The 143,856-nt window shown below is 37.5% G+C and overlaps 5 protein-coding genes across 12 annotated transcripts in view; all 5 read left to right on the top strand.

The window, feature by feature from the left end:
• Window positions 1–4,020, top strand: part of ZBTB38 (zinc finger and BTB domain containing 38) — a 22,873-nt gene extending 18,853 nt beyond the window's left edge. For all 4 annotated transcript variants that reach the window (XM_082766978.1, XM_082766977.1, XM_082766976.1 and 1 more), the window contains exon 2: window positions 1–4,020. This exon is cut by the window's left edge and continues 1,940 nt beyond it. In XM_082766978.1, coding sequence (XP_082623104.1) covers window positions 1–1,633 — 1,633 coding nt within the window. In that variant the 3' untranslated portion in view covers window positions 1,634–4,020.
• The window catches only part of RASA2 (RAS p21 protein activator 2), a 64,302-nt gene extending 7,607 nt beyond the window's left edge, over window positions 1–56,695 (top strand). The window contains exons 1-24 of one of the 2 annotated variants that reach the window (XM_082766988.1): window positions 5,813–6,144; window positions 11,608–11,713; window positions 17,040–17,143; window positions 18,116–18,210; window positions 23,619–23,695; window positions 31,693–31,776; window positions 33,596–33,668; window positions 34,903–34,979; window positions 36,365–36,463; window positions 38,643–38,799; window positions 39,948–40,096; window positions 41,444–41,558; window positions 41,986–42,060; window positions 42,762–42,885; window positions 44,294–44,400; window positions 45,685–45,771; window positions 45,853–45,930; window positions 46,353–46,426; window positions 47,559–47,665; window positions 49,501–49,583; window positions 50,492–50,700; window positions 52,365–52,468; window positions 53,051–53,240; window positions 54,307–56,695. In XM_082766988.1, coding sequence (XP_082623114.1) covers window positions 6,081–6,144; window positions 11,608–11,713; window positions 17,040–17,143; window positions 18,116–18,210; window positions 23,619–23,695; window positions 31,693–31,776; window positions 33,596–33,668; window positions 34,903–34,979; window positions 36,365–36,463; window positions 38,643–38,799; window positions 39,948–40,096; window positions 41,444–41,558; window positions 41,986–42,060; window positions 42,762–42,885; window positions 44,294–44,400; window positions 45,685–45,771; window positions 45,853–45,930; window positions 46,353–46,426; window positions 47,559–47,665; window positions 49,501–49,583; window positions 50,492–50,700; window positions 52,365–52,468; window positions 53,051–53,240; window positions 54,307–54,337 — 2,469 coding nt within the window. In that variant the 5' untranslated portion in view covers window positions 5,813–6,080 and the 3' untranslated portion in view covers window positions 54,338–56,695. Of the gene's footprint in view, window positions 1–5,812; window positions 6,145–11,607; window positions 11,714–17,039; window positions 17,144–18,115; window positions 18,211–23,618; window positions 23,696–31,692; window positions 31,777–33,595; window positions 33,669–34,902; window positions 34,980–36,364; window positions 36,464–38,642; window positions 38,800–39,947; window positions 40,097–41,443; window positions 41,559–41,985; window positions 42,061–42,761; window positions 42,886–44,293; window positions 44,401–45,684; window positions 45,772–45,852; window positions 45,931–46,352; window positions 46,427–47,558; window positions 47,666–49,500; window positions 49,584–50,491; window positions 50,701–52,364; window positions 52,469–53,050; window positions 53,241–54,306 lie in introns of those variants that run through there. The other variant, XM_082766987.1, reaches the window with a different exon arrangement.
• Window positions 56,696–64,254: 7,559 nt separating this feature from the next.
• RNF7 (ring finger protein 7) lies at window positions 64,255–71,228 on the top strand. 2 transcript variants are annotated; one of them, XM_082766708.1, is made up of 3 exons: window positions 64,255–64,431; window positions 68,048–68,095; window positions 69,647–71,228. In XM_082766708.1, exons 1-3 carry the CDS (start codon window positions 64,261–64,263, stop codon window positions 69,701–69,703), a joined length of 276 nt encoding a protein of 91 aa, XP_082622834.1. In that variant the 5' UTR covers window positions 64,255–64,260; the 3' UTR covers window positions 69,704–71,228. The 2 variants fall into 2 exon arrangements, with proteins under 2 accessions (XP_082622834.1, XP_082622833.1); XM_082766707.1 differs by having other exon boundaries at window positions 64,255–64,438.
• Window positions 71,229–71,325: 97 nt separating this feature from the next.
• Window positions 71,326–97,176, top strand: GRK7 (G protein-coupled receptor kinase 7). Of its 2 annotated transcripts, none has more exons than XM_082766704.1 (4): window positions 71,326–76,653; window positions 77,420–77,857; window positions 91,480–91,751; window positions 96,004–97,176. In XM_082766704.1, the coding sequence occupies exons 1-4, from the start codon at window positions 76,051–76,053 to the stop codon at window positions 96,344–96,346; spliced, it is 1,656 nt and encodes a 551-aa protein (XP_082622830.1). In that variant the 5' UTR covers window positions 71,326–76,050; the 3' UTR covers window positions 96,347–97,176. The 2 variants fall into 2 exon arrangements, with proteins under 2 accessions (XP_082622830.1, XP_082622831.1); XM_082766705.1 differs by lacking the exon at window positions 96,004–97,176 and adding an exon at window positions 92,192–92,912.
• Window positions 97,177–117,757: 20,581 nt separating this feature from the next.
• ATP1B3 (ATPase Na+/K+ transporting subunit beta 3) lies at window positions 117,758–142,184 on the top strand. Of its 2 annotated transcripts, XM_082767013.1 has the most exons (8): window positions 117,758–118,092; window positions 125,477–125,605; window positions 129,867–129,974; window positions 131,042–131,229; window positions 131,969–132,019; window positions 132,586–132,612; window positions 137,439–137,525; window positions 140,849–142,184. In XM_082767013.1, exons 1-8 carry the CDS (start codon window positions 117,984–117,986, stop codon window positions 141,017–141,019), a joined length of 870 nt encoding a protein of 289 aa, XP_082623139.1. In that variant the 5' UTR covers window positions 117,758–117,983; the 3' UTR covers window positions 141,020–142,184. The 2 variants fall into 2 exon arrangements, with proteins under 2 accessions (XP_082623139.1, XP_082623140.1); XM_082767014.1 differs by lacking the exon at window positions 132,586–132,612 and having other exon boundaries at window positions 117,761–118,092.
• Window positions 142,185–143,856: the final 1,672 nt, after the last annotated feature.

Raw genomic sequence — 143,856 nt, 5'->3', positions numbered from 1 at the left:
TCAGAATTCTTCCTCCTGGGGAGTAGGTATCTTAAATTCTGACCTGCAAAGAGACTTTTTCACAGCTGACAAAAGAGGTTCCACTGCCCCAAATGACTCTAGTTCTCGTGAGTATGATTCCTCAATTGTGTCTTTAACTAACGTGAATGAAAATTCAACCTCTGTAATCAGTTACAGCAGTTCTGCACCCTCTGTTATAATGCACAGTAGCAGAGTTTCATCGGTAATAATGCACAGTAAAACAGTCACTTCCGTAGAAAACAGTAAGACAGAATCATCTAGTAATCTACCTAGTCAATCTGTAAGTGATGACAGTAAATATGGGTCAGATAATTATGGAAAATGCATTACCAAACCAAAAACTATTAAGGAGAAAAAGAAAACACTGCAGTGCACCAGAGCAGAAGCAACTGAGGATACGCAGCACATCCAAGGATCTGGAGGTTCATCCAGCAAAACCACTGATACTGTTCAAGAATCGAGTAAAACTGAAACTTACATTGCAAAGCCTGCCTTACCTGGAACATCTACTGACAGCAATGTTGCTCCTCTTTGCCAAATAACAGTAAAAATTGGTAACGAGGCTATTGTAAAAAGGCATATATTAGGATCTAAGCTGTTTTGTAAAAGGGGCCGCAAATCTAAACACGAGTCCAAGCAGGACAACCTAATTGAGGAGTCGGAAATGGAGATAAAGGAAAGAAGCCCATCTAGGCTCTATAGCTCAGAGTGCCTGGAGCTGGCAGAAATGTGCGATGATGTAAGTGATCAGGACTCCAGTGATAAGCCTTGGAGACCGTATTACAATTACAAACCAAAAAAGAAATCTAAACAGCTCAGAAAAATGAAAAAGACCAAATGGAGGAAAAAGCATGGAAACAGAAACACCGTTATGGAAAGTCACAGTATGTGCAGTCGGGAGTATGCACTCAGGAATGCTCCTGAAGAAAAGGCTGCCAGTCAAGAAGAGAACACAGAAATGCCCAGTCTTCACTGTGAGCTCTGTGAAAGAGATAAATCTTCCAACGCAGAAATTCAAGACCATGTGCACTGGCATGTAGCTACTTCAAAGCCTTACATCTGTGAATTATGCCAAAAACAATTTCAAAGTCCATCCACCTTAAAAATGCATATGAGGTGTCACACTGGGGAAAAGCCCTATACCTGCAAAACCTGTGGGAAATGTTTTTCAGTTCCTGGAAATCTACAGAAACATGAACGTATTCACTTAGGTGTCAAAGACTTTGTCTGCCAATACTGTAATAAGGCATTCACTTTAAATGAAACACTCAAAATACACGAAAGAATTCATACTGGAGAAAAACGCTACCACTGTCAGTTCTGCTTACAGAGTTTCCTGTACCTTTCTACCAAAAGGAACCATGAGCAACGGCATGTGCGTGAGCATAATGGAAAAGGATACGCTTGCTTTCAGTGCCCCAAAATTTGCAAGACAGCAGCTGCCCTGGGAATGCACCAGAAGAAACATCTATTCAAAAGTCCAGGTCCACAAGATAGAAAAGAACAGTTTTGCAGTGAAAGTGCTCAGCTGTTGGAAAATCAACATTTTCTTGGCCCAGAAGGAAGCGAAGTGAAAAATAAACAAAATGTAACTCCAGAAGTAATACTCTGAGTGGTAGTTGTGCGAAAGAGAAGAAAAGTGCAAAATTATATATATAGGAGAAAATGTAGATGCATTGAATGGGAAAACTCCACTCTAATTAGTATCATTTACTAAGATTGTGTCTTTTAAACATATGTTGGTATATGCAAAAGGAGGAAAAAATATAATACAGAAAAGGATAACTAGTATTTGCAATAATACAAACTTAATGTGAAAGACCCAAAATACTTTCACCACAATAGACTTCTAACATACATACAGAGAGAAAGGAGAAAAAAATCATGACCAACCAACCCCCTTCTAGTTACTGTTACAAGAAACTAGCCACTGAACTATTTTACAGTGAGGAATCATTCTGGGTAAAATAAATATGTAGGTTCAAAGTATATTCTATAGAAGGAATTTTTGCTGCAGAAACCATGTATTGCAATTGTTTAAACAAAAAATAATGTGTTTATAAAAGAAAATGTGACTTAATGTATTCTGAAGTGAAGGTAGGAAATGTTTCTTGAATTTGGGTATGCCGAAGTACAGTTGAGTTCTGGAGTGCTTTTCTGTAACTCAACACTTACCAAACACATGCAGAAGCATAAACCTCTTTTTCTTTCCAGATTGTTTTGTTGTTAACCCTAATAAGCATTAAGTCTCTGAGAGCTTGTACAGAAAGTGTTCCAGATGTACGATATCTCTGAGACATGTAATAAAGATTCAGTGGAATGCATAATAGCCGGTCTTCCAAATGGCAAAAATTCCAAAAGATTCAACTGTCAGTGGCCTGGTAGCACTTTTCAGTTGCATCTGTCTAAAGAAAATTGTTCTTCTGAAACAGCCTAGATTAAGGAACTCGTGAATATAAACTTCCACCTCCTGATGAGTCTGCAACTCCTGTCTTTTAGAAATACTATTCTTCTCAGCAGCAGAAGATTTAGAAGAAGATTTAGAGTCTTCCTCTACATCTTGGAATAATGTCTGGACAACAGATGACAGAGCAACTCCCAATAAGTCGTTTGATTTTGGGAGGAATAGGTAAACGCTCAGATGCCTGCTTCCACATGTATCCCTGAGGCAGTTCCTATATATAAACAGGGATTGGGACAGTTTGTAGGGTTCCTTGTCATCCCCATGCCTTAAATGCAACATCTAACTTCCTACGTCCCTGCTCAACGATCCCAGTAAAGATCCCAGCATCTCGCCCCAGGCAAGCTTTGTCACTGTGTCCCTTGTCTCAGCACAGTGGGCCCAGAGCAGAGAGGTGCCTGCATCAGGTTGATGGAGAAAGAAGTGTTAGAAGAAGTGTTTCTGCCTCCATCATCCTGCCAACCCAAAAGGTTATGGTGAGCCTTCCAGCTTCTTGTTTTGCATTCACCAAGAATCAGAAGGGTAGGCTTCCAGAAGACATCACCAAAATAAATCTTACAATTCATACTATTTTGTGAAAATGTGATTAATTTTAACTGAGATTAAGAGGTTTTAAAAGAGTTAACGAGGGTATATGTCTACAAGTTGCATATTATATGATAGGGCTCTTTTGTAAGGTATCTGCATTTCCAATTAGTCATGTACATTCATCTTTACAAAGTGTTAAAAACTTAAACCAGGACAAAGGTTAGTGAATCTCAACTTAATTCTGTGTGCAAATATGGTATATGATTTGTTTACTTTGTTTTCTTGAATATTCTAAAAGAAACTATAGCTTGGGTATGGTAAAACTACAGTTGAAATGATAACTACAGCATTGATTGAAGTAATAATATAGTCCACTTATTTATTCTGTCATTGGTGAATGCTGTGAACCCTTTGAGAACTGTTTGGTTTCATGGCAGCTTTGGTTCCATTTAAATAAGGATAACAGAAGAATAAACATGGGAAAGTACAATGATGTTTCAAAGAAAGTACACGGAGATATTTTCTAAGTGGACTTGTATGATGATAATTATAGACCAAAGCAAATAAGGTAGAATATTTATACATATAAAGATAATTTTACAAATATTTTATATAACTGTATAGTTCATAAGAAAAATACTGATAGCTTGTGTTAGGTCTGGGGGGGTTTGTATATTTTGATAAAAACACAATGACTTTGTAACTGTATATTCTCTACAATTTATAGCAAAGCAGTTTTAAGATGGCAATGTCATGTTTATAGTTCAATTGTGGCACTTTTACTACAAGTAACACGTTGCAGTAATGAGTCTAGTATTAATGACCAAATTAGAATTAAAATAAGTGTAAGAGAAGGTAAATACTGTACGTTGTCAAAGACTGTAATTTGCTGCATCTGTATTTTTGTTTAGAAGAAAATATTAAATGCAGATGTTAAGGATTGATAAAGAGTCTAATTTTATTTTTAGAAAGAGTGATTATAACTGTTTTTGCTTGATTAAAATAACCTCTTCCTATTTTTTTGCAAGTCTCTCCATTTTTTAAGTTATGTTATATGTTTCTGGATCATATGGAATATGTATCTGCTAATGTGCATTTCATTATAAGATTAAGCAACACAGTTCCCAATTGTTCCCTTCATTAAGGTCAGAACCGTTAATTGAGAACATGCCAGAGGTCAAGGGGAGTGATGGTATCTCCTGGCATCATACCATTAAGGGTGAACACAGTGCTAAGGTGAAGATAATCAACTTGCTGTGTCTCTTAAAGGACTGGGAGATGGGTGAACTGCATTTAAGACTTTGCAACACCTTAAACACTTTTTCGTGAGGACCAGAAATGTAAAAAATCTTATTTAAATTCTGACAGTAACCTTGCAGTATAGACTGTGTATTTTACACACCGAACTGCAAATATTGTGGGACTACTGCCAACATAGAGTTCAGAACGGAAATACCTGATTGCATAACGAAATACAAAGGTATATACAAAACAGAATGCATGCTCAAAGTACTTCCCCCTTCAGCTAGGTGTCACTGGTCTGTAACTTGCATTGAAAGTTAAATTTAAGCTAAGTTATGCAGGACATTTTGGGATGGTCCTCAACAGAGATGCATAACTAACTAAAAACATATAATGTTTGCTACTCATAATATATATTTCTCCCTCCTATTTCAAAAGCTAATTAAAAAGTTCTGATGAAGGTGACATTAAGGTAAACAGTAAACTTCAACTGTCATTGTAAATTTTGAGAGAGTTATGGAAAAAATAGTTTTACATGATCTAGTTTAAAAAATGCTGCAACACAATGTAACTGTACCTCTGCGTTCGCAGAGAGAACCTCAAGAGAGGTTTCAGAGCAAAACTCGCTCCGACAGGGTTGCCCTCAGTTCCCCAGCCACGGGTGGGACAAGGCAGCCAGTCTACTGGAAACCAACTGTAGATAACCAAATCCCTCAATTTGTACTATAGGGAAAGCTCTCACTTCTGGCAGGTAGAAGTCACCCTATGCAAATGTGTGTCTTTGTGCAGGCCTGCGCTTTGCATGCATACAAATTCACCCACTCCTGGTGTGGCGAAGCAGCCTGCTGCCCATCCCGCCGCCTCTGAAGATGTCTCATTGCCCAGCCCCGATGCAGAGAGCGGGGACGAGGTGGGACGCTGACAGCTGCAGGGAGTGGGGCAGAGCATGGCCTGGCCGCCAGGCTGTGGGGCTCCATGCCAGGTAATGATCATGAGGGTGAGATTTGTGCGGGGCAGCCCCGGCAGGGGACTCCAGTCAGAGACAAGCACCAGCTGCTGGCTCGGCGCTTTCCAAACCTCCCTTTGGCAGGAGCAGGCCGAAGAGGACTTTCTGGGCCCGAGGTGAAGAACCCCTGTCCTGTACTAACTTACTTCCTAACCCAACTTTCCCCTCGTTACCCAACTAAACTACCTCTTTGTTTTAGGACGGCTACGGGGCTGCACCAGGACTCGCGCCCACAGGGCCCGGAGGCTGCGGCACCCGCAGCGCGCCGAGCTGCACCGAGCCGGGTCCGCTCCTGGCGGCTGGGCGGCCGCGGGGCCGGGGCGAAGCCGCCCGCCACCGACAGCGGGGCTCGTCCCAGCCCTCGGCCAGGCCCTGGAGCTTCTTGTTAGGATCTCTCCTCAGGAGATCCCAGCGAAAGCGTGACGAAAAGCCCTTTCCGTTCCCCGCGAGGGCAAGGCAAACGCGCTTTATTTGTACTTCGCCGGCACGCCCGGGGGGCCGGGGCTCGCGGTGCGGGCAGGGCAGGGCAGGGCAGGGCTGGGCTCCCCGCGGCTCCCACCGCCGCTCCCCCGGGGGCTCGGCCGCCTCGCCCTGTGCCCGGCCGTCAGCGCGGGCGGCCCGCGCCCCTCACGGCTACGGCCCCTGCCAGGTGCCGGTGCCGGGCTGCCCCCCGAGGGCGGTGGCGGCGGCCCCCAGCGGGGCGGAGCGGCCCGGGGGCGTGCGGCGGGGCCGCTCCCTCCTTCCCTTCCCTCCCCTCCCTTCTCCTCTCTTCCCTCCTTCCCCTCCCCCGCCGCGCACTGCGCAGGCGGCGGCGCTGGCGCGATGGCGGCGCAGGACGGCGGCGGCGACGAGGTGCGGGTGCTGCAGAACCTCCGGGGCAAGATCTGTAAGTGCGGCCGGGGCCGGCTGCGCCCAGCCCGGGGGCCGTCCCGCGGGGCCGCCGCCGCGCCTTCGCCTTCCCCGGGGCTGCGGCTGGCGGGCAGCCGCGGGACGGGAAGGAAGGACGGAGGGGAAGGGGCTTGGTGGGGTGCGGGGGGCCGGGGCCCCGGGGAGCGTCCCCCGGTGCTGGGGTATCGCGGAGCCGGGCAGCCGCGCCCCCTCTCTCCCTGCCGACCCCCCGCGGGTCTCGGCGTGTTTGTCAGGCAGGCGTTGCGAAAGTACCGATGTGCAGGAAGTCGGCGGGGGAAGGCCGCTCGGAACGGCCGCTAGCGCTTCTGTGCCTCGGCGTAGCAAGGGAGCGAGAGGGGCCGGGGAGCGCCGGCTCGATCCGCCCGGCCCCGGGCAGCGGCGGGTGCCCCGGCGGGCTGTGGGAGCAGGATGTGCGCGGCTTCCTGCCGGCACGGCTCGGCTGGGCTCGGCTCACGGCGTGCATGCAGCCAGCCGGGCAGCCCGCTCGCTTCCTTTCTCACGCCGCCGGTCAGCTTTTTTGAGAATGAAGCGAAACGGGCCGGGCGCGGCGCCGTGCCGGTGCCGGGGTGGGGAGCCAGGTGCGAGCAGCTTGGGGCCGGTTTAAATTTAGCCGAGGGGTGGAGGCGCTGCTCGAGCGCGGCGCAGGCTCGGGGTTATCTGCGGGAAGTGAAGGAGTGACTAGGCCAGGAAAACGGGAAACGGGGCTCGCTGCGGCGCTTGCTGCAGAGGGTTAATGCGAACCGAGCGGACAAGACTGAGCACACACTTCCTGAGACTTTGTTGTTAGCGATTATCGCGGAGCTAACGCATGCCAGCTTGTCTAAGGAAAAGTCAGCGCTGGCGTATTTACTGACACCGCTCTGCTGCCCGACTTGTGTCCGAGGGGTTTTGCAGCAGTTGACAGGGCTTTACTTTAGGCGATACTTGAGCCCAGCACAAGTTTTGCGTTAGATATTAAAAAGCACCTCCTGTATCTCTCACGGCTTTTGTTGAAGCCAGTTTTAGTGTCCCGTGAGTGTGTTCTCCATCACTCCTGTTGCGATGTAACGTTGAGTGTTACCGCATTTGAGTACCTGGCAAAAGTGATGGTGAAGCAGAGGTTATCATCTGGTTATCGTACATCCAAAGTCGGTTGCCACAGATGGGCCTGTAAAACTGCAGGACCAATTTGGAAGATGGGTGGAAGTAATAAAAGATGTTTCCTGAAACAGCGTGAGGAATCACTTGTAAAGCGACTTGATTTTTTCCAGGAAAATAAAAGCACTTTTAAAAAGATGTGAGTTAATTTGCTGTGAAAGCTTGCAAACCCTCAAATCCCTAGCTTTTCTGTTGGCCTCTTTGCCCAGCACAGGCTGCTTTATTTTCACTTCTTGCTCGTATCTTACTAATGTGCTTTTGGGGTGAAAACCCTCTGAATGAACAATAACAAACAGATGTAATAATATAATCCCCCTTGATCTGGAGGGATTAGCAGTACTTCACTTAGGGAAGTACTTCCCTTAGCAGACTTCACTTTGGGAAGTTGGTGTTCATAGTCCATGAGAATTTTTTATAATATGCTTTTTGCAAGTAGAATATTTTTCAATGCCTGAGTTTTGTTGTCATTTAAGCTATGAGAAGACGTAACACATTCATTTTGTATGTATGTATTGCACAAGAGATCACAATTTTCAGGAGGCAGTGGCAGTTATGTGTATATAGAAAACACATTTGTGGTAACTTCTTATTTACGCAGTTCTACAGCACGCAAGTAGATGATAAAATCTAAAGTTAGCGATGTTATGCAGACGGTGACAACAGATTTAGAACTGAGGCATGTACTTAAAAGTGGCTTAATTAGCTATTACATACCCAACAATGAAAAACTGAATAGGAACACATTAGCAATCCCTGGGACACCCCATGTTGTGTGGAATACCTGTGTTTGCAGCCTGTCTCCTCCCTCTGGTTTTCAGGTAAGAGAAAACATGAAGATGTGATCTAGTTTAAGACCATGGGGCTTTTTTTTGAACTTGAGCAAGTTTCCATGGGGGATCCACAGGACAGTCATTCCTTTTAATGACTCTTTTGAAAGCACTTTACAAGGTTTGTGCGTATTCTGCAGTTTGAGGTATATTTTATAGCGTGTTATTCTTAGTCGTGTAACTAGCTTTTGTCTTCAGTTTATACCAGGTAGTAGTAGGTTTTTAGGTCGTAATTGATTTAGTTGCTTTCATTTTTGGAAAACCTTAGTGGGATACATGGAAAATAGCTAATTTGTCATCTCCCAGAACTCCTCTGACAAAACTCAGGACACGTTCTGTTTCAAACTTCTAGTACTGCATTGTTAACGCTGTGTGAATACATTGGGTTATGCTGCGCTCGTATAGCGGTTTTAATTGCTGCTATATAACATGTTTGGTCCCGCGAAATAGGTTGCACTTCATGTGTATAAACTCCTATATAGGTTCTTCATTTTGGGTCCCTGTTGTAGGATGTACACAAATAGTGCGTTTTCCCTCAACAGAGTGCATTGTGAATAAATAGCATGTATCCATCCCACCTCCTGCTCCTGCTGGGTTTCTGATTGTGTTAACAGTGAACAAGCTTTAACTTGATGTTCTCATGTTCTGTCTGCATCTAACAAATGATGTGCAGGACAAGGGAGTTTGACAGAACTGTGGAATTTAGTAGGTTGCTCCATTCCTGTTACTACTAACCCATAACGTTCCTGTAATATGGGGAGTTGGAGTTTCTTAACGTCTGCACTGCCATTGCTCTATGCTCTAGCACTTAACTTTTTATTAGCATCACAGTTTTTCCCTTTTGCTTAGGTTTAAGCTCATCTTACTTTGAAGTAAAGTTTCTCTATGGAGTTGTATAGAGACGACCTGTGTATATATTGTAAACAATATTTTATAAGTATTTTGAAATCTAATATATATAATCAACACAAGGTTTTTTTAGTACAGATATTTTTTGCTGATTTCCCAAAGTAAGTGGTTGAGAGACAGTAAAAGTTGGTTCAAAAGTCAGGTAAGCCATAGTAATCGTGAGCTTGTACATTTTCAGAATAAAAAGGTTGATGTTTATTATGTTACCGATGCATTCCATACTTTCCCGGTTGAATTAGGCTACTAGATATGTCACATGAAAATAATTATTGTTTTAAATTAGTCCGCTGAATGAAACTGATGAGTTGGTACATCAATAAAAAACAAATCGTTCTGTTATTGCTGCTGTTTGATCGCCTGAACTGTAAGTTTAAGTATCATGCTGCGTGGTTATAAATGATAGACACCCTGAAAAGGATCGAAATACAGTTCGACAGTCAAAGTTAAAAATGCTTTTTTTTTTTTTTTTTTTTCCTTATCTCCCCCCCAAAAAAAACAAACCTTTATTTGGTATTTCTGACTAACCATCCTTACTGCCTACAGTTTAATTTGTGTTCTTTTAAGAAAATGTGAAACTACAGTGTTTGTAATCTGCTTTCAAAGTCCACCATACAGTAGCTTTGCAGTGCCAATAAAGTTAGGTTCTCTCTTAAATATTTTTATGTGAAAATTGGATGGTAAAGCTCCAGGGTATTAACTAAAACGTCTAAGATGCTTATCAGAAAAAACTGTTGGGTACAGTTCATGCTTACTAATTACTTCAGCATCTGAAGCTCTGGGGATTGCAAGCCCCTTGAGATTTCTTTTTTTGTATTCTTGTTCATATGCTTTATTAAAACAACTTTTTTTCAAGGTGATACTCAGTCACATGCTTCCCCACCAGTATCTTGCTCATGGGCCATTTTGAATTTAGTTTCTTTTTAAAGTCTAGTGGCATTAGAAACCGGTTCTGTACTTGTCTCAATCTGTCAATGTTAAGTGTGGTGTTTAAAAATAATACGTATACTTCCTCCTCTCCCACACCCAAGTTGATGAAAAGCTCATTGATGCTTCTGAGAGCAGAGGTTTTAACCGTGGAAGTTACTTAATTGTCTGTTCATGTTTTCCATCAGTGCACGTATTCCTGACTTCGAAAAGATCGAGGAGGAAGTTCAGTCTGGTGGTGAAACCACCGTGTTCCCTGCTCAGATATAGCATTTCCAGTGCCAGGCAGCACTTAGTTACATTTCAAGGCTGCCACTAATCTATTAAGCAAAAAGAGAGAGAAGACAAAATGTTTCTGACTTTACATCTTAAGAACATAGAAAACAAAGGTTATTTTCCAGTGTGCTTCATAACTGATTTTTTTTTTTTTTTTTAAAGGGACATATATGTGACGTGAAATCTAATTTCAAGCTGAGGTCTTATATAAAATTTGCAAAAATTTTATATAAAATTTGGATGATTTCGATTCCATGTTTTATTGGGGGGAGGGGAGGTGGTATTTCCAGTAGAGATATAAGGACACAAGAGTTAAGGCCTAATCCAGAACACAACTCTGGTTGCTTGCATTTAAGATAATAACTTAAGTGACGATGGTGCAGACAGAAGCTACTCAGCAATTAGGAGCCTCTTTCCTCAGAGAGGGGACCAAAAATGCTTGGCTTGGCTCTTTGGGCAGAATCTGAAGTCAACGGGGACTGATGATCATCTTCAAAGAAGGGAACACAGTGGGGAAGTAACTGTTTAAGCTAAAGCATGGTATTGCCATAAAGCAATGTGTGTGTCTGCAGCGTTTGGATTCTGGAAGAGCACTCTGAATGTTGGGAACTGTTTTTAGCTGTAATCGATTAGAAGCACCAATTTCATGAAGGGCTGTGTGGTGTCCTGCATGTGTTGCTGCAGCAGCCTAGACTCACTGCCCAGGAGTTCCCTGTGCTCCTGCGCTGGCAGTCATCGCGCCCCGTTAGAGACTTCCTGTTCTGTTCGTTTTTATACGTGGTGCACCTAGTCAAAAGATGACTTTTCCCATTCTCTGTCAGACCAGACGTCTAGGAAAAAATAAACAGTAGTCATAGATGAACCTTTGAAAGTACATTGGTCAACTTAAAAGCAGCTAAAAAAACTGAAAAATGAAGAGCAGATTAATAAGATTATATCTATCCCATCAGCTTCCTGTAACCAAAGCATTAATGGAGGAAACAGTGAAGAAGAGTAGCTCAGCCAGGTGATGCCTTTGCCATACAACCTAATGCCGTATCCCTTTGGGCTGGGAGCCTCTCAGACATAGTAACCTATGCGGGGTCAAGCCTGAGATGAGACCTCAAGGGAAAGTGCAGGTGCTGCAGGAAGCGGTGCTGATGAGTCAGCGCGTCATCGTCTTCCTGTTGGCTCTCTTTCCATGTAAACCTGGATATCAAAATTTTGGGGTGCATAGTGGGGCTTACAAGTCGAAAGTGAGTAACAAAATGCATGCTAACTGAATGGGGGAGTAAACTTTAGGCATCCATTAAACCTGTGAAGCTTTTGTGTAATATTTTGTTGTTTTTTCCCCTCAGTACTTAGGCTTCTTTTTTATTTATTTACAGATGATGCCAAACAGTTAGTTCCCAACAAAATGAGAGACTTCTTCTGTACCATAAACCTGGACCAAGAAGAAGTTTTTCGTACGCAGGTAGTTGAAAAATCTTCAAGGTAAGCTTAATTTTTACATGGAAATGGTAATCAAGACCTTCTTGTTAGTGTAGGTCAGAGGTTGAACTCGATGATCTTGAGATCTCTTCCAAACTAGACGATTCTATGATTCTTGGTCCAGAATAAAAGCAAGATGCATGTCCATGTCCATGTGGTCCTTGTACGTCTTTAAAATGAGAGCTGACTTGTAGCCACTAATTGGAAGCATTGCAGCAATGTGTAAATCTTGAGAGCAGTTGGGAAGAAAACAAAGTGGAGGCTTGTGAGTAGTACAGGACTTACACGAAACATGCTAAAACATATTTTGCTGTTACTGTATTTTGTTTCATTGGGCAGCATAACATTATTTTTCTTGCCAGGTTATTTTCAAGGGAAAGAGATCTGCTTGATCTCTTACTTTCCCTGTCATTTTGTACTTTTGACAAGTAGTCAGTATGTATTGCTGGAATTCTGCTTTCAGTGTCTGCCTTGTAAAACCTGTTTCTAGAATGGATGAACTTGAACTTTTAATTTATTAAAGTTTTGTTTGCTGTGGGATGTGCCCCTGAATAGGCCTTATTCTCTCTTGAAATTCTTGTTATTGGAACTGTAGCTTGTACTCAGGCAGAATGGCTTGCTTTGCCTCCCTGAGCTGTAGATTCTGCTATTGTTTTAGAGCTTTAAAAACAATCCAAAAAGTCGTGATAAAATGGCGGAAGTAGTCTTGAAACTTAGGTTTGCTGATGACCCATCCTGGAGGATTTTTGCAGCTGCATTGCTCAGCAGATCCGAGTGACAGTTTAGTTTATTTTGAGGAGACATTAAACCTTCTTCTTAAAATTAAGAAAGTCTGCTAAAACTGTTGTGTTTTTTTTTTTTTTTTTTTCCCCAATTCTTGTGATTTCCAGTGGTTTTATGGTAGTGTTTGTTTTGAGCCATCGTGCTAGGTGTTTCTAGGTCAGGATCATCAGACATACAGGAAAGTTAAGTGGGGAGTTTTACTTTTTCAGAACACCACTTTAAAGCCTCCTTATGCCTCTTCATGAATAGTAAACAGTACGTACATGCAACCAGTTAAATTACAAAAATTGACTCAGTGGTTACAGATGAGGAGGATGAACAAAATATTTGGTCCTGATTGCAGTTGATTAATTTAACTGGAAGTGCAAATTGATGTCCTAAATGAAGTCAGTTTTTTAAACTCTGCTGTCAGATTTTTGACATGTTAATAATCAAGATCATAGAAGTTTAATGTTAGGCTTGGAAACAACACCTGTAGCATTTAATGTTTATACAGACTTTTTTTCTCTAATATCCCTTTTTAAGAGTTAAGTGGATACACTTAAATCACATGAAGAAAGAATTTCTGACTATGCAGTAAAACTGACTATGCAGTAAAACATTGGCAAAATAAATCATCTTAGATTAACCTAATTTTTAATAGTACTGAAGTTGAACTGAAACTTAATTGAGAATATTGCCACTAGTTCTTTATAGAGGAAGAACAAAAATTTCACTATAAGAAAATAACAGTTTTGGTGTGTCTTAAACAACCAGAGAAGTTTTCATGATTTTCATGTGATATGAAATTTATATACATATTTTGAGAGTGTTTTGTTAGGAGCCAGTGTTCTCTGCCTGGAGGTGCATTTTTGTCTTCCCTGGCTACATAGGGAATTCTTTGATTCTCTGAATTACATCTGCATGAAGTTAGATCCACAGCATGAGTAAGGTTTCCTACAAACTGATGAAATGTAATAAAATAAATCATCCTGTAGTAACAGCAACAAGAATTGGCTTACTCTTCTATTAGTAGTGTGTATGTGGTTATAAAGGCTGGTGCTTGTTGCAGAAACTTAATTATACCATCTCGTTGCTTATTACTGTGTTGACCTAGAGCGCTGTACTAACCTAGAGGTACTGGAATGGAAGAAAAAAGCTTTGATATCTAAAAACCTGCAAACTTTATAACTGCTTTTCAGTAAGGTGTAGTACATTTTCAGTAAGGTGTAATTTTAGTCATAACAGCAACAATTGTTTGTTTTGTATTATTTACTGTCTTTTAGACAAGTAGTTCGCAGTCTGTTTTTGTCACTGTTTTCTGGGTTGCAGATTTTATACAAGGTATAATCCAGATTGTATTCTACAGATATATGCTAGTTATACATCTGTGGAAGTAATTATCAATAGAATTAAAATGACCTTTGGTTCCAGTTATTGAAAACCAATGAAGAAATGTGTGTTTTTTTTTTTTTTTTTTTGTTTTGTTTTTTAAAAAGTGAAAATATGTTTGGGCTTCCATCAGCACTGTGATGATTGTTAGAAGTGCAGATGTGAAGCCAATGACTTTTCAGAGCTAAAAATACAAGGATTAATACTGAACTGAAAGAAGAATATCCTGTCTAACGACTCAAAAATGTCTCCTGACGGTATAAGAGATTTGTGGGTTTTGAAGAAATTGATTTTTTTTTTTTTTTTGTTCCCCTTGAAAGTTTAAAGAAGTTTGAACCTCCTCAAATATCCATGGTCAAATATAAAGAAATATGGAGGGAGAGGTTGTGGTATGTGTTGCATTTTTTGTTTAAACTATTTTATATTAAACTTTGTGCAAATGCAAAGTTAATGCAAGAATTTAATATCTGGATACGACTGTGTCTTTTATCAAAAGACAGATGTAGGTGTATTGGTCAGTTTTCATCAGTGAATTACTGGTTTAATATGACAAGGAAGGGAAGAGCATATGAGTAATATTATACGTTTGTTTAATCTCCTGTATTACAGTAATCCAAAAGGCCATCCAGTTCTTCCTGTATGACAGTCTGGTCTTCCTTTGAATTAGCATTATCTACTAATTTTGTATCTGTCACAGTCTTTAAAGTTCTTGCATCAAAGTCACAAATGAAAGTACTAAACTGACTGAATCCCTGAGGAACAGGTAGAGTAAGTTCTCTGTTTTAATTATTCCTCATTGGTATAACCTATTGTACCCCTTCAGCCAGTTCATATACACCTCAGAATTTCTTTACTAATCCTTTGTATTCTAAACCTTAAATTTGCTCTGTATCTCTTGCTTTGCTAAAGAATAGTTAACAACTGATTGATACAGCAGGGGTGGTATTCTAGGTAAGGAAAAATGTTCCAACGTGATTTAAAAAAAAAAAAAAAAAAAAAAAAAAAAGATTTACATTCTGTTCATACTGTTGACTTGCTCTTTCTTGCAAATCTGAGAATTCACATTGAGGTCAAAATAATGATTGGTAGTAACTGGTCTTTTTTTTTTTTTTTTTTTTTTTGATATATTTGTGAAGTTCATTCTTCTTAGCCTTAGGATATGGCTGGTAAATAGGTTTTTGGAAGTCAGTACTAATAGTCTCCATCCCACAATAATGAATCATTATCTGATTGTAATTGCACACATACAGTTGTGTAGATATGGTAAGAATAAGCATTTAACTTAGTGATATGCGGTTGTTGAATTGTACACCATGCCAGCTTGTTCACGCTTTCCACTGTAATATCTTTGTTTTTACTGCTGCAACTATTACTCGTGTAATAGTCAGTGAGCCACATCATAGAATTGACCTAAATTGGAAGTAAGACTTTTTTATCTTCTGGTGAGTTACTGTGTCGATACAATTAAAATGAGCAATGAAGGTAATAAGGAAGTTGAGGCTGCTTAAGGCTGCACTGTTGCTAAATAAAGGTAATGCTCAATAATTTATACCTTTACTGGTGCTGCCTACAAGAAGAACCCAGCTCTCACAAGTTGAATTTCTTGGGTTTGAAATGAGAAGGGGAAGACAAGTGAGGAGCTGAAAAACTATTGAGTTTTCAGCTGAGAATTTTTAAGTTATATCTCAGTGTAATGCAAAGTCCAGTAATGATTTGTATGCTTTAAAGCCTATGGTAAAAGTTATGTGTTCGAACAAAGCAAATGTTTTCACTTGTGAAATGTGTTATAATGAATTCCTGGAGTTGAAGCTATTGATTCTAAGAATAGGTTCAAGGAACTTGGAGCACTAGATTTTTGTGCTTGTGTTTTCATCCACTTTTTGTATTGGTTGCCAGCTTATTTCTTTATTTTGAATTTCTTTAATGAGATACTGGTCCTTGAGCATTTGGTGTCTTTTCTCTAATTATTTTGGAGGGAAGAAGGTAGCTGTGATTTGACCTGGTATTTTTCTGCATAGGAACTACCATGAATGAATGGTTCCAAACACAGGCTTATTTGTACTGGTTTAATAAACAGGTATTGTAACAATACAGTGTCAGCAAGATACTTTACTAGAAAATGACAACAAAAACTTAATTTCTGAGGTTGATCTAATTGTCATTGCTATAGTTTTCTGTAGAAAGAAGGCAGAGGCTAAAATTTGTTTCATGAAGCTGTGTTCCTTTCCCTTGTGGTGATAATACAGCGTTGTAAATGAAAATATTTTAAGTCTGTGTGAATCCAGTAGTTTTGAAATATTTTTTTTGTGAATGCATTTAATTTTCAGATTTCACAACTTGCAGTGACAAAAACATTGTGGTTTTGTTCACTATTTTGAAGTTCAAGCTTCTGAATGCTGACTATCATTGGATCGATAAGTTTACCTTAAGTTAACGGAAGCATGCATACCTCAAGTGTGAAGATACCAAGTATATTGTGTGAAATGTCTGTAATACGAAGGAACTCAGTCTTTTTAGAATGCTCCGCTAATACTTCTAGCTGTTAATTGGTACAGCATGCATGGCAGTTACTTAAGGTAAACTCAAAATGTTATATTAGACGTCACTGGGTGGAGAAATGCAGTGATCATTTCAGCATGCAGGAGAATGTGAGGATTTGAGATGAACATTTCTTTCACTGTTCTCTTACGCTTAGGGCTTCTTTTTACAGGTCTGAATCTCTGAGTATTAAATCTGATGCAGATGTTAGAGCTAAACATGCTGGCAGTTAGTGAAGTAGTTCATATGTTGTGTTTTACTGTTTTATTTAACCGCATACAGAATGAGAAAAAAAAATTGTCTCAGGAAATCATTTAATTAAGGATGGTGGGTAGAGAACCAACTAGAATGACTTTGAGACAGGAAGTGAAATTGCGGAAAAGACACCACTGTCTATGTGTGTACTCTAACTTTTATATATAAAAAAAAATGAGCATACAAAAAGCACTCTTACAGAGTTTTAACCTGTAGTCTTAGTGTATGTTTTGCAATGAAATGACTGTGGGTAGCTTTGACAGATGAGCATGGTGGTAAAGGCCAAGTTCTGTGATTGCAATATAAATACAGCACTTCAGCGTCTACTGTAAAAATTATATAAAGTGCATTTTCCATTTTAACTTTCAGTTTTTCTTTTCAGCCCTTATTTCGGGGAAGAGTTTTACTTTGAGATTCCGAGAACATTCCAGTGGTTGTCCTTCTACATTTATGATAAGAGTGTTTTACAAAAAGACCTGCGTATAGGTAAGTTCTGGGATACTGTCTACATTTTTGCATAATGTTTGGTTGTTTTCAATATCAGTAGTTTCATGGATACAATTATTAAACTGATGTGTAAGTGCATACTGTGCTTAAATATCTCAAGTTCGAAAAGCAGGATTTTGTTTCTATGTTTTATTATACTAAAATATGTTTATTTTTTGGGCTAATGGGATTCTTTATAGTCTTACTATATTTTCTGAATTGTGTTTTTTTTTTTTTTTTCCTCCAACTCTATTCTAGTGGAATATTTGAGCAGTTGTCAATATTTGTAGATGAGAAGATGAGAATGAACTGGTTTTGCAATCGTTGAATACTTGTTAAAACTATACACATCAACTTTTTTTCTCTGCCAGGACAACATGTAAACCTAGTGACTTAAAAGTTGCCGCAAAATCCTTTACATAGTGTAAAAGAAAAATTACAGGAGGTGGATTATTTTGACTGTCTAATGGCTCTAGTGCAGCTGCTATTTGGATATAGTTGCTATAAAGCTCTTAAGAGTCTACTGTGGATGTAGGCTTCATGTTACTTGAATTGAGGAAGGAAGTCATTTGCACCAGGATGCCAGGTAATTTGGTATAACAGCTTTCCAAATAGCAATCAGAAGAGCAGAAGGTGTCTACCTTCAATTTCCTATTTAAACATTCTTCAACACCATTACTGTTCACTCAGATCTGTATTGTGTTATTTCCAGCCACAAGTGTGTTCTTTATTTCACTTAATCTTGTTATTAGTAATATCCAAGATAACACATCCTAAGGAGCTGAATTGGTTCTATGTAAACTCATTCACTATTCTACTGCATCTGCTTCAGTTTGCTTCATGTTCCTTGCTTCCATGAGCTTTTCATATAGCATCACCAGCTTAAATAAATAAATAAATAAATAAATAAAAGTCAGTCCTATTGAGATGAAAGCGGTATTTATGTTTTTCTCTTCCTGTCTCCTTCCCCAGGAAAGGTGGCAATTAAAAAAGAAGACTTATGTAACTATACAGGGAAAGAGAACTGGTTTATGCTTCAACCTGTTGATTCTAATTCAGAGGTTCAGGTAATTATTAAATTGCACATCTATATTTTTTCAAAAATTAAATATAGATAAGTATATGTAATGGTAGAAGATTTTATTCAACTGTGACAGACGGGCTAGCATCTGTGTAATTCTTATGAGTCAGTTTTGTCTTTCAGCTTGATTAAAAAGTAATGCATATTCGATATTTCTAAGTTGGCTGTATTGTTATTCATGATACTCTTAAAAACTGGTAAAAGCAGCAGCTGTTTGGGAAATGTCTAACAGTATTTTGATGCCAAAAATGTTCGGTGCAAGAAGAGCCATGCGCTTGAGAAAGGTGAATGATTTAGGAAACTGTGGAGTCATTTTTTTTAATTCAGTTTTGTGTTACAAGCTGAAATGATTATGTAACATGAAATGGTAACATCTCCAAAATGGGAGTTACTTGTTGTGCTGTGCTCATACATTTATTTTATTTTGAAATACTTCCCACATAACAACTTTCCACAATACTTTCTTGCAACAAGTAAGTTGTACTTCAGAGCTGAATTTTGTCTGTGTTTCAAGTATTCAGACAGGATTATACTAGTGATACTTTAAAGTTAGGTGACTCTAGAAGTTGTAGCTACTCTGTGTTTGGTTGAAGAAGAAAACAGAACAGTATTCTTGAGAATCTATTAGCCATGTTGCTAAGATAGCTACTGCAGTCTTTTTTTTTTTCCTTTTCTTTCGGATTTACCTAAACCTTGGATATCGTTTCTGGAATTCCCAAGAATTAAACTTGCTGACTCCTACAAAGTAAAAATAAAGTAGGGGTGGAGGAGATAGAGGATTTACAGATCAGTCATTCCATAATACCACCTTACTTGTAATAAACTTAGGACTTCTAGGATCACAAAGCAGTCTTATCACAGAAGGTGTAGACCCATCTTCCAGTGTGGTACCATAGCTCTGTACTAACACTGGTAATCTGAAGTGGAGGTGATTAAAAGTTCAGCAAAGTAAAAGTACTATATGCTTGAGTTCAAACATGGTCTTGGTTTATAAAATAAACTCAACTATCCATTTGTTTGTTTTAACTTATTTTTGCACAAGTTTTTTTTTTTCCACTCTGTTTTGCTGTCTTTTCCTTCCCAAAGTAGAGATCACAGATACTGCTAAATGAGTTGATATTGCTGTCAGCTGCCTTACTGTTGTTTTAATCAACCTTATCAAGATGATTTTTTGCTATGCTATACAGCTTTTGCTGATGCATGAAAGTATGCCACTTAAGCTGCCTTGCTGAACAACCTGAACTAAATAACGTGGTCCAGTTGTATTAAACTGACAAATAAACAACTGTATATTGTCACAGAATGATTTGGGTTGAAAGGGACCTTAAAGGTCATCCAGTTTCCAACCCCTTGCCATGGACAGGAATGCCTCCCACCAGCCCAGGTTGCCCAAAGCCCCATCCAGCCTGGCTTTAAGCACAGGGACAGGGCATCCACAGCTTCTCCGGGTAATCTGTGGTAACTGTTCTAGTAGATATAACTGCATCTGGTGTAGTTATACTGGTGTAAAAATGTTGTAGACCAGATATTACAGATATAGTAATATAAAGAGACAGATACAAAGAGGGAGCTCTTTATAGCAAAGTTAACCTCAAGCTAAAATTTGTTCTTTTAACAAAGTTGTACATTATTTCTTCACTTTGTATGTGGGGAGGGAGGCAGCCTTTCCATGGCCATTGAAAGTGTATTAAAAATGACTTCTCTTTAATTTTTAGTAAGCATCTGTTGTTTTATGTTCTTAGCTTTTTTTTTTTGTCTTTGGTGGTTTTGCTGCTGGTAACAATAATATGAATGGATATTAATTTTGTTAAAACTTCCTGTTTTGTCCATTAGTTCTTGCGTATAAAAAATATATGTGAATGAGGGAATGCTAAGCAAATCAAGTATTTGAAAAGCTGTGTGGAGCAGCATGTGTTCAGCTGCAGCTGGTGCAAACTTCTTAGCAAAACCCAAATAATGCTTTAAATTTTCTAAAATGCATGTTTGCCTTGTTTTGTTTTGTTGGTCTTCATATAGCTGGTTTGAAATGAGGTCATATTGTTAAACATGCCCTCAATCTGTTCCATTACTTGTAATGAGAGTGAAAAATCTTGTAAAGATTTGATCTATGTTTGTAAAATATGTAAGGTCAAAATCTTTCACACACTTCTAAGGTTTTTGAAGATAACTTTGTTTGCTGTTTTCTTTCTTAACATTGATAGGTTTTACAATTACTGTACTACTGTACTTTCAGTAGACTCCCCTGGCCTTCCTGTAGAATGCATAGGTTTGTTTGGAAAAATGGAGATTGAGCTTCAGTCCAGCATGTGGATTCATAATGGCTCAGATCTGTAAACTTAGGAAAGAAGGAATGTCGAGGTAGAGTAAACCTCGGGATGATCCGAGTGGAATAGATTTTTTTAGGACTACAGAGCTGTGGGCCAGTGTACAATGCTCAGAGTGGAAGGCCGCAAGATGTGGCGCATTGCAGAAACAGGGCATATGTTTGCTCTGACTTAAAATGAGAAAGCTGGAAAGAAGCCAACTGGAAGCTGACAGAACCTGTATCTGGTAGGTAGAGAGGTTTGTGTAGTAGGTTCACAGAATTAACTATTGCCTATCATGCTAAATGTGGGACTGGCACATAATTTGTGGAGTATTTCGGAGCACTTTTACTTGGCGTGTGTTGTGAGGACTTCAGTTTACTAAAGATGATCTGAGTGGATAACCTGGGCTGTGTTAGTGAACTTTTGTTCAGCTTTTTTTTTTTTTTTTTCTCCTTTCATACAAAAGCTCTCTAGCTTCTGGCATAGAAAATTTCTTTTGAGATGTTAGTGTAATTTGCATGACATAAAGATGATTTTCGTATTCCTACAAATTCAGCAATTCATTTGTGATGTTTTTCCTTTTCCATAGAGTTAGGGGAAGTGGAAAGAGTAGGACAGAGTTCAAGAGAAATACTGCAATCTAGAGTTTCTGATATTGAGTGAGGAATTGGAGAATAACTCCTAGCATTTCTAACATTACTAACTTGGAATGTGAGTTACTGAGAATGTGTGGGTTAAATATAGTTGTAGCCTACCTTTTAGACAATAAAAGCATGCATTTCCATCCCTTAAATTTAAAGGAGAGAAGTTTTTATGAAGGAAAAACAACACTGTCAAAAAACATTTTGTGGTACACTTAAAACAGTAGTGTGATCCCGTATGTGAAATGTGGGCATAGCGCGTGACTGTCTTTTGACATATGTATTTAAAGTACATTTGCCAGCCCAGTTTCCACTTAAGAGCTTTAGAAAACTTTAATTTAGTATAGATACTTGTAATATTTTGTAATGTGGAAATGATCTAAATATTAAAAAGAAAAAAACAACTGTGCAAATCAAGTGTTTTTGTGGTTCTGAATTTTAGAAACAACTAACAGCTCTATCTTCCTCTAGGCAGTATCAGGAAAGGTAAGTGTCAATCTATTTGTAAAATTAAAATGGAACCACTTTGCCTTTATACAACACAGAGATTGACAGGTGAAAAGCCCATTTCGTGCCTTTTTGTGTGCTTCTTATTGTATAAGAATCGATCATTTGTCTGCATTTCAGTCTAAAACAAATCTGTATAACCCCACTTAAAACCCAGTTGCATACTATGTTGAAAGCTCTGATATAAATCTGCAGATCAGCTAATTTAGCAAACCATCATGCTGCTCTCTGTAGACAAAACAAAAATGTACTTGATATTCTACATACTCGTCAGGGAAGTAATCACATAGATACAGCCATTTTACTGTAGCTGTTGTGGTGCTGACTTTTGAAGCAACTACAGTTACAAATAATGTTTCCAAGAGTATAAAACTTTCTATTATATTTCTACTTTGTGCAAAACACTTGATTTGTGAGTTGTTTTTGTTCTTGTGTTTTGGCCTTTGGCTTTTTTTTGTTTGTTTTTAAAGAAGAGCACAGTAGACACTTAAGGCATTCACGAGGTCTGTGCACTAGTAGTCAGGCTAGTTGTTACCATAAATACTAACAAGGTTGCCTTTTTGCTTGTCATTCAAAAACTTTGCTGTGTAAGGCTGTTGGTGAGCTTCTCAGTATACTGTTTTTATCCGATAAATCTATTTTTGTAATTGAGGTCTCTGCTTGACAAATATTTTCTTAATGTACCTGTGTTCCAACGCATGTAGTAAGTTTTCAAAACACTTGGCAGGAATCCCAAAATAGTTACGTTTAAGACTTCCTTTTAAAAGAAACTTCACTTCTCCTCCCATGTGACGTACAGAGAGAAATACAGCCTTTGCCCCAGGGGATTTACAATAATAACACTTCAGTTTTATGTCAAAACATACGTGCTTTAGAAATGTGTGCAAGGTCAGCTAGGGGTTTTATTTCCATTTTAGTATTGTAGCAGCAAAACTGTAATTAAAATTATAGCTTGCTTCCTTCAAAATACTTCAAAACTATCTTTCAGATCACTTCTCTGACTCTTGCCAAATTCATTGTTCTGTTGAACAGGAATCGTGATCATGGACAGACCACAGTCTTCTGATGTTAGCAAGTGGTTGAATCCCAGGTGTACTAAGGAGATCATGGTACACAGGAAAGACTGTGTCATGGTCTTACCTCATGGATGTGAAAGCCAGCACAAACACTCAAGCAGTAAAAGGAGTAGCAATATTGTCAAGGCAGCAGATGTTTGGAGCAAGGTTTATAGTACCAAATTTTGATCGTACTAAGAAAGGTGTATATTAATCCATATTGTGCCATTATTTGTGTTTTTTGTTTTTTGTTTTTTGTTTTTTTTAATACATCTTCGTAACTGCCAAACATCACCTGACATCTCAGAAGAAGAAAAGGAGAAAACCAGCTTAAAGCTGCGCTGGAATTTGCTAGGATTTCTAGAGGATAGCCTGACTGGACTGTATTTCACAGATGTATACTAAAGATTACTGGCTGTGGCTAACATATTACTATTGGTAATTACTATTACCAGCTACTGGTCTACTTTTCTAAATATACCTGGCTGCTTGATTCTAAGGTCACTTTAGAACTTTTACCCGAAATGCTTTTAAATCTACCCTTCGTTAGTTCAGGGGTTCATCCCGTGCGTGGGGCAAAAAAGCTGAGAGGGACTTCTGCTCTTGGTACTTCCTCATGTGGGAAGAAATGTTTTTGTTTTTTTTGTATGTTAGATCTGTGGAGGCTTGACGCAATTTGTGTTCTGTCTGCTGTTGAGGATGGTAATGCATCTATTAATCATTGTATCTCTGAGTTCAAACATAGTCACAGGATATATGCTTTAGAATAGCTAAGTGTTTTGTTTTAAGTGATTTTTAACTATAAACCATGTTATTGTTCTAATTACTATTAAAATAAAGTCTTTTAAAACTATTGGTGTTTTTCTTCTCTTTTTTTTTTTTCAGGGAAAAGTTCACCTTGAATTAAAACTGAACGAGCTGATAACAGATAATGGATCTGTGTGCCAGCAACTAGTAGTACAGTAAGAAAATACATTAATCCTTAAATATTGAGTTGTCTCTTAAAGCATAATGTGATTTGTCCCTTCCAGTACTGAATGTCTGCATGTCCTGGTACCAGTAATGTCTTTCTTTTTTATGTGGCTTTTTTCTTGGAGCCTACCTTGTTGGGGGGAAAAGTAGTAGTATTTTGTTTTGGTATGTGAAAATCTACCTCTAGATTTGCTTCAGAATGACTTTCTCATGGTTAACCATGGTAAGCAGTATTTATAAAAAACAAAGTGACGGAGTTGCCTTTTTGGGGAAGCACAACATTGCCACATTTCAGTAAAATGTATTAGCAACAACTCAGACTTCTCACTATCAAACTTAATTTTGGACACAAAGTGTAAAGACATTACAGCATGCTAAAGAACATCATAGAAATAATATTTTTTTTGGTGTATGTGATTTCAAAATTGGTAGAGGATACCAGGCAACTGTTACCAATATTAAAGAAAAAGCACAAAATGACATATACTAGAAAACACTAACTAATCTGCAGTTTCATTGTTACTTTTAGAGCTGTGTTTAATAACTTCTGGAGTCTGAATGTAAAGGTTACAGACCTTTTTTCACAGAAAACTAAAATTCCACATGTAGTGATCATTCCATTTCTTGTTATTTGTCATTAAACAATACATTTAATGCTAGAAATTTGTAAGAAGCCAATACAAATGCAGCTATACAATGTTTTGATGCTCAAAAAGTATTTCTGATAAGGATATACTTTAAGATACTGGTCTCTCAAGAAACTAGTCCTCATTTTGGAAGAAGTCTGACAGCCTTCTGTGTTGCTTCTGGCAAGCTGGTTCCTGTAGTTGAAAAGTCTGGTGGAAACCAGGGACTGGCAGACACTGGGATCACCAGCATTTTTTTTCAGCTCTTCTTTGTGTTTTCAGCATAGGGAAGGTTCAAGGGAACAAGCTAGAATTTCAAAAAGCAGTTCTGCATTCTGTTAGTGCTTTAGAAAGAAACAAGACTTTTCTGCACTTGTCTCCTAACAGGCTGTGGGATAGGCCCTATGAAGACAAGGTACAGACAAGGGGGTTATAAAAACTATGGGATGGTTAAGATGAAAAAACTCAGAAGGTGGTCAGATTCTTTCTGATCTTGTTTTTCAGCATCGTTCATTAACTTATCTAATTATTCAGAGAGTGAGTTTAATTTATGTTGTTAAAGCTTCTCTGTCTGAGAATTCAGCATTAAAGAATGGTTGTATTGCGAAACTGTGAGGGGGAGGAAGTGGTGTGTGGTCTTCCGTTTGTCTCCGCGGCTTTGCACTCAGATCCGTTCTGGGGGCTGGGCAGACCATTGCACTGTCAAGTTTGCTAATGGCATTTTCATTATAAAGTTTAAGCCGTCTTCTTTCTGAATTACCGTCTAGGCTGAGATGAGTAATTTAGTTGGAGCAAGACCTAGCAAAATAATCCTTCACTCTTCTGTTACTTAGCATGAAAAGGGAAGCTAGTTAGGTAATGCAGCTCAGGCAGAGAAACTGGTAATGTTTAACAGCTATTGTAGGCTGATAGTTCAGTTAAGATGTGGAAACTTGTTGTATGTAGATGTTTATTTTTAACTTAAAGATAATTCTGAATGGTCTTTTACTTGTGTGGTAGGTGGCAGCTTGGAGTATCAAGATGTCTTGCTGCTTGTATTTTCGTATCCCTCCCGCTGCACAAGGCAGGACTAGAACAGCTTTCTCTTCATGGACCATTCACCACCAAAAAGCTAGCTGGAGTTTTATAAGCTGTTTTATTCCCAACTTAGCTTTGTTGTAGATGTCAAATTTGTTATTTAATTTTTGTATACCCATGCACTCTAAGTTAAACTAATTATTTTTTCATTTTGATTTTTGGTATGATGAAGAAAAGTTGTTTTAGAAAGTTACTCTTTTAGATTGCAGTTTTGAGTAGGAAGTGGGTTACTCACCATGCCCTCTCTTAGAATCCCTTTATGACGGAGATAAATGATCAAAAGGAAGCCAGGGCACTCTTGTGGTTGCTGTACTCACCCACTCACTGGCATATGGGAGAAGATTGTGCGTTAGACACTGCAGTGTTACATCAGCACTTTTGTTTGCATCTGAGATTATGAAATGAACAGGAGTTCCTGCAGCTAAAAAAAAAATAAATAAATTAGTATTTTGATAGTCTTAAGACAGCTTGCTTTATTTGAAATATATTGTACAGAAATATATTCTGGATGTACATATGAGAGAATTAAAAATAAATCTCTTGCTGGATGTAGTTTTACGGGAATGGATGTGAAAGCATTTTTAAGATGCTTGGTCTTAAAGAACTGGGAAGAACTTATAGAAAACAAAGGAGATTCTTTATTAGAACACATTAGCTTTTTAAAGGTCTGTTTATTTTCTAAATTTCAGAGGGTAAATAATTATACGTATATTTCATCAGGCACCAGGCCCTGAGAAGTTATTGTATTAGTAAGTCCTTTAACAAAGCTGAAAAATAGCAAGTAGCAGAGCTATGAGTTTGAATAAAAAAGAGGAGTCAGATAGATAGATAGATAGACATAGATATAATTCTGTTCCTACCTCTTGTTGCTCTGTCTAAATCTCTGAGCAAGTTATTGGCCAAAGGAAAATAAAAAACAAATAGCAGAAACAGTAATTCTTAAAGTATGGGCTATACTACGTGCTTTTTAGAGCCATGTTCTACTGCACTGAGAGGCTATTCATTTGGACATGTAATAAGATGGGGGAGCTTTAAACATTCACCAGTTATATATTTTTTTTGTTGAATAAGAGCATTCTAACTACTTGTGCTGGCTTCTTGCATAGGAAAATTTCTAATAGACTTCCACCATGTATTCCCTGGGAGTACAGAAGTTCTACAAAGATGAAAAATAGTTCAGCTCATGTTAAGATCATGTTAAGCACACAGACAGTAGCAAGTAATTAAAGGGCTGTGGTTCTGATCATTATCTGGAGTTCCATTGGTCACCCTTTTGTGGCTGAACCAAAGTGATTGGGTTAGACCTGACTAGAAGATGGATTCTTATTATTTTTGTTCTGTAGACATGTTTGTAGAAGCTTTTTTTATTTTTTTTATTTTTTTTGCTGGTCTTCTGAATGGGTTACATGATGATTTAAAAATGGAATGTGATTCCAGCAGGAAGCATTTTTTAAAAGCTAAGAGTATTGACAACTGATGAAGGTGTTAGCCTCTTACAACTAAGGTAGGAAGGAGGAAGGCTTAATTTTTCATGCTAGTATGTATACTAAAGCCTTTTCTGAACAAGAAGCTGTTGGGAAAGCAATGTGTCTTTAGAAAGGTAAGTGATACTACATATAGGGAAGGGATGGTCAGTTGTTGTACCAGGAATATCTCATTCTTTTTGTCTTCTACCTCCCCCACCTTCTAGTTTTTTGTGTGATTTTTATCCTTGGTAGGATCTTCCTTGATGTTATATAAGGGAAGAATGCTTGGGGAAGGATAAGTATTAATATCTTAGACTACAGTTTGCAGTATCAGCAAAGCTGTGGATAAGTCAACCAAAAAAAAATAATCCTTAAAAACTGGAAGTTTGCAGCCTTTGTTCAAGTAGACACAGCGATCTTATACAAGATACACAAGTGACTAATCTGGTCTTACTTGGTATCAGGGAGGAAAAACAAATGATGGCCAATTCTCTGAAGGTGGGAGTTTCAGAAGCCATCTAGGGCTTGTTAAAGTGTTCTAAAAACACGATGTTGACATGCATTCTTACCTGGATAAAGTCAAATTAAGACTTGAAATTGTCCCACATCAATGAAGTTGGCATATTGAAATAAAGGATAAAGTTCTCCTCATCTGGTGAAAGGCTGTTTTAGGGACTACTAAGTGTGGGCTAAAACCTAAATTTACACATTTTTGTGTTGATTGGAAACTTGCTGTTAAATGTCACGCGAATACACCCACAGACCATTTCTGAATTAAAATTTTGTTTTGTCTCTGGCTGTAGTTGTTTCCTTTTCTAATGTGTGAATGAGGAGGGGAAAAAGATAACGCAATAGATTACCTGCTGACTCAATGCGGGCTCTTTTTTCAAAACCACAATGGCATGTATAGTAGCACATTTCAAAAATACATGTTTGCAGCTCTCCTTTCTGGCAGTCTTTAGAAAAACAAGTTTGTGTGACCACTGTTTGCATATTTGTGCCTGCTGCAACAGATGGTGCTTGAATGCTTTTGTGCCAAACTAAGCTCTAGGATGGTAGTGCTTTCCTTCTCTGCGTTTAGGATGACTTCAACTCTGAAAGAAACAATATCATATGCTTACTTAGTTTCTGCACTTAGAGGACTTTAGTCAATTTGAATTGCAGAGGTACAGAGTTCCTCTTGTTATTGAGGGGATTTATTGAGGGCTGTTTCTCCCTTAAGGACTTCAGTCTTAAGAGCTGAATATGTACCAATTAGTGTCTGAAAGGCTTATATTTCCTGTAGAAAACTCCTCTTCCATACCAAACTACCAAGATTTGGAGCAAGAATTCATGTTAACTGAAAGATCTCTACATGATATTGTAACTGTCAGTCTCTGTTAGCTATTGCTTAGACTACATCTTGATGTAGTTTAAAGAATAAAATGAAAGGCTTTAATGTTCCTGTCTACTTTGTCAAACTAAGGGTTTCTGGCTTTCAAATGAAAATTGCTTGTGCCAGCCTAGCTGGCCAAAAGCATTTGTCAGTGCTGAAATGTTTGCCATATGTTGGAAAGATTTATTATGGTCATCAGAAGAGGAATGCATATTTACTGTTATTTTCTTACTTGATTGGTCAAAGTTGTCTTTTTCTGTCCTATAAGGTTGCAGTTCTAGCATGCTGGTGTCTGATTGTTTAGGAAAAGGTAGTATATACATGAGGTTTGCTAGCTGGTTCCTTAGGTAAGTAAAAGTGTTACGATATTTGCTAGCTGATAAGCTCATGGGGTTTGCACCTTTCTGTTTCTGTCGAGCCTACTCTGAGCTGCTTCAAATCTGAATGTGTTTGGATACTGTTTGTTTAGTAACTTTAAAAATACCTGCAATAATTCAGTCATCTGTATTCAGCCCCTAGGGAGTAAGAATCCAGGGTGGTCCTGCTGAGCTGGTGTAATGGCTTCCTACCCTTGGTGGCTGCTTGCCTTGCACCACCTTGTGAGGCTTGTGAGCTCTCTTGCATGACTGGGTTAATTTAGGTTGCTAACCTGACTGAAACTGTATCAAAACCCAAGTAGCTTTCTGTAAGATTAGCAAACGAACTCATCATTGGTGACAGGAGCAAGGCAGGAGTAAGAGAAGTACGAGGACCCTCCATTTTGGTGCAGTTTGGCTGACGTAACGGTACTGTCAAATACTGTGTCCAAAGCAGACTCGAGACTGTGACTGGCAAATGCAGGGATGGTTGTGACTGGCCAACTCAGGGTTGGAAGGAGAGGAGGTCAGATAAATTTGGAACAAATACCTGAGCCTGTTGGTTTGAAGAGCACAGGTTTGGGAATACTAGAAGTTGACAGGGGACTGGGGTGGAGTTTTGTTTCTTGAGCTGTTAAAACAGGGTAGGCTGTGTAAGCTAGCTAGATCTTGCTTACAACAGAGCTGGGACTTGGGCAGGAGGAGACAGGGGAAGTCTGGATCTGCCTGCCTACACAAGGAGACTGGCTGGAATATGAAATTAGCTTGAAGCGACAGATCTGCGTGATTAACGTGGAGATTCTAGTTCTGCTGCAGGGCTGTGCAGTTGTCAGAAAAATGTTTTCCAGCTTGCTGGAAATCCAAATGCAGGCCACATCGTGATCAGAGAAGGAGTTAGAAACTTTTTATGTAGTAAAAGCTGCTTTCTATAGCTGCCGAAGTCCATTTGCTAGAGCAATCCATGAGTTTGGTTAATGTGAGGCTGTATGAAGAGAAATTGTTGTTGTTGAAATAGTTGAATTCTGTCCAGATACATTTGACTTGAGCCACCTGATGTTGATTTCCTCTGAGAGTCAAGCTGAGGCGGACTTACTCAGTTTCAGGTGCGAGTACCATGAGGTATCTCTGGGAGCTACAACAATACTAAGTTTAGTATTACAAAATGCCTAATAGTTGGAAAGATTAAGTCCTAGTCCTAGATCAAGTATTGATCTCAAGTCAGCTACCTAAATGACTGGAGTCTAGACGGTTTAATTTTGTCACCACTCTTCTATGTCATGTATGTGTTGGAGGAGGAATCAATTAATGCTTAGGAAACAACTGGATGTTTCAAGAACCCATTTAAATGGTGGGCTTGTAATCAGTGTAGGATTCATTGTGATTCAAAAATTACTGAAATGCTGAAGGCCACATGCTTAAAAACTGGAAGAAAAATAACAAATGATTGTGTGGTGGCTCAGCACTAAATGTTCCCTGAACTGGCTTACACAAAGGGACTTGTTTGAGGAAAATAGCATCTGGTTTGTAATAGTGCATGCTCCAAAGAGGGTGGAGTTCTGAGACAGCACAGGAGTGTTAATATCTGTTATTTCCCAGCTTGGGAGGGAGTTTGCAACCCTTGCAGGTTTTCTAACTTTGTTTTCTTACATACAGAAGGCGTTTACTTAGCAGTATATAACTACTGTTGCTGCTATGCAACTTTCTTAAACTTCATTGGCTCTCAGCTGTGTTACAAACTATTGCACAACATAAAACTCCACGTAACAGTATTTAGAGCATGTATTTGATTATTTGTGTCAACTTAGAGCAGAAAAAAATGTTTAATTTCTTTGTAAGTTACCTAGATTCTGTTTTTTACTAAAACAGATTATGGCAAACAGAACCTACTTGTGTTGCTTCAGTTAAATTCTGGCCATATGTTATTTAAAAATAAATACTTAAAAAAGAGAGAGTGAATGTAACATTTGGATCTTCTCTGTGTCTTAACTGTTTATGAAATTTTGTAATCCATTAAATGTTTCTGGACTTAATAAATATTAAAATATGCATGACTGCACCATTTTGCTAGGAAGTTTGTTTCTGCTATAAGTTTACACACTGTTTTGCTTTACTTCTGTTGTTGCAGCTGTTTATAGTTAATACATTTGGGCAGCATCCGAAGGTTAACTGGCTTGCAGGCCCAGCTTTGCTGCTACTAGTGTTGCTGCCATGGTGATTCAGAAATTGCTAGCCTTCAGAAAGGATCTAGAACAAGTGTTTGTGTTCCCATGAACATTACTTTAAAATCATCCTGTCCCCTTTGCATCAGAAATGATGGACAGCATAGCTCTGTACTTATTAATCATCAGTTTACAGCTTGCTGTATGCTTTATATATATATATATATATATATAAATCTGTATGCTATATGCTATGTTTTTAAAAGGGCATTTTAACTGTGATCATATGCTACCGTGAAGAGAATTTGGATGTTACCTTTGGAACTATTTTTAAGGATAAACTGTTCTTTCCTTCTGTGGCTGAATAGCATGGAAGGAACCAAGACATGCTAGGGCTATACACTAATAGCTTTGGATGTTTAATTTTAAATAATATTTCAGGATATGACTGCATACTCAACTCAGAACCTCGTTTAGCTGAAACAAAACATTCAAACCCATTTTAATGCATTCCAAATGTAGTTGCTGCCATCATGGATGAGGCCCAGTAGCTTTTTGTGGGCCTTGAGAAATCAGATTTAAAAATTAACGAAGGTTGCACTTTCCCCTAACATGGGGGATCATTTTACTTAGTATTTTGTCATGCATGTGTGATACTGGAATGTTTTTGTTTGAAGCAATTCCAAGATTTTTTCCGCACAAAGCTTCTGAAGTCTGACTGTATGCCTGAGTATTGCCTTGTGTTATCATAAAGAAATCTGTAGTTACAGATTAAGAAATCTTACAGATAAAGAAATCTACCTCAAAGTTTATACTAATAGGAGAGAGGAGAGGACTTCAAAAATGTTTTAAAAAAGAAAGGATTGCTTGTGTTTTTATTTTTTTAAAACCAAATAAATTGATCTGCTGTTTGCATTTTCATTTTTAGCATAAAGGAATGCCATGGATTGCCTCTTATAAATGGACAGAATTGTGACCCTTATGCAACAGTCTCTCTTGTGGGTCCATCCAGGTAACGTTTTATTATAAAATGAATGAATCCAAAATGTTGTGATCTGGAAAAGAAATCCATAAGTTTTAAGCAAAACCTTTAAAATACAGGGGGTTTTAAATAATACTGCTTTTTTCAGAAAAATACTTCACATCACGTTTTCCACTGGTATAGTATTCTCCCCATCCTCTGAAAGTTATGAATATGTTTGATCACTCTGTGACTGGCCAGCACTAGCCAGGAACCACTTATCACTCTTAGTTTCTTCATAACTCTCGGGTTTTAGACTGACCTCTTGATATCTGCACTGTGCTTACTATTAGTTTTAGTCAAATTTAGTCAAATAAATATAGTCAATTTCTCACTCACCTTTTTCTGTTTCATTTTCCTTAATTTATTAGTTTCTTTGCAGCAAATGTTTGGGAATTGGGTGAGAGCAAGATGATAGAGGTTCTGGTGAGACCTCTCTAGTGGCAGTATCTTCAGGTTGCCACATTCAAATTACTCACAATTCAAGGTTTTTTTCTTTTATATTTTTTGAATCAGTAATCCTGAATAGCTGGTGGGGTTTTTCGTTTATGAAAATCCCTTATCACACATTTTCTGTCTGCAAGTCCCTGTCCAATAACATGTAACATAAGCTAGCTATCAATTGCTTTTTTGCAACCTCAAACCGAAATTCATCCCCACTTTCTTGGGCACTGGTGAGCTGTCACATGAGCACAGTACCAGGACATTTACTAGAAAGCTTACACGTGTTAGACTTCTGAAGAATGGTCTCTGAATCCACTCTAAGTGAATGGGGTGTTTTTTTCTCCTTGATAATGGATGATCAGGTTTTTTAGGTGTCGTTTTTTATTATTTTTATTTTTTTACTCTTTTTTTCTGTTTATTAAGATGCCTAGGGAGAGTCTATCATTATACTTGGAAAGCATGGTGTTGTTGATTGTCAAAGGTAAATTGACAGCTATTTCCTGTCTGAGTCCTGTGATACAGATGGAACAGGGTGAAGGTTGATCTTGCACAATATTTATCCTGGTGGTATGGGCACATACGTGCAAATCTGACAAGTTCAGAAGTTAAGAATTTCCGATCTCATGCATGGCTGACTCATGTACCATGAGCAGAGTATTTATATAGCCAGAACCTCCTGAAAACAGTTGTTTGAAGGCTAGGAGACACCTTTTCCTCTACATTCTCTGTTTTTCTTCACCTACATTATATATTTGTTTGCTTTATAAAGCATTTTATACTATCATAGCCTTTCACTAGCTAAATAAGACTTTATAATAAATGTTTAAAATGTAAAAACCTGTAATTTTTATTTATATAAGTCAGAAAGGACTTGGGAGTGTTTGTTTGTCCCTATGCTGTTTAGAATTCAGTATTAACAGCAGTTTCTTCTAATGAAAACATTGAACAGCTTGGTGTAAGCCTGTCTGTGTAAAGAAATAGCGGGTATTTCTCTACCAAAAGAAAATGGAAAAAACAAAAATGGTCACTTGAACACAATCGAGAAAACTGTGCTCATAACCTGCAAGCAGTGGTAACAAAATTGCCTATAGGTTTAAGCTTGAAGTGTTTAATGAATTGTTAAAATATTTTACCTTATGTGCAAATTACACTTGTGAAATGAAATCGAAACTTGGGCTGAACAGGTGCACTGATAAGTGCTTGAAATTTTAACCTCAGACTATATTGTGAAGATAATCATGTAAGATTGATCTCTAAAATGACAAAATATTTAAACTTAAATGTGTGGGCCCTTCTTGACAATAGAATGTCTTTATAATTGTGTGTTTAAGTTGTCTATGGTAAAAATTTTACCACATTGGAACAGGAATGACCAAAAGAAGACCAAAGTAAAGAAGAAAACAAGCAATCCGCAGTTTAACGAAACATTTTATTTTGAGGTAACTTTTTGTGTGGTATTCTGTCTATCTATTTTATTCAATCCTTCAAATATTTTTAAGTGAGCTGTGTAGCAGTTGCTAATGCAGAAAGCTCTCTTCAAGCAAATGAAAGAGCTTTTGCTAACCCCTCCAGTAGACATCCTTACGTTGCTGTGGACTGTCAGACAATAGCATTCCCTTTCGATTGCTATGTAAAAAGAGACTTTTCTTAATAAGCACATATGTAAAGATAACTTGTTATCTTTAATCTTTTTATATACCATCTGCTGCCAATAGGAGTTTTCTCAGAACTTGAACCTATCCTGTGGAATTCAACTTAAATATTTTCAAGAGCCTTCAGCTTGAGAAATATATTTATTTCCTTAATAAAATAACATAGCAATTATACCCAATAAAGGCTAATTTCATGATTTGATTAAAAGAACATTAACTCTTTTTATTTGGGATTTGATTTCAGTTCCGCTTGAGTTGCCCTACTATAGCCGAATAATGACTCCAAATTTATATCTGATTTTGTTGTAATTAAAAACTACATTGCTTGTATTGTTCACTTGAGAGTTAAAAGTAGTAAAACTTGTGCCTTAAATGTATTCAAATTTATTGTGTTTATATAAATCCTGATTCTGCTGCATGCCTTCAGTGAGACATTTTTCCCTACTTAAGTATAGAGTAACAAGTATAGCATGTGTTTCAGTTTACCTGCTCAAGATACTGAATGTGATTTGTTGGGAAGTCAGATAATAGGATAAAACTATGATCAAAAAACACTCCAGTAGCTTAATGACTTCTGATTTACCAGAGTTAACCTGAGAATGTGACCAGTCAAGAAATTAGAAAGTATAACAATAAGATCGTGATATAACTAGGGCAATAGAAGTGCACTTCTTGTTTCCTTATACGTTTCAAGACTAACCTTAATGCTTTCTTCCGGCTCATGCTGAAACCAAAGAAATTCTTGACAGTTTAATGTCATATTTCCTTCTTGTTTTTTCTAATAGATTTGTACTGTAGTTCCCTTAGATCTCAGCTAGCCCTTATCAGGCTCTCCTGTGACCTCTTCTCAACATTTTTTAACCTGCTTTCTGTGAAAAGGCAGTTTGTTTCGTAAACTGAATGTTTTCCTTGTTTAAAAGGAATAGTAATTATTTACCAGTGTTAGTCTTGAGATTTTCTGGTTTTTGAGTTGTGTAATACAACAGTAAAAAGTGTGCTAATAGAAAAACTCTACTTGCAGGTAACCAGATCCAGCAGTTACACCAAAAAGTCCCAGTTTCAGGTGGAAGAAGAAGACATTGAGAAATTGGAAGTCAGGTAAATTATGTAGATTATAAAATAATTTATTTTATTATTATCATCATAAGTTACTGTACTTCAAGACAATAAGGAAATGTTTTATTGTAGCTGTTCAAGATGTAGCTTTAGAGAATTACTGGATAGATTTGTACTAAAGATCCTTCTAACATAGAATATTACTCAAATCTTGTAGTATTTTGTTTACTGAAGATGAAATGGTGGTGTGGTGTTTTTTTGTTTGGTTGTTTTTTTTTATTTTTTAAGTAAATAGTGCTAGAGTGTATCTAGTGGTCTAAACTTCCTTCCTGTGGGTAAAGAGGCATGAGGACCTCCTGCTGTCAGTACATACTGTTTGGGCAGAACATTGAGTACAGAACTTGTCCTGAAGGATAACAGCATACTTGATGTTTGCCTGTGGTTTCAAATGCAGGTAGCTGTATTTTTTTATTTTTTTTTAAATAATAATAAAAAAGGCTTCTTATGAGCTTCTTATAGTTTCACATTACTTCGTAGAGAAACGTTTGTGTTGCATCTTTTCCTTGCAAAAAAGGGGTACATTACCCCTTTCCTGTTGCTTTGCTCTTAGAGCAGGTCTGTCTGTAATTTTGCCATGCAGTTAGAACAGTTGAGAGCCCCCGTACTCAGCTTCTTTTCTTTATTGTGCTCATGCACATACATGCACCAGATATACTGAATGACAAAAAGATCTTCAAGGCTAGCATAAGTTTCCTAAAAGACATCAGAAGAATTTAGTGGTTAGATAATAGCTATTATAGAACTAAATTTGTGCATTTTTTACTACTAGCTTCATGAATATCTTAATTAGTATTGTGTATATCATTATAGATGCAAATATTTTTAGAAAAATAGTCATGCCCCAACAAATCTAGTATTTATTTTTTTTTTGTTCTCCTTAACATCTGCTGTCTGTCAGAAATGTCAGCGAGGTAAGAAGTACTAGAAAAAAAAACACAAGGTGCATGTCTGGAGTCTGTGATTCCTTTTGAGGTTGTAAACATACAAGCTTCTCTTTGGAAAAACATGCGCATGTGTCGGTGTGGCATTGCGGTGTGCCCAGTTTTAGCAATTAGAGAGGGATATGTGTATATATATCAGTTAAAAAGTTCACTTGAGTTATTCAAGAAGAAATGTGGACAGTTTCGGGGGTGGAATCTTTTTTTAATGATGCAAGGTCTGCAAGTCTAACTTTCACTGTTTGTTTATTCTTTATGGGTTAATAAGCCACTTGTTTGATTCCTCTTTATTTAATTAGAATGGAGTGACATTTCTAACATTTCCTGCCTGCATGCATGTGGATTAGTGCTGTAAGGCAGTTGCTGTAACTTGAGGATTTTTATTACTCTGGGGAACAAAAAAATAATGAGCAATGTTCTGATTTTCAGGGTTGACCTATGGAACAATGGAAATTTGGTACAAGACATCTTCCTAGGAGAAATTAAAGTTCCCGTGAAGGTGTTAAGAAATGATTCCTTTCAAGCATGGTGAGAAATGATGGCTCATAAGTTAATTCTATTCTAACATGCCTATTTCCCCTTGCAAAGGATATGCTTTATTCTAACTGTTCACTGAAATATGTTGTTCTGCTTGAGTTGTTGTAGTCTAGTTCATCTGAATAAGGTTAGAATTCTGTACATGCAAGGTGCAAAGGGTAAGATGTCTTTCTAGAGGGTTTTCTTGCTCAATAAATTAACCTTGACAGAGGGTTCGTGTACTTTTTCCCTTCTGCCAATCTGCCGTCTCCCACAGAATAGTTAATGTGTTTGAGTGGAAAATGCAGGGAGTGAAGAAAGGTAATATTGAATATACCTGTTTCAGTTTGCTGCGTTTTAGTGATCTGTGTATACTTTTCAGATTAACCAGTTAACCTGGAACTTTTCAGTATTGCATTGCTTGTAATTAAATTCCTAAGTTAGCCTTCCAGAATAACTGATGAAAAGTTGATTTTAAAATAAAACTAGTAAAAAAAGTATGGTGCTTTTTTTCTTCGGGGAGGTTGAGGGAATATCTTCTGGAAACAACCCAGTGTCATTTCAAAAGAGCATGTGTAGAAGCTTGAAAGCTGGAAGGGTAAGTTACAAAGAGATTTCAGGAGAGGCATCTGCTTATAACATAGCAGCAACTTCTCTTCTGAAGAAAGCCAGTCTCTAAACCCTCTACTGTCTGAAATGCCTAGTGGCAGGAAATGAGTACAGCAGATCCAGTTGCCTTGAAGTGTGTAGAATATTCTGGTTTTATTGAACCTTTCAGTACAGAGGGTGGAGGAAGGGAAGGATGACAGCCCTCACATGTCCATGAAGGAAACAGAGGAAGTGGATAAATAAGAACTAAATGGAACACAGGTCTTAACCAAGGGCTGCTTGTGCTCCATGTACTCACCTCAGACAGCCTCCAAGTGTCTTAGATGTGTCAGAGTTGAACTTTTGAGTTTTAGTCTTAAACATAATAAATGTTTGTCTTTTTTTTTTTTTTTTTTTCAATTGTCAGTTGACTGTTTTCAGTCTTGTTCTGCCAGCACTCTGAGCTGATCAAAAGCTGTGTAACAATGTTAACATAATGATGTGCCTCATTTAAAAACCTGCTAAGAGAAAATTTACATTATCACGGACTTACTACCACAGTGTTCATATAGCTCTTGGATATGGCTCATGTATGGTTGACAAAGTATTGATAGAGGGTCTTAAGTCTGCTAATACATTCTGTAGGTGTACTTCGCATGTCAACACCCTTTTAATCCAATTATGACCTGCTTATAAAAACAGTTCTGTGATTAAAAATAACTTTTCTTAAACTATTACTAGTTCACATGAAATGCTTTGAAGTACAATGGGACCCCAAGAGATAAAGAAGTAGCACTAGTATAGTAGCACAAAGTATTGGAAAAATAAGCTTGAGTCACGCTGTCAGGCACTTCATATAAATTCATTGTGCTTGATATTAGCATGCCCTTGTGGGAAGTACATCTAATTATTAAAAAAAAATAATCAGGTTTTCTGATTGTAAACATACAAATGTAAATGGCTGTAAAAGAGTATTTGAAGATGCAATTAGTTTGTTGGTCTGAATGTTGGAACTATACTGTGACAGTATTTAAAAGCTGTTAAAATTTTTGTTCTGTTGCACCTCCTGTTGGAATACAATTGAACTACAACAAAAGCCAACAAAGGATTGTTTTAAATGTATTCTGTATTAAGAGTAGGAAAAGACTACATTAAAAGTATTTAAACCTTTTAAATCTTGTTTCTTAAGAAAGCAGACTGGTAATACATATTTTTACTGTCTTCAGACTAGACCATTCAAATTCTTGATATTAGCTATTCATCTGCAAGGTCAAGACACCCTAATCATAGCACAGATGTAAAACAAGAAGGTTCAACATCATTTCTAACTATTCCTGTTATCCCAGCAGAGGTCCTGGAAATACATCCTATTCTGGTGTTTGCAAAGAAATGAGAAAATAAATAGATATTCTGTTATTTGCTGAAGGTGCACCAAATACTGCTTCTTTTTTCTTTACTCTCAGTCTTTTTTGATGTGACTTTTACCAACACTTGTCTGAGTTTGTGTATACTGAAACAAAAGGCGATATTTTGCGTTACTGTAAAATTAGTCAAACTAATAAAATGTAAATCTTAATATTTTAGAATTGCCTTATTCTTTTAGGTACTTGCTTCAACCAAGAGAAAATGGCAACAAGTCTTCTAAAACTGATGACTTGGGATCACTTAGATTAAATATTTGCTACACTGAAGACTGTGTACTTCCCTCTGAATACTATGTTTCTCTAAGAAACTTGCTGCTAAAATCATCAGATGTTCAGGTACTTCTGTTGAAAATTACTTTTAAAACGAAGACTTAAAATGAATTATATTGTCCTACGTGGGACTATGCAAAGAATTTTTTTCATTACTTCCGCTGCAACTCAGTAAGCAGCTTGTGTAGAGCATTTAGTTCTGTTCCAAACTACCAAAATTTTATTTTAGAAGAACCAACAAACACAGTGAAGTAACCAGTGCTGTCTGACTAGAAACAATTAAAAAAAAAAAAAAAAAAAAAAACAACTTTCTACTTGTCAGTTGCTTCTTTCTAACACTGTCTTCTCCCACTTCTCCAGGGGGTTTTGACCCCTGGATTTAGAAGTTTCCAAGGAACATCGATTCATTATTGGCACTGACAGGGTGAACAATCACCTTTGTCAAAAATGGTTTGCTTCCGAATTGATGTCTAATTCCACCTCTTCTAAGTTGCTGCCATCTCCTCTAGTATGATATTAAGCATGAGTGGATGTCTCCCTTCAGACATAGTGACTAAGATAGAAGTGTGGTAGATAGCTAGCATAGCATTATGAGCCAGAAATTAAATTATAGTCACTATAGTTACTTGGTCTTTTACACAATTTCTTCATTTCAGCATTGAAGCATTGGCAGAGGAGAAGGAAAGGAAAGAGGAAGCCGTAACTAAGATTTTTACTAGCCAATATTCAAGTATGAACATAGCTTATTGGCAGTCAGTGGCTTTTCACTTAAATTTTTTTATATGTTTTTGTGTTAGAATTCCCAGCAGAAGAATGGGGACAGACATCTTAGAAGTTTCGAAACTGTAATTTAGTGTGCTCTAATTATAGTAAGGAAAGTCCTGTGAAGATATATGGCATTATAGTAACGTAGTTGTTTACTGCCTTGTGCTTGGATTTGTCAGAAAGCTATATTCCCACTCTTTGGGGAGAGTGGGAAGGGTGAGTAGACAGTGATTTTTATTCTTAAGTGTGGAACAGGTAATACCAATTTTTAATTAAATATTTATGTAGAATGGAAACGTAATTGTCATGTTATATAGCAAATGTCAAAAATTTTTGTTAAGAAGCTATGTCCCTCATTTTGCTAGATTTGAGTCAGATTTGTACTTTGCCATGTATAAGCAGAGCCTTTAACTACTTCACTTACAAAGTTTTATTCTGCTTTCCCACAGCCAATTTCCGCATCTGCTGCGTACATATTATGTGAAGTTTGTCGAGATAAGTATGATGCTGTTCTGCCTCTTGTACGGTTGCTACTACACCACCATAAGCTAGTCCCATTTGTTGCTGCAGTAGCAGAACTGGACCTGAAGGACACTCAGTATGTATTCCATGTTTAGTTATGTTACACCTTTTAAAATTATTTTTAGGGTTTTTTGGGACTTCACACTACAGCATTGATAAATAAGCATGTCAGATTTCATTTTCTCGTTATGGAAAAACTGATACGCAACTTCTAATGTTAGTGTGTAAAAACATTCACTAACATCACAGTGAATCTGGGAATCAGTTACCAATTCATGGTGCTATTTTAGATGAAATTGATTGTCTGTAAAATATTCTTGGAGCCATTATACAGCTAAGCATAGCAAATTAGGAATCTAGAGTTGTCTGCAAGCACACAGTTTTTGTTTCAAAATATCAGAATTGAGCCACTCCAAGTTTTTTCTGGTCGGTAGATTGATACTGAATGTTTTGAAAAATTGCTAAGAATCTCATCCTCTTTCGTTCTGGTATATGACTTATGGTTACTTCTTTTCTGCAAGAATGCCTCATAAGTAAGTCTGTGTCCTCCTACGTGCCTTGAAAGTAGCAAGCACAGGAGATTTCCCACATAATCATATCTGTAGGAGGGTATGGTCCCTGGATTTGCAGCTCTGTGGTTAGGAGAGAAATGAAGTAGACCTGAGTAGTGGCTTCTGAGGTGCTGAGTCACGTCCTGTGGAGAAGTGGAAGGGATTTTTTCACCACAGGATTGTTCATTTTAAAGCTGAGTTGTTAAAGATTTAATTTAAGGTGAACCAATTCATTTAGAAAGAGGTGACTCATGGAAAATAACTTTTTACATTGAATTTTGGTACGCATATTCCTTTCCATTATATTTAAACTGACAAACACAGATTATACTAAACCCATCAGATAAGAGATTTACAGCTGGCTTCCAATTTCCTTCAAAATATGTAACAAATAACCTAACACAACTGAAGATTAAATATGTTTTGATCTAAACATGTCTGAATTTGTCAGTAGAGTGTTAGTAGTATGCTATTTTTTGTAGCTCTGAGTTTGCCAACCAGGAGCACTGGAAGAATAATAGTATACCAGTCATACCAGTCTGGTATAAGTCTTCACTTTTTGGGGAGTTTTCTCCAATAGTTCTTTTTCACATTCAGCACTGAATTATAATTTTCTTTGTATAAAATTTCTGGGGCTTTCCTATGTGTTTATTTGTTCCTGGGTTTGCTAATAGTAATATCATGACCTTTGTTTATTCTCTTTCTGTTCATTGGGTGCCACTACAAGCTGGATAGCTAGGTTCTGAAATTTCTGACTGAAATACATGATAAAAACTTGTAATTACTTAATAGCAAGGTAAAATATTAATCAGATTTTTGTAGCCAAGTTCCCTTTTTTCCCCATTCAAGTAAAATCAATTCTTTTCTTCCAGAGAAGCAAACACAGTCTTCAGAGGGAATTCACTAGCAACTCGGTGTGTAGATGAAATGATGAAAATAGTGGGAAAACACTACCTAAAGGTTACTTTGAAAGCAGTTATTGATGAGGTAGGTTATCATGCTGAAGCTATTTGCAGGACACTGTCTCTTTCATGGGCATTCTTCTTATCCCTATGCAGCAATAATTACTCAGATGAGGGAATTCTAGAGGAAAGTTAAATTGAGCATTAATGGTTTATATTTAGTGGAGGGAGTTACTTTCTGTTTTTTTTTCTGTTGTAGATGCTTGAAAATCAAGTTGATGACAGTTGTTCCAGCCTCTTAACACACTGTAGAATTTTCCCATGTGATGCTTTATACAATTGATCTATATAAAAAAGCACACACAAAAGTGAGGATGGTTATTGCATGCTGTTCTGCTTGGAATTCCTTTAGAATTCTCACCCTAAATCTAGGAGGCGGTCCAGTTTTAAAGAGTTGTATTTCAACACATGCTATCTGAAAATTGGAACTCTTAAACCTCTGTTTGTTTCAGATATGTGAGTCTCCTAAACCCTGTGAAATAGATCCGATCAAATTAAGAGAAGGGGATAATGCAGAAATTAATATGGTGAGTTTCCTATTTTGTTTTTCCTAATGTAAGCTTTCTCAAAATCTCATAGGAAAATATTTTAAAAGGCAGCTCCGTATAATGGCAAATCAGTAACTTGAATTACTTATGTTAGTGGTATAGTTCTCTGATTCCAATGTAAATAAAGGAAAAAAATGTATTTTCTTATCTCTGTTTAAAACAAAAAATGGTTTTCAGTGAACAAGGGAGGTAAAGCTAGAGAATTACACACTTCCTTACCAATTTGTTGGATATTGTGGTTTCTGATGTTCCACACAGCATCCAGGTGCTGAAGTAGCTAGTCAGTACTTTAATACTTTTCATTGAAGTTCTACTTGCTGCTTGCCTCTTCCTAGAGGATGATGTTAAAAGCATTAGTGGCTGCAACAAGCTAAACTAACATTCCTAGGGTTGCATGGGAAGTACTACTACTTTGTTATCTATTGTCAAATCACAAAAATGTCTTTTGATAGTTTTCTATTACCAAGCACTGCTTATGTGTTTTCATGTGTGTAGCATTAAATAATCTTTTAACACTAGTAATACCATATAAATATTACAAAGCTTTTAAAATACGCACTTTACTAAAATACATAGAGGAATAATCAGGCAATGTTTTGGAAAAAAAAAAGTGTTATGTTTGTGTTCAGGGAAAAGCCATAGTCAATGGTCTGAAAAATGACTTTTTTTCATAATTACAGGAAAACCTACGCTATTATGTAGACAAAGTATTCCGTGAAATTGTGCGGTCAAGTATAAGTTGTCCTACCCTAATGTGTGATGTTTTTTATTCTTTGAGGCATCTGGCTGCCAAAAGATTTCCAAGTAAGTGCTCTCTATGTTCAGAAAATTACATTCAGAGTAACATAATTAACTTCTATATTTATCTTATGGGCATTGTTAAAATTCCTGTCTTTTTCATTACTGTGTTCTGAACTTCTTACCTCAACAATCAGGCATTTATTTTTTTGGTCAGACTGTATGCCTTAGTAAAGCCTTGTGGTAAATCAGCAATAATTATATGTATTTTCTGATACAATATAAGATGGTAGCAAAAAAGATGCCAAGATACAAGGTACTGGAAGAAATCCACAAGTTATGCAGGAAGCAATTTATTTGAAAAAGATAATTCAAATTCAGAAGAGCTGATCTGTTTTTATTGCTTCTAAGGAAGTAATACAATTGTGAAATACTCACTTTTTATATTCATATAATTGTGAAATTTTCACTTTTATATTTATATCTAACTACATGAATGGCAACTATGTTGACTAGGACTACTACATTCATAACTTAAGTGTCCAGTGAAAAGCTTTACTACCTTAAAGGTCAAGGTAGAGCAGAGCATGGAGAAGATAAAATATTTAACGTATTTGGAATGTGACCAGAGAATTAGAAAACCTTTATTCTTTCAGAATGGTTTTAATATAAGAATAATGTGCTGGGTATGAGATACTCTGATGCTCCAGTCAATTAAAACCTAAAATGTCATCTGACAGGCTACAAAGGAAGGACATACTTTTTACTATCTGGGGCTTTCATTTGATTCGTGTTCATCACTGAACCTGGGGTCATAAATTCCTGTGGTTAAGACAGTTGTTTTAGAACAGCTAACTAATCTGACAGATCAGATTGAAGTTGTCGTTGCATTAAGGATGTGTTCTCACTCTATTACACCCTAAATATACTGAAAATATTAAAGCCCTCAGAGCATCAAGATTATACAATACTGTGATTATAAAATCACAGATGCAGCTTGGAATTGGAGTTGAAATTGTTCATATGTGTTGACCACATTTGTTGTGCAGCATTAATGTCTGTGAGTTTATTAGTCCTATGGGTGAATAACCTGATAGGTCTAGTGTTGAGTCAGCTGCTACAGTATTTTCTCTTTTGGTTTAATGTGCATACAGCCTTATCTAATCAGTGCTGTATATGTGTGTGTATATATAAGTGCTTGCAACGATCTCATTGTTCCTTATAGTGGAGCTGATGAGCAATTTTTTTTCTGAGAACAGAACTTCTCTTCAGAGAAATAAACCCCCCATTATAAGTAGAACATTTCTTACCATGATCATCTTTCTCATTTCATGCGCTTCATTGATTTTTCTGCTCTATTTTAAAATATAAATGTCTTCTCTGACGTGATCTTCTTAAGAATTTTTATGTTGACTGTCTTCATTATTTCCTATTAAGTTTAGTGCATGTTACATTTCATCGTTTTTCTCTGCAGATGACCCTCATGTACAGTATTCTGCAGTGAGCAGCTTTGTGTTTCTTCGTTTCTTTGCTGTAGCCGTAGTCTCACCTCATACTTTTCATTTACGACCTCATCATCCAGTAAGTTTTGTGAAGCTTTGTTCTGTTTTATTCATAACTGTCAGATCTGTTTATCTGGGAAGTCATAAGCTACTTTCACTGGGCCCTTAACTGGGAAGTAAGATCACTTACTACGGTGCCAGGAGTTGGACTTGATGATCCGTATGGGTCCCTTCCAACTCGGGATATTTGATGATTCTATGAGGTTTTCAGTTTTATACCTCACCTGTGGAATTAAGATGTTTGCAGTTCTGGAGGCATCACATTTTTCAGCCTTTATAAGGTGTTCCCAAATGATGTAAAAGTGCTGCTTTGTTGGAATATCAAGATGACTCAGGGTTTTTTTAAGCCATATAGCGAAATAGTTTTAGTTCTTTCCACCGTGGAAGTTACATATTCAGATACCACTTTTACTTTTAAAACAGTATTTCCATTCTCGTCTTAAATAGAGATTGTAGAGTTCTCTGTAATTGATCTGTGCATTTAATCAGGACTCCGGTAGTTTCACTGGATTGCCAAATTTTCAAGTCATAAATTGTCAAGTACACGTACATAAAAAAAAAAAAAAAAAAAAAAAAAAAAAGAGATGAGAAAAAATACTGTTTTATTTTCATGTAGAATACAGGATACGTATGAAACCTTGTGAATGTGTATGAAACTCCAGAGGTTAGCTTCATTAGCTTATTTTATTGATTCGTGTATTATGCTTTTAAAAGAAAAATCTACTTAATGAGTTTGACATTATGCAGCTTGTAAGAGTAGAAGGAGATGATGGGAATTCATCACTTGAATGCTAGACGCTTTAAGGGGAACAGGAAGGCACCTCACTATGACTGCATTAATACTACTTTAAAATGCAAGTAGAGAGGTAGTAAATTAGGCAAAAGGCTTACAGACAATGTTTTAAGTTCCCTTTGTATTACAAACATTTCTAGTATTTGCACAGCAGTAATTTTAGTGTTTAGTTTTGAATAGTTCAGAAGCATTGGATATGTTGTAGCATTAGTAGGATGTGAGAGGTTTGACAAGATGTTCCATAGCGTGCTTTGAAAAAAAAATATTTTTGCCTAAATTCTAGTGATAGTGAATAACATATTAAACAGTGTACAATAGATTTAAAAGAGATATATATATATATTATATATTATATATTCACAAAGCACAGTTAGCATTGAAGAACAGCACTGCTTTTGAATTTTTACATGGTATAATGTAATAATTTTTGTGACATTTTCAGTTTTAAATCAAAATTCTATATGGAAAAATATATAAAAGTAACTTATTCATTTTGTTTTTTTATTTTAGGATGCACAGACTTCTAGAACATTAACTCTCATATCAAAAGCCATCCAGACTTTGGGGAGTTGGGGAAGTTTGACCAAAAGCAAACTTGTAAGGCTATTAAATTTCTTTCTCATTTCATACAGTTAATTTTTTATATGTTTATTTACGTCCAAATATCTTTTCTTTCAGTCAAGTTTCAAGGAGACGTTTATGTGCGAGTTTTTTAAAACATTTCAAGAAGACAAATTTACTGAATCTGTCAAAAAGGTACTTTTTAACTATAACTCTTCTTATGGTTGATGTATTTCATCAGTCTTATTAAAGGGTTATGTTATTGTTCAGTTTTCTACTATGAATTCCTAAAAATTGCATTTCAGGTTTAAATAAATAAATAAATAAATAAAAAATAACAGTTGTACATTGTGGACAAAGCTAATTTAATTTGGGGAAAAGTAGAAAATGAAACAAGCTTTATTAGATCTGCTGTTTAGGAAATAATTACAGAAAATTTGTGTATTTTAGTGGCATCCCTCCTTAAATTGCTTCAAGTCCCTATAATATATTTTCATTTATTGTGTTGAATTAATTGTTCTTGTACTAGGAGAAAAAGTACGTATGTATTTTCAAAATAGCTTTTGGTTGTTCATTGCTTCTGAATAATATTTATTTACTGTGTTTTTTTACTTAAGTTTCTAGATGATGTTTCCTCTACTGAAAGTAAAGAACCAAGTGGTCTGAGTGAGCCAGTACATCTAAAAGAAGGGTAAACACATCTTGAATCTGTAAAAAATTGTGAAAAATCAACTTAATTTTTTTCATTAATGCCAACATCAGATTAATACTTACTAAAATGTTTGACCTAACTAGTAATTACAATATCTGTTAGTTGTGATATTTTTTGTTAGTTTACAGGTGTCGGTGAAAACTAATTCTGTGAACTTCAGTAGTCGTATTTTAAACACTAGGGGGAGGATTAGAAGTTTAAAATCTTCTAAAAGTCTGTCTGAATTTCTGTTATAATTCAGTGTGTGCTTTGTTGATGGTTTATTCAGAATTGTAAAAAACTATAACATAAAATTTATTTAGTATAGAATTACTTTACGTACTTTTAAAGCCCAGTCAGCTAAATGCTATTTCTTAATAGTAGGCAAAAATCCCTACACTGTAATTGGCACACTTTACAGTAAATGATGGAATGCTTTTATAAAAATTGATAAATTAAAATTGCTACATCTGAGAAATGAAGAAACTGTCATTTTCTGGTGTTCGTCAAGAAATCTGATAAATTGATTTAAAACAACATTTATAGGGAAAAAGGATTTGTATTCACCTGAGAAGCATGGTAAAGCCTTTTCTATGAAACAAGCATCTGATTTTAAAACAAGCAGTTAATGCATCGTACTAAGATACTAATAGAAATGAAGGACACAGTTGCAGATTAACACTAAATTACAGCAATTGGGAAGCTAATCTGTATGAGAAACTGGTGGCTGTTGCTCAAAACAGTGGTTGCCAGTGAGCATGCTTTTAAACTCTACTGAATACAATTTGTGTCTACTCCTGTTGAATTGGGTTCATCATCATTTCATTTTTATTCAGTTCTTGATCCAGATAATGCCAACTACATTCACATGTTCTTGAGTTCTTGATCTGAATAAGCAAGTACCTGCCCCCAAATTTACTGTTTTTCACACTTATAACTTGTTAATGGAACAGTGTAAATGATCACCATACTTGGAGGCAATCTTGAGGGCTTATTTTGAAAAAATAGAAGTTTTAATTTACAATGAAGTAGGTTATATTACTCATCATGCGGTAACAATGTGTTCTCAGATGTTTTTTGAAACCTCTCTGGAAGACTAAAGTATCATTTTCGTTGGATTCTGTTGTTACAGAGAAATGTACAAAAGAGCTCAGGGGAGGACTCGGATTGGTAAAAAGAATTTCAAGAAGCGGTGGTTCTGTCTAACAAGTAGAGAATTCACCTACCACAAACAGCAAGGTAAATTATGTATATTTTATGCCTGTTATTTTTTCAATGTTTTCTAGGTGTTTGTATCTGGTTTTAGCTTTTTAAAAAAAAATGATTTGTTTTTCTTAATGCTCATAATGATATATTTTAGTTACCTTTTGCTCTGTTTATCAAATGCTCAAGATCTGAATTGTAGAGTCACACTCATCTTGCAGAAAGCTTCTGCAGCACAATTTACTGAACTTACTGTATACAGTTTAGACTTGAAGACCAGAATAACTGGCTGTCAGAGATCCAAGATCTCAGATCTTCTAAGGTCTGTACTGTGGTAGTGAGTCTTCTTATTTCTTGGCTTGAGACCTTCTAGCCTTGGAATGCTGGTAGCTCTTGAGAGCCTTATTTGGAGCCAGGGTCCTGGGAATTTTCAGTTCAGTGCAGCAAATCAGAGAATGCATTTGCTTCTGCTCGTGCCTGCATTGAGGAATTTATTAAATGCTGATGCTTGTTATGTTGGAGTTAGCTATTGATACTGGAAACCTAAATGCTGAGCTGGCATGTAGAGACACAGGTTTCTCAGGAAAACTGTTGCCTGCTTGTTGGAAGGTAATTGAAGGTTACGTCACAAAATGTCTGGTTTTGATGACACTGGCATTGCATGAATTGGTGTTTTCAGCAAAATTCTGTTTCATCAGATGCTTTTAAATCATATCTGTTTAATGAAATATAATGATGTCTTGGTTGTGATCTGCATATAACTTCATAGCTGCTGGTTAATACTCAATTTTTAAAGTAGTCCACTGTAGGGTAAGATACAGACTTATCTATATGTGCATTTTAAAATTTGCCTTGCAAATAAATGAGCTTTTAAAATATATTTTTAAATAAGTTTTTGTTCATGGCACTGTGAAATGCAAGAATACGTATAATCAAGTTTTCCACAGGGTGTTTGCTTTAGCTGTTTGTTAAATATGCCGATATAAAAAATCCTGAAGGTGGTCCATGTGCTACAGTCTGTATTTACTTAGAAATGATAGTTAACAGTTTAAAAAGTCAAAGAATTTTTTTTTATTTCTGCCTTTGGCTAGTTGCAGAATCAAAGATGTATCATGCTCATTAATACCATTCATATGAGACACTGTCTCATGTTATCATGTCACACATGATAACAAAGGATTATTAATATTGAGTAACAAGAAGGTACTAGATGCCTGTATTGCCCTAATAGTTGATTTATTCATGTTCATGCTTCCTGCAACTTATTTAAAAAAAAAAAATCTATTTACAAAAAAATATTTTATAATCTTTGTGTGGTGGTACACGTATGTGCATGTAACCTGCATTTGGATAAAAGGAAGCATTTTGGCATTTCGTGTAATACAGTCTTGATTCTATACAATGGCCTTTTTGCTGGCCAATCTCTCCTCTGGTGATAATGATAAAATGCGAGGTGAGGCATAGATTTGGTATTTGGCAAGAAGAAAACATGCCAAGCTTTTTTTTTTTAATTTTTAACGATGACCTTTGTTTAAAAAATGAAATCAACAGAATAAATAGCACTGTTTATTGTCATATGCTGTATGTCATATTATTGTTCTGTAGCCCACCTAACTACTGAGTTTTTTCAGTTTGCCACTTTAATGTGGCCTATTAAGCAGGTACATTAGTGAGGAAATAGAACATACATTCCCTAATCTTACTTCCTGAGACTGAGTCTTCCCATTCTCATCATCAGAGTATAGTCTGATTTATGTACCTCAAAAATATAAATGCACATTTTGAGAACTTAGTATTGTAAGTGCACTGAGGTTGTAATATATGTACTGTAATTTGTTTCACTCTTGTTATCTGTTTAAAAAATTTTACAGATAAAGAACCGATCTTCACGATTCCAATCAAAAACATCCTTGCAGTGGAGAAGCTTGATGAGAGCTCCTTCAACAAGAAAAATGTGAGTCAAAAGATAGTTTATGTATAATTTTTGATATATTTTTCAAATAATAGTTTATAATTAGCTTAATTTACTCTTAAAAGTTTCATTAAAAAATCTTTGAATCAGGGGGAGGAGGGAAGCTGTATTCAGTATTTCCTAGTACTCTGAACGTGAAACAGCCTGGACTATTTGATCTCTGCACCAACTTTTCCGATTTTGACTCGTACCCCCCTTCCCAAATTTTTAGAATGGCAGTTAAAACTCTTGGGACCTTACTACAAAGCACTTTAATATAAGGCGGTGGTAGTAGTAGTATGAATTGTATTATGTTCTTATGTAATAAAATGTAATATTACCAGACTTGTATTTATTCCTGTTAATGAGAATGTCTACAGTACCTTCAACAGTTAAGACAGATGTCCTTACAGCCTTGTTCTGGACCTGTAACACATCAGTATTTCTGTCAATATTTGAATCCAGAATTTGGAGGCTGTGATAAACGTGCAGTCGTTACTTAGGCTGAGGATGACTAAAGCAGAAATCTCTGGGAAACTTTTGTTACTCTCAAGATTAAAAAAATAATAATAATAAAAAATAATAACAATAAAAAAAACAAGAAATTTGACATCACATTTAGAGAATAAGCAGAATATTCTTATTCTTTTATGACTTTTTTTTTTTTTTTTTGATGAAGTGGTACAAGTGGAATATAGGAAGCTGGTTTTGTGCGGTGGGATTTTTTTTTAGGGTCATTTAGGAAAATGAGAGGTGAAAAGTCTTTTTTCCGCCTCCCTTGTCTCGCTTCTAGTCTTAATATAGGTTTAAATTGTGTGAGACTTGAAATTTGTATTGACATACTCAAAGTTGCTCAATAACTAGATTTGTTTACTGGGCAGAATACATGTATTGTTGCATTCCTTCTACAGATGTTTCAAGTACTACATGGAGAAAAGCCACTCTATATCCAAGCAAATAACTGTGTAGAAGCTAGTGAGTGGATAGAAGCTCTCTGCCGGGTGACGAGATGCAACCAGAAGAGGCTTAATTTTTACCATCCTTCTGCTTTTTTGAATGGGAGCTGGCTTTGCTGCAAGGCTACAATAGAAAACACAGTGGGCTGTGCTCGTTGCACTGCGTAAGTTGCTTCTCAAATGAAATTGCATATGTTTTATAGGATAAATCATGTATGATTCACTGTACAACTTGAGAATCTGAAGAAGGCAAGGCTTTTGCTGTCTGCTTTAGGAAGTTACTAAAAACATTTCTTAGTATTGCCTGGAGTACTGGGCTTTAGTAAATCTATTGCTTCATCAGCCACCATATGAAATGTTAAAGGTAGCCAATTGAGTATGTAGATCAGAAATACTGAATGGTTAATTTCTTTCTATGCAGAACGAGGTATTTTGTAGCTAATGAGTTTTCTGTTGATAGTTATCTTGTATGCTAGTACCATTTTGGTAATGTAGAGGCGTATTGGTAGTAAATAGTTCTGGCAGTGTGTAGTGTATGGTGGTCTGGGAGAAAACATAACACTTCAGTTCTTTTTTTATGCCATGTTATGGTACTTCTGTGAATGAGAACTTGATGTATGAAAGAGTTACGGTACACTTGGTTGTTTATTACCAATTCCTTTATTTCTCTTGCTGTGTTCTGAACTATCAATTATTGACTGTTCTAAGTTGTTTCCTGTGGTCTGTATTGTAACACTGACAGTCCAAAGCACCTTGGAAATTGGCATCTTAATTGTCTGTCCTTTAAGCTCCTAAAGTGGACAGTGGGTACAGAGGTTGTTGGGGGAAGAAATCAGTGGTAGTTACTTACTCTGTGGCAAACCTTCAGCTGGTGACAGTTTTTTCTTGAGGGCTGTTGTTCCTAGTGCAAATAAGAACAGGCATAGGAATTCTCATGTTTATTCAGATGCCAAGTGGAATGCAGAAATAGGACACATCTAAGTTATCCGTATGAAGTAATTGAAATACCTTGCTGCTGAGGACTCAGCCTGAAAGTCTATCACTTGCCATAATGGTGTTCTCTTGTTTTTATAAAATCATACTTTCATTTGACCTCACTTATTTTAAAGCAGTGTATTAGGAATATCAGTGAAATAATCTCAGATGCAGATTCTTACAAATCATTTGTATTGTGTAGGTATGTCAAGAAAAACACATAACTTATTTTCTCAAGTTGCTGATTTCTTAAAACAAGTGCTATGATTATTTTTAATAAATTATCTTTAACTGGATAGGTTGCATAAGTTATAGACTAAAGTTTACAGCCTGGCCTCTAAAATTCAGTACAAATCCTACAAGAGAACTTTCTGAAAAATATGTAATACGTTTTTCCACGTTATTTGATTAATTCATAAATTAGGTTTCTCAACAGCTTTAAAGATTCCATTACTAACCAACTTTAGGTTGTTTTCGTCTTTGTTGTGCTTTAAAAATATATCTTGTTCTTCCGTTCTGGCTACCTTTCAAATGAAGTAGATTTGTAAAAACAGCGTTTAGTTGTTTAATGAAAGTTAATCTTTGATATTTAAAAAATATTTTTCTCTTGACATATGGAATAATAAATTCTACTGAAAAAAGCCTTTTTTGTTATGTCCTCAAAACTGTATACTCATGTTTCTGTAAGACTTGCAATGAATGCTGCATTTTGTGTAGCAATTGTGAAGTTGTCTGTGAGTGATAGGCATAATTAAAAAGCTAAGTATATTGAAATGGTATCAGCTTTTGCTTGCTTTCAAACTTTTAGAGTACTTGTCTTTTTTTTTTTTTTTTTTTTTTTTTTACATTTTAGAGATGTTCCAGCTGATACTCAAATTGAGATTGATGGAGACAGAGAGACAGAAAGAATTTACTCACTTTTCACTATCAACATGTCTAAACTTCAGAAGTTGGAAGGTACTGAAATAGTAATTCAGAAGAATTATGCTGATATTATTCAACTGTAGTTCTTTAGGTCCCTAACATCTGTTAGGTTTCTTAATGATTTACCTGAAAATAACAGAGACTGGAGACACAATATATTTTTGAGTCCTTAGTACTCTAGTATCAGACATTCTTCAGTCAATTCTTAACAGTAGTTATCAGATGAGCGCATTATTTTAATTATATTTGCTTGTAGGAAATCTTTTAAATAGTCTAAACAAAGAGTAAGTATAGGCAGTTGCTCTTCTTTGTTCTCCTTTTCCTGATTATGGAATGAATCATATGTAACATAGCTGAGTTACAAGAAGGCATTGATTTCCTGTTAATGTGAACAGCAGGGAGCGTGGATTCTCAAGATGCCAAATGAGTGGTGAATAGATACAGAACTGTAAATAAATCTAGTTGATGCTGTTTTCTGCTTTTGTCTCAATCAGCTCTATGTATAAGCTTAAGTAACATCAGTTTTAAGAATTTCAGAGTCCCCATTTATGTTGTAAATAGATCTGTTTCTTAATAATCAAAATGCTAATTGGGATATTTTGGTAACTTTTGTAGAGGCTTGCGGAAGCATAGCTGTCTATCAAGGTCCACGGAAAGAACCAGATGACTATTCTAACTTCACAATTGAAGACTCTGTAGCAACTTTTCATACACTCAAACAGATAATAGATATAGTAGAGAAGCTGAATGAATCACATGAAAAATACCAAAAGAAGAGATCATCTAGTGCTAAATATGGTAGTGAGTAAGTATCTTAAGAAACTTTTACGTATTGATAGTAAAGTAAAAAATAAAAATAAAAATTTAAAAATCACAATTAGGTCAAATTTCTTGAGGTAGTTAAGCTGAAGTTATATTTAGGCAACCTGAAAACATGGTGAAAATATGGTACATCATTTGCTGTATTTGTAATAGTGCAGCTCTTCACCTGTTGTTAAGATTATAGGAAATGTTTCTCTGGCATGGGATTCCTTTGCGTTTGTTTTAAGACCCCATTAGCAACAAGTGTGTCACTTCCTTGCAAGTGTATTTTCTTGTGCACTTCAGATGGCAGTGGAACGGTCTCCTCGGGGCAGTGGTCATGGCACCCAGCCTGCTGGAATTCAGGAAGTTTGGACAATACTCTCAGACACATGGTCTGGTTGTTGAGAGGTCCTGTGCAGACCCAAGAGTTGTACTCCATGACCTTTGCGAGTCCCTTGCAACTCAGGATATTCTGTGATTTTCCCTAACTGTCTGCCTACCATATTTTTTAAAATGTTACATATTTTTATTAAATTTCAGTTAAAAAAGTGTTAAGCTATCAAATTTTATATAACTGTAAAAATGACACCACACCCATATCTTTCATGCATACTTACTGTATTTAATGCACTTGTCATATTCAATGACAAATACTATTTTTGGTGAAATTGGGGAAGAAAAATCTTTAGTGTTTGTTGTTGCTCCAGAAGTGATTCTTTCAGTTCTCCTTGATCCTAGCTGTTGTCCATAAAACAACAGTAGTCAAGTTTTCTACTTGTTTCTTTGCATCACTAATGCTTGAATCACCATAAAAAAGAATTCCAGAACAGTGTTGTGGTTTCCTTAGTTTAATATTTGAGTCAAGTTGTTTAGAGAAATTGACATTTGATTTAGAATTTTCACATGAAAGTAAATGAGATTTTTCCACAAATCATGACATTCCAGAAATAATGCTAGGAATTATGGGGGGAAATGCTTTGTTTAATAAATAAAAACTATATGATGAGAATTAGAAAGCAAATGTAAACCACTAAAAATACTTATATGTAATATTTTATTTCTTCCAGAGAAAATCCAATTGTTGGAAAGGTTTCCTAACCAAAACAAACTGTGGCACACTTGGATGAAAAAGAAACTGGAAATGTTCTTGGGGGTGTTGGTTTTTTTGTTTTATTTCATTTTGTATTTCATAACATGCATTTTTACAAAGTATTTAAAAATGAACATAAATGCTAGTTGTGTTGACAATCTATTTAATATTTAATAGAAGGCTAGCTACTTGGAAATCTGGTCTTAGAGTTGATCCTCATTTTGCTGAAGAACTTGAAGTTCCAGGTTCTTGAAGTAATAGATGTGAATAAAACTAAATGTTTTGCCATTGCTGTTTTATTGGAAAAAACTTTCTAAACAGATAAGCTTTTTAATGGAACAAAATCAACATGGCATCTGTTGGTTGTATTGCATCTCTGAATACATGTATTACAAAATTGTATGAGTTTACCATGAGTGCCTGCCCTGCTGATAACGATCTTGAAATAGAAATCCCAAGCTACAGTGACATGGTAAAGACCTGAAGCTTCACATTCAATTCGTTTGACTTTTTTTTCTTATATTAAATTTTGTCAGGACTTGATTTTAACTACAGCTGAAGTTAGAACATCATGCAGTATGTTGCAAATGATCTGGACAGCAGTTACCAGTGTTAGTTGTTTTTTTTTGTTTTGTTTTGTTTTTTTTTAAAGTACTAAATAAGAAGAAATCAGGGAACTTACGTTGTGCCTCTTGTTTACATTTAGGGTGAGTAATACATGGAGTGACATGAGACCACTATTTTCTTTAGGGTACGTTTTTGTAAGGTATGTTTTTTTTTTTCTTAATCTGAAAAAAAATATATGCAGGGTAGCAGTGTTCTTTTTGAAATAATATTTGCTTACAGATAGAAGAACTCAAATGTGAACAGATTGTGGTTGAGTACTGATCAATTTACATCATTCCATATATGATCTTATTTTATTTTTTGATAAAACTAGCTAGGTCCAACTCAGCATTTGACTACAAATCTAATAAATAATCTCTATTATAATCACTCAAAGCACTTTAGATATCTGGACTATCCCAGATTATTTTTAGATACTTTGTAGTATCTGCTTTTTATGATCAGTTGAATGATCAACATTGTTTTGTCTTTAAACAATGCTTCAGTGAATATTTTTATATCTTTAGTTATATGGATTCTTATTTGCCACTTAACACAGTTTATAAACTGTCATTCTTGACTTCAGTAAAATTAATTTTTGCTCACTTCATCTGGGAAGTTAGGTTTGTGCTGAAAGAACTTCTGTGTATATAGCCAGGAAGAAGCAAATGTGGCAACTTTGCTTCATCAGTATTAAATACAATGGTACTCCTTGGAATATTATTTTTAATAATAACTATGTGTGGTACTTTTATTTTCAGAGCCTTTGCTGTGGGGTCTTTTGTTGTTGTTTTGTTAGTGTGTTTTTTACAATCGTGATTTGGCCAAATTAATTAGGAATGTAACTTACAAATAGAATAGAAATCCATAATGCTTGAAAACTGTAAGCTGTTTAAATTACTATACAATTGTAATACTGTCGTAGGGAGGCTTTCTGTGATAGAAGCAAGTTGGCAAGACAGGATTGAAATTTTTGAACGAATGAATGTAAGTATTGTTAGAAGAACTATTGATTTTAAAACCAGAGAAACTATTTTAGAATGTCTGGGATTCAGTACTATTGTCTGCAATATCACAATCATTTAGCAATCTCAATTGTTTTTGCCTTTCCTTCTTTTACACATTTAATGTATTCTAAGGGACTTTTGTTTGCCAACAGTTAAAAGGGGGCTTGAAATCATATACCAAGAAATGTGTTTTGCCAAGGTAAATTGGATTTGTTTAAATTGCCATTAAAAAGCTGCCATAAAATAAAACAGAATGCTGTCAACTGTCAAAGTTAGTTTGTGCTGTATATCGATTGACGTTGTGGCAAAGTGTCTGTTCCTCAGAGCTATGTTCTGTTGTTTTCAAAGTCCAGTTTATGGAAAACTAAATTGTATTCTGAGAATTTTTTTTTTTTAAAAATGCACTTTTTGCTTTGATACTGGAATATCTAGAGGAAAAAACAAAGGCCATTGAATATTTGTGACTATTAGGGTTTAATTTCTCATTTTATAATGTTTCAAAATAAAGTAGGTGTTCTAGGATTTAATTAGGTACGAGTAGGATGATTAATGGTAAAATTTGCCTTCATTTTGATTAGTCTAGAAGACATTCAATAATTAGTTCTGTTTGGATTGTAAATTATCATTAGTTTTAATTTGTATTATGATGTATTGTTGAATGTATTTTTATTTAAATTTTATTTTCTTATCAAGACATTAAAATGTTTTGTAACATTGCTTGAGAATAACTCAAATAAATTACAACAAACTTGAGATGTGCTGTGTATTTCCTGTGAGGCCTGGATTTTTAAAATATCATTTATTTGAAGACTGGATGAATAGAGGTTTGCATACAGGAGTTGGTTTTAACAAGGTAAATCTATTTGACAAAAAAGCAATAATCTAAGGGATTGTGCATGGTCATCCACAGTACTGTTGTGTTCTAATTTAAGTTTATGGTTAGGAGAAAATTACTTAGTATAACAGTGTGTATAGGAATCTTACAGTTCATAAAATGTTTGCTGTAACTAGTCAGTATTAAAGGATATCTAGCCCTGGTGTTACATGGCTAAATTTTCTTATTGATTGGTCTTTTATTACATGTCCAGTGTACCTGTACTAGCTATATAATGTCAGAGCTATTTTAAATATGGATATGGAAAAAAAAAATATGCATATGGAAAAAAGTAGTTTTTATTTTCCATATGTAATCTATGCAGGTGTGTGTGTGTGGGGGGGTGTTTTTTGTTATTGTTTCTGGTTTTTTCACAAGCTGTCCTTCCTATGCTTATGGGTGTTGTTATAAAGTAATTTCCTATAAGCATGTTTTGCTGTGTTGGTGTTTTGTCTTCATGTACAGAGAGCTGACCTGTTTTTCTTTACTGTTGGTATGGAAGCTCTTAGGAGTTACAGTGCAAACATTTGAGCTAATTTTAAAATTAATTTCGAAGTAAGCTGTATTAAGGCACAGTCTGATTACTACGTTCGTTTGCAGAGACTCAGGAAGCAGAGAAAACGAAAGATGAAGTTGGAAATTCAGGAGAAATTTTTTGATGGACACTCCAAAAATTTGTAAGGATTCTGTGATGATTATAGGAGAGCAATCTATTATTTTCATGGTTAACATGATATCTTCTCTAACCATTATGCTGAGCTTTTTTCTAAACAATGACATGAAAAGGGCATTCTGTCTTCAGATCCACAGCTGCTGTGCTGATCATATTTTGAAGTTCTGGGTTGGGCTAGCAATCATAGATTCACAAGGCCTCCATAGCTAGAAGGTTCTTCTTCTTAAGACTCTAGAGTTCTTGAAAAGTAGCATCCTAGTTTCTCTCTCAGTTCTAGAAATTTCTAAAACTCCCCCATGATCCGTGCAGGTAACTACAGCGAGAAAATATCTATAGTCTCTATGATGATGTGTAAATGCTCCCCTATATATTTATCTTCATATAGAAGATACAGCTATAGGCTGTATATAGTAGCTAGAATCAATAACACATAAGAAACAAAGTATTTAAAGTTAATTTGTGCTTATATGTAATTTAAAATACAAATATTGCAGCATTTATTCACAATAGAAATTAATTCAGCATTTTTTTAAAGAGCATGCATATGGAATAAAAATCATGCCAATAAGCAAAAGCTCCCAGTAAAGAATAAGAGCAACTTATAGCAGAATAGAGAAATGCTTGCAGTTTATGTAAGGTTCTTATGAGTAGTTCCAAAAGCATATTTAACTAAAGTTTTTATGATTTATTCAGATTAAATAAAACAGACATCATTTGATAGCTGTAAGGAGGCCATATCAGTTATTGTGTTGAGTCCTGATGAGACTGCTGCTGGAATAATGTCCATTACTGAGATTCAGCAATACAGGGCAGCTGATAAGAATAGATGAATACAATTGAGGAGTTTGAGTGCAGAGCTATAAGAACTGGGACTACAACCTGTCATTTGCCTACATTATTTAGTTTAAAAATCTAAATTTAAGAAATCACTTGATGTACCTGCATCAAAGACTGGAACTTGAGAATCAGTTGTTCCACAGTATCAGAACAGAATAAGGTTTAACAAGATGCAGTGGCTGCACTGTCTTATTTTTTGTGTTCAGGAAATGCAGAAGCTCTAAGAAATTTCTGTTTGAATTTGTAGACAACCATGCTGAACTGCTTTTTAAATAGCCTTTACATGAATAGATATTTAAGGAAGATAACACAATCCATATATGTAGACACCTTTGTAATCTTACTAGATACGATCCATTAAATTGTAATGACCGAGCTTTTTAACTATTTGAAGTCAGTTATTTTAGTATATTTAATATTGCAAATGTTGCAGCAGTTGTATATATAGTCTTGTTAAATTTCACTGAAAATATATAATGTTTTATAGAAACATGAATTATATGCTTTTTCAATCAGTCAAGTCTTTTTTTTTTTTTTTAAAGTGTTGTAGTTTTTGTTCCCCTCTTTCATCTTCTATTTTTGGCAATTCTTACGCAGTGAAAAAGAGAATCATAGAAAAACTCAAATTTACTGTGTGACTTAAATTCAGTCTCTAAAGGTAAAAATTTCTTACCTGGTCTCTCTTAGATAGCAGTGCAGAAGATTTTGGCTTTGGTTTCTCAAAAACGAAAAAAGGAAAGAAAACAAAAAAGGCAAGATATCCCCTGCTTTCCTCTAGACTGGTGTTTCAGTTATAAGCTCCAGTGTGTCAGGCAGCAGAGAGCTTTAACAATAGAAGGCTTCAAAGTGATGCAGGCTCACGCTGGTGGAGTGGATCAGTGTGCAGACACTGCACCCACTGAAGAGTTACCTCAGTAGCCGGCTAAGAGGCTTAGGGGTGGGAGCTCCATGTGCTTAACGCTGCCTGCAGCTTCTCTGGGACCCTGTGGCATCGCTGCTAGGTGACAGAAACCAGCCTTCATCAGGTGGCAGCAAGCAGGCTGTAGAATCAGTAAAGTCATCTACAACCAATACCCAGACCTGATGATTCTGTTGCGCCTTTTATCCATAGATCTTTGAAGTACTTTCCGAAAGAAGGGTAGATGCAAGCACAATGCTTTCTCAAATATTTGGTCATTTTAATCATCATCAGTGATGAACTGACACCTCAAAGGGGGACAGTAAAACCTGAGAGGGTGTGCACAAGTATTTTCCCCATATGATGATGCAATAGCTTACTTATCTCACAAGTTGTATTTAGTTCTATATATTTTTCTCCTACCTTTTCTCCTTATCTTGCTGATTTAGCCTATTGTAGAAGAAGGCAGTCAGACCAAATGTTACAGATTAGTTGATTGTTTTTACAAGTATCTTAAATTGAAATAGAAATAATCCTGCTCCTGGGTATATGAGAATTGAAGACACCTGGCTGTATGAATGGAAAAATATATGTACTGTTGTAGGAATAGTAAAAATCTAACTTTTTGAATATAAAACATTGATATTTGTAACCTACATAATTCACCTCGCTTCCATCTGAGTACTTGATTGATTTCTGTTAAGTCTTCACTGTCACTATTCTGTCACATTTACCTATTTTTATGAGTATACTTTGTGTATACTTATATTCTAGCACTATCTTGGTCAAAGTCTAAAAGTAGAATATTGGATCAAAATCAATAAATCTGTGAGGTTTATGGTACACAGGATGTAATGTCAGCAAGTGTGGGTAAGGAGAGGGATAAACTTTGCCTGTGCAGTACCTTCCTGTAATTTAGACGTAAGTAAAGGGGACTTTCCATAAGGCAAGTTCCCATGAGGCTTCCCTTGCTGATCCCACTGCCCACCCCGTGCAGTGCAGGATATGCTAACTGTGGTTAATGGAGTCTATACTCATACTGGGCAGGTTCTACATACCTGTAGGAGGTTACAGATATTAATTAATATTAATCTAAGGTATTGTCAGGTAGCACAATTTGTTTTAAATCTCCCACAAGTTTATAGGAAGTATCTATATTTCAAAATAGGTGTCGGGAGTGGGTATTCCTATTCCCCCTCATAACAGCAAAACAAGGTAACTTGGTTTTCAGTTCAGAATGCAGTTCAATTCTCAAACAGCTAACCTCAGTTAAAATATGCATAATTTTGTCTTTACAGTTAATTATTTAAACGTTAACAGGATAGGAGGCAAGCTTTGAGCTTGAAAATTTAAACTGTCTGGAGGGAATAAGTAATGACTGAGCTTTACTGGAGAGTAAAAAATCAAATTCTAGTGTAGAATTTGATAGTCTTCTGGGGCGTTTGTGCTATTAGTTTTGAGATTCTTCTTCAGAAATCATGGATGAGCTTGGGTATTGTGTGAAAAACTGAGACAATTCAAGGGTTTAGACCTAAGAAGCAGTTCAGCAAAGCCAGGAGCTGTTTTGTGTCTTGTAAGACAAGGTTTTCCTATTAAAGCAGAGAGGCTTCCACCCAGAAATCATTTACTTCTTTTATAAAATTTCTTTAAGGATTTCCCTCCTATAGTATAAGGTGTACTGGTCCGATTCATGAGTATGAGCAACACAGTGCATTTAAGAATCTGGAACGCCTGATAGTTCTCTGTCTATGAACTCCTACCTGGACTTCTGTAAAAATCATGTGAAATCTCATGAGTATGTTGTCATATAGCAAGAATGGCAAATGGAGTAAAGAAAAATACATTCTTGCTACTCTAGGTAGCAATAGTTTATTTCTTTACTCTAGTCTCCTGGCTAGTGAGATTCTCACACTGTAGAAGCAATATGCAATCTATTCCGTGAATGTGGCGTTTCCCCAATTTATTTTGTGTTTTTTATCTGGATGCCTACTTCATGCGTTTCTGTCAGAAGACCTGTACATACTAGTAGCAAAGTCTATTTTCCGTTTTGGCAACTGCTTCAGGCAGCTTCAGTAAAACCTTAGGAATACCTACAGGTTTTGTAGCAGGTGATAGCAGATGTGCTGATACATGCTATTACCTGTTATGTCTTCCTCGATTGCAGCTCTACCATCTGCCCCTACTGAGATCCTGGCTATAAACAAAGCAGTGTAATTAGTACTGGCCATTAATGGCACTGTTCAGCATATCCCTACTGATAAAAATGGCACAGAGAAGCACAGCCAATTCAGAGTGTAAGAAACAGTTTTGGCACAAAACTATGCTTAAATTCTTTTCTTTGGCAGATAAATTGATTTGACACAGTTCTTAACTGTTCTGATATATGTTAGTCTATTGACAGAGCAAACAGTAAGTGTAAAAATACAGTTCAGCATGTGAATTAGTTGGCCAAGATACACATGTACTTACATAACTGTTCTTTGCATTATCATAAAACTGACATTTCCATAACAGGTTTGTTATTAGTAAAAATAACCTTGGATTCTATGTTTCAGGATAACCAAGCTGCAGGGGGAGGGGACAAAAATCTCCAATGTTGCTCAAGGAAAGAAAAAAGAACAAAAGTCAGTTCATTTTTCTAGGCTCTTCCATTCTCAAAAGCTATAGAAGGCACTGAACATTGTTCCAAAGCAATCTGCAATAATCAGTGTTTTTAGAAACATGCATAGAAAACGTTCTTGAAAGATGAAGATAAATGTGTATGTTCACTTGAAATGGGTTTAGGAATATGACAGGAGAACTTTTATGGCAATTGTGAAAGTCTTCTGTTTTGAAATCAGGTGTTAAACACTTGGAGTTTTCAACAAGTATTCTTTGACATGGAGACAATCAGAATCGAATAAATCCTTGATGTATCCTTACTGTAAAATTATCGCAGAAATTTAATTAGTTATAAACTACATAATATAAAACAATATTCCAATTTTTTATACTTACTATTATCTGCAACCCCTTATACTTGCTAAGCAAATTGTTTCCCTATTCTATAACATGCAGTTGGCTTAGCAGCTCTAATTCTAACTGAACAATCACTTGATGAACTATAAGGAACTTAGTTCAATTTCCTATATTTAGATAAATAGATACATTAGACATGAGCAAATACAGTCTTCCTCTACCCCATCTGAAGTAATTGTTTTTTATTTGCATATAAAAATGGTGGAAAAGTACACAGGGAAAATTCACTGAAAGAGCAGTATTTTGTGCCACTCTCCCATGTGCCACATTTGCAATGTTCCCTGTTGTTAGGGAACAGATGAATTCTAGAGTGTATATTAAAAGTTTTTATTTCTATTTACTTCTTATTGCTCTGTAGCATGCACAAAGCTGGATGGATGTACCACACACACCTTTTCAACACTAGCTGTAATTACGTTCCAAGAGTGATGCATGGTCCACAAAACAACTAGTAACGCTTTACTTCTCAGCAACTTGAACTCTTGTTGTTGTCTGCTATACCAGGAAAGCAGAAAAGAAGTTTGTATTTAGAATGTCAAACCAATGTGAGTTTTGTCATTGATTATATTCAGCATAACTGAAGGTAGGAGCCATTCTGATTTTAATTAAGAGTTCTATAAATAAAGGCTCTGTAGTTCCTCAAAATAAAATCTGGATTTGATTATGGATCATGACATCCAGGTTATCTTAAATTGCCCTTTCTCAATTTTAAAATTTAGGTCAACTTTGTACATATTAAAGTATTTCTCTTACCATATAAGAGCTGAATAACAAAGATAACTGATAATTGGAAAAATACACTTCTTGATGGAATGATAGCTTGAGTGGTAAAAGTGTATTAAGAAATGCAATCTTTGCCCTTCCCTTCCTATAAAACTGTTTTTGACTCCGTACTATATACCATATTCTTATACATCCTTATTGCTGCGCCTGTATAATCATATATACCCTGGCTGTGATGATCAGCAGCTGCTGTTATTGAATGGAAATTGGCAAAAAACAAAAAGTTCTGAAACCTCCAACTCAGCAACATTTCTGCTGGGCATGTATGTTGTGTTTTTTTTTTAAGTGGTGGAAAGAAACAACTTCTCAAGTTAGTAAGCAGTGATCTAGCCTAGTTCTTCAAGTTTAGCAGTACAATCTAATACTGATCCAGAACTTGACTGCTGCTCGTACAGCACAGTGGTGATAACTACTAATGTTGGTGCTTTTCCAGTATTGGGTACGTTTAAGATCTTGCCCTAACCAGCAACATAAGTGCAATTGTCTGGAGTAATTTGGTTCTGCAAACCAATGCTGAAAGTTCAGCCCAACCACCAAACCCAGCATGGACGTAACCTTTAACCAAATGTTAAAGTTAAAAGATGAATCTAAGTTCCTGTTATCTTATAAAATAGTCTGTTGTTTGGCTTTGTTCTTATCTATACTTTGAAAGTCCTATTTTTAAGATGTTTATGAATTGTGTATGTAACTATTTTATATACAGATGTATCAGTATGTACGGAGTATGCCATTTTTCAATATAAACGGCCATTTTAAAACTTCCTTTTGGCTTTTTAGTTTCTCTTAACTCATTTATTTTCTGCTGGCATTATGTCCCCTCACACATTCAAGCTGGGAAGTTCCGTGTGTCCTGCTCTGATGTTAGGAAGTGGCCTGCATCATCTAAGTGTTAGCGTTGCATAAGAAGACTGACATTTCAGAGATAATATGAAAATTCCTTTAATCTCAGGAGTGTATTTGGCAGTTTCAGGCACGTTTTAGGTGTTGTGGGCTCCCTGTTCGAGTCCGTTCCCTCCTCCCCAGTCACCCTACGGCTGTAAGCGCTGTGGTGGCAGCCGGGGTGCCTTCCGCCTCCTGGCAGCGCGGCTGCGGGGCAGGTTCCCCGTTGCGCTGAGGGCCCTTTCCTGCCTCCTGCGGCCTCCGCGGAGCACCAGGCCCGGGGCCGGGGCCGGGAGGTGGCGCCGCAGCCCCGCTCAGCCGCTCGCCCGGCGCCGCCGCGTCCCCGCCCCTCCGCCATGGCCGACGTGGAGGACGGGGACGAGCCGGGCGCCCCCCACTCGCACCCGGGCTCCTCGGGCTCCAAGGCGGGCGGCCCCGACAAGATGTTCTCGCTGAAGAAGTGGAACGCCGTGGCCATGTGGAGCTGGGACGTGGAGTGCGACACTTGCGCCATTTGCCGGGTGCAGGTCATGGGTAAGCGGCAGGCCCCGGCCCGCCGTGGCCGTCGCCGCCCGGGGCGGGAGGGGAGGGGGGGGGGGCTCGGAGCGCGGGCCCTGGCCGTGCCCGGCGGCCCTGGCGTGGGGGAGCGGTGGGCCGGGCCCGGGCAGGCGGCCGCCCTGCGGGAGCTGTTGGGAGCTGTTGTTGCTCGGCCCCCGGCAAGCGGAGTTACCGCCGGGCTGGGCCCTGCTGCCCGGGCTGTCCCTGAGGAACCGGCGCTGCGGGCGTGTGGAGCAACAGGCTGCTGCAGCTCCCGAGCTGCAACGCCCCGCACCGAGCACCCTGACTGCTGCTGCAGCTTAACGTGCATCAGGACTGAAAAATCTGCTGGAAAAGCGAAGCGGAACTTCCCCTGTATTGAGATCTCTTTAAAAGCAGCATCATCGTTGACCAATGTTAGTCACTGACATGACATGTTTTGTAAATATAACACCATGGATCTTTTTAAATCCCTTGAACTTTTCTTCTGCAGTATATCTATATCTCATTTTCGCTATCGTGCTGTCACCTGAGGCATAACTGACTTCAGGCCTTTCAGTTGGTCACATTGGAGTCTGGCAGGACAAATGACCAACAAATGGCCGTCTCCATGGCATGCTGCTTTTCTAGGTCCAGGGAATATAACGCTGCAAACCTAGACTGGTTTTGGTGTTACAGAAATGAGGCAAAACACATGGTGCAGTCATTTCTTGTAGATGTTTTTATTGCAAATGTTCTGAGGAACAGAAAAGGCACAAAGGTGTACTGGAGGAAAAAAGATGCAGCCCAGGATGAAGTGGTGGGGGATTGAGCACGTGGAGTTCAGCAAGGCCAACCACAAGGTTCTGCACCTTGGGCAATCCCAACACAAATCCAGGCTGGGCAGAGAATGGATCAAGAGCAGCCCTGAGGAGAAGAACCTGGGGGTGGTGGTTGACAAGAAGCTGGACACGAGCTGGCAATGTGTGCTTGCAGCCCAGCAAGCCGCCCGTAGCCTGGGCTGCACCAAAAGCAGTGCGGGCAGCAGGGCAGGGGATGGGATTGTTCCTCTCTCTCTTGAGACCCCCTCGGGAGCCCTGCTCCCAGCTCTGGGCCCCAGCACAAGGACATGGAGCTGCTGGAGCCAGGGGAGGGCTGCAAGGATGCTCAGAGGCTGCAGCCCCTCTGCTATGGAGCCAGGCTGAGGGAGTTGGGGTTGTTCAGCCTGGAGAAGAGAAGGCTCCGGGGACCCCTTACAGCGGCCTGCCAGTGCCTAAAGGGGGCCATCAGGAAAGCTGGGGAGGGACTGTCTGTTAGGGAGTGATGGGACTAGGAGTAACAGCTGTAAACTGAGAAGGGACATACCTAGATTAGGCATTAGGAAGAAATTCTTTACTCTGAGGGTGGTGAGGCCCTGGCCCGGGCTGCCCAGAGCAGCTGTTGCTGCCCCATCCCTGGCAGTGCCCAAGGCCTGGATGGGATTTGGGCAGCCTGGGCTGGTGGGAGGTGTCCCTGCCCTTGGCGGTGGTTGTAACGGGTGGGCTTTGAGGTCCCTTCCAACCCATCCGTTCTGTGACCTTTTGTGTAAACATAATTTGCAGATGCTTTAGATGTTTTATGTCTTTGTTTATATGGTGAGCAGAGACCACACTGAAAGTGAAAGTGGCTTAGTCTGTTATAAGCAAAACCTAATTTTAAGAACTTCCCTGTTCTAGCCTGTTACATGGCACTAGGAAAAAAAAAAAAAAAAAAAAAAAAAAAACAAACACCTTTACCCAGATATTTGATAAAAGCTAAAAAATTGATCTTTTGTATTTTTTCATAATTATACCAAGGCAGTACTTTTTATCTGAAACTAAGGGAAAAAATCTGGTAACCATTTTTTTTATAACAAACCAGATTGTCACAGTGTGAGAGTTGGTCATTACTGACTTCAGTTTAACAATTTTGTGTTGACCCTGCCAGACCTGGTCTGGCTCCTGTAGAGCCGCTGCATTTGCAGTAACCTCAGCTTGGAGGCAGTGACAGACTTAAGCAGGCTCTGCATGTTTGAAGTCAGTTAGTTTGATTTTGGAAGGCAGGGGACTGTTAGCTGCCCAAATTTTATACTGGTTTAACTCCTAGAACCAATGTGGGCTTCAGTGGTCACAGAAGCACAAGGAAAGAAAGAAAACTGCAGGTTTTATCTGGGAAGGCCAAGATTGCAGCAGTGGTGACTCTAGATTTGCTTCACTTTCACAGTCTGACACCCTGAGGGTTGTGATGCAGGAGTGGGGACAGCTGACATCAGCATGGTTGCTGTGATTTCTGCCTACTCTGAAACTGCAAATCGAGGGTTGGGATAGGAAAACTGCTTTTAGAGTTGCTGCAGCTCTACCACAGCTTACTGCCCAGCACATTGAAGTGACTCCAGATGGGTTTGTTCCTATGCAGCACAGTGCACTGCTGAAGCAGTTTGTCTGAGTCTTCCCTGCAACTTGGCCGCTAGTGCTACGGAAATACAAGTTACAGGAACAGACGTTAGAAAGCTCGACTTGCTGCCTGGTTTTCATCCCAGGGGGGGAAAGGGCAACTACTTCAGAGTATCTGTGCTCTTTGTTCTCTGTCACCTGAGAAAATGAGGGCAAGTGAATCTGAAATAGAACTTATGTCAATATCTGGCAGAAATACTCAAAATTCCTGTAGCATGTTATGTTTTTGTCTAATTGGAGACCTGCAGGCCTCCAACCTGTGGGACACTTTTGCCCAAGTTACTAGTTTTTCTTTGGAGGAGATTTTTCCACCGTGTGTGCTGCCATAACAGTTGAACACTTTATTGTGCATGGTATGTGCACGTAGATGGTTTCTCCTTTACTCTGGCGTAGACTGCCTTACACAAAGGCATTCTTCTGCTGTATGTGTGGCATGGTACTAAGCCTGCAAGTTATCACCTCTGCATCTCCTGAGTCTGTCATCTAGTCCTGAAGCCATGGGAGCACATAAAGTAGATAAACATTTTAATTTAGATATTTTTCCATTTTTATCTCTTGAATTATATTATCAAATTGACCAGTGTTTATAAATATGTTTGCATGCGTGTGTGACTCTTCTGAAAATGATATGCAGGTACCTATTAAGGAAAGCTACTGTACAAAAAGATGGCAGCAGGAGGTGGGGGTTGTGGTGAGAGGTGTAGGGGCTAAAAAAAGTCAAAATTGTGAATGATTTCCTTAAAAGGAGATGCTGACATCTGAAAAACAAAGTCCTGTAATTAGGGTTTGGCTGTATGCTTGCTCAGCTCTTAATATGCCTGAGTGCCTTGGCACAAATCTGCTGGTTGTTATATCTACAAAATGGAGGCTTTTTTCAGCAGAAGTTATGAAAATACAAAGCAATGGAAAATAAACAACACTTGAACAGTTTATAGTCCTTCTGATCTCTTTGAGATACATGTTTCATCGTCATGTGCCCTGATTGAAATTTGAGGTGGGGGGGGGGTGTTCAATGTTAAAGGGTTGAAGCAAACATCAAAACTTGAGATTTTTACCTTTGTAAACTGGTTTTAAAGTTTAAGTTTTCTTCTGTCAAATGTGTTCTTTAGATGGAATCCTGAGCATCAGATTGAATCTTTTTCTTGTTTACTTTTAGATGCCTGTCTTAGATGTCAAGCTGAAAACAAACAAGAAGATTGTGTTGGTATGTAGTGATTTCATTCGCTTGTTTTTCAATTGAAGTTTCTCTCAATAGGGTGCATTTTAAAGTTTGAAGGGAATACTGGTTTTATTAATGCTCAGAAGTAAACCAGTGTTTTGTTACGGTGTGTCGTATTTTTACATTAGTAATGCTTCTTGGTTTATTTTTGAGCACTGATAAAATGAGTATTAACTTCAGCCATGCTGTAGTACCTAACACTTTCAAATTTGCAGTGCTTCTGTCAACATACATGCAGCTATGATGTTTAAGTTGTTCTCATCCTGAACATAATTCAGATGATAATGTACGCCTTTGCAGTAGGTTAGGAAATGGCTCCTTTTCTTTGTACTAGGATGTGTGTCAGAAGGTATAATAGCAATACCAATAAAACCCTGTAAATTTCTGACTGGGTTAGAAAGCAGAATTTTTCCCAGTCTTGATTCAGGCATAGTGGAGATAATTGCTTGCCTGTTCAGTTTTCATTTGGAAAAGTGTGATCACTGGAGTTTGCTATGATGCTGTATAATCATAAGCGTTCTTTAAACTGCTTGTCAACACATGCAAAAACAAATTGTAACTTAATTCTGATTTATTTAAATCAGATATCATGAAAATTGTCTCATAGTGTTTGCTTTAAAACTTTAAGTCAGCTGTTAAGCCAGTGGTAAATCTTTCCACACCCTTGTTCTTTCTGCTTTGAAGTGTATTGTCTCAAACTTTATCCACTGTTATTTCTGATTATTATTCTAACCAGAACAGGAATTGCCTGTTTCAGATACCTTAGTTGCTTGGTAAGTGTCCTGTTTAAAATAGTCAGGAAAAAAAAAAAAGCATAATCTTACAACACTGCTTTGATTGGTATGCTTATATTTCAATAAGGAAAATGTGAGCTAATAAGGAAAAAAAAAAAACACAAAAAACACAAATGACAAATGACTAATACTCATGAGTAGATGGGTAATATGTTACAATTTTGTTGTGTTGAAGAAATAGTAGCCTGTGCATATTCTGGTTTATTTTGCCGGAAAATGCCAATATAGCCATTTGGACATTATGTACTGTGTCAAATGTGCTTCCTTGATGTCATGCAGTTAAGTGTAAACACTGCATTTCAGATGAGAATTTAGTAATATGCTCTTGTATGATAGTAAGTCAGTATGCATTGTCTATATTTTGGTACTGTTTTGGGAACGTTAAAGTGAAGAATTTACCCATATACTCCTGGTCAGTATTGACATATGTTTATACATTCACACTTTGTAGAAGAAGGTGAAAAAAAATATATATATAATATATATATAATATATATATGTATATTTCTTTTCATTTGGAAAAAAAATGCAAAGATCTGTGATGTAGAGATGAGGAGTATCATCAGAATGACCCTATTAATTCAATCTTGATGGATAAATCAGTGATGATGCATTTTGTCTTTTCAAATATTTTAGAAGTTTGCAGTGGCTTTAAACATCTGAGAATGGTAGTTTGGACGTTGCTGTGAGTGTTGATCAGACATCTGAGCATGACTGGAATGTGTTCTTTCTTCTCTTTCAGTGGTTTGGGGAGAATGCAATCATTCCTTCCACAATTGCTGCATGTCCTTGTGGGTGAAACAGAATAATCGCTGCCCCCTCTGCCAGCAGGACTGGGTAGTCCAGAGAATAGGCAAATAAAACACTGGAAGTTGTTTTCTGTTGAACTTGCTGAAGTAGTGTATGTCTTATGCCATATACTCATACAGAAGAGTGGAGCCTGTCAATTATGGCATGATTTATTTAGTTTATCTGGTACAAGGAACAGTGTGGTTTTGTTGTGTGCTCTTTGCTGTGCTGGGAGGCAGTGGTCAGTCTTGTTGCAGGTATTTCCACAACTGAAGGAGAGGCACTACATTAATAAATGTGTCTGTTATGATTTGAGTGTTAACTGTATCAGATCATTGAAATGTGGTGGTGCAGATTATGCCTCAAATACAGTTTGTTTAATGTCTCTGTGTAGAACAACAACTTAATTTGAAAAGGAGACTTTGCTTGTAAGTCTGATACACTGTGTGGTTTGCTGTCTGAAAAAGAAGTTATTTTCTTTACAGATAAAGAAATTGTTTTCTAAATAGTACTGTATACAAAAACACGGTCAGTTGACTTTTTAGGAAGTATTTTGGTTTTTAATCTAAAATGAATACTGTGTGAAGCACACTATACTAAACATTTCTCATTAAGGTTTTCTTTATGGCTTAAGAATATTTTGTTGCATCTCTTAAGTCTGTTGTATAATCTGTACGTGATTTCTGCAACCATAGTATTAAAAATTTAACCACGTTAATATTTTTTATTTATATTTCTGTTAAAGATCATGGACACGTGTATTTTAATCTAGAGGCTTTTGGTACAAAAACACGTATTTAAAATCAGCTAACTAGTGTTGTAAACAATTTCACTGGTTAGCTGTCTAGTATAGAATGCAAGCAAAACTGATCATTTAAATGTCCCAAGGCAGGCACTAATTAAATCTAGGGAAAATGTTAACTTGTGATTTCTTCAAAATTCATTTATAGAAATTTCTTTATCATAGTTTCATCAGATAAAATGTTTCAGGGAGTAGTAGAAAGCATTGTTTCATTTTTGTGGAAGTCCTCAGTATATCATCTTTTTTATATGATCAGTCCAGTAATTTTTCTTGCACATACTTGTTTGCCTCTGACTTTGTTTGTCTTTACCCTAAATATCTGAATAATTACTATTAATCTGAACGTATGGTTCTTTTTATATATATGAAATAAGTTGAGTTACTGTTTTAAGTCTGTAACAAATTCAGACTTAATAAAGTGGCTAATAAACCTGGATGGAACTGAAGCAATATTATATGCAAATCATTGTTTACTTCAAAATGATTGACTTAAACATTTAAGATTAATGTGTTTCTCAACAGATGCATTTCTATTCTGTTTATTTTAAGTATATTTAAAGAGGTTTATCTTCATTGTATAAAGTAGTTCCAATGAGAGTGTTTGATTTTGTCATCGAGCCTACATGCAGAGTTTATTGTGGTTGTGTTTAATACTTGTAATCTTGTTTTTTAAAACATTTTGAATATTTTAAATACAGCTTTTGTGTCATTACATGCTGAGATCATGAAAGCCCTCTGTGTCACTGTTGAAATGTATCACACTAGTTGTTACTATCCCAGACAATGTTTGTCTTAAAATTTAAATAACAGTAGTAATGAAGTGCCTATTGCAATTAGGTTGTTGTGGAGTATTTTGTGTTATCTTTTCTGTTTATGAGAAGGATTCTCCCTAAAACAATGGGAAAAGACAATCATGATGGATATAGAGATGACTTTTTATCTGTGGAAGTTAAACTAAGAAGTTAAACTACTTTACCACCTATTTTCTCTGCCAGAATTTGGTCCCAGGTTCCATTCTCTAAAACCTCTTAATTCTCTCTGTTCCCACCAGATGGCTTTTTCCTTCATTTTGTTTGGGTTTATGGGACAATATGGAAAGTACCAAAGTATTTTTCACCCTGCTGTCAGTTCACATGTCACATGGATGTCAGTAAGAGCTGAGAATCATAGCTGAAGAAGAATCTTTCTGCATGTGGGTTCAAACAGGTGTTAACGCAAATGAGATGCTAGGAAAGTTATGTTGAAATTGAAGCAGCTGGTATTTGTGCATTTTTTTCTTCTGTCTGGGTAAGTTCAGAGAAGTTTTCAGAGTCTAAAAAAATAAAGCACAACCAGAGAAATCTTTGAAACAGATTTGAATCCCTACAAAGTGTAGGTTGCAATGGGCCCCTGGAGACCAGGTCGTTTGATCTGCTGCTGAAGGCTAGGCCTTAGACTGGGCTGTCCAGGGCCCTGACAAGATACATCTTGTTGTTTTTCCCCAGTTTCTTGGCAAACTATTCCAGTGTTTAGTTCTTCTCACAGCAAATCGTCCTTAAATCCAGATTAATATGTCCCTGAAGCAGCTGGTGCTCTTTGCCTGTCATGCTGCCACCATGCATCCCTCTAAAGAAAGTACCTCCGTCTTCTCTATAACTACTGGTTAGTGGTGTTTGTTTAGTATGAGAAGCCTGCGACTGGATCCCATCTCCCCTACTCTCTTGCTTTTCAGTTAAATGCAGATGAATATAAACTGCCTTATTAAGATATTTTAATGTACATCATTGATTATGCAATGTGGTATTAGAAAGCTCATCATCATCATGCAGTTCAGGTGTAGTCATCCTGTTTCCTGCCTTTGCATAAATAGACGTAAAACCAGCATACAACTTTTTTTTAAACTTACTAATCTTAAAGAAAATAATTGTAAACACTTATTCATTGAGTTGTTATCACTGAGAAGAGCACACAGGGTGGCAACTTCATTTTCTTTGTGGCTCTCAGTATGGCACAGAATCACAGAATGCTTTGGGTTGGAAGGGACCCCAAAGCCCACCCGTTACAACCACCGCCAAGGGCAGGGACACCTCCCACCAGCCCAGGCTGCCCAAATCCCATCCAGGCCTTGGGCACTGCCAGGGATGGGGCAGCAACAGCTGCTCTGGGCAGCCCGGGCCAGGGCCTCACCACCCTCAGAGTAAAGAATTTCTTCTTAATGCCTAATCTAGGTATGTCCCTTCTCAGTTTACAGCTGTTACTCCTAGTCCCATCACTCCCTAACAGACAGTCCCTCCCCAGCTTTCCTGATGGCCCCCTTTAGGCACTGGCAGGCCGCTGTAAGGGGTCCCCGGAGCCTTCTCTTCTCCAGGCTGAACAACCCCAACTCCCTCAGCCTGGCTCCATAGCAGAGGGGCTGCAGCCTCTGAGCATCCTTGCAGCCCTCCCCTGGCTCCAGCAGCTCCATGTCCTTGTGCTGGGGCCCAGAGCAGGGTCTCACAAGAGCAGAGCAGAGGGGGACAATCCCATCCCCTGCCCTGCTGCCCGCACTGCTTTTGGTGCAGCCCAGGCTACGGGCGGCTTGCTGGGCTGCAAGCACACATTGCCAGCTCGTGTCCAGCTTCTTGTCAACCACCACCCCCAGGTTCTTCTCCTCAGGGCTACTCTTGATCCATTTGAGTTACCTTGACCTGTGCTGTTAATGTGAATTCATTGTTTTGTAGATGCAGTTTTGTTGTAATGTATTTTAATTTCTAAGTAGGTTTTGTATAAGCTCTTCAGGACTAACAGAAGTTTCTAAAATTCAGTTTGAAGATGCTCTTGTGAGTTTCAGTCAGCTGCTCAGAATACTTTCATTTTGTCGTTCTTCTAAATCATTTGGATAGATAATACTTTATAGGATACATATTTTAGTTTTGAGAAAAATATTTATATGCAGTATCAGGAATTTGTACATGTCATATCTGATCTGGATGCTCTAAGCATTGGATAACAGATTCAATGTCTCTGGTTTTATTAATCTGTAACTACCTATGTACAGGCAAGCAGCTCAGCTGAGAGCGAACACGTGAGAAATAGATTATAGAATATCTTGTAGAGTAGTAAGTAGAGGTTCACCTAGAATACAGGGGAATTAATTTCAAGTCTTCACGTATTTTCTTTGCAATTTAGAGAAGATTAGCTTAGGTCTCAGTTTTGCTGTGAGCTTTGCACCAGACAGATGCCTATGCAAGATGAATTTCTCTTCTGCTCCAAATCCTACCCCTGCCTGGTGTTCCATTAGCACAGTTCTTAATAAGTAACCCTTTTTAGTCCCGAATTTGTTCATCTTTTGTACATGCAAAGTAAATCAGTTTTGCCTCTTATCTAAGCATACTATTTTATGAGTTAGGTGACACTAACTTCAATAGCCATTATCAACTCATAGATTAATGCCGATCTACTTTTTTCTGCTGTTTAATGCATGCCGAGCAGATTTAGATCATTCAGCAAATCTAGCTAGGGTTGTTTCTCAGAAGTGGCTGGAGTAATGAGTATGTGTCCAAAGGTCATATTGTCTCACTTAGCTTTTTAGGAAGTTACCTTGTTTTACAGAAAGTGTTATGTTCTGTAGAAATCAGGAACGATTCTAATGAATAGAGCAGAATGGTTTTTGAAGCTGTGAATGTGCCATGCTTATGCAGGAACCGTAAACACTGAGTAATTTCTTGACTTGCTTAGATAAGTCTCTATCACTAGCTGGTATAGGTTTGAGTTCCCCCTTAGGCCCCAGTCACCAGCCCTTCATACTGCTACTTGGAATCTGAGCTATGGTGGCATTTTGCTAAATGTGGAAAAGATGTTGCTGAATGTTAGGGCCTGAGCTTAGGGCCTCTGCTCCTTTTTTGTTTTGAGGCTGTTATGGGAATATGTTGCTGAGGACACCATTTTCAGAACTACTGGCACTTCTTGCTTTGACATTTCTCTAGTCTTCCTTCCTCTGCTGGCTGCATCGTTCAGCTGTTTATGTAACCTTCTCGTGCCCCATGCTCGCGTTTACCTGGCTGAATTAGAGACTGCTGTAGCAAGCAAGGCTTTCAGGCGTTCTGCTTTAGAGCACACCGCCTTCTCACGCATGGTTTGCAATGGATGGGCCTGTCAGTCATTGCTAGAAAAGCTCTCACACATTTGGTAGAATATAACCATAAGGCAGATGTCACATGGATTCAATGCAGACGGGATTAAGCATATAAAAGCAAAATATTTTGTACCAGTAGAGTGACAAAAAGGAACCAAGAAGGGCTTATCACTAACATTAAGGAGTCTGAGAAGTGCCCATTGTTACTCCTAATGTGTAGTGTTTGTGATTCAGCACTTCTGCTTGTTTTGGTTAAGAGCAGGGGAAAAAAAAAAAGAAACTGTCCTTGTATAGCTTGACCCGATTGCTACTGGAGAAATCATGGAGCTGCTTTACCTTTCCCATAATATCTTACTTAAATAAGAAGACAGTTTTTAGAGGCCAAACCACATGACTCCACAGCAGGAGAGTGCTTAGCCTAGTGAGTGCCGCATAGGATATTTATTATTTTGAAAAAACGGGGCTCAGACTTCCTAGTAGGCAGCTCACTGAGTGAAGTCAGGTGGATTTTGGCTTCACTTGATTATAATCGGCTTTTTCCTCTTGTTGATGCTACCTCAGCCATACACCGTTGCCACCTTGTCATCCTGGCACTGATGGCCATAATACCAACTCGGCAGGGAAAATGAAGAGAGACCACAGTATGGTATGGAAGTATCTTGGCAAGATTTGGCCAGTCATTTGAAATGTGTTTTTCCTCTTCCTGTGGGCTGGAGCTAAGGTCAGAGCTCTATGCTGTTTCATATGTAGGGATCATTATTTTTAGAGCAGCAGCAGTTCTTAGCCTCTGCGTGTAATCCGCTTTCTGTTCCTTCAGATGGAGCTGCGTGAGGCATCAAGGTTTGCATGAAGTATCTGTGGAGCTCAGAATCACTGCTGTTGAGTATAACTTGAGTTTGGAAGTGTGAATGCTCAGAGCACTGAGTAGTGTGAAAATTAAAAGCTCAGTGACTGATGGTGTTCACCATGTCAAGAGCAAGGGAGGTAAGAAGCTGTTCTCTTACCTGTGAGCAGCGTGTCACTGGGACTGGCGAGTGCTTGTGGTGCAGACAGAAATCTTGCATGTTCTCAGCAGCCAGTGACAGTGTGTACAGAGGGGATAATGGTACATTTAAAGGGTGTCTGGGCTCATTCATGAAACACCAACCAAACTGCATTTGTTCGGTGCTGCCAGTGAGAAGGTTTGCCTGGGGTGTCATCCCTCAGCTATAGATAGCAAACTCAAAGCTCCTTACAGAGAAACCTCTTACCAGTCACTTTCCACAAATGGTGCATGTACCCAAAGGTACTTAGTGAAAATCCTTGAGAGGTATTTAATGCAAAAGCAGTTAGTCTCTGCGGTGTGTTTCAGAAGCCCCCACACACCACTGGCAGGGAGAGGTGCAGGGCAGCATCAGCACAGCACTTGGGCCAGTTCCTCATTTTCTCTAACCAGGCTCTGCCACCCCAAGAGCTTGCCAAGATGTGTGACATGGGGGGGCTTGACAACCTGATTGCCAACACAGCCTATCTGCAGGCCAGGAAGAGTGGAGATGGAGACACCAAGGAGATGCAAAAGAGACGTAAGAGCCTCTCGCTGCCCAGGGTTGATCAGTGCGGGGAGGTTAGGCAGTCCATTGCTGCTGATTACGAGAGCATCTGTGAGCAGCAGCCCATCGGCAAGAGATTCTTCAGAGACTTCTTAGAGACGGTGCCGGAACATTTGGTAGCAAGGGACTTCCTGGATGAGGTGTCAAGCTGGGAGTTGGCAGAGGACAATGTCAAGAGCAGTACCATGGAGAACATGATCACCAACTTTCTTAAGACAGGCGCAAAAAACTATCTGTCTTTCATGAGCTCTGATTTGGTCAGCAAATGCCAGGCGGCCACTGAGAAAGACTATGAGAATGTTGTCCAGCTGGCCAAGGAGGAAACCAAACTCTTCCTTCAAGGCAAGCCCTTTCAGGACTTCCAGAGCAGCCCCTTCTATGACAAATTCCTCCAATGGAAAGTTTTTGAGAAGCAGCCAGTAACTGATAAATACTTCTATGAGTTCCGAGTGCTGGGCAAAGGTGGCTTCGGAGAGGTAAGAGCTGTACCTTTACAAGTGTGGATCACCCCTCCCCTTTCAAGACCAGCAGGTGGGTTTGCACAGAGAAACTTGGTGATAAATTAAGAAATTGCCTAGCATTTTGCAAAACTTGGTCATTCAGATTGTCCATTTCCCAGAAATTAAACTCAGGTTGTTATCTGTACTGTTAGATTGACTCAAGATACCTGATAGTGAAGAATTACCCTAAACTTTTATGGTCTGTGTCTATGCTAGTAAAGAAGTGGGCTTCTTCTATAGAAAAGCTTGCATGGCCATCTATGTAGCTAATCATTAGTATGTTCCTGGGCACCATTTTGGCCTGTGCTAGCTCACATACTCCCAGATAACTTTTAGGCACAGTTTAGGGAATAGCACAGATCAAGATCTGTTCCCGGAAAAGGATGAATGGGGTTACCTTTTTTCAGAAGGAAGAGAGTTTAGCTATGCAGATACAAGCTGTATATGCCACTTATGATCAGAGAATGGGTTCTGCTTTGTGTTAGTTAATTATACAGGTCTACTGTTGGAGTTCTCAGGATCTTTGCACAAGGCCCACCACACACTAGTTCCGAATAGAACTGATTCTGTGCTTGTTTATTGCTTCTTTTCTCTCCTAATACACTCTGCCATGCAAGTTACCATTAGCAGCTACTAATAGGCATCTGTGTTTCCCCAGTTCCTCCCTATTACTGGCCTTGATATTCCATCTGTATGTGTAAAATTGCTTCCTTACCTTTCCTTTTGCATCTTGCTTTTCTAGGTTTGTGCCATCCAGGTGAAAAATACTGGCAAGATGTATGCCTGCAAGAAACTGGATAAGAAAAGGTTGAAAAAAAAAGGTGGAGAGAAGATGGCACTACTGGAGAAAGAAATCCTGGAGAAGGTCAACAGCCCTTTTATAGTCACATTAGCTTATGCCTATGAGAGCAAAAGCCATCTGTGTCTTGTCATGAGCCTCATGAATGGAGGGGATCTGAAATACCACATCTACAACGTGGGAGAAAGGGGTTTAGAAATGAACAGGGTAATCTATTACTCAGCTCAGATCACCTGTGGGATTCTGCATCTCCATTCCATCAAGATCATATACCGGGACATGAAGCCAGAAAACGTCCTCCTGGATGATAACGGTAACTGCAGACTCTCTGACCTTGGATTGGCAGTGCAAGTAAAAGAGGGAAAAACCATCACTCAGAGGGTGAGTAGAAATTTATTGCACATAGGAAGTGGGAAAGAAAGCTGTTCTATTTCTAATGTATTATGAGTCCAAGACTTAATTCCTCAGGATTTGTTCTTTGCTAAAGACCTTACGTGGTCATTTCATTCTAAGAGACAGGTGGTAAGAAGATTTGGTTAATTAAGTCTCTGGTCGCTATATTAGTAAAGCAATTTCTCTTACACAAAATCAGAAGAATCAAGTTTGTCTATTGTTTCTCACAAGATTGAGTAATAGTGTGTAGCCTGGGATTTAGCCAATGAATTGTTTGAATAATGAGCAGCAATTAAAGATATGACTCCTCCTGTTTTCAGTTTTTGTTCTTAGAAGAACATTAGTTCTTCCAGATTTCTCTTAGGTGACGGCACCGATTGTATTGTGGGCGTTCAATCATGCTGCGCAACAAATAATCATGAACCTTCCTCCTCCTACAGATTCATTCCTGAAAAATAAGCAGACTTGATGAGTGTTTGAAAATGTGCATGCGTGTGTGTATGTGTAGGAAGAAAGAGAAAGATAGAAGTTTTTTGCTGTGTGAATTTCTGTGCCGCACCTCATCTGTGCCTATGGCCATCTCAATCCAGTTCCATAATAATGTCATGAGGTTTACACAAGAAAACTGTATTCATGTCCCTTAATTATGAAAAAATCATTTTTATCCCAAAGTGTTTGAAATAGACTAGAATGTGAAGAAATTGAAACAGTGCTATAGTCTGGTCTAACATCATACTTCCTGAGTCTTTAAACTTCTGTAAAAAATCATTAGATGAGAGATGCTAATAAAATTTTTATCATGCTTGAGGTACACATATCTTTTGATGTTGTCATTTAATACAGTAATCTGTACTCTGAAGAGTATATTTTCTACTGACCATTAAAAAAAAACACGTTATGATTGGTTTTAGTTCTTAGTAATAGAAAATACAGAAACTGGTGTTTTATGTCATAGATTTAAAAATGAGACTGCATTGTTTCAGAGCTGAAAATACAGTTTCTCTGATAGCTAAGGCAGATTTTAAAATAGAAATTATGTGAAATGGGAATGTTGTTTTGTTTGTGAAGTTAGCATTTTGATCAGTGAGCCCAAAGTATATATAATCTATAAACCTTACTATGTTTTGCAAGTAACAGATGCATGCATTTATTACGACTGGAAAAATAATTCTGTCCAAGGGCAGTTTTTGTCACTAGCAAATATGTGGCATTAGGTAAAAGAAAAAAATGAAAGAGGGTATTGAGAAATGTATAAAGTCTTCTATTTATTACTGTAGAATCTCAAAAGCAATAGCGGGCAAGGTAGCTGTTCCTCCTTGCTTTCAATGATAATGTCATTAAGTTGCTATAATGATTTTTCTTCCACTTCTGGTCTCTGTTTTAATAGCAGTATTCACCCTTATACGGGTGCTTTTATTGGAGTATAAACTGCAGTGATTGTAGTATTTTATAAGGAATTTCTGTTAAATGCAGTTTTATTTTCTTCATATGGGAACTTGAAATAGGAGAAAGACTATTATGATGTTATTTTTCATTTTGTGTTATGATTATAAGGGAATTGAATAATTATGAAAACTGCTACTAAAAATATGAGCTAGATATTACTAATATTTTTAGTAATCTATGTAAGAAGGAATAAAAATAACTTTACATTTGATTCATGTAATAAAAGCAGTGATGTTAAATTAACTTTTGTATACTAATCACATTCTGACTTAAAATTGCCAGAAATTTTATATCATAGCAAGTTTTTTGCATATGACTATAAAATTCTCAGATAAAAAGCTTAAGAGAAGATACTTGTATAGGCCTATATTTTAACACAAAAAGATTTATGGATCTAAGACAGATTTATGAAATATAATCAGTTGTACCATTTTGTGGATTCTGTTTTATAAGGGCAGTTTTAGAAGCTGAAGGCAAAGATCTATTTCCCCAGACCAAATCTGTATTTTACTGCATATGTGACTGAAGTGCCTACCATCAAAGCTGATTCCAGACTTTGGATGACAGTCTTACATGACAATTTAAGGCTAACATATTTCAGTCAGTAATTATAAAGAAAATGCTCCTGATCTACGATATAAACAGTTTTAATTTAAATTTATTTATCCATTTGCAAAGTATCTTCAGTTTTGATGGGCAGTTTTAATACCCTGAACTTCATTCATACCTCCAGCACTTAAAAGCAGTTCTGACTTTAAAGCCTCGTAGACCTCTTTTACGAGATTTTTTTTTGATATCATGCTCAAAATTCTGTTCTATTGCACTAGGAGAATGAAATCTGACTCTGCTTTAACCATATTCATAAATCATTCTGTTGCTTCAAATTAGTTAACTTAATATCACCTGTGCAAGACAAAACCATGGCTTAGCAGTCTAGTATGGCTGATGGTCATATGTTTTCATCTGTTTAGATAAATTTAACTTAGCCTACCTTAATACATCTTAATGATGTTTTATGATTACTTGTTAAGTAGAAAGTAGAATTTTAAAAAAAAGCACCTGTTGCAGTCTTTCTGTAAGGTGATATATTAAATAAGTTGGTGTTCTTCTGTCTAATGAAATCTTGTGAGCTTGAGTTGTTTTATCTTTTTATTTCTTACTTTTAATCTTAGAAATTTCAGTAGCATCAACTTGTTTTGCTGAAGTACTGTTCCGGGGGGGGGAAAAAAAAAGGTAATGTGCTTTCTGGATCATATTTTAATAGCTTACTCCCACTGAACAGATTTCTGCAATGCAAGACACCCTTATACTCAATAAAACTACTTTTGTTAAGAGATTATATTCATTCTGAGTATGGATATCCTGCTCTAGTCTCAGACACTTAAATGAAGAAGCAGAATGATGCCTTTTAAAAAAATTGAAAAATTCCTGTTTTTTGCAGGTGAGAGCTAAATTGATGCTAAAACTAAATTAAAATAACTAATATTTTTCAGCAGCTGTCTACAAACCTCTCTCCCCCAGTAACTAAGGTTTTTCTTCCTGTGTGCTAATCTTTTCATATTTCTAGTTCTTGAGTCCTTAACTGAATCTTTCTTGTAAATAAGCAACAGAAGACTTGCATACCTTTAATGTATCAGCAGGAGCCAAGTAAATGATCACACGATCTAATTTTCTTCTTCCTTGATTATTCTGAAAAATAGTTAGTGACCTATGCTCTTTGTATGCTGCCTGTAGAAGTTCTTATCATAATAAAATGCGTTATAAATGCAACATTAACCAGGTGCATTTATTTGGGTAAATACCTTGTGTGGGTTTTATTTATAATTTATTCAAAGATATAAATGAGAAAACTAAGTTTTCTAGTAACTAAATTTTATTATCTTCATTTCTGAATAGTCTTCTCTTTTACAAAGTTAAGTTGGGGAAAAATAAAAGTCTTTTTAATACTTTTCTAACCTGAATTAGCAAAAATCTGAGATTTTTGTCAGTATATTTTTATCTACTTGAAGAAGTCACCTGAGGTTTTACAAAGATCTGAGCACCTGGCTTCAATTGAGTCCACTGTAGTTAAGTACCCAGAGAATATTTTTAGAAATCTTAAGTACATACATTTGAAATAATCCTGTTCTTCTTTCTAGGTGTCTCATAAACTTCCTTCTATTTAGTTTGTTATCGATGTCTCACTAAATGAATATACAGGTGGTTCTCTGAAATTGAGACTCAACCAATCCAAGTTGATTTATAACAGCAGCACTCTGTAATTGTTCATGAATTATTCTCCTTTACATTTTTTTTTTAAAGAGAAGCAAAAAGTTCAGTACTGTATGCAAGTCAGATAAGATCAAATGTACTTGCTTGTAATTTACTATATTTTTCATGGAGGCTTTGCAGAACCCCCTGAAATGCCTTGATGATTACATGGTTTTAAATCAGATAATTCATGTATCTTTCTAAATTTGGAGTAGACATCTGATCTTAGGTACCTGCTTAGAAAGTGTTCATGTGTTTGGCTGTAACTAAGCTGGTATGAAAATGCCTCTCCATCGTCATTAGTGAAACAAAGCAACAGTTTTCTGTTGTCCTTGTCTTTTTCTGTCTTTGTTATTTGCTATCTATTAAGAAGTAGAAAGATCATGTGATGACTTTTATTGTTCCTTATGCAGGGTTAAGTCGTATATAATATGTGAATTTATTTCAACATTTTCTATACTGCATTAGAGATTTCAAAAAACACAGTATGTTCATGCATTCTGAAAATTTTGTACACCTCTCATGAGTGTACAAGCCAGTAAAGGTAAATTTGCTCCACTTTCAAAGCATCCAAAGATTCTTAGCATTTCCTGCATAAATAAATACACACTGTCCATCTATCAGCTGGAGGATGCATAAATCCCCTTTGTAAATCTTGTTAGGTGATTAGATTATCATGTGGCACAAGTGGTAGGCTAGTTAGTGAGTGCCTGTTTTAGACATTTTCAAGTTTTCAGTGAAAACTTCATGGAAACTTTAATGTATATGTGTTGTTTGCCAGCCAAACGTATTCTTTATGCATTAAATGGTTTCTTGAATTCTAGATGGGTGACTTCGATATGGTCTTCTTACAAAGTAATGTCTGTTTATGCTGCAGAAAAAGTATTTTGCAGATTAAAATTTTAAATTTAGATAATTGAACAAGTATTTCTAGTATCCTGTAAGTGTTGTCACAATATGTACTCTGCTTGGGGAATATTTGTGTGCTCTATATCAACTGTCTGTAAGGGCAATAAATAAAAATGCCCTACTTACCAAAACAAAAGTTTTGAAAGAGTTTATTGGATACCTAGCCTTAGTTTTTTTCCTCTCTTCTCAACAGCTAAAGCAGCTAGTAGAAACATCTTCTGGCTCTCCACATGAATGGCAATGATATTGTCTTGAACACGTACAGGCAGTTGTGAATCACTGATACAGTATTAATCATAGTGTTTAAAGACCTGATTTAACTAAGGTGTGCTGATTTATACTTGTGAAGTGCTAGCTGGTTTTAGAATGGAGAAATTTAAAAAAAAAGTACGTTGGAACAGTAACGATCTTGGAAACGAAGTAGAGGGCAATTGAAAGTTGCTTAAAATGTTTTTTCTTCATGAAACAAGCATGGATTATCTTGGAGAAAGAGATGGAGACTTGTACATATCATGGAGACTTTTTCATGATATGTCCACGTACCTCTGCAATCTACCTAGAAGTGTGTATATGCACACTTACTCAGGCAAAGGTCTTACTGACATCTCTGGAAACATACAACAAACACTTTGCCAGTGATAATAAAGTTATTCAGGACTCCAGGAAATATCATCATGACTCTTCATATAAATATGCCTGTAGAATCTCTTCTGATGTGTTGATCATGCCATGTATAAAGCTGGATTGTGTCTTAAAATTACTCCCTTTTTGTATGTTTATATTGTCTTTTTTCTCATGTTGAAGCAGGCAACAAGAAGAAACTGAGAGTCTTCAAAGTTGGCTTTTGCATGGGTGAAATGTTTTGTTTAGTTATGTACTAACTTGACTACCATATGCAGGTCATCATTGCTAATGCACATCTTAAAACCTCTAAGCTTTCTCTGGTCTGAGAAACTGTAATGTATGTAGGGTGGATATTAAGGTGTGCTTTTTTTTTCCAATATGAGCAGGAACATTTATTTAAGAGCTTGCTAATTGCATAAATTGATTCTGTAACTAGTTCTTTTCTCATATGACAACAATGAGAAATCTCCATCCCTTATGCCAAGTTTCTCTGCTTGAACAGTTTGACCTGGCATGCTTTTTCTTGAAGTCCCTACAACTTTTTCTCATTGTGTAACTTGAAATTCACTTGTGTGAGTCAAATGTTCTTGCCCTTATCCAAAGGAGTAATAGTACTTTATTTCCTGAGAATACGTGTGAGAAAAGTGACAGTGTTCTTCTGTGTAGTACCCTCATATCTTCAGTATATTCAGTTGTTGGGGACTCGATGCCGTTTGTTGTTTTTTTTTTCCAGAAGTCAGTGCATATGTGCTATTTATTTTGGGAAGGGATTTCTGCCCTTAATGGGTATGGGTTTTGTGCAAAGCAATTGGTGCATTTAAGTTATGAAGTATTTTGTTGAGCCAGAAAGCTTGAATATTGAAAAAAATAACTGTGAAAAATAAAACAAGATAAAAATATTATTGTAGTATTCATGAGAGTGCATTCATCTCTTCAGAGGTTTCAGGCATCCTCACAGTTTTCCTGTGCTGTGTTTTATATATTTGAAGGACATCATAATATTTTTATAGGAAAAACATGTTTTGGTTAAAATCTTAGTCAAAATGTCCTTTTGCCCTCCTGTATGTTTGTTTATTATAAGATTCTATTTCTTAGGAAAACAGAAGGAAATCTATTTAGATGTTCCTGAAACTTGCAGCTTAATTTCAAGACAGTTGAGAAATGGGGAGAAGGAATTCAGACCTTTGAAATCAAAAATAAGTAAGCAAGCTATTCCGCAATTAACCTCTGGTCATTATCACATTGCATTTTTATTTGATAAGGTTCTGTAAAAACGTATTCCGTTGCGCTTTGAAAATAGACAGCTCTTCGTTTGCTCAGAAATAGTTACTAGTGGGACTTTGTTCTTCAAAGTGTTGATAATCACAGTTGTGATGAAGTGCATCATAATGACAGGTATTTTGCATTTTTTCTGTCTGAAACATATACTTTGCGGAATGAAATCTTATTCACTATGACTGCCATGATCACTTCAGTGTGAACAGAGCAAAAATAATTTTGTGAGATCTTTCTGCCTCCTGCAGTTTTGCAGGTGGCTGAAGAGATATTGTAGTCATGTAAAATGACAAGAATGCAATGTGTCCCAACCAAGTACTTATCTTGCACCGGGCCTGCAACCTGCCAGAAACGTATTTCCTATCTGGGAAAAAAGTTACTGGGGTCCTTTAAAGACACAGCATCGGGGCTCTTTGCATGACTTTTAACCTTGTTCTTCACGCAGTTTCATCTGATGGTTAATGCGTGCTGTAGTGTGTTCCATGAAAAAGCAAGATACAAGATTCCTTATAAAGTTCCTAGAGCTGAGTAGAGAGTTAATTAAGCTCTTAGAAGATAAAAATGCCACATAAGTGCTAAATATTACGTTTAGTTTAGTTTAAATATTATGTTTAGTTCCTTTGTATTTGTTACAAAAAATGCTTTCTGGAATGTTCTCTTTAAGTAAATCATCTGAGGGGTCACTCATTGATTTAACGTTGTCAATAATGTGTATTTTATTGGATAAGAAATACAATATTTAGCTGATGATGTAATTCTTTGAGCTGTTGATTTGACAGCTTTGCAGAAACTGTAAGCTGCAGGTTGGTGAGCAGTGTAGTACTTCTACTCGTATTGGACCACACGTACAACTCCAGTTACTGTGGTGAGTAGTTTCATGTAACAGACATATAATGACCTTTTTAAGAAGACAGCTCCTAGAATACAGAATACAGATACAGATGCAAGTGGAAGCTACAGGCTCAGTTTTGCTCCTTGTTCAAGTTGAAAATCTGCTAGTGGAAGGCAGTACCTTCCACAAGCAGGTTCAAAATACACGGAGTGGTTCTTAACACAGTGTAGGTAGGCTGCAGGGCTCTTCTGGTAAAGATCGTATAGAGTCTAAGAATTTATCTAGGTTGAAGGGGAGAATGGACAATTGATGGAAGAGAACTTTGTTGAGAGAACCCATATCTGTCTCTAAGCCCTTGACGTGCAAACTGGAGGCTAGGAAAATGTTAGAGGTATCAGTGCGCACGCCATCCTCTTGCACTTGTCCCCACGCATCCAGCTTTGGCCAGTTCGCATGCAGTTAACTGGCTGTGTGGGCCTTGGTCTGATGCAGCCAGTAGATGTCTTCCTGGACTTACCTGTGTAAGAATAGTACCTTCAACTTTAGACTTAATCCTGAAGTACGAGGTGGTTGAAATCCTGTGGGTTTCATGACGGGAACCGTCCAGGCCTCATCGTTTGCTCGGCTTAACCTGTGGTGGCTGTGCCGGTGTTGGGCTGCCATTACCCTTCTCACAGGACAATGCCACGCAGTCCTGTGCCTTCAGTCACGCTGGCTCTGCACACGGAGCTTCTCTTTTATGTGCTATTTTTGAGAAAGCCACCCACGCATTGTACTATATTAGCATGCATTTTAAAGAGCTTCATAAAATATATACAGACCTAAGTAGAGGGAAAATGTTCTCCTTTTATTAATATTGCTTATAGAATATTCAACAATCATTAAAAAATAAAACCATAAGCATCTCTGAAGTGCAGTATTATTCCCACATTACAGATGGAAAATGGTCAGGAGAAACAGAAGAAGAAACAAAGCATTGCACAAAATCAAAAGTAAAATCCTGTTACAGGAGTGCTAAAGAAGCCTGGTAATTCTTGTGTACTAATTGTGTAGTTATGAGTCAGTAGCAAGTGTTCTGCGTGTCCTATATGCTCAGTCCCTACATGTATAACGTCTGGTTGCTATAACATCTATAAATGCATGTTCCTTCTGATGACACTTCACCAAATAGGCTTGTGAGTGGGTTCTCCAACGGGGATCTGAGGCAAAGATAGTTATTTATGTGTGATCACAGAGGGAGTCGTGGGGAGATGCTCTTGAGTCCAAAGTTCCAGTCATTGCCCTGTGACTGGACTAGCCTTCCTCAAGTCATTTATCATTTCCATAGCGCGTGGATCTAAACTGAAGAATATGCTCACTACTTCAGTATGGGACTTCGATCCCAGAGGTAAATTTGGTTTCCTTTTTTCTAATATAGCAGAAATCTGTTTTTGTCCCTTTGTGCTTTTAGCTGTAGGCTTGTTAAGACAGACAGCTTTCCCCGTTAAAATGGCGTCCCTCTGTGAAAATGAAAAAACCTTCAGTGGTGAATTTTTACGTAAGCCTGTGGGATTCACTAGCTCCTAAGGTCCTATACAGTGTGTTGTTACCTTCTCCTGCTACTCTGGGCAGTCCTCTTTGTGTTCTGAACCAGTAGCCCATCAATTTATCCGAATGTCTTTTGCTTTCTAACCAAAGTGAAGTCTTTCCCTTTGCTGAGCATTAATGGTATGGTATCTTTGCTCTGTGAGTCATTTCAAGGGTACAGTTTGTGCTAATTAGATTTGACTTTATCTTCTAAAATACGGTTGCCTACTCATTTGGTCAACTGGCTTGTTGCTGTGTGAACATGTGGAAATGTAGGCCTGTGTGACTGATTTAAGTTACGCTCCATTTCTATTCACAGTGGCTCTCGGGAGAAAAATGAATGTGGTAATGTGAGTGACAGAGGAAGATCCGTTGTTCTCTTCTGCATCTAGGGCCTGTTCAGTTGTGTGCAGGGAAGTTTTTGTGCTCTGTTACTGCATTCCTCCAGGGTCTCTTCAGGCCCTTGCTGCAGGAGTGGAGGAACAGCTGGAGGAGAGAACAAAGCAGTCAATGGCACCCCTCGGAGGAAGGACGGACCGAGCCCCAGGAAACAGCTGATAGAGCTAAACTCAGCTTGTTTTTTTTCCTCTGTTCAACAGTTCTTGTGCCATGGCAAACAAAGAATAGACATTCTGATTTGCTTTACTGTTTGGTTTGCGATACCAATTGAGTTTGTTTTGCAGAGATCTGTGGGAAAAGCTAGAGGGATCTAAATCCCATTTCTCCCCATTTGTCTGTTCCTGCAATAAAGAAAACTCTGGACGGTTCCGTTTCTTTCTCCGCTGTATTTGTTGAGAAGCTAAGATAATGATGTTGTTCAAAGTACTTTCTCTTCTCAGGACAGTGATGTGAACAGGCTTGATGAACATGAGTTACTTTGCGCACTGCACTCTGCTGAGGGTAGCTGTGTGCCAAGGACCCTTGACTGTGCTGGGAACTGAGTGCACTTAGTGCTTCTCCAGATCACATCTTGTATTATTAAAAGATTATAATTATGTGGCCTTTAGAAATTTTGTACAGAATCACATTTCGCTAAAGAGACATTTGTATCCTTTCAGATGATTCATTGCTACTATGCCCTGTCAAACCACACTCAAAGCAACAATTCCACTTAGCAGAAGTTCTTTGCTATTGTATCCAAGGACAACATTTGGTCATTATATTTGAGATGATTGTTGAAAACTTGTATTTTGCATAAGAAAATTAAGAGAGAAGTAGATAATTTAACCTGTTTTCAAAAGCAAGTAAATTAAAGTTTATTTAACAGAAATGTAATTAATATTTTTGTATTTCAAACAGCATGTGCAAATAAGGCATTCTGCTTACCATCACAAAAGATAGTATTAGATGTAGAGCAAGCAGGAAATAGACAATGGGGCACTGGCTAAACTTAGAAAAGTTGTGTGCCTTTGCAGTGGTACACAATTCCTGCCCTCTGTGGAAAAGTTGGGGTAATATAACATTCTTTGGCTCCCAGTGAGAGCCAAGAATAAGCTGAGAATATGCTTCTGTTTTACCTGCCTGAATAAACCTTTCTTGCATCACTGAGGCTCTTTCATGTTGCCACAGGCTCTCTTTTCCTTGAAAGATGGTATGATTTTTTAACGTACTGTTTTCAGTAAGGATTAGTGCAGGGATGTGAGGTTGTAGCTTCCCTCAAATGCCATCAACTCTCCAAAGATACAATTAAGTCTTCATATGAAAAGACACATGTTCTTCCAGTTCCAGGGGTTGAATAATTTTCTTTCTGATTTCTGTGTTCTGTCTTCAAATGCTTATGGTTTTATCATCTTTTTTTTTTTTTTTCTCAAATATTTTGCCAAGCTCCATATGTTGAAATAGGTGTAAAAGACTAGAATTTAAGCTCTTTTCTTCCTTTCTTCACATTACTGTTTTGATAAAAAAACATAATTGCTGAGATTTGTATTTCTTCCCCCTGCTTGTTGATGTGTTTCTTCCCACTTACACATCACTGTTGACTACTGGTAAAATGTGTATCTGTTATCAAATGATAACGTTTAGGTGGGCTTTTTGAGTCTCGGGGGTTATGAGATTATATTAGATTCCTGTTTCTCAACCTGTTCCTTCATCATTAATCTTGGGATTAATAAGAATCTTCAGGATTGAGAGAGATTTGTTTTAAATTTAGGTTCAAGTATTGATGAATTCTCATGAGAAAAACAGCTCATTTGGGATGGTTTGACATATCAGGAACAATATGTTTCTAGACTTTTCTCAGATTGAGCTGGATCAGTTCAATAACAGTTCAAAAGATTTCAGTGCTACTAATTGAGAATTTTAAAGTTTAATTCTCATTCACACACTAAACCCATCCACCATCTTTTACTTCAGTCTGAAAAGCTTTTGTTGATCCATCTCTGTTTTCTATTATGTTGTCATGAAGTCTTTTTGGTCTCTACTTACGGTCTTGTTTTCTCTGTTCATGAGTTATGAGTACCATGTCAAAGCATGGTTTTCTGTGTTGCATGACGTACTGAAGGCTATGTGGAAGATGCATATGGAAGAGACTGATCTTACTTGGCAACTGTTTCTTCTGAAGAAAAAACAATTATGGAAGAAACAAGTGGAGGAAATAGCCTGGAAAGGAGCTCCCGTGAGACACGTTAATGATCAGAGAATGACACTCTGACTTTTCCCTGTTAGAATTATCCAGTTCCCGTATGGTGATGCTAAATTGCAGCAAAGTAATGTCTTATCAAAAAGACCTTACTGTGCTGTTGTCAGGGCACATTTTGATAATGACATGACTCATCGGTTCTTCAAGGCATTAGTGCCCTAAATCAGCTCCATCTCAGTAAAACTAAGAATTCTTATTGCTTCCCAGAAAAAGAAGCCAAAAATGTTCCAGAAACCTAAGAAGTATCTGTTCTTTAAACCAGAATGAGCTCTGTGCCCATTCTTTTGTACCAAAATTTCTCTGCTGCTTTCAGCCCCTCCTCTCCCTTCCAGGTTTCATGTTCTTTAGAGGCCAGTTGTATCTGGGTTCTGCAGGCTGTATTTGGGAACTTGTCTCTGTTCTGTATGGCAAAGTAATCACACAAAAATGTAATACTGTCAGGGTATCTCTCACTATTAACTTAGAGGAACCCAGTGCAAACTGTATAAATTGCCTGAGGAAAGATACCAGCTGCTGTAATGCCTGATATGGTTCCTTTGAACTTCTGTAGCTTTACTGAGGGAGGTGTCAGTTCACTTTTAACCCTTTCTTTTGCTTTCAACCTGGCCGATATATCTATTTTTTCTCATTTTACTTTTATTTATCAACCAAATGGTGGATTTTACCTTAGAACCGAAAAAAGCAGAAAAACTAACTGGATTTAATTTTGTGTTGTTTAGGCTTGTGTTGTAATTGATGTTGTGATGTTATCTCCTGCACATATTGTTTACAGTAGAGTATACGCCACGATATGTACTGGCATGAGCTAAACTTTATAGGGAGACCTGACTCATAAACTAAAATTCAGCTGTTGAACTATTTTTTTTTCAAATATAATTTGCCCATATAAACTCTAGTTTTTGTTACCCCTTTCTCACTCTGTTTTGCTTCAGAGAATCCCTTATTAATCATGTTGTAGTGGCAGTAATGATGACCATCTTGAGTAAATTTGGGGGAATTGTATTTCCATTTTAAATCGCAATCCTACTAATTCGTTAGTCCCAGCATTTCAAACAGGTACGACAGGAGTTCAAGTAACTTCTGACATAGTGATTGCTGTTAGCTGAATCTGGTAAATATATGGAATCAGGCATTGCATCAGCTATGTCAGGAAATACTGGGTCAGACAAGAAGATCGAAATCTCACATCCCAAGTGATGTAACAGTGCAGCAGAAAGCATATAGAGAGGTTGACCTCCTCTTGTTCCTCCCAGGTAGATCAGCTTACTAGAGAGGGAGCAGGAACTGTCTTGAATACTTTGGAGTCTGTCCCCCAGCTGGGAACATGCCGGGCCCAGGCTTGGGAAGAAGCAGACAAATTCCCCTCTCCAAGAGTGGTCACCACTTTTGGGGAAGGCTCAATCGGTCCTATACTTTATTCAGAGAGCCTTTTCCAGTCAAGCCATGTAAACTAGCTCTTTCACCTAAATGTAAGTAATTTACTAATTATGATTTTCTTTGGTTTACTTCATACAGTGGTTTTTCTTGGCCCTTGATGGTCATAATTCCTTGCAGAAGCCAGCAGGGAGTGCGGGTGAGAACTTCCTACCTCAGCTCAGCTGCCGGCTCCACGAGAATTTTCTCACTGGCAGCAAACCCTTGTTGGAGCAGAGTTATAACCACTGAACAGGGAGGGGGAAGATGATTGTCTGATTTTTGACCTTTTTCAATCTTTTCAAAATGATTGCTAGCTGTGTTTACAAGAAAAAGGGTAGCAACATTCTTCAGCAGGATGAATGTTAATATGAAAGAAAAACAGAAAGGTAAAGACTAATATAAAAAGAAACCACTCTTAGGCAAAAATTGCATAGGCATTTTACCTTGAAGAGCATATTTAACACAGTTTTTCCATATGCTAATATGTTTAAAGACAGAAGTAGTCCATGTGCTAAAACATTGTTATACATTAGTTTCTAGATACAAATTATGTCAATCGTATTACTGATATTTTTGAAGAATTATAGACTAGTCTGTTTAATTGTATGTATTTCATTATTGATCTTGTATAGTAAATCTCTTTGTTTGCTATAGGCTGGGACAAATGGTTATATGGCTCCAGAAATCCTGAAGGAAGAAAGTTACAGCTATCCTGTGGACTGGTTTGCTATGGGATGTAGTATTTATGAGATGATTGCTGGGCGAACACCATTCAAGGATTTCAAAGAAAAGGTTGGTAAGGATGAGGTTAAAAGAAGAACTCTGGAAGATGAGGTGAAATTTGAAAATGCCAGCTTTACAGAGGAAGCAAAAGATATTTGCCGACTGTTTTTGGCTAAGAAAACAGAGGATCGTTTGGGAAGCAGGTATGCCTTACTTCTCAGACTTGAAAAGAGACAGATAAATGCTGCAAATAATACCAATGCGATTTTACACAAAATGAGATTAGCTCTTCACTTTCTACAGAGTATTGAATTTTCTCTTTCACTTCCAGGAAGAGAGATGGAAGTTGTTGAAGAGAATATGAAAATAAGGAGTGTTGTTGCAATACTGCAGCAACCATTCCCACCCCAGACTGCTCACAGGAGTTCTTTTCTTGGTGTTCTGTGGGGTTAGGTTCAGTGCAGATCTGGGAGATGGGAGGAGCCCATTTCTCGTCCAATTTCTTTCCTAAAGCTAAACGATGTTCAAGTAGAGGCCCACATCTATGCTAATGCAGACTGAATGCAGAGTCTCAGCCTGTATCACTTACTGGAATGATGTGGGCAGAAATCCAGATCTGCAATATGGATTTTCTGCCCTGCAGATACCTAACTTGCAAGGCTGTGTCATTGGCTTCCTGATGAAGAGACCATCTTCTTTATTCAATTGCTTTTAAAAAATCTTGTAGAGGTTACTGGTCGTCCTGACTCATCCCGGGAAGAAAAGAATATTGGACACACACTGGTATAAAATAAAATGTTTTTGGGGATTTCGGTGGTGGCTTTGGGTTGATGAAGACTGATGGATGTGTCCCTGACTTAGCAATTTCAAGTAACTGTTCAATAATAAAATAATTGGAAAGCTAAGCATTTTAATATTTAACTTGTAATATCTCTGATCTCTGTGATCGTGTGTGTGTGTATGTATGAATCATTTAGTGCATTTCTAATGAGACAGATTGGAGATCTACATTTGCAGTAGAGACAAAATAAAAGAAATGTAACCAAAACGTAATAAAAGAATAAAAAGAATAGGAAAATAGTAACTGTCCTTAGAATACACCAAGATTTTAATCATCTGTGCATGTAAGCATATGATCAGATTCTTTTCCAACCTAGTGGTGATATAGACACAGGGACTTAATAAAAATACATAGATAATCTTTTGAATTTATATTTCATTACAACATGGAACAGTTTTGCAAAATTTTAGTGACACATTTGCCTGAAAGAATTAACTTTAATGAAATGTAATAATATATCATTAATATACATATTCTCATTATCCTAGTGTTAAATAAAACACTACTGTTTGTGCCTGATGAGTTTTCCCAACAACAACAACTCTGCAAAGCTGCAGGAAATAATACGCAGAGGATTTTTGATAGAAAATTTGTGTTATTTTAATATGTTCTAAAAGCTCATTTAAAATAAATTTTATACAAGAACAGAGCATTCTATTGTACAACTCAGCATGCTTTGCAGATGTTTAGTCTTAAAGTGTTTGGTGAAGTAAAAAAAAAAAATCAGAATAGGGGAAAATGAAATTTAGATATTCTGAGAAGTTGGGCCAAGTTAATTCAACAACTGTGAAGCAAAAGCAGCAACAAATTAATCACTTACAATAACCACATTCCCTTTGCCAAACTACAGTTATTCGGCCTGCTTATTGTTGCATTATTTCTCAGCAATGGGAGAAATGTCAGACATTTGTCAGACATTTGTCAGACAGAACAGTTGTTGCACAGGTTATTTTTGATTTTCTGCCTTTTAAAATATTCTTACTGTTATGTGTTGTACTTAGAGAAAGAAAACGATGGGATGTATAGCATGCCTGAGCATGACAGAAGAAAAGCCTTTATGTACCTCTTGAACAGGGAGAGATACTATTCAGGACAGCTCATCCTTATGTAAAGATTAGCACTGTAATTCTACTAAGGACAACAAGACCTTGGGTTATCTACATAAGTGCCTGTTGCGTAAGTTAAAGCTGCTCAAGGACAGCTTTAATTTGTACACCTGACCTTTCAAAATACTCCACTTTTTTATTGAAGACTTAATGTCATTGGTTAACTTGGGAAATAATGTAACCATTTTTCTCCACTCCGGCTTTTTTGGGATTGGCATCTCTGAAGCTCACATCTTCCTCCATGTACAGTGATTTTCTATTTTTGTGGAGGATACAAAATTGGCAAGAGTTGAGATGAGCTCATTTACTTTTTCTATATAAGTCATGTAAACACGCAATTCACACAGTAAGGGCTCAAGTTCAACTCCAGCTAGTTGGAAGATGCCTCCGTTGGTTCCAGTAGATGGCGTTCCTGTAGCTTTATGTTTTCAAACTTTTTATGTTTCTGGTGGTGTCAGAAAATACATCAGGAGGAAAAACACCACAGCAGTCCATTCTGGAGCCTTCCCCAACTTGTAGTGCTTTTTGGTTTGTGTTACAGAAACTAAAAGGAAAATGAAGTGAAATCTTTGCAAGTGCATTTCCCCATTGACTTGTCAGCACTACTAGCTCACTGGTGTCACAGGGCACTGATTAATTTGAGCAGCAACTCGAATGCACCTCAAGCTAACAGCAAATGTAAATAGATCTCAACAGGCTGGAGGGCTGCACAAGTACTTAGTATTATCACTGGCTCGTTAAGCCAGAAGATGATTTTGCAAGGCTATTTGTATAACTCTGATCTATGAATACAGGTCACAATCTCTTTTGGCTTAGTCTATAGTTGAATAATTATGTTCATATAGCTCTTTTGGGTTGAAAATGTCATTTCTTCCTTGTGCAGGGTGCCTTGATGGCAGTATCTGTCATTCTTCAGGCTATGATTTAGCATCCCAGTCATGGTGGCATGCAGTTGTTTGTGGTTGATGGTGACTTGCTCAGAGGAAGCGGGCAGCAGAAGGGCAAAATGATGATTTTCTAACAAGGGAGCCGAAAAAGGCAGCTGGTAGTTTCACCTCAGCTGTGCCTGGTTATAAGCAGGGCATGTCAGGACAGCTAGCAAGGAACTGGCAGTAGTGGCAAGCTGTTCTGTTTACCTGGTCTTAGATTCTCTATAGACATGCAGATATACTACTTCTATATGGTGCTGCTATACATCTGTAAATATTAAAAAAAACAAAGGCCTGTATTACATTTTGTTCATAGAACATTGTCTAGAAAGACATCAGTGCTTACACTTCACCAAATATATGATTGTGTAAGAAAATGGAGAAAGAAAACAGCAACATGTTAGCAACTATAGAGTGCTGAGGTAGAAAAAAAAATACAAATGAGTTTACATTGCCGTTTTCAAGACCAGTGCACTCATAAGTATGAAAAAAAAAATCATAGGTATAAAAAATAAAAATACAGTTGTTCTCCCTTTTCCTCTGTTAAGTAGCATTCTAAATGCAAACTTTGTATGCCTTGTTGCTAGAGTTGCATTACAGGAAGGATGCAGTTCTAAAGCTGCAGTCCTTTGTCATGCTTTAATGAGCATACGTTTGGGGTTCAGATTATCCTTAGAATATTGTACAAGCCTTTCTATACAATGAAAGAATTCACTGTTTCTGTTACAGCAAAAGTCCTGCCTGAGGTCTGTAGTTGTTCTTCTTAAAATGCACTTAAAGTACATATGTACAATGTTTTTAGTCTTTTCTGGATTTTATTCTTGAGTTTTAAACCTATTGAGAAAGGACCATGTTTGTGACAAAGGTGCACGTACTTTTGTTAATGCCATAATTTATGAACACCTTTGCTCATCTATAAGGAGTAGTTCACTTGAATGAACAGACTCACTAAAGCTGTGACTGTTTATTAGAGCTACATAACTGGGCTTTGCAGAATAGTTACATGATGTAAATGCATAGCTGCTCTGCATTAAGCTAAAACCACAAATATCATTTGTCAACAGTTTCCTATTCAAACCATTGTTCCTCAGAGTCAATCTCTAGATGTATTAACCCAGTGTACGCCAGTCTAGCACTTACTAGGTATTCTCATTAATATAGAGCCAACCACTGGACTTTCATTGTCGAACAGTAAATCCAACACTTCCCCTCCCTGTCCTTCTATCCCTTTAGTTCTGGTTAAAGTGTTTCTTTGGATGTGGGTATCTTGGTGCACTTCCAGAAGCAGCACTGCGACTCCTGCATGGCACCTTGCCCAGACTAATTTACCCTGAGAGGCAGAGTAATGAATAATGGGATCAGGATGTTTTTTGCTTCTCAGATGTGCTTATATTGTGCAATGCAACATTCTCTGAATATGCCTGAGCTATCTGAATGGGATTGCTTGGCATTATATATGTACTTATATATAAATATATATCCTTAATTTAAAATACTCTCGTATATATAACACAGAGACACCTGTATCTATTTGAGAGCAAAACATAGCAGTGATTAACAATCTTTTGCTTTATTGCAGAAATGAAGATGATGACCCAAGAAAACATAGCTTCTTCAAAACAATAAATTTCCACAGGCTAGAGGCAAACCTTATTGACCCTCCATTTGTGCCAGATCCATCTGTTGTCTATGCCAAAGATGTTGCAGACATTGCTGACTTCTCTGAAGTACGAGGAATTGAATTTGATGACAAAGATAAGAAGTTCTTCAAAAAGTTTGCGACGGGTGCTGTCCCTATACCCTGGCAGGAAGAAATTATTGAAACTGGACTGTTTGAAGAACTGAATGATCCCAACAGAGTAGATTCTGGGGGTTATGCAAATGGCGGTGAAGCTAAGTCAGGAGTTTGTTTGTTGTTATAAATAACAGGTCATTAACAAAAAGAGTAGAAATCACCTCAGAACTTTCCATATTCTGACACAGTTTCAGAAACTCAGTGCATCTGTTTAAGAAGAACCAATCAGTGTAATATGACATTGACAGGCTATGTAGACCACCAGCTTTATAGACTATATTATTTTCCTTTGCTTTAGCAAAGGGGAGATTATTGTTTTATTGGAGACTTACCAAAATGAAGAACCATATTTCTCTAAAAACACTTAGAATGATAGAAATTCTGAAATACCAAAAGCAATAATAGAGTGAAGAGGCAACCCCTTTTGAAAATGACTGACTGTTTCATTTTGGATACAACCATTTATTGGTTTTCTTTCTATTTTCTTGTTATTTCTACTAATGTTTTCTCTTTGTTGTAAAGTTTTCAGGACAAATTTTTTAATTTTCAAGGAATATTCTCAGTTAGACAATGGAGCTCATATACCATGTCAAACTTGGAATCTTATTGCCTAGCCAGTCTGTCTGTTGTTTTCTTACTTTCTGCTAGTTTTTGAATGGTCTGATTGTCATAAAATGTAAAAGAAGGCTCTACAGATCACTAGGAAATGGGGCTGCCAGGATCAAACTCTTCTTAAAGCTGATTTTAACAAAGTGAAGATAAGATTGCACCAATTTAATTGAATAAAGTATCTATTTATTATTATTATTGTTTTGTTTTAAGTCGTAATACCATGTACAAAGAAAATGTATTTATAAATGAATATGCATTTTTTTTGACAATCAATTTCAACCTTTTTCAGGTTTCCTGATAGTATTTCTGTATTTTGGTGATAAATTAAACTGTAAATAGACTAAAGCAATTTGTAACTGGCTTTTTACAATAAATATATTTTAGTATAATATTAATTCAGTCACAAATACAAAATATTTTCATGCAAGTTGACACTTACAATGGTTCATTGATTCTCATGCAAATTTTGATGCATCTGTTTGATTTTTCAATGTTATGACAACCTAAATTGAATTAATTAGAAGCATTTTTGCAAATACTTCCTACTGTTGAAGTGTATTACTTTTGAGGTGCATCCTACTGATTGGTAAGAAGAAAATAGGTGGTAGTTTTTTGTAGCCACTTTTAAAAGTGATTCTGTATGCTGTTTACTGTCACCTATCTAGCCACAGTTTCTGCTGACTAAAGTAGAAGTTGAAACTGCTCTGATCATTGGAGTCCTGGAGGCTGTTTATACCATTTTGTATTTTTCATATAGCAAACCTTCTCCTGAGCTCAAAGTTTTATTTTATATAGACACTGGAATTGAACTCCCACATCTGTTTTAAAATGGGAGTAACAATAGATATGCTGGCTTCTATAATCATCATATCTATAATGCAACACATAGCTTTAGAGATTATTTATAATCTAATAGCTCATCCCAAATGGTGCGATAATCAAAAATTCTTTAGTTTTAAATATTTTAAGTGCTTTAGTCACAGCTAAGTAATATGTTGGTAATGTACTATGTTCTTCTTCATTTTCTGTAGAAAGGACTAAGTATAAAAATAATTGTTCTCTTTTTTTTTTTTTTTTAATTTGCTTTTCCAGTGTCTTATATACTTAATTTTCAAGTGAAAAATCATGAAAAAGTGTGTTTCTTAGGATTAGTGGATAATTCTGTTCATGAATTGTTATGATCATATAATTGTCTGCATTTTGAGAAGACTTTCTGACAAATAGTTTATATCAGCATAAGCTGAATTCTGACTTGGGCTTTTAATTGAGAAGGGTGATCGTGGAAAAAAATGTGAAAAGCAGAGGAGGTTGAGAGGAAGGATAGGATAGCCTTGTGGTTCTGTCAAGGATTTAGGAGAGTGCTTCCACTGCTGATGCCCAGTGATTTTCTCCTTGCTTACATCTGTAAAAAGCTCTTACAGAGTGGTATTAGGCTAATATATTTATTTGTGTAAGAATCAGATAGAAAACTTGATCATTTATGTATTTCAACATCAAAACCAAAAACTTATTACTGCTAAGAAAGGCTAATAGTAGCATCAAGCAGCAAGCTTTTGACCTGAATTGGTGCACCTCTCAAATCCGTACAGATGCCACTTCACAAATCCTCTAAGGCTATAAACAGGAAGTGCGAATCTGCTGTAGTTTTTCTAGGGTATAACTGTTTTGTTTTTTTTTCCATAGATGCATGTTTCCATATGGAAGGAGGTATGTATGGACAGAACCAGAATGTAATGTGATGTGTAAGTCATATATCCTCTATGATACCAGCTGTTGTAAGTCTGGGATTTTCAAAATGTATTACAACACTGAGGTTTGTGAATTCAGGATATCATATGTGCATAACATTATGTTATTTAGTTTTAGAAATCTTATAGTGTCAATAAATCCCAGTAGCATGTGTATCAGTGAGACACTGTAATGTTATACAGCATTCTGTAAATCATTTGAAGAACCACATCAGTAGTCTGATAATGCACAGTTTGGCACAGTGTATTACAGAAAAAATGTGTCAGATTAACATTATTGGTTTTAATTTTCTAAAATTCTCTATTTCAGAACATGAACAATTAGTATTTGCACCCTGAAGAGGTAGAACAGAGCAAAGGTTATAAATGTATTTCTGTTAGCATTTTGAATGCATCTTTTAAAATTTAATTTCAGCTTTTTTTTTTTTTTTTTAAAGGCTCTTTGAAAGGCATGGTTCTTTTCTTCTTCCTGCCACTATAAAGTTCCTTGTTACGCTTTCAGGAGCAAAGTTACTTTTAACATCCTGCTTCACCTTAACAAACCAAAGCCAGCAATCCTAAAAGATTTACGCCTATGATGAATTATATTATTGAAGCCGATGATTTTACTCACATGAGTAAACTAAAATGTATGTACAATTGTGCAGGATCAGGGCCTAAGTCTAAAGTACTGATCGAGTAAGTTTACGATAGAAATGTAGATAGGTGATTATGATAGAAAATGGGGGATAAAGTTGTAGGAAGAGAATAATTTTGTCCTTGTGAGATACTTAAGTTCTTGTGGCAAAAGAAAATTATGTACTCTGAAACCACTTTTTTTTTTTTTTTTTTTTTTTTTTCTTCTGGCTGTCTCCCTTTTTTGTCCTCTGCCAGTTTTGTGGCTGCCGCACTTGCCTGCCTCTTTTCCAGGCAGTTAAGATGCATTCAAGTGTTAATACAATCTAAAAAACTAAATTGTGAACTTATTGGATTAAATGCCATCCATGAAAGACTACTGAGTACCCTGGCCACTCTTTAGTGATTGTCTTTACAGAGCTTTATAGGAGAAATGATGCTGTCTTGTTTTACTTATTACTATTAGAACTACTTCATAAATTTAACAGAAGTAGGCTGAAATATGAGGTTCTTAACAGCTTGAAATCTGTTTGTCTAAGAATATCTTTTAAAGTACCCTAGCCAACACTGAAGAAAGGCTGCTGGCACAGAGAGGATATAAAAGGAAAAGCTTTCCATTGTATCTCAAGTACAAACTTTCTTTGATACCATTCCTGTTACCCTTACCATTTACTCTACTGGTCTCACTGAGCACAGAGGCAAAGCGAGTTTTAGTATTAACCTAATGAAATCATTGTTTGTAGAGATTATTTATCAGTGTCAATAAAGCTCTAGCTGTATACCTTAGGTTGTAAAGGCAAAGGCTCAGCTAGTCAATAAGCACCTTGTGTTGCAGCAAGTAGTTCGCTTTTCTATGCCAGTATGAAATGGATTTAATAATTGGAACCTGCATGCAATTTCCAGGCCTTCTAGTAGCATCAGTATCAGGTAAGGCATCTTAACATAAAGTTAAGAGCCTGTTAGCAAACCTAATGTTTGAGATAGTTATTTCTTCAACCATAAACAAATGTCACTACTGAAAGAAAAATGGAACTGAGATGAGATTTCTAGTTAAAGCAGACACGTGCATCTATGCAATATAGCCATAAAACGATGTGTGATTTTATATGCCTTTAATATCAGCATTAATTTTTTAGAAATAAAATGCTTGTAATACTGTATTGAGAATATTGTTGTTTTCACAGCTTTTAATGATATATATAACATTTTTCTGATCTGGATATCCAGATCTATGATTAAGAGAAGAATGCTCATCTCATTTACATTAAAAAAAAAATATATAAATTGCTTCTTTTATGCTATGATAATCACTTGTATCTTTTTGTCATTAGATTTTTAATATCAAAATATTTAAAATAATTTATACAATAATCAGTTGTTAAAATATTTTATATGTAGGGTTTTTTTTCCTCTATAATAGGATTTAAATTAAGAATTGAGATCTTAGCAACTGTGGCTCATAGTGCCACAGGATGATAAAGTTCTACAATTTCTGATGTTTTTTTTTGTTGTTGCTGTTATTGTTTTCAGTTTTGTTTTAACTAAAAGAAAAGCACACTTTTTCCAGTGACAAACCCATCAATTTTGATATCTATGGATAGAAGAAATTACTGGCGTTTATATGAGGAGACATATAACTTGTTATGAGTAAAGGTCATCTATGATCACTTCTTCTTAGAGAGTACATTTGAATCATCGCATTATGATAGCCTTAGGGAGCTTCATAGATACATTAAAGAATGCATGGACAGAAATTGAAAGCAAATTCAATTAAGCATCTGATTTTTTTCTTTAAATTAGCCATTGCATTATTACAATGAATAATTCCAAACCTAGTATCTCATTTAAAAAATAGGCTTGGTTTTTGGGAAAATCATTGATTTGGGAAATGATTTTGGGAAATCATTGTTTGGTGTTTCTCTGACCTTTGTTTACTTAAACTGTCTGAACCTGAGCAAAAGTAGTATAAAATTCTTACCAGTTAGCCCTTTTCAGTTGCAAAATGCGAATAAATACTCGGTGTTCACAAGGGAAGGGAAGTCTCTTGGGCATCTCTTGCCTTTGAAAGAGGAAGGGCCAGACCACGGGGGGTGTCACTGTGTCTCTTACAGTGCAAGTACCTGCTTCCATGGCAAGAATGCAGATAGCTGGTGACATCTTGGTGAAGTACCATTCCCACCATTCTTGAGTTCATTTCCTTTATGTGGCGTGATGTATTGTTCTTAATGCATCTCTTCATCTGTATCCTCTTCTGTTGCCTACACAAAGCAGGCGCGGTTCTGAGTGAAGCCAGCAACTTTCAGGGAAGCTTCATGTTAATTCTCTAGGTTGAACAGACAAAAAGTGCCATAAAGAATAGCTGTCAACAGCAGTTCAGTCAATCTACTTCAACTGGTGAAAGGCTTTGGGGGGAGGGGGGGAAAGCACAGGAAAAAAAAATGAGCCTTTTTGAAAGGGCTTCTATATATTTTATGTCATTGGAAAAGCAACAGAACTCTTTGGGGCAGCTGCGGTGGTTAATTTCTCCCTTTCCTGTTGACTGGGTGCAAGCACAATCAGTTCTAATAGTTATTTCGTCCTGCTTGTGGTCTTCATGCATGCTTTTCAGTGCCTGAGTGTTGTTAGTAGGCCAATTTCTTTTAAGTTTTTTGCTTTTTGATTAATGTACACCAATGGCATGCTATTAAAATGTTTGGTTCAAGGGGACTGAAAAGTTTTCTTCTTCTTCAGTACACAAACATTACTTCAAGCTAAACATAACTAATTAATTTTGATGTGTTTTATCAGAGATCTTTACCAAAGCTACATGTTGGCCTGTATGATTCATTCAGGTTGTTCTGACAGCTGTATTTAACAGGGTGGAAAGATACAGCAAGACTGAATCACACGCTGTATGCGTATCCTTACGATGGGAGTTCCTCATGATGAATGTTTCTGTGATTCATGTTTTTACAAAGAATGCCAAAGGGATGACTGTGCATGTATCAGTTGTCATAACTTGTAGTTCAGTTAACAATAGTGGAGTAACTGTTTAAAAAAACAGCTATTGTACAGGAACGTTCAGTTAGGTTTGCTTTGCAAGACTTAATGGAAACATGACATAGGATGTGCTAGACATGTCTCGTGATTTTTGAATTGCTGGGGCAAAAGGTCCCAAGTATGCAAGTACGAGCAGATTTGTTGTTGAACAATCCTGTCAGCAAACACTCACACAGAAATACTGGCTATTCTGAATACCTCTGGAACGATGAAAGCTTTCTTTTAACTACATGTACATTGTTAGCCTGCAGTGCTTAGCTACATGTCCCTCTATGGAAATACATGTATATTGATGCAACTACTCGATAAATCCTTCCAATATTCTGGCCTTCTCAGGAAGACAGAGCAGAGTCTGATCACCATGGTGGTTGTTTCTGAGGGTTTGAGCTTGCTTCTGGTGTCATCAGTGTGCAGTTTGTAAGTGGTTTCAGGAATATGAAAGTGCAGAGAAATAAGATGGGAAAAAAGTTATGTTGCATGATGCACTGGGGCAGCTCAGGCAGACTGTTAGGAAATTCTTGTCCAGATCAAATGACTGTGGAGCTGTACCTTGGTATTTCTATGATCAGTGTGGAACTGGTGGGATGATGTCTGCAATGATACCAAATGGGGAGACCCCTAGAGCATTCCTGTTTGTGTGCTTCTTGTGTGAGTGAAGGAATTAAGTTTGTAGTAAAAAGTATGGGTATTTTTTATCATTAACAGTAATAGTTACATCATGTTCATCAAGAACAACTAGCACTAATTATCAGTCCAGCCTGTTCCTCTGTAGTAAGCTGGAGACGTATGCCTAATTTGTAAACAAGCCCAAAAGAATGTTGTTTCTATTCTCAAGACATAATACTGACAGGATACTGTGAACAACAGCAGGAAACTCGCCATTGAGCTTATACAGAAAGACATTGGAAAGAATAGAAATGTCAAATATCGTGTCTGTTTTGTAAGTCTGTTTTATTCTTTCCTAGTTATGCAAGAACTATGAAGCTGGTTTGAAAGCAGTCATTAGGAAAAGAAGTTTATTCTGATGAATACAGGGAATTTTCCTTTTTGTTGTTCTGAAGGTATCTATTTCCTCCCTTCCTACAGACTGACTTCTATCACCCATTAACATTTCTTTGTTAATGCATTTCTGGAGACAGATAAGAGACTATTTTTGACTACAAAACCATGGTGAAATTGGTTTAAAAAAACAAACACAGAGAAACCTTAAAAATGTAATGAGAGATCAACAATTAACTGTTTGGACTGATGTCCAAAAAGATGTAAAATATGACATCAACATACATTGACAATTAGGCTACAGTTTACAGAGTATTTTCCAAAAGCAGAAAAATAAAAAGGGGCTGGTTTTACCTCCCATCAGTTCCTTAGGACAATTACTTGCCTGCAAATAAACTGTACCAGTGGTACGAGCAATTTAAATGAGCATCCACATAGAAGTAAATATTCATCCTAATATTAAGTAAGGTTTGAGAAGACCGATTTAAGTATCCTTCTACCTAGAGTAAAGTCAAAGATTTAAGTCTGGGTGTTTGATTAAGACAGGCTAGCTATGTTTCCAAGACCACATACAAGTATGTAAACTTTTGATTGCCCTTGCTAACACACTGAAAGTGAAAAATGATGGTGCTGAAATCTGGAACCCAGCATCAAACTAATGAGCTGTCAAAACACACTTGCACTAAAATATTTAAGGTAAAGCATTAAAAAGTACAAACTCTGAGAGATTGTGAAAAGGTTGTGTAATTATTAGATATTTATAGATCTATTGATACTCAGATCTGGTTTTATTTAATAAATAGTGCAAGCAGCAATATTCTCATCATTAAAAAAAATAATATTAAATTTGTATTTTAAAGTCCTGATATTTAGAAAAATAATGCAACTTAAATGTGGGCAGCTATTTTCTATAGCTGTATTGAACAACTGCATCTTTTCATGCTATGTAGAAGAAGAAATTCCAAAATGTGTTCTGTATTAAATGGTAAAGACAATTCATATGCTGCTTAAATAATCTGTTAATGATATGTTGTCTGAGTCATTCTAAGAATCAGTAGTTCATCATGCTTTCCTCTCAGTGTACGAGATCCCATAATGAGAATTTGCTGTTAAATCAAGTAATAGACAAGTATTCAAATACCAGTTTTTCTGAATTTCCCCCAGGTCATTTTTCTCATTTTTACAGCTCTGTGGTGAACATGTTTTTGTTTCCCTCCCCATCTCTCTGTGTCAATTCTGAATCAAACCGTTTTCTTTTTGATGTCACTGAAAATGTGGTGACAGATGCTGGATGACACGGCCTCTTAATTCATGAATTCAAGCTAATCCAGAATCTGCTGCCCATGAGAACTAAAAACAAATATGTACTCTTATATTCAGTCTTACTTCGGACTCCTATGTTACCCAAGTTCTAAGCAGGGAAAGGAATAAAGAAATGGATAATGTCTTTATAATTTTCCATATGCCTTGTACAGAGAATAGTGGATCAAGTGTTTTAAACAAAGGAAGGAAGGAAACTTTGGTTTCTTGCCAAGAGATTGAAACCTCCTGATCTCTTACCGAGCTAGCTTATTTTGCTGCCAACAAGCAGTTTCCTTGCCTTAAGCAGCTCCTTTTCATCTGGGAAACTAACAGCAGTGAGGGAAGCAGGCTGCAGAATGGCACCACTGTAAGAATTTGCTTAACATATGGATTGATTCACTTCCAAATTTAAATATGGACCAGCAAACACACAGCATTGCGGCCGTGGGGTATTCTCAGCTGGTTCATTACCAACTTGTACTTTTTTCTCTTAAGTAGATAAAAGTTGCTGCTTTTGTGAATGTTGATCTCGTACCACACGGAAACTGTTTAACCACTTTTACTGTTGAATTAAATATGACTCTGATTTTCAGAAGTCCATATATTCCGTTCTTTTAAAAATACTGAGATTTACTGAATCTAAGCAACTGTACTCCTCCAAAGTGTTTTCTGGAAGAAGAAAAGCCAGATTAATTGAATGCATTAGTTCTGAAACTTGGCCTTCCCCCAAAGTGGTGAATTAGTTATGATGCAGTTTACACTGTATCTTCAGGGCTCATGCTAGTGACTTCAGAGCAATCTCTAAGCAGAAGTGGGCTATAAATCAAAGATACTTTAAGTTCTTAGACATTTTGCATGCCTTTGTTTCAGTGAGAAGGCGAAGATGTTTGGTAAAGTCTGAAGTCAAAGAAAGTCCATGTAGCTGTAATCTGTGACAGTATGACAAGGTTTTTATGCTAATAAAGCCACGAACAGACGTGTGATTAAATTATCTTCTCTTTACCCCTTGAATATAAATTCTGTGCATCCCTTGAGCCTTTTGTCCCAATCATATTTATGCAGGACTAATTGAGAGATCAGTCAGGTAAATGTATCTGTTTAGTCCCTAGCATAGAGCTAAAATAGAGGGAAAGTTTTTATTTTGAGAATTATAAATTAAAACAATAATGGAAATCATTATTTTTGAGGGGAGGAAGTTGTAATTAGTGGGCTTTATGAAAAAACATCCTCAGTTTTTGTCTACTCTCCCTGAATCTCAGGTAGCTCCTCTGAGACCCTTGTTTTTTCTGGATAGACACAAGGATACTTTGTTATTCAGGGACCCATGGAACAGCTGTTGCTCCAGAACTGTTATTCCAAAATGACCATAATCTTGACCGTTAGCTGGAAAATAAGCATTTTAAAATTAATTTAAGACAGGATATACAGGGCTTTAAATCTTCATTTTAATCAGGAATGGCAGCAAATGCATTAATTGTGTTTTGTTCCTCCAATCTTCCGGTAAGGAAAAAAAAATAGTCATTCTGTAAAAGCTATTATTTTAAGCAAACAATGAATACATATATATATATTTTTTTTTACAATAGCAAGAGAGGAAATGCTGTCTGAATCTTTTTAACAAGCTTGCAAATAGATTCTAATTTATAGTAAACCAGGTGAACAATCCTTTTTTATTTTTATTTTTTCCTTTATGTAGCTAGCAGACTGCATTTAAGTCTTGTACCAGTAGAACTGATAAAGAATGAAGAAACAGTATTTCAGACTTTAACATATATCTTTAGGTCACCCAGATGACATGAAAATAGATAGACCATTCAGAAGAAAATAATGTATTTTCCAACAATAATTGAAAAACATTATTTAGCCTACAACCATAAGGATAAAACCAGACCATCTAACTTCATACTAAGTAAACTGCAATGAACTTTGTGTATTCATCTCTAGAAGGTTGATTTACCTACCAATTTTGTAGTTGCTTAATGTATGATTTAAAGATTATTGCATAGCCCTTTGTACAATTTTTTTTTCTAGTGAAAACATGTTATTGTCATCTTAAATGGCTTTTATTATATAAGCAATAGGGAGGGTAACAGAGGGAGGAAAAAAAGACACTTGAACAGCTTGAGAGCACAATATTTGTGCTCAGTAGAACTCAATTAAAAAATCTTTTTATTACAAGAGTCTTTGTGGGCACAGATGCTTATCTGTATAGTTCTGAGTGATACCCTAAGGATTTCTTGAAGGCTGTTCTGCTGCTTCAAGTTCAGACAGCAGCATTTCTGTTTACTTTGTGCTTAATGTCAACCCTTTTTGGAGCAGGGAAGACTTTTATGAAAGAGAAAGTTAGAAAAAACATTTGTAACTGTGCAGTAGGAAATGTGTTTAGGATTGCACATACCCTTAAGAAAAAAATAGTCCCTCTTCTTATCTGAGCAACAGCTATGAGCTCTAGTAAAGGAATACTTCATGTTTCCAGATGCCAAAGGGATTTATTCTGAAAAAAAAAAAAAGTTTAAAAACAAGACAAGATGTACACTGAACCCAGCACTACTGGACTCAAACTGGGAAGAAAAAAAAAAAAAAAAAGTAATATGAAAGGAGGATTTTTTTAATTAATTGGAATCTTAATCAGCTAATTGTCTCTAGAAACTGAACTATTATGTACAATTTGACCTAAAAGAAGTGGAAATCATATGTCTAAGAAACAGCAGAGTATGCATGTCAGGATTTTATCTTTATTGGTATTACAAAAACAAAGTTAGAATACAAGAGATTTTTTTTTTATTATTTATTTTTTTTTGTCTCCAGACTTGACAATCATATCATAAATAACAGGGAAAGTTTCTGTAGGACTGAAAAACAGTGGAGACCATGTTTGACTATTTAAAAGCTATTTGTTGTCAGGAATTTATCTTCTGGGTTTAGATTTTAGGTGATCCTTATTGATCCTTATTGAATCTTTTCCTGCTGTGTTGTTGAAGAACTCAAATAATAGAGGATGTACTAAAACAGAATAGAGAAAACTATCTGAAGAGTTATGGCTAAATTAATTTCAGGAATTAATCTTCTCTTACCAGGAATATGTGTGCGTGTGTGTATATATATATGTAATGTGTATATATATATCATATATATCTTGTACACATGAATACATATTATATGTGTATATAATATACATATATATTATACATAACATTATATGTATGTATAATACAATAATTTGCAAAAAACCTCCTGCCTGCTGTGCCTTACTGGATAAATCCCTCTACTCAATTTTGCCTTCTGTTGGAGCAACTTCCAGCAGCCTCCTAATCTGTATGGAATTTACAGAGCTCCCTATTGAGTTTCTAGAGAAACACCCTAAGTCTGGGTCCGAGCCTTTTCTCTGCTGTAAGCAAACCGTTTTATTCATTTCAGCTTTCCTGCCCATTGCTCCCTGCTTGCTGTGCCTCTGCCTGCCCTCCCCACCCTCTGCACCAGAGCTGCTTCTCCGGAAGGGTCAAAGCTTCTCCAGGCAGCTTCGTGTCCTCAGAAGGCTGCAGCAAGAATAAGAGAAAAGGTAGTCGAAGGTGGTCTGCCAATCTGCTCCCTTCAGATGCTCTGCTCCATTTAGATAAAATACACACTTAGAATCTATGCATAAGCCAGAAACAAATAAATTAAGCGCAATCTTTGCCCCATTTTAATTATCTTTAACACTTTAGTGTTATTGTTGCACCTGTATTTTGATCACAGGATAAGAAATTTGTAAGAAATGTAATTAAAATGTAAAGATGATGATAAAAGTAACAGAATACAGTTTTGTAAATAAATACCGTGCGGAAAATTAAAATGATATAATTTTTGCAGCAAGACAAAAAAAAAATATTGCAAAGGTCATGCCTGAGAATTGCAGTGAAGGCACAAAGTCAGCTTTTGTGTCTTAATTCTAAGAAATGGCAGTAATGGCAAAACCTGAATCTGACTGACTCCCCACAAATCTAGAATTTCTTAAGTCTGTGTTCAAGAACACGATTTAAGAATAATTATTGACTGTTCCTTTTGCAGCATAAACGATTCATCCGCTGAGCTTCCAATTTGTGGCTTTATTTGTCTTCTGGTTTATTTAAGGGTACGTATATGTAGATCAGCATATGTAGCTAAGATGGACTGGGTTTCTTAATGATTAAATGAAGAGGCCTAATTTAATATAAACATTTAAACTAAGCCTTCTTCTAAGAATGCTTTAAAATACAGAACACGTATATGCAAGACATTATAGCTGCCCTACCTAGACTTTACTGTGGGTATTGATGTAGTGACTTAAGATAGTAACAAAGATCTGGTCTCTCTGAGATTATCTCAACCACTTGAAAATTACTGAAGGGGAGAGAACAGGTATAACTGTATTTCAAGGTCAAACTTGAGGCAGATGTTGAGTATTTCCTGTTGTAGTTTTATTTGAACACTGGGAAATACATAATGAATCCCAGAAATCTGCTGTACAACACACGTGATGTTAAGAACATGAGTTCATTGCCAGTTGTCCTCCAAAACACCCTATGCAAATACCATTTCCCCTTCTGTGACTGCAGTGTTTAAAATGTGATTAACGCTGTATTTTTCTGCTATAGATACACAACAGGACAACAACAGTCATTCCTCTCTACTGTTGGTGTTAATAACCTTCTTTTATGTGCCAAATTTCAGTAGTCCAAGCTGACATGAAGTGCTAGATTAGTGGCTTTACAGCAGCCTTGAGTCATGTGCAATGCAGTAACAACTATGTTCAGTGTAAGTTTAAATACTAACAACCAGTCTTTATAGCACATACAACCTGCAGTTCCTTCATGAACTTCATATATTGTCCTCCTCCACACAGAGGAAGACTGCACTGTGATTTCTACCAGAAATCAGAACCAGGATGACTGTAAGTACTTTGCTTTATTTGGATTATGGCATTATTTTAAAAAATAAAAATAAAAATCCATTTCTATGGTCCTAAATTTGTTAACAAATAGATCTCTCATATATAATCAATATGTTGTGGACTGAATGTTATAATATGCAATTACGTTTGCACAAATCTATGCAGATGGGCTTTTATTATAAATTACTTTTTCTTCTGTTAGCAAACAGTTTAGCAAATAAATAAAAAATGAAGATTGATGGTATTATAAGAACAAAGTACCCATTACAATTACAGCAGGAGAAATTTGAAAAGAAAAAAAAAAAGTAGATTTTTTTTTTTTAATATTCATTCTTTCTGTAGTTAGATTTATTTTCTCATAGGCTCTGTGACCAAAATAGACTACATTTTGACAGTTTTTTTTTTTTTTTTTTTTTTTTTACACTTTTCACTGGGCTAAACTCCTGTTCCTCCTACTCAAAAACTATTCCTGTATGGGAAGTATCCCAGGAGGTGGCATGGGGGAATAGAATGGGGAGAAGACATAGCAGTTTTACTTACATGAGCACTTGAGCCTGGATTTTTCTTGTTTTTAATCTGAAGTATAAATGTGCAAAAAACTTTCTCTGAGCCACTATGTATTTAAAACCCTGTATTTTACCATCATCTGGTAGAAACCACTGCTGCTCTTAGAGTATATAGAGAACATCTACAAGTCACATTTTAAGTATGTTTTTCTTTCAAAAGATTGTGTCTGGTAGTAGGTGGCAAAATGAACATTTTTAAATTGCATTATGGTTAGGAGAGAAGGAAGGCCTGTCGTATATGTGGGTTCTAAAGTGAGAGAAATTGCAAAATAAAATTTAGAAATAATTTTAAAACTTTATTGGCAGCCCTTTTGGGAAAATCCAGTAGCTTTTACTGGGAATTAAACCTGTAGGGGCCTGCAGAATGAGCATAGAGGTATTAGTACTTTTGATCCTCTTTTACATCATTTCTATAGAATTTGTTTATAAAAATATATTATAGATGACAAAGTGTATCTACTGCTCTTTCAAAAACAAATCTACTTAAAAACCAAAATAATCAGTTAGGAGGTTATGATTTTGTTTAAAATTATTTAATAATTTTCTGTAAGGCTAATGTAATCTTACAAAAAGGCTGTAAGAAGTCAGACCAAAAATAGAGTAATGGTGGAATTCCCACACAGTTAAACTGGTTAAAAAAAAAAAAAAAAAAAAAAGCTGACTATGATTTTCCATTTTCAAAAGTTCTCTTTTTTTTCAAACTTCCTCTTGCATAATCATATAATAAACAGACTGATTGCATAGCTTCAACATTAACATTTTCTCAATTTAAAAGTCTTGTGACTTTGTGTGTCATTCCATGACTGTACTTGCTATAGGTGTGCTCCCTACGACTGAATAAATCAACAGATGGATTCGGGACACTACTGAAAAAATGCTGAGCATCTTCATTATCTTTTATGGTTAATGAGAGATGAAAGTGCTTAGCCTTTTAACAAATCTAGTTCTATAGTTTTCATGGAGTGGGAGAAATATTTATAAAGAGTTAGTAAATAACCTCAAATACATTAGTCAAGAGCTGTTCCTATATACCAGCTGGTTTAAATATTTTTTAGTTCAGTATGCACACTATTGTGCACACTAGTATGCACAATAATGCACACTATTTTGATTAGGAAATAAAATGAAACATGCCCTGAATAAGTAGGTTATAATATATTTCTTATCAGTTAAAGGAATACTACAGGGCAATGGTTTATATAATACAGTGAACTTTCTGCTAAACGATACATAAAAGCTAGCTTGCTCTATTTTTTTTAGCTAATGTATGCTCAGAAGGACTAATAATAGGCCTTATGAATCACAAGCATTCATTAAGCCAACAGATGTTTTAAAAACACAACAGTTGAGATCTCGACTGTTTGAAGTGAACATGTAAATGAACATGCTTAAAAAATACTGAATCCTTTAAAAACATTACAATAATATGCTACTAAATATTTAAGATCATTTATTCTATGCAAAACCAAGTTTTAATTACTTGATTAGTTGAAACATCTTTCAAGACCAAACTTAAACCCGTCTTCTTGGTTTTGAAATGAATTTGGAATGCTTCACTCCCTCATGATTGTCCCCAGGGAAAACGGGACAGTCTCACCCATGTTTGTTTTCTTAGGAAGGCACAGTTTAGGCATATGATTTGGTTTTCAATAAAGAGACGTTTTTTACTTAGTTATCCAGCTGGCTTGATATGGGTACAATTAAATCAAGCGATTTGTTCAGGATCACTAAGTGAATCGGTAACTTGACTGGCAGAAGAAAATTGGACTGGGAAAACTGAAAATACCAGTTCCCATCGCAGAAGTTTCTCGGTAGCACTTAAGTAAATTAGAGGGGTAACTTACTGTGTTTCACAGTCATCTGCACAAACCACCAGGATTGTATAGACTAAATTTACATCACTAGAGAAATGTAGACAGAGAAGGAAAACTGAATGGAAAAAAAAAAATTAACACTTTCATGTGATAGATATCTAAACAGATATACCGGATAAAAAAGAACAGATGTTAAATGAAAATTTGTCTTCCAAAGCTATTCGGTTTTGTAGGTATCACTTTTAGGGGAAAAGTTCAGCTGTGTCATGAACCTTTCATGTTTATCTTTAGCTATTTATTTTACGAATCTATATGAACTGTAATTCAAGGATTTTTCTAATTTACAGATATTCAAAGTTCCTTTGTGTGTTTTTAAAAATTATTTATCTTTTCCTATTTTTGACAACTTACAGATTTGTCAATGTTATCATGAGACTGTCATGTTGGTATGATACCAGCATTTTTAACAATAAGGTTAATTAATGCACATGGTTTTTGCCTTTTGCATGCATATATTACTGATCAGAATAATAACTTGGCATCTTCAGTGATGACAGGGCAATCAGACATGCACATGGGCTCACAATTAGCATCACAAACTTTGCTGATAGTGTTTAGTGGTAGTAAACGCTTATTGAAATTCAGCATTTTCCAATTTAGTTTCAGGGGCAGGACGTGAATGCACTGCAGTGAGGACAGAGACTCCTGCAATTGCTTTCTACCGTCTCCTTTCTTCCAGACCATACCTCACTTATCCAGGCCTCTCATTCCCTCTAGCATCAATTTTTCACCAGTTCTTCGTCTTTCTGGAGTCTTCATTTCAGCCTTCGTCTCCTGGCTTAGCCAGTGCTGGCTTTCTCCTTGGCCTGCTGCCTGCGTCCCCTGCTGAACTCAGGATGTGGTTCTGCCAATCTAATTGTGGGCTGCTACTGAAAGGGGTAGTCCCATTCCTCCGACTGTCTCCCCTGGTCTCCCTTGTGAGCTGAGTCAGGGAATTATACTTGTGTGATTAGTTTTCTTTCAGGTCAGCTTTCTGAATCAGGTCATCATGGGGTAGAATGAACACCAGTGCTAAAAATCATAGCCAGGGTGGGAGAGCACAGCAGAGTAGGGAGAGAACGGACCACCTTTCAGCAGCACAATTAACATGAGTTTCATCGTTAAACTCCATTTTTAGCCCCAGACTCCTTACCCTGCCTTTCCTGTATGTCATCCCCCAACATTAGCCCCTCCTTCTACTGCTTTTCCACTTGTCCTTGCCCTTTCTGCCTCTGTTGCAGTTGCCAAACATCTCAGCTGCTTTTTCTGCCTCAGTCCTTGTACTTCCCCCGTCTCCTGCAGGAGAGACTGGACCTTGTCAGTAACAGTGCCTCACTCAATTATCACTGACAAAGTATTAGCTAAAAACGGGAGAAAAAATGCTTCAGCAATTAAGAAAGATACCTTATTATTATAAACTTTTCTCAAACCAGCTTTAAGAAGCTCTTTTATTTATCTGTGAAAAAAAATAAGAAATTGAATTCTGACTGCTTGTGTTATAAATGGGACAAAAAGCCTAATAGTTATGGAGTTAAATTCCTACAAATTGAGCTTTCCTCATTTCAAGTCCTTTGTATTAAAAACAAGCAGTGAAATAGTTTTCAACAATAGTTAGAGGCTTTTTTTCCTACTGTAAACAAATGCTGGCCAAAAGTCTCCTCTGCATAATGCAAGTCGACTCCCATTGACTTAACAGGAGTTGTTGCTTTATATATGAGAGCAGAATCTTGTCTCTGTGAATAAAGGAGTTTTTTCAAGAGTGAGGGGGCTCTGCACAATGAATGTATTTTTACCAGCCCTTTCTGATTTACTGGCAAACTACCAAACATAAGAACTGTTTCTGTAGTTTTTTTACTCTCACAATGACAGAAATTTTCTTTATCATTTTTAGTGGGAAGTCCTTTGTGTGTTTTTTTTTGTTTGTTTTTTTTTTTTTTTTTTTTTTGTTTCCCTCATTAAAATGTGTGTTTTATGTTTCTTGGTATTTTGTACAATGAATTAGAATATTTCTCAGTCAAAATATTTTTGAAGATAGTCCTCCCAAATTTATCAATTATCTTCTAGTCCCAGTTTTAAACTAGCTAAGGAAAAAACAAACAGATTTGGGTCTAACTTAGGGGTACATCTCTTGCAGTTTGAAAGCTGCTTTGGAACTAAGCTGGACAGACCCCTGTGGAAGTCACAGGGAGCTATCCAAGTGATGCCAGCATTGTGTCTTGGTGTGGTATACCCTAGACACACAACTAGAAAAGAAGTAGGCAGCTTTATAGTCATCAGGAATCATCCAATGGACTTTTAGCAACATGAAATAAATTTATCTTGTGCTGAAGAACTGCCCTCTGTAGAGTTTTCTGGACCGTAAGCTATAGCAATCTTGCTATTTTATTTTCATCCCAGAGCTGTGCTTGACAATTAAAAAAAGAACTTGGCAGATATCTTTCCAAAATTGATATTTTAAAAGTTTGGATTTTTATTGTCTTACATTTTTAACATTTTTAAGTCAAAGTGGTTTTCTTCACATTGCACTTTTGAAAATACACACTACTAATTAAACTCTTACAAAGATCAGACGTGTAGATAAAACTGCCTCTCCAGAGAAATAGGAAAGAGTAATGAGTCAAACTGTAAGGCAATGAGTGCAAACTGTAAGAGCGGATAAGTTAAAGGGAGCCCAAACTTGATGATCGATCTCTAGGCATCCATATTCACAACAACCAGAGTTACTTGTTTGTTTCTCTCTAAGGAACCCAAACAAAAATTTCAGTAAGCATCTGACTAAACAAGAGCAAAAACTCAGTGGACTGCAGAGACCATTGGTCTTGCTCTCTGGTCAGTGTTTGCAAGTACCTGATAATGCTTCTGACCTAGAATGTTGCATTGCAGTGGGACTTTATATTAAGGAAAGCCTTGCTGCCTAGCCGCACACAACTGGATTTCTTCAAAAGCTGAATTAAAACCTGCCTTGAAAAAGGATATCTAATCTCATGTTTAAAGCCTAAGCAAAGGTATACCCAGTATCTCTCCTGATATAAACCATTGCAATATTTAATTGCCCTCACGGTCAGGAAATGTCAACATTAGGTTTGTCTAGCTACAGGTTCCAACAAATGGGCACCTTTCTGCCTGTGTCAGCAAGGTTGAAAAGGTCATACTATCAAGATTTATTTTCTGTATATAAACACCTATTCAAAGTAATCAAGTCCCTTGTCATTTTTTTTTTCTTTAAAAAGTTGGATAGTTTGAAATGTGTATGCTTTGTATTGTACAGGCTTGTTTTCTGTTCCCTGGATCATTTTTCAGTACTCTGAACTATTGCTAATATTTCCATTTTTCTCTTAGTATAAATATCAGAAGTGGATGCAGGTTTTTTAGTGTTTCTTCACCAATGTGTGCGCAGAGACCTTATTTCTAGAAGACAACTTTTTATATGCACTAGATTGCATTAGTTCTTTTTGCCACAGCATTGCTTGTGCTTTGCTGAACAAGTGATTCTTCCAAGTCTTTATTTGAGCCACTGCTTTTGTAGCCATAGTCTACTCATCCCTTACACATCTGCTTGCATTTGTGTAGATGTATTGGATTGAAATATATGATTCAGATAAATCTGTAAAAATACTTTCCTCCTTACTTATTACCACACTGATCTTTCTATTCCTACTAAACATTACCTCCAATGGCTTTATGTAACCATCTAGACTACTAACACAAAATACTAGCTGAGGAATCAGCATCCTAAAGGATGCCACTAGAAATGCATCAGCTCGTTGACATCTTGCCAGTGACAGTTGCATTTTGAAATGTCAGTGAGCCAGTTTTTAGGCCAGTTATTCCTTCATAAATCAGGTGTTTTGAATCAAAATGTCTGGTGGCACTACACCAATGGCTTGGAGAAATCCAAGTTCAAAATGGAAGAAGTGCAATTAGTTTTATCAGCCGAATGTTTAATTATTTAAAAATAAAGATCTCTGTTCCTACTTGTCAGGGCCCTGAGGGCACTAACGGGCACTGATTGCTCTGGCCAGTCTCACCAGGCCCTCACCCCATGGCCCAGGCACCCCATTTCACTCAGCCTGGGGCCACCAGAAGGGTGCTGGTGTCCAGCCCTGACTGTGCCTGTGCCAGACATGGGCCCTGCTGCTCTGGTCTGTGACCACGGGGCTGCTGCTGAAGACCTACCTCATTGCTGTGGGCTTGCCTGTCCTCTGGGCTCGTGGCTGTTCCCCGGGCCTACCCTGCTGCCTTTCCCCAGCCTCGGGGGTCCCTGTGGCTGCCAGCCCCTGAGGGCTGCTGGCCTGTGCTGCACCCTGACCCTGCTCATGCAAAGGGTAACATAGGTCTGGAAGGGATGTAGGCTGTCAGATGCTGCCCCTGTGATTGCAGCTAGTTGTACAGCAGACAGTGCTATTGCCAATCCTTACATTTTATTAAGGAAGACTGGAGTGTGGATTGACCTTTCCATTATTTTACCTGTGTCTAACTAATGGGTTTGTATTTCCATGAGTCAAAACATTTACCCTTTTGCATCTCGGGAACTGTTTGATTTTTGATGGGAATGAGGATCCATCAAGGCAGGCTGGGCTCTATGAGACTGTTTTGGAAACTGGAGTGTAACAGCTATAATAGTCAAACTAACCTTTGAACTCAATGGAGCAGAGCACAGAAGGCTTCCTGGTTTTTGTGGGCATACCAAAGGTGGTTGCAGGATATTAGTTGCTCTAATATTTAGTTTACATTTTCTGTAATGTTTTGCATATATTCATATTTACAGATGTTGGTATTTCAGCATGATCATTTTTTTGAGGCAACCTGTTTTTTTACCTGTATTATTTCCCCCATCTTTGTATCTATCTAGTAAACTTTAATGTCATTCAGTCAATATGGTGCCCCATCTAAAATATATGACTATAGGCACATTTTGCTGACATACTGTTCCTTAAAGAGTGCAGGATACCTATTTGAATAAACTGTGACAAATATTTCAGCAAAGCAGTCACTATAATGAAATGACATTCAGTCTTCTGCTTGGTGACATTTAAAGGAACAAAGAAATATGGGGATGACATATTTTTGGCCTTAAAAGGAATATATTAGCTGATCAGTGTGGCATAGGGTAAGTAGTGAGTGATATATTATTTTTCTGCTGTTGTTTTACAGCAAATGGAGTTATTTAGATGATGTACTGTAACAGAAGAAAAGGGAATATTGTAGTCTGACAGGAGGCAAATGGGTTTATTCTATTTTATGCTTCGTATTTACAGCTTTCTGGCATGAATGACACTGCAAATGTTATAAAGATTTAAAGTAACCAGGCTGATAAATACTAAATTATTCTTGTTTAAGACATCACTTACAGTGTTGCATGTACATTTTAGGGATGTTATCTTAGCTTTTTCACTCAGGTTTGTTCTCTGGTGCATCAACCGACTATTTTAACAGGAGGGCTGCTGCATCAAAGCAGCTCTTCAGTGAGTTTTGCAGAGCCCCCACCCCATGCTCTGTTACTTGCCGGCTGATCGCTGTCTGAGGGAGCTGGGGGCTGATCCTGCGCTTCCAGGGGGGAGACGGGGGAGGCTTTTTGTGCTTGTTGGGCTTCGACCGCTAGGAGCGTGGCACCAAATGAGGTTCTGAGGGCAAAGCAGCCCCGTTATCCGCACCTCGGGTGTATTTTTTAGCCCTCCCGCCTGCCCCCAGCAGCGCGGCGACCCGGGCCCCGCGCGGCACCTGCGCCCCTTCTCCCCGACATGGCGCCGGCTCCACACGCGGCCGAGCGCCGCCCGCGCTCTTCCCCCGCCGCCGCCGCCGCCGTCCCTCCGCGCCCGGCCCGGGCGGGGCCGCGCTCCGCGGCGGCCGCCAGGGGGCGCGGGCGAGCGGCGGCCGGGGATTGGCGGCGGGGCCCGCCTCGGCGCGGCGGCGGGGAGGGCGCGGCGCTGCGGGCCTGCCCCTGCTGCCTGCCCCCGCTGCCTGCCCCCGCGGCCGCTCTCCCGCCGGGCGCCGCGGCGACGGTTACTTAGCGGCTGGCAGCCGGCGGCCGCTCCCTCCTCCCTCCCTCCCTCCTTCCTCGCCGCCGCTCTCTCCGCCCGGGGAGCGCTCGCACCGAGCGAGCCCGCGACGCGGCCCCGCCATGACCAAGGAGGCGAAGAAGCCGTTCCGGCAGAGCGTGGCCGAGTGGCGGCAGTTCGTCTACAACCCGGACAGCGGCGAGTTCCTGGGGCGCACGGCCAAGAGCTGGGGTGAGCGGGGGGCGCCGGGACCGCTCTGTGCCGGGGGGTGCGGGGGCGCCCCGGCTGGCTCAGCTCCCGCCGCCGCAGCGGGCGGATGCCGCCGGGGGGCCGGGGCGGGGGGGTGGGGGGCCGCAGGTGAGGCCCCCGGCCCGGTCCCCCCCCCCCCCCCGCCGCCGGTCGCCCACCGGGGCGGCCGCGCCCGTGGGGCCGAGCGAGCGGCGCCTTTGTGCGGCCGGGCGCGGGGCGAGGAGCCGCGGGGCCGGCCCCGAGGGCCCGCATGTGCCGGCGCTGCCCCCGCCTCCCGCTCGGGCTCCCGGGGGCTCGCGGCGCCTTGCGCAAGATGAAGGCTCCGCGGCCGGCCCGCCCGAGGCAGCGCGCTGCCCCCTCTCCGGGAGCCTCCCCTCCGAGCTGCAAAGCCCGCGAGCATCGCCGCGGCCCTTCCAGGAAAAATATTTGGGTTTCCTCGCCGTGTTTTCTCACGTTAGGCGCTCGTGTAAACGCTCGGTGTTAGGATGTTTCCTCAGCCCTGGCGGGACGTGTTTACTGACTTCAGAAAGCGCTGCGTCGCCTCCCGGGGCTTGGATGTTGCCGGGATGCTTCGTGGCTGCGCTCACAAAACCAACAGGAGGCTCAGCATGGCGCGGGGGAGCAGCGCAGCGCATCCTTGGCCCTGACACAGCCTCAGCGAATGCTAATGCCGGGGCGGCGAGGAGGAGCGTGCAGCCTGGGCCGTGCCAGTGGCTCGGGCCGTCAGGAGAGGGCCCTCGCTCTGACAGGGTTTCGCCTCCATTCAGATGGAAATAAGAGCTCCGAGCGGCTCTGCCAGTCGAATAGCAAAGGAGAGGAAATTTCCACTATGCTGTCGTCTAGTGATCGCTCAGCGCAGGCAGGTTTCCTGAAGCGCGTGGGTTGGATGAATGGGTGTATGGTTTGCAGAAGGCTGTTTGTGTCGTGAATCTGACAGGCACAAAGGCTGTGGGCACATCAGAAATAGCTTGTGACTCAAAAAAAAAAAAAAAAAAAAAAAAAAAAAACTGAAACAACCTTCTCTGTTCAGACCTATCTGAGAGGATAAATCACTTGCAGTGTTACTAGCTCGTGCTAGTCCAAGGCCAAGAGATAACGCTTGAAATTGATAGGACTAACTTAGCGGGTAATTGAGCTCTTATGTTGTTTTACAGCCAGCTCACTTGATAAAAGATGTTTTTCCACATCGAGAAAGTATATATAGACCCAGATAGCAGTTTGAATGATCTTGCTTAATTAGCTTTCTTAAGTGGTTTAGGTGGTTGACACAGGGTTTGTGATAGACCTTTTCCTGAGGTATACGTTGAGAGGTGACTGCCCAGCAATGCTATAAATTGTCAGCGTATGTTTTTTTGTCAATATTTATTTGTCCTGGCATTTTGCAGTAATGCCTTGTGCTTATTTAATTTATTTATTTGCATATATTAAATAAATAATTATTTTTGTCTGTTTTGGGAATTTCAGTACTTGATATCCCAGTCTCAAAATCATCCACAAAGATGAAAGTAGCAGGTTTTTGTTTTGTTTTTAATTGCCGAACACTCATTGAGTGACTCTGCTACAGGAGAACGTGCTGGTTCTCACTTCTGCTCTCAGATCACTGATGTGAGCTTAGAGCAGGCTCACTGACTGTTGTTCCCTTGCTCTTGCTGAGCTCCCCTGTGAAAAGCAGGGAGGCAGGAGAAGTGAGCTCTGGCTGCCTGTCTGCTGGGCTGTGGCGTCTCCAGGGACAGCATGGTAAGAATTTGGTTGGCTCTGATTCTTCCTTGTGCGTTTCTTTTGTCTCAAGACAGCTTCCTCTCAGAAATGAGACAGTAACAGTAGAGAAATTGTTAAATAGCTGTTTGCAGTACGTGTATGTATTGCCTGGTCTGAGGCAGTCCTGGAGGTTTATCAAAATTGTGACTGCAAGGCAGTGCTTGTCTGTGCATTGGAGTGCCTTGGCATTGGAGTACTTGGCCTTATTTGCCATTTCTACACCAGGATCTTTAAAAAGATTTAGCACAAGCAGGTTCTGTTTCACTCTCTGCTCTTTTGTCACATTGCAAAGTGTGTTGCCCTTAGAGTTTTGTGAAGAGTTGCCTTTTGCAGGTTGGTAAACAGGCTGCACTAAGTCTCCTCCTGTTGCAAGAAATAGAGGATTTGTGCTTTTTGCGGACCTGAGGGCTAATTTTTTTTGTCTTTCACTAACTGGTATCCACATGTCATAGTTTTCTAGTTGTTTTAACTGTCATTAATTGGATGGAATAACACAAGCGCAATGAAATGCTGGAAATGGACTATGGATGGCTGAAGTCTGTTTCCAGCTGCACGCAGAGAGGGAGGATCAGTCCTGGGGCTGTGTGCAGGCTGTCATCGGGCAGGGCAGAGGAAGGAGAACTTGGAGCACTGCCACGTGGGTCTTTCCTGTAAGTAAAAGGAAGATTAGCATCTTGTTCTACATGTAGTGGCAAGGTGCTGTGCCTGCCTGCAGTTACAGCAGGAGCACAGGGTGAGATCATTGCTGCAGGCAGGCAGTATTGTGGTCATGCTGGGGGTTATGCCAAGCCTGTTGAAGCCTTTCTGTAAAGCTGGCCATGTCTGGGTGTTCGAGGTAGGGATGATAACTCTTGGAACTCTTGGACTACGTATAAATTCTGGCCTCCTGAATAGTCTTGAGTTCTTAGTGGTATCCTTCAGTGCACAAATATGTGCTTGAAATGAAAAAACAACAAAGCAGAACAAAGAAAAACCAACAAAAGCCAGAAGATGTAGATTTGCTTCTGTTTAGTTTTCAGTGTGTTCGTGCTGGGACATACAGTGCTGTCAAAGCTTCAACTGCTTTTCTGACTTGGTTCTTCTCTGTTCATTATAGTGTTTGAGCAGGGTTTTGGTGTGATTTAGCTTCCTTCACAGTTAGCATAGTGTTAAACATACTGGGATCACTGTCTACCAGTGCAGTAGAAACACTTGCACACCCAAGCTGTGAATCTTACAGAGGCAGTGCTATTTTTTGTGTCGTGGCAGATGGACAGAACACTTAAAAATTCCTGCACAGCCAGGAGTATGACCGCAGTCAAAATCTTACTAAAGTTTTCCATGATATTGTACATCTTAATAAATAAATATTTGAGAAATCAGTAGACCGTTTTATTTTCCATGACAGAGATAGCTCTGAGGAAGGAAAGTTTCCTTTTTACCGTTGAGGGTATCAGTAAGCTCTGGTGGTACGCTGGGGATGTGTGTGTTTTAAATGCTTGACGATTGCACTTAAGCACTTCTTTTGTGATTCTCTGCAGGTGTTTCACTTGGCATTTTTTATTGTCTCCTGGAGATGTTATATCTAGATCCCTGGTTTATTGTGAAATAAACTGTAACCCAGGACCAAGGGTTTATTTCTTCTTGAAGTCTTCCTTCCCTCTTTCTTCCTCTCCTTCCCCCTGCCACTCCCCAAACCAGGAAGACAGTAATTCTGAAGTGATTAGGCAATAAGGATGAGACATGATTAGTGCTCATCTAATCTGTACAGATATGTAGGTATAAAGCGAAGAAATCCATCTGCAGGTGGACCAAAAGGCCTTCTGAATGTTGCTGGCATTGGTGGTAGTCCCTAATAACACTGCTTACCTTTTATAATTCCCCTAGATGAAGTTACTGAAGAATGATGACGCAGGTGATAAGATCAATGCAGCATGTAATCCGTAAAACCATAAAGACAATGTTTTTCAGTGTTTTGGAGGCAGTTGAGTAGTTGCTTCAAGGCCTGTTGTGAGTTTGTTTACATGGAGGCATGCATATATCTACCTATGTGTGACGCTTAGGAAGAGCTGCCAGTCTGGTTTATGCCAGACTGATGAGCTGTTTGTTGTTTTTGCCATGTAAAGAGTGGAAAACTTGTATTTGTCGTGGTAGTCATGGCCAGATACTTGATGTCCTGACTCTTTACCAGAGTGAGATACTCTAATTTTCACTGTGGAGGAGTTCTCTGATTCTTGCAGATGAACTCCAGCTAGCAATGGCACCAACGTGCTGGCTCGGAAATACGAGTTTTCCAGATTTGACTGTTGCTTACCAGCATTGTTAGGATATGAAAGGATCTTTGATACTGCGGTGTCCTGCAACAAGAAAAAAACACACACACACAAAAAACCACTAGGTATTACAGGTAAATTGCATTGCAGGATTTGGTTTTGATAGTTTTCTCTGTGTGTTCGGGTTAAATAGTGAGAGCCTGCAGGTTGTGCATGGTGACTCCACCCCGGAAAGCATGGCAGGTTAGCCGTGGTGCCTGCGTATCCCTTGGGTTAAACATGGAGGAGTCTTTTCCACTATTACTTGGGCAGATCTCGTTCTCTGACAAGAAATCCAGCACTGTGTAGAGTTATTTTGGCTGAGCTCCTTGACAAGTTATGGCTCATTCCTTGTGATTAGCTTAGGATAATTAATACTAATAGGCTCACAAAGTGCAGCTTAGTTTGGTGCCATTGGAAGTTGCAGGGCTCCTTCTTTCTTTTTTTTTTCCCATCCTCTCCTTTTTAATGTGGCAAAGTAGCATAAGTGGGGCAGTTTATTCTAATACACGGTGTTCTGCAGTGCAGTTACAAGTTACGTTAAAATACGGGTTAACGGCAGCATTTCTTGGGGGTACGTGCATCTGCTTTGCTGTGCTGGGAGGGGAGCAGAGGTCTTCCTGGCCTGGTCACTGCTGCCCCCCCACCGGCACGAGGACACAGTTAGGGGCTGTGCACAGACATCGGGGCCCTCTCGTGCCTTCCTCAGTGCTGCTGCTCCAGCTGTGGGCATGAGAGCCCATCAGGAATAAACACGTGTGTGGGGGGATCCTTTTTTAATGGCTTGATGAAAGTGTATGCCAGAACTGATTAATGCGTGGGATACAAAATGGGAGCTAGCCAAAGTGTTGGGTGTTTTGTTTCCTTGTTTTGTGATACCCAGAATACATGGGATATTTAGGAGGAGATCACGGCTCTGTTTTGGGTCCGGTTACAGCAATTGTAAGCTTACAGGTAAAGCAAATTACTGGTGCAAATGCAAATCCAGGTACAATTATGGTAATAGCTTTTGTTGATTAGGATTTCTACTGCTTTCTTGATATGCTCTTCTCACCTTCTAAATAGCCCTAGAAATAGCTTGCAATAGATGTCTAGCTGCCTTGTTAGTTATAGAACAGGGCTGGTTTTGCATTGCCTCGGGTACTTTGCTTCATAACTTGCAGTTGCCGTGTGAAGTATTACATACCAGGAGTTCCCAAATGCATCTGAAATGGCTGCTCGCTTTCAGAGTGCTGCAGGTTAGTAAACAACTGTCTCGACAGCTGAAGTTCACCTAAACTAAAACCAAAACCTGGTGATGTTCAGCTGGTTGCTGCATGGGCTTTTGTCATGGTAACAATGATTTGGGAAACACCTCATTATTTTAATATGCAGATATTTTTTCAGAAGTAGTGCAGGTACCTGCATTTGCAGTAGTCATGGATTACTGGTGGCCGTAGCGCACAAGGAAACATGTCAGTGCAAAATGCAAGAATAGGTCCTGGGACAGGAGCCAGAGCTGAGGCTGCCTTCTGTCATCTCCCAGTGGACAGTCCTCATCACTGGGGTGCAGTCATTTTTGCTTTTTTTTTTTTTTTTTCATTTACTATGGAAAATAGAAAAGTATTGCACTTGAGTCTCTCTTATAGTCGGGTGTCAGTGATAGAGCGCTGGGTACTGATTTTGATGTGTTATCTCTTGGACTTCCTGATAGCAGCCTTATTGACAGAATATTTTGTAAAAAAGTGAATTTGCATCATTGTTTAGTTATGTTTTCAGGTTAGAAAGGTTCTGAAGATGCTTTTCTGTAGTTGGCTCTTTGTGTGAGCACCTAAATTTCTCCATACCAGTATAGTGCCCATTCTTTTTGACAAGATGTGTGCGTCCATGTGTCTCAGGTGATGAGTCTTGAAACAGAATGACTTGCTCTTCTTCAGCTTAGTATTGTATACTCAATTAATTAAACAATTTGTGTAGAATCTTACATGTCATTTACCAGGTCTTCTATCCAAACAGTATACATGCTTCATCTTCAGTCAGGAACTATCTCCAGATACACCTACATTTTGAAAGGTAATCTAAGTGAACTTACTGGTACATATTTTTAAAAAGTCTGAAAAGAGAATCAAGGAAGTGTAGCAAGCACTATGTTATAAATTTTCAATTTTAATGAGATATGCTGATATATATAAGCCCATCAGGATCAAAATACGAGCAAGAAGGGAATATTTAGTATGTTTGCTTGAAAACTTTGTTACAAAAACAGTTGAGCTTTGCTAAATTTAAAAAGGTTAAGTGAGAGCTGTGCATCCGATCTCAGAAAAAGGACCAAGTTCTCTGGAAATCTCTTCAGCTAAGCCTGTTACGTTGTCTTTTCACTAAACAACTTGTATCCAGAGTCCATGTCTGTGTGTGCAAAATGAAAAATGGGGAAGAAAAAAAAAAAAAAAAACACAAATAAATCGAAATAAAACAAGAGTAAAGCACTTAATCACAGTAAGTTTTCTAATGGTTTTCCTAAGTAGTGTTCTCACCTAGCAGTTTGCTTCAGCTACCTGATGGAGAGGTATGGGCATGTATTAAGCTGTTCCCCTGAGGCCATGTGCTCAGGTTTTGGGGAGCTCTTTGAGTTGTCAAGTTGGAGCTAGTAGCACCTGTGTACCTGGAGCATCCCAAGAACCTTGCTGGATCCTGGAGGTAGATCTGTACAGCAGGTGGATGTGCTGGGCCACGACTTGGAAAGCCTGAGCGGAAGGCTTGGTGTGTTCTCAAACACCTGCAGCAGGAAGCATTTCCACCTCGAGGCTCTCCTGGAGAAGGAGGAACATGCGAATGAGTGTCGTGTTGTGTGGGGTGCTCTCAGGTTCTCAGCATGCTGTTACACCACCAGTGCACCTCTGCAATGTGTTCCTGATCCAGCGTAACAATTTCATCTTTGCACTCTGTTCCTTCATCTTCCCGACCACCCATTCCTTTCCAGATGCAAAACTAACTCCCTTAAACAAATGGAGCTGGAATATCTTGCTTAGTCATCTTTGCTAGCCTCCCAATGCAGCCCAGGGTGGTCTCTAATACTTCTCTCTTAAGGATACCAAAATGCCAGATTTTACCCTGTACATTTTGAGAGCTGGCAAGTATGAAGAGAACTTTTCTGTGTTGTGCAATACATGTGTGTGCTGGGGCATGCTGATTTATAGCTACCGTTGGGAGTGACAAGGGTCCTGGAGGGGGAAGAAACAACAAATTGAGCATTTTCTTGCTCTTATCTTTTTTGAAAATCAAAACAGGAAATTGGAATTAGCTGAAACAAAAATAATAACTTTAGCTTTTCTTTACAGGTTTGATCTTACTATTCTACCTGGTATTTTATGGCTTCCTAGCAGCGCTCTTCACATTCACAATGTGGGTTATGCTTCAGACACTGAGCAGTGACATTCCAAAGTACCGCGACCGGATTTCTAGTCCAGGTAACACTGTGTTTATTTTTTCATAAACCCATTTCTGGTTTAACAGTTAAGTTTTACTTGCAAGTTTGTTTTTAATTTGCAGCTGTCTATGAAAAACTGTGATTATTATTCAGTCACAAATTTCAATGGAAAAACGTGAGGCAAGTATGAGGCAAGTTATATATAGCATACATTCAGTCAGCAGCTCTTTGTGCATATGTGCTAACTTTTGCTGATTTTTTTTCTCTATATATTCTCTTTAGTCGACTTTGTCGTATGTTTAGACTGCAATTTTCCCTTTGCATCCATACAAAATTCTGTTGTAAAAGTGGAGTTATCATTTGACCAAACTGCTTTAGAGATACTTTAGATCAATTCTCTTGGATCAGATGGAAAGCCACCTGTGAGTAGTGTTTTGTACCTGGAAGAAAGTACAGGAGGGGGCTGTGTTAGGGGGATGATCTGCTCAGGAGCTTGTAAGGACTACAATGGGAAGGCATTTTCAGAGTATTAATTTTAGTATTAGTTTTCAACCAACGTGGAATGCCTGTAGGTTCCAGAGCTTGTTGACACATTACATAGGGATCCATGGAGAAGGGAGGGTGTGATTTTACAATGAAGTTAGATCTATATAATATGTAGCTGCCACTAGAAGTGGTGTCTTGCTACTTTTGTAGCTACTTGCTTTCTTTGTGTACATGCTCATCTAGTCCTACAGCTGGCTGGTTCAATGAGCTAAATTGATGGAAAAATAACTGCACAAATAAAAATGTGTAATGAGATCACTGTCTTTATTTTAAATATATCACAGAAAAAAATCTATCATTCTAAGCTCTATTCTGGTGTATCTGTATACTAGGAGAAAAAAATAAAAGGATTTGCACTGTAAAAGGTTTAAAAGCTGCTTCTGCATACTTTATATTGAAGAGATTAGTCTTTTTCTCGATACTGTTTCTGGAGAATGTCTAAGTATTTGATTTCTACATGTAATTTAAATGATTGGGCCACCTGAAAATTTAATAAGATCTCTCAAATCTTTCAAAAACTTGGCTTAGGGATCAAAAAAACTAAATGGCTATGCAATACATATATTAATTTGGGGCCCCCAGCACAAAAAAGCTGTGGGCCTGTTAGAGTGAGTCCAGGGGAGGGCTACAAAGATGATCAGAGCCTGGAGCACCTCTCCTATGAAGAAAGGCTGAGAGAGCTGGGGTTCTCTCAGGGTTCAGCCTGGAGAAGAGAAGGCTCCGGGGAAGCCTCGTTGCAGGCTTTCAATACTTAAAGGGGTTTCTTAAAAAGATGGAGAAGGACAGGGAGATAACGTTAGGAGGAGTTGGGAATGGTCTTAAACTAAAAGAGGATAGATTTAGACTAGACATTAGGAATAAATTCTTAATTGTAAGGGCAGTCAGGCCCTGGCACAGGCTGCCCAAAGAAGCTGTGGATGCCCCATCCCTGGAGGTGTTCAAGGCCAGGCTCAATGGGGCCTTGGCCAACCTGACCGAGTGGGTGGTGTCCCTGCCCATGGCAGGGGGTTGGAGTTAGATGATCTTTAAGGTCCCTACCAACCCGAGCCATTCTATGACTGATATTTTGGTGAAAGTTAGATTATGTCTTTAGAATACTTTTTCCTTTTTTGAACTCCAGACACACAAAATTAACCACCATCTTGCAGCTGCATTAGTACTCAAGATGAAACGTAAATCTGTGTGTGAGCAAGTTGCAGCTGGGCCCCTGTGACAAATCTCTCTGGATTCTGAACAGCTTTTGTTTTGATGTGATGTTCAGGCCATCTCTAACAGGTGCCCTTGGACCATAAGGGATTCTTGAGGATCTGTACAGACTTTTCAAGCTAATAATGTGCTAAATTCTGAAAGAAAAACAAAGAAACAAAAAAGATGATCTGCTTTAGTTTAAATAATAATAATAATAATAATTAAAGAAAAAAAGGTGGCTTACATGACCATTTCTTCTTCTGTGGTAGTCTGAATGTTGGTAGTGAATAGAGCTATGGCTTAATACTGAATTACTGAAAGTTTCTCTCTTGAGTTTGGGTTATTGATTTTCCTGTGTTTTTAATTGTCATAAAGGATGTTAGTGTAAAATAGCATATCTTCTACAACTAGTTGTTTTTTTTTTTTCCTTAGGTGTTTCTTAAACATTTCTGAATTTATTTTTATTAACGATAATTTTGTGAGTAATTAAAGACAATAAAATTGCTTATCTCTGTTTTAATGTTAAGCTTAACTGTATCATTTTTCACTTGCAGTGAAACATGTCATGTTCCTGGCTGTAAAACTTTAATAAATTAAAAAAAAAATATCTGCACACAAAACCTGGATGGCGTAGGTTAAAGGTTTTATTCTTCTATTAAACATATTTGGAAATCTCCCAGATTGATTTATTTTATAATTGGTATTTGGCTTGCAGTGGGCACTGGAATACAATAATATCAATCAAATGCAGATGATTTTAAGGCTTTTCTTTTTTTTTTTTTTAAATCTCTTGGAATTGTAGGATAATGTAATCTCTGTTACAATCCTAGGTATAATCCTATGTTGAAGCTGCTAATTTTGTTCCCCTAGAAGGCCCCATACCCTGCATCTCTCATGGTCTGTGTTTCAATCCTTTTTCAAGTAGCTTTTTCTGCAGCCTTTCCATAGTCTCTAGGCAGATTGTACTGCACTGGAACTGGAGCAGTCTCTTCCTCTTAGGATATTTTTGAAGTTCCCCTGAAGCAATGAGTCTCTTCAAATTATTGTTTTTTTCATTGATGACTAGTTTAGTAACTTTGTCATTCACTTTGAAAAACAGCATGGAAGTCTTTTGTTTACAGTGTAAGTATATAGATAATAACAATCTCTTCTCCCCCCAAACTCCTGAAGTGACTTTTCAGCCCTGTTGCTAGTTCCCTTGTATTTTTTTTGAATCCCAGTTCAGTGTGGAGGTCAGAAAATGACTAAAGGTGCAAAGTAATTTGTAGTCAAATATGGTATTTGTAATTTTACATGGTCTGTCAGTCACAGAGGTGTTTTGTTTTGGCTTTCCAGGATGGAAATTTGGAAAAATTCCAAAATTTGGAAAAATTAAAAAAAAAAAAAAAAAAAGGAGAATGGAGAATTTTTTTTTTGAAATCCTGAAAAAAAAATAAATTTAAAATTATACATAATTTTGGAATCTAAACTATGTTTGTGTATGATAAATTTATAGTGCATGCCTTTCTTATTTCCCAAAGTATTTATAGTAATTTCTGCTTTCACATGAGAAGCTGGGATATTTCTGTAGGTGAATGACCATAGACCCGGGCTGGTTAATGGCACTTTCTGTATGCTTTCCAAAAGCTTACTGATTGATTAACTGTGGTAAAGTATTAAGAATCCTTCATTAGGACAACTTCATCTCCCTTGGTGCCGGCCTGTGTGTGTGTCAGCAGAGCACGTGGCTGTGTGACCTCCCTCCCGTGTTGCCAAACTGTCCCTGAGATGTAGCTGAACAGTTCCTTGCCCCTCTCTTGGGAAGAAGGGCAGCTATGTTCTGTCAGGAGCCCCAGCTCCATGTCAGTGTCTGCCTTTTTCACCCTCCAACGCGAAGCCGGTTTTGAGGATGCTGCAGTCATTCCTCCCGCTAGGCCCAGCACCTCTCTGCAGCTCGTTCCTTGCTCTGGCAGCAGGCAGGGGACCGGTAGCACTGCTGTCCTTGAGGCTGTGGCGTCCCGTGTCTGTCAGGGACCCCGTAGCTACCAGGGCCTGGCTGTGCTGTGCCCCTGCCCGGTGCTTTAGTCCTGTGTTCTCCTGGCGGCCAACTACCTCTCATTTCTCTGCGGAGAAAGAGGGAAGGAACAACTAACTAACTTTGTCTTGTTTGGGAAAACTTACAAGCCATCTTTATGCATTATAAAGCTTCTTAAAAATACTTTGTTTCTTCTGGGTGTCTGTGAGATAAATAAAGTCTTAGCTTCATTCTACGTTGCCTAGAGCTTTGACGCATAAGCTTAGCTGAAGGTTTTCTGGGTGGTTTCTAATTTTTTTTTTTTTTTTTTTAGTTTAATCTGCTAAATGTTGAAAATGTGAAGTGAATCAATAAAATAGTTTGATTGAAGGTGATTTAAGTTTCTGATTTTGCTATTTCTAATCATTGGGTTTGGTTTATGAATTGTAATTATATGCAGGATTGAATTAAATATAGGTATTTTTTCAATTTATGGATGTGATTTTTGAATAGGTTAGAGCGGTTTAAGGATGAGTTGTTGTTCAGTTCTTTACTTGCATGTTTTCTTTTTAAGGGCTAATGATTTCACCAAAGCCAGACACTGCACTGGAATTCTACTTTAACAAGAGTGATGCCAATTCATATGCACAATATGTTTCTACACTTAAAAAATTTCTTGAATGTAAGTAAGTTACGAACAGCTACCCTCGTAGTTCAGGTGTCTTGCTGTTGGGTACATTAGTTTCCTTTTTAACTTGAAGTTAGTAATTGCTAAAGAAAATTGACATACTTTCAGGCTTACTCTAGACAAGTATGTTATTGAAGTATATACTTCACAGGAAAAGGTAATTATCATTACCTACATTTGACAGGGAAACTGAGCCCCTCAAAAATTGAAAGTCAGAATTGAGGAGGTTCTGTAGAATTGCACCTTTTTGCATGAGTTGCTTTGTTAGCTACACAAAGTATGGGCTTTTCTTTCAGAGCTCTGGGGAGGTGAGAGGGGGGGTAGGAAGAATACTACATTAAATGATGACCTGCCTCTCCTGCAGTTCAATAGGTTTTGGACTCGATATGAGGTTGAGCATTTATTACCTTTTTTCCATTTTATTTTATGAATGCTTATCTATGAGAGGCGGGTGGGGGGGTGAACAAGACAGAATGTGTTAAATGGTGAATAGGTGAGCATTTGTGACAAAGTGATCTATGTACTTGTGAAGCAGAAGTGAGAATAACTTGGGATGTAACTATAATGTCAGTTATACTACCCGATGTAAATGTAGAGGTAGTTTAATATTAGCCATTAAAATACTTGAAGTTCCTTATAAACTGTTTTAAAACAAAGTACCGAAGGAAAACTGGCATAGGTTCCAGGTTAAAAATAAAAAGTTTATATTTTAATACATTATTAATTTAGAATGATGTACAGAAAATAATAATGATCCTAGAAGGAGGATTTTATTTATTTTGTAATATTCTCTGTATTCTTTCGTTTGGCTACAATGCCACTTATTGGGGTTAGACTCAATCTCTAGAGGTCCCTTCTCCTGCCTATGATTCTGTGATTCTTGATAAGACTTGAAAAAGCGTTTAAGATAGAAATAAGAGGCATGGTACTGTGAAAATAATCCTGTAAGAAAACTCCTAGAAAAGTAATAACTATAAATTAGAGGTTTTTATAGGCTTTCTGCATTTTTACCTACTTGTATGCTTTGTATTCTTGATTTTAAACCTATTTTTCTTTCATAGCATATGATGATTCAAAGCAATCCGAAAATATAAACTGTACACCAGGAAAGGTTTTTGATCAGAATGATGTTGCTGATAAAAAGGCATGTCGATTTAATCTGTCTGAGCTTGGACAATGCTCTGGAAAGGAAGATAAGACCTTTGGCTATTCTAAAGGAACTCCCTGCGTGCTTGTGAAAATGAATAGAGTAAGTGTTTGCTTTTTTTTGTTAAAAATATTTTTTAGTATAAGCATTTCCAGCTAACACTGTATGAAATATCACTGCTGAAAAGGACTGAAATACATGTTCAGTTTGCTTCTCAGGATACTCACATTTTTGTAATAGTGTAATTAACTGAAATGTCTACCAATACATATGTTTCAGAGAGTAAAATGAAGTGGGTTTTTTGAGCATTCTAATATTTACAAGTATTGGCTTTGATCACTTGCATCAAGATATCTGAAAACCCTATTTAAAGAATAAAATGTGCTTTGGTTTAGCTTACTGTTCTGTGTAACAGATTGTATAACGCTCTGCAGGTCAAGCGTGTTTTACTTGGTGCCTGCATTCCAGAAATGTAATTAGAATGTCATGGGTTCTGTAACTCCTAAACTATGCAAAGTGGTGAAAATTTTACTGAATGAATAACTGACTTTCCAGTGATGTTGTATGTTTCTTGAACTGCTAATTGGTTTGTCATTAATATTACATGCTTAATGTAAAATAAGAAAATAGTCCTTGGTATGGCCACTGTCTAGTTGAGCTTTAACTTAACAATACTTCGCATCTTGGTTCTAGTCTAAAATTGTGCTTCAGAAAATTAATACTAGACAGATTTGCTCCCTGTATCAACTCTGTCATAGTAAGTGGGAGAAAGTTTGAATTTGATATGTAAAATTGGAGAGGGGAAGAAGGTCTGTAAATATTTTAACTTTCTTTCCTTTAGATAATTGGATTAAAGCCTGAAGGAGAGCCATATATACAGTGTACATCTAAGGTCAGTTCTGAATGTAAGAAATATGCGTGTAGTTAATTTTCCTTGTGATTAAGATGAAAAGTGAACGTAAATGCTGTCAGAACATTTATTTCCATCTCTTCTGTTAGACTTCGTACTTTGTTTTTTATTGTTTTTATCTTACTGTATGTCTAGTTTTAATGTATTTAATTTCTTCCCTATAGTTAGTCTTTTATTCTTCCCTTTTTAGATGTATTTGAGCTACCTCACTTCCTATACCATTGAGAAAATGCATAGGCATAACTTGTAGTCATGCTTATTTATTTTTTATTTAGTGTGAGTTATGTTTTATTTTTCCCATTTCATAACCTGTATTTTCATTTTTTTCTCCATGCTGCAAGTGCACCTTAGACAATTTTATAAATGATGGGTAAGACAAAATGTGGAAACTGGTGTTGTTACTGTTCAAGTAAAAGTTGTCTCCAAGTCAAATACAAACAACTTGTATTAACAGCTACTTTATAAGTATTTATTGTGTACCAAATGCTTACACAGAATGTTTTAAGGTAATTATTGTAATTGCTCTGTTTTCTACATATTTCTCCTAGACTGCTTGGGGAGCAGTGAAAGCCGTGGTAAGTTAGTAGGTTCAGCAAGGGATAGTCATGGCTCCTAGATTGAGTTGACTGATAAAAACATAGGCGGGGGAATTTCAGTAATTTATGGGACAAATACCGCAAGTTTTTCTGCCTTCATTCTAGATATCTGTGGTAGGCATAAATTTTAATACTTGATTTCTGACAAGTCCTTGGAAGCTTTGATCTCCCCACAGTAGTCTTTTGCAAGCAAAATTGATTCCTTCTCTTATTTGGGACTCATTTCTTTATGTCCATTCTTAAAACATGTTCTGTTGGAGGGATTCATTTCTGTAGAAGAAAGAAACACTTTTTCTATTCCTACTTTTCCCCTTCTCCAATTTATTATTTTTTGTAATTTAGTATCCCAAACTGGACACAAGGTTTCTTGTAGCTGAGGCAGGTAATGACAGAATTTTACCCTCTGTCATCACACTGGAAGTTGTTACGTCTCTCAAGGTGAATTTACTGTTTGTAATACTACTACTACATTAGGCACCATTAACAACTGTCGTTTTCACCTTTTGTCTGTGTTTGATTTTTAGAGAACAACTTCTGACTACTTATGCCCATTGCTTATTGAAACTCTTTGTTTAAACTTGAAAGATTACACTGTTCTTTACATTGGCTCACGTGGCCTTCTTTCCAGTTCTGTTTTTATTTTTTTTGACTCTATTGGAAAAGAGCACCTTGTAATGGTCTCTTCTGTAGTGGATGAGGTGACTGCTTGTATACCTTCTGGGACTTGGTGATGCAAGGATGGGAATTGTGATCCTCTTCTCTCCGCATTGGAGAGGTGGAGAAGGATAGCCAATTGCTTTGCATTTTGTTGAGGAATTTATAATCATACTGCAACTGCCACAGGATCTGAATGCCCCCTAAATACTGGCTCATAACAGAAATTGAAGTGTAGAGGCTCTTTGTCCTTCTCTGTTGATTCTCTTATTCAGGGTGTTTACTTAGTCTTTAAATAACTGCTGTGTTGCAGCATTTTTTTTTTTCCTTCTCTGTTACTGTCAGAAAATGTGGATTAAAAAAGTTTGGGATGCATTACAAAGCTAAGTCCAGGTGATACTTGCTTCTGAAAACAAGCCTCTTGCTGGCTATAATAGCTCATAGAATATATGCAAATGCTTGAGCAGTTCGTAGCACAAACACAAATTAACCAGTAGTTATAGGTTTTGTATCAGAATTTTTTTAATATCTGAGTGACAAAAATGGAGTTTACTTAAAAGTGATGCTGCTGAGCAGAGCAGATATCCTATTATCATGTTCCCTTCATTATAGGGCAGACCTTTTTTTTTAACCTCTGGATGAGCTGTTGATCATTTTTTCTTTCCACTTCACCAACATTTTTAAATATTTAATATTACTTGATTTTTGCACGTATTGGGAGCAATCTGAAGAACTGTCTGCCTTGATTTTTATGCAGTTTGACTTTTAAATAAATCTAAAAATTAACTGTAAGGACAAATCTCTCAAATACTAGATGAGGTAAACAGCCTTCTGACCACACATCCTGCCTGTCTTTGCTACCTGAAATATTTGAGTTTTTCATTTTGAAATTGATACCATAAAAAACAAAACAAACAAACAAACAAACAAAAAAACATTTTCTTAAAGCATTCTTCTGCGAGGTGACCCTTCTTTCTTACTGTGCCTTCTCCTTGAGATTTGTTTAAAGAGAGAAGCTTTGGGTAGATTTGTGACATCGCAGTTGTCATGTTTCATAGAAGGGGACCACACCTCCTTGCCCCCCCTGCCCCTTGCTGTCATCACAGTGATTTCTGTAGGTAAGGGCAGTTAGTGTTAGTGTCCAGAGCAGCTGTGGCTGCCCCATCCCTGGCAGTGCCCAAGGCCTGGATGGTATTTGGGCAGCCTGGGCTGGTGGGAGGTGTCCCTGCCCATGACAGGGGGTTGGATTTAGATAATCTTTACGGTCCCTTCCCACCCAAGAAAATCAGTAGGCTTGTACTTTTTTAATGGCAGAGAAGATAAATAGTATTAATTCCAAGCTATATGCATTTTTGTTGTTTAGAGACCATCATGACTTTGTATTAGGCATCTCTTTCTAATTTACAAGAATGAAAAATACCTTCCTTGCCATTGTCAACATACTTGGCCTTGGATTTGTTTGTTTGGGTTTTTTTTTTTGAAAGAAATCTCAGAAGTTTTATAAGGTTCTGCTAACCTGGATATTGTTGTTTTATCTTGTTTCCGTAAATTTTGCTTTAAACTGCATCGTGAGTCTAAATGGCTACTGCAGTTATACCATTACTCCTTAGATGATGTCATTCTTGCACAAGTTCTTTCCATGTACCTTTTTACATCTGTGTACATCTTTTTTCTTCTGTGTCTTTCCATGTGCCTTTTAGCATCTGAAAAATTATTTTAAGACAGTCCTAATAAAAACTCTTGTAGGTGAGGTAGAAATCTACCTTTATGTGTCCAACTAAGATTGTAGATTTGCTGACTGCCTGCAACTTTGTGGAAATTTTCAATGGTAAGCAGAAAAAGTGACACTAATGCATTGGTTCTTGAAGCTTTTCAACTGATGCAGCTAGCTTAATTTTTAAAAGTTTGTGTAAGGATATTAGTTAGGATTAATTATTATTAATTAAACCAAAAAAATCCACGGCATTTGCATGAGGCAGGCAGTTGCATGTCCAAGAACCTCTGCCATTTTATTTTGATAGCTTAATGCATATGTTTATGACTGCATGCATGCGTTGTGTTTAGCTGCTAGAGAAAACCCCGCTCCTATTTATCTTATATCATTTTGAATTCAAATTTTGTAAGCATTGTTTCTGAAATATATTTGATTGAGTATATCAGCCGCACGAGCTGTAGTGAAAATAGAGACTAATGGTGAAATAAAACATTTCTTCTTAGTAATTAAATTTGAGAACTCAAGGTCTAAAATATTTAATGAACATATACTGAGGAACTGCAATAATTTAGACTTCAAAGAAATAAGAATCTGGCCATACCCTAAACTCATCTGGTATGGTATGTTCTTTTGGTGGAAGAGGAGGTATTTCTGGGCTGTGGTTCATTCCCTGTTTCTTGATCTTTCTTTACATTCCCCTTAGCTAAGGTTTTTTACTGCGGTTGTATTCTGTACTATGTAGTATATCTTTTTTTTAAAATTGCAGCTATTGTATATGGTAATATAGGAAAAAAAAAAAAAAAACAACAACAATGAAAGTTACTAATGCACTTTGAAATTGTGATTTACACTGAAAAAGTAAAGATGTTCTAAGACATATTTGGCATTGGTGCATAAACAGTTGTGAGCTGCATAAATACAGTGTGTACTATTCAGAAAGGATCTAATCTACAGACATTTTAAAAATCATGTAAGAAATAGGTTGGATATTAGGAAAAAAATATTTACTGGAAGTGTTGTGCAGCACTGGAACAGGCTGCCCAGTGAAGTGCTTGAGTCACCATCCCTGGAGGTCTTAAAGAACATGTAGATGTAGAACATACTAACATGGTGTAGCAGTGGACTTGTCAATACTACGTTAAAGGTTGGACTAGATGATCTTAGAGGTCTTTTCCAACCTGAATGATTCTGTGATTCCATCATTGCCCTTTATTATGGCAGTATGTCTAGCTGTTAAAGCAAGTCAGGTGAGATTCGTGCATTTCCTTGCTTTGTGAACTTGAAATAGTTTGCTATGCAGGAGATGCAGTCCTGAAGAATAGTGTGTATTATGTAGAATCAGTCAGGTTGGAAAAGACCTCTAAGGTCATCTAGTCCGACCTTTAACTGAATACTGAAGTCCACCAGTAGACCACGCTGCTAAGTTCCAAATCTACACGTTTCTTGAAGACCCCTGGGGTGGTCAGAGCCACTTCCCTGGGCAGCTTATTCCAATGCTGCAAAAGCCTTTCAGTGAAGAAGTTTCTCCTAATACTCAACCTAAACCTCCCCAGTGCAACTTGAGGCCATTTCCCCTTGTCCTATCACCAAAGATAACAGACACTTGGAGATCTGTCTGTCATTACGTTGACAGCATGTGTCTGGGACAGCACAGTGTATATGTAAGACACAAGAAGATTGTGTATCTTACAGACTGGGTGACTCCTTAATCAGAAATTATGCAGCATCTTTATAGGTAGCTGCTTCTTGCTGCTAGATTTGGTATTGTAGGGGAAAGTCTAGTGATAAGACATGCATATATGTATTATTTCCTTCTGGCTGCTGATGACACAAACTGTGGTAACATCATAATTTTAAAGCTTAGTTTCTGTTTAGGTAGCCTGTATTACAAAGGTAGCTGAACAAGTTAGGAATGGCACGCTATTGCCAGAGTTCCTTGTGAAGGGTTGGGGTTGTACTGTTCCAAATTTGAATCATGAAAACCTGGCTTTAAACAGAAATTCATCTCATCTTAAACATACATATGCTGTTGCTTCACCAAAATATACAGGCTTGCTTGTGGATACATGGGATTTTAGCTTATATGTGTGGGTGTTTTGTTTTCCTGCTGCTGTTATATTAATTTCAGTGAGTATTAAAATATACCTCCTTTCTTTGACTGGTAAGGGAAACTTGAATATGAGCTGTCTTGACCTGATTACTAATTTAAATGTTACTATTAATAAGCTTTACTGCAGCAGATGTGTGCAGCATGTAGCTGTTTGCCTAAAATTCATCTATTTTGGAACTTACTTTAATACTTTGGAGCTTCTTTTTTTTTCTTTTTCTGTCCTTCCCCTTAGGGATCATGCACTTTATCATTGGATTATAATTCCAATTTTGTACTTTTAACCAAGTAGATATTAACTTCTAATTTTGTTGTTATCTCCAATCATAGGAACAAGGCATGGTTGAGATAAATTATTTTCCTCCAGGAGGCTCGATTGACTTAATGTACTTTCCATACTATGGGAAAAGCTTACATGTGAGTATGTCTTAATGATGGTCTTCTTACAAAATAGATTGATTGTGAAGTTTGAACATTTTAATGAGGTACTCGTAAGGAATATTATATCTGCACAGATTTTATCGCGCTTGATGAGACTAGAGAGATGCTTTAGCGGATGTAAGGAAGTAAAGTAAGCACTGTCCTAATGAAGAAAAGGCTGTATACTAGTAGCATTTATGGCATCTGCTGTTTTTTGGTCACTGATATATTCTGGAATCTTTCTGACTGCAGGGGAAGGCAGAAGAACTAAAGTAGTTCTTCTGACCCCAATACAATTCCGAATAGTTTATCTTAGGGGCTTATGTACAGGATATTAGATTTATAATTCAGCATGGTATTGTTGCTTATACATCTTTGTGGCTCTGCAGTCATGTTTTTTCTTCACACTGTTAAGAAGCACTTCAAGGTTGTTAATAACATTTTTTTTTTTTTAACTTAAATGTTTTTTTTGTCTTTGCTTGTCCCCCTTGCCCTCTTTGTATTCTGACATTTATCTACTTGAACAGTGAAGTTTTCAAAGTAAAATAACTGCTTTATGGACACAGAATATGTATAGTTAAGACTCCAGGTTTTTTTTCAAATTTAAATTTAGCTATTTTTTTCATTGAATCTGCTTGCAGTAACTAGGTATGGAAAATCTGTATTTTCTGTAAGATATACAATCATATTGCCTTTTATTGACCAGGTTGATTGATCAACCATTGACTACTGTTCACCACTGAAAATAAAAAGTACTTTTTAAATGTAAATCTTTTAGGCCCATAGGACACCATAGTAGCTGTTTGATATTTTCCCAAAGGTTTTGGTACTAAGTTATTCACTTACTATTTTTCCAGTGTATGCTATGCTTATTTGCAGCAGTTGACACAATTTTTTTCTTCACTTTTCTTAATGAGGAAGGAGTTTTTCTTCAATATCTGCTTTAATGTAATTTATGTATAGTTCTGTCTTCTGTTTTGTTGCCAGAATTCTTTAACTGGTAAAGCATTCATTTTCTTAGACATAAAAGATTATAGAGAGACTGTCAAACTCTGCTTATGATAGGCAGAGTCGGTATGTACTCTATTCCCTTTTTGGAATGACAGAATAGGATAAGTGTGTTGCTTCTTTAAGAAAAGCAACATATAGCATGAGTAGACCTTAACAGACCTTGATAGACCTTGTTAGGAGATAGTTTGTACCAAAGATGGGATGAAGAAAGAACTTTACTCATACAATTCCTGTCTTACTGCTATACTGATGAAAAGGTAAGATTATGAAAGGAGAGCAACTAAGTCAGGCAGAACTCAGTGCTGTTCTTTACTTGATTTAGGTGGTTAAGAAAAAAATATATATTTTTAATTAACTGGTATTTTCTTTTGGAGTCTTTGGGTCAATGTTCTTTCGTGTTCACTATGGTGTGGTATAGGTTTGTTTGAGGATTACTTGCTTATATAAGATGCAATTCTCCTATCATTAATGTACTGTGAAAAAGAAGGCAGCAAGAAGAGTTGAGAAAAGTTGAGTATTTGACCATGTCTCAAGAGACTGGATTGATTTCTTGCCTATACCACAAAATGTATATCTTATATCTATGTGAAACTGTTGAACTATTTCATTCTGTAAAAGAGTTAAGTGGATACAACTAATCTTGCTGCTGTTGAGCTAAGGTAGTAGCAATGGAAGTACTGAGGTTTTTTTAAGTACATAGTTTTATGGGCCAGAATGGTTATTTCCCTTTACTGCTCAGCACAATGAACTCAATTGCCTGACCTTAGAGAATGTACCTTTTTGCAGATCATCTGTAGTGCTTAGTGAGGATGCTGATTCTCATCCCCCGCCCCCAGTCATTTTATATTGAGTAAAAAGTCATTTTGGCATCATATCTTCAGAACACCATAGAAATTTGTGTACCCATTTGAAAAATCTTAGAGATGTGAAAACATCTCTGAGCCAACTCAAGGATTTTAATACTTTTAATGTGGGTGGTATAACCATTTGAAACATGAGAATTTTGAGGATGACTTGCCTAGTTCTGTTTCCTCCTCCCAGTTTGATGTTTATAGGGGAACAGGAAACGTTCTGATCAAGTAAAATCACCCTCCACCTAGACAAAGTAGTTAAGTCAATGTATTTCTTACTAGTCCTTCATTTTAAAGATTTTTGCACATACGCTTCCATGCCACCATTCTTTGTAAATGAGAATTTGACTATTCTTTGTTGCCTTCTTTGTTAGAGAGGTAGAGACGATAGCTGGTAAGTAACAGAAAGGTATTAGAAGAGTCTCTTTAAGTTAACAAAAAAAATAATCCAAGGTTTTGTTCAATTAAAATTTAAGGCTTGCACTTGTATGATATGCAGTGTCATATTTAGTCCAGTAGCTTCTATGAATTTTATTGTTCAGAATTACCCATGTTTGCTGGCCACCAGGAGAGTAAGTACATATTTTTACTTAAATGGCAGTCACTACTGTTGACCTGAAAATAATAAATAAATTGTGGAAATGCTTGACTCTAATATAGGCATGAAATGCTGCTCTGAAAGTATATAATGAATTCTTATTTTAATTGATAGTCACTTTACGAGAGAATTAAAGTTGTCCTAATTGAATTGGACTTGAAAAATCATACTATCTTGACAAAAAATATAATCGTGTTCCATCTTATATTTTAGTTGTTCTTATAGGGAATGGAGAGAAGAATTGTAATTGTTTCACCAAATATGACTGACCAGGATACTGTTGAAATACTCAATGAGAGGTTTCTGTCAAAAACTATCAAACAGATAACACACACATTATTGTTGAACAAGTAAATGGGATAGGATGGAAGGGAAGCTAGCTTACTAATAGTTGTTAAAACATGCTATTGGGAAAAAAAACAAAACAACAAAACACTTTAAAATGCGTTAAAAATTTGTTCTATAAGAAATTGAGAAGAAAAAAAAAAAGACAAAAGAGGGAATTGGTAGGAAAGCAGAATGTAGTTTCAGAGGATGTTTCAAGTAGAGGTTTCTAGAAAATCGAACCCAGTGTACTAAAAGGGTAAAGTAACGTACCACTTGAAGATACTGTCTGTGACTCATATTAGGTTGAATGTATTGGTTATGAAATAGTTTGAAGAATGTATACCTGATTATTTAACTTGGAAAAAAAAAAAAGTCTTATCTCAGTCAGACTGGGCTTTGAAAGGTTGGGTTCTTAATTAGCTTTTTTTCTGAACTGTTTTGATGGATTAAATGTTAATTGTTCATGCTAATTGTTATATTCACATTACTTACTCCAGTATCTCAAATATTTTCCCCATCTTTCTGTTTACTAGGCTCACTATTTACAGCCTCTAGTGGCTGTTCAACTAGCAATTAACTCCAACAGTACCAATGAAGAAATAGCAATTGAGTGTAAGATCCTGGGCTCACCTAATTTAAAAAATGAAGATGATCGTGACAAGTTTCTGGGACGAATTGCCTTCAAAGTTCAGATGACTGAATAGCAGGAGTAGAAAGTTCTTCACAAAGTAAACGCTGTGTTGTCTGTTTTGTATCAGCTGGACATGCCATTCTAGGATATGAGACCACCTTGGAGAATGTTAAGGTGGCTTATGGCATTCAGGGTAGCATAACAATATGCTTCCAAATCGTATGTTTAAAATCCCTCAAAATAAATGCCTATCATGCTTCTGCCTGCCCCATTGGAACAGTGTACAGACTATAGTTATGTCATAGGGACCTGTAAATAGCTGTTTTCAAACACTTAATAATGGTGACCTTTGTCCTGTTCTAAAATGTGGTTTTATCCCCCAAGTGAGTGTCTCAAGCTTACTGTGCTGTGCTATGTAAATATTGTATTGATTTAACACTGGTTTAACTGTCATATCTCAATGCTGACACAGTTACAGGGATAAATAATAAATGGTACCTGATCGACACGGTGATTTTTTTTGAGAGAATAAACACCTCCACATAAACTGCGTGTATGGGAACTGGTGGGTGGATGGATGGATGCCTGAGTGGAGATGCCTTAAATTGTAGATTGGGTGTCATGGGAAAATTACAATGGATTTTAAGAGTTGACATGGATTTCAGAAAGTAAGTGCTCAACTAGTACTTTTTTGTGCTTGTCACTGTGCAAGTATTGTGTACATGTAATACTTGGTATAGAGTTTGGTATTCTAGTTGAGGAATTGAATCTTTCTTCGTGTTGTTAAATTGCTTGCGATATGTGGAGCACAAATAAAATCTATACAATATTTTAAAACTTTCTAGTTCAGAAATATCAATATAAAACAATTAAGATTCGTTTAGAGTCCTGGTAACAGTTGTACAACAGAGCTGCTTGAAAGAAACAGCCTCACTATCGTGGGAATAGACTTTCATTTTTCCAATTAAAGATAAAAATTGAAGAACCTCTTTTGGGGAGAGGGGATTGTCTTGATTAAACATTCCTGTTTAATTTATATACTGTTTCATTGCATCATTTTAACATACTTCATGTTTTCTTGTGCTCTTTCATCTTGTATTTTCTGTTTATTTCCTCATCAGCCATTTAAAAAATGGGTGTCACAACTGCTTCATAGAAATTGGCTATTGATTTGGAGTGTGGATTACTTGCAATTTGTTTTATCTTTTTTTTTTTTATTAATCCACTTGCTAAAATGACTACAAATAATCAAGCTTATTTGTGACTGCTCCTCACGTCAAAATGAGTTGACCCATTATACTGGGTAATAGCTTCTGTAGTCTTTCTGACATGGGATTTATAATGCTGTTCCCTAGGGTTTTTGTTTCTGTTTTCTTGAGCATGTGGTCCACATCCAGTGTGTTAATCTCAGTATTAAAGACTACAGCAAATTAAAGACTATAATTTGTGCAAATACTGGTTTGTTCTGTTAGTAATATCATGGCCTAAATTTGTTACTTAACATGCTTTTATGCCTAATTCCTAGAGTGTTTCTATACTTTATTTGAACAAATTAAGTGAATGGTTACTAAAATTCAAGATCCAGTCTTAAAACCCTGCTTTGAAAATGTTTGAGACCAGTGTAATCCATATCAGTGCAAAAATTTTTAAGTACCTGTGCAAGCTTACACTGGTGAATGTTTGGGGGAAGCTAATCTTAATTGGACTTTAACAATGTTGAACCTCATTAAAATAGATCTATAGTGACTGATATCATTTAGCATGCTTTTTTGTTGTTGTCTACAAAAGAAAAATTGATGTTCCTCACAATATGCAATGGATACTTATGTAATGATAGCATGCATCAATATTGAGTGAGAGTATTCTTTCAAAATATTCCATTACTAATGTTTTAGATCATGCAGTTTTAGAGCTGGGATACCTGGGTTCTTGAAGATATCGCTGATTGGTTCTCTGTATCTTAATACTGCCTGAAAGTATTTTAAGAGTCCTGACGGAACTTAAAGTGTAGAGGTTACATCTGAAAAAGAGAAATACTCTTCATGTTAAAAAAAAAAAAAAAAAAAAAAAAAAAAGTCACACTTGTGTTCATTTAGAAATGGTAAGAATTTTTAGTGAAATGCTCAGTTTTCAAATGAGTTGATTGTTGCAACAATTTCTTTCTACTTCTTTATATAGACAAAGCATGAAATGGCAATTCTTCACCAGCACTTTTCAGACAGGTAGAACTCAATAAAATCCTGTTCTCCCTAGATTTTGTAGAAGTGTGGTTTTGTTTTGTTTGATTTTATTTAATCACACAGGCATCATCAGTGATGGGGAGGTGGGACTTTGAAAGGGCTCAACTATCAAAATCACCGTGTAAAATATATGTAGGTAATGAGTGTTGAACTATTTTTAAGTAATTGAACTGTTTTCCTTATTTTCATTTCTTTTCAGAATTTGAAGTAGTAAATGATCTAGCAGTTATTTATAAGCAGGTCAATTAGGGCATGATAAAATTACTTAGTTTCTTCATGTGCAATTTTCAGTAAAGGTTCCCTGGACTTAATTTACAATTATGATTGAAGAGTTTAATTTACTAACTTCTTAGCAAAAACCTGAGATGTTTAACTTTTATACTGGTTAATACTTATTTGTCTCATAGAGTAACTTTTAGTGCCTTCAAGTCTGGAGCAGAACTTTCAAACATTATGAAACTGCCAGTTGCTGCAGGTGCTTTTTCAAACTACTGTAAAAATCTGCTGATAACCAGCTGAACTGAGGTACCATCTTCATTTTGCCCCTCTGCCAGCCCTGCACATGAACACACAGAGCTAAAGGGAAAGCTCAACAGAAGGTCATCAGGAGACAGCATTAGCTGAAAGGTTCATTTAAATTGACCATGCTGTAGACAAGATAATCTTTTGA

The sequence above is a fragment of the Aythya marila genome (assembly GCF_965140915.1).
Source record: "Aythya marila genome assembly, chromosome: 9".
Taxonomy (NCBI): Eukaryota; Metazoa; Chordata; class Aves; order Anseriformes; family Anatidae; genus Aythya; species Aythya marila.
Note: the sequence above shows the minus strand (reverse complement) of the source record. Positions and strands in the feature narration are given on the sequence as shown.

Bases quoted from the DNA above. Each gene is read 5' to 3' on its own strand.
- RNF7 (XM_082766707.1), top strand. From the start codon at position 64,261: ATGGCCGACGTGGAGGACGGGGACGAGCCGGGCGCCCCCCACTCGCAC. The intron at 64,439-68,047 runs GTAAGCGGCAGG...GTTTACTTTTAG, and splicing joins TTGCCGGGTGCAGGTCATGG to ATGCCTGTCTTAGATGTCAA. The intron at 68,096-69,646 runs GTATGTAGTGAT...CTTCTCTTTCAG, and splicing joins CAAACAAGAAGATTGTGTTG to TGGTTTGGGGAGAATGCAAT.
- GRK7 (XM_082766704.1), top strand. From the start codon at position 76,051: ATGTGTGACATGGGGGGGCTTGACAACCTGATTGCCAACACAGCCTAT. The intron at 76,654-77,419 runs GTAAGAGCTGTA...TTGCTTTTCTAG, and splicing joins GCAAAGGTGGCTTCGGAGAG to GTTTGTGCCATCCAGGTGAA. The intron at 91,752-96,003 runs GTATGCCTTACT...GCTTTATTGCAG, and splicing joins GAGGATCGTTTGGGAAGCAG to AAATGAAGATGATGACCCAA.
- ATP1B3 (XM_082767013.1), top strand. From the start codon at position 117,984: ATGACCAAGGAGGCGAAGAAGCCGTTCCGGCAGAGCGTGGCCGAGTGG. The intron at 118,093-125,476 runs GTGAGCGGGGGG...TTTTCTTTACAG, and splicing joins GCGCACGGCCAAGAGCTGGG to GTTTGATCTTACTATTCTAC. The intron at 132,020-132,585 runs GTCAGTTCTGAA...TATTTCTCCTAG, and splicing joins ATATACAGTGTACATCTAAG to ACTGCTTGGGGAGCAGTGAA.